We start from the raw sequence: 144179 nt of genomic DNA, 5'->3' as shown, positions 1-144179 counted from the left end.
ATTCCTGAAGATTTAAATACCGAGACCATAAATTACAATAAATCACTAAAAGATAAAGATGCAGAAAATAGACTATTGCTATAAAATCAAAAATAGAGTTTATTTACTCTAATAAAGTTTGAGATCTTGTAGAACCATCTGTGGATGAAGTCAAACTCATTGGTTACAAGTGGATTGATTAAAAAAAAGGAGTAGATAGAAAAGTGCAAACTTACAAAGCAAGGCTTATTGTAAAATGATTTACTCAGACAGAAGGAATAGATTATGAGGAAACTTTTCGCTTGTAACCATGCTTAAGTCTATTAGAATTCTCTTATCCATTGTTGCTCATTATTATTATAAGATTCAGAAATGGATGTCAAGACAATTTTTCTTAATGGATGTCTTGATGAGAGCATTTTTATGCTGCAACCAGATGATTTCATTGAAAAATGGAAAGAACACATATTATGCAAGCTTAATAGGTCCATCTATGAATTAAAAAAAAACTTCAAGGGCATGGAACACTTGTTTTGACAATGCAGTTTAGACTTATGATTTTGAGAAATGTCTTGATATGCCTTGTGTGTACAAAAAAATAGGGATAAATTAGTGTTTCTAGTATTTTATATAGATGATATCTTGCTCATAGGAAATAATTTTGGCTTGTTAGATTCAGTTAAGCAATGGTTATTGATAACGTCCAAGAAATACCTCCTTTTAGATAATGGTATTGTCGCTGTCAAGATATAGTAACCCAACTAAGGTTGGGGTCAAATTCCAAGAAAACATGTGGATTAGCAGATCTCAGTGGTTGTACTCAGTGAGCAAAACAAGAAAATTATTTATTTGATTGAAAACCAGTTGTGAGTGAACACTAGGACTATGCTCCCCAGGGCATCTCAACTCCGTAGACTTATCATGCATTGTTGAACCAACCCAATACATTACATGCAGAATCAATAAGTTATGTACCTCCTACAGTCTTTTGGACGAGTAGGAGGATTTCACCCTTTAGGTTTTGAGTCTCAGGGTGTCGCGTTTCTAACCCTTATCTTGATCATAGTTAACTATTACCTTTTGAGTCTCAAGTTATTAAATGAAATCTAACAATCATTCACTACATTCCATTGTGCGGCAATAGATCAACAATTAACTCCCAAAATTATTGTTGTCTTTATCTTTTCCTAGTCACTACTCCTCTATTGAAGTAAGTAGAAATATCTAGGCGGGATCCTAATATGAGCACCCATTAAGAAATCAATCATAATGAAATAAAGAAATGCATGCCATAGGTATTGGTTCAGATCAACAATCACACTTCCCCTACTTCGTTAATTCGTCAGGGTTTCCACAACCTTAGCTATGGCTTTTAGCCACTTATGATTGTGAAGAAATCAATAACATTCCTATTTTAAGGCAAAGATAAAATCATAGTGATAAGATGAATAAAAACCCACAACTGTAAATTGAATAATCAATCAAGTCAATATAGAGAAATCCCAAGATCAAAGATGGATCTTGAAATTAAAATATGTTTCTAAGTGTTAAAATTATGGAACCTCAACTAAAAAGTGCATAAGGGGTATTTATAGTACAAGACAAAAAACTAAAATCAAAGCCCAGATAAAATAGGAGAAAATAGGGTCGATGTCCACCTACCCTCTGTACCTGGGTCTGGCAGCGCACAGGTGGTACCTGCGATCTGGCACAGGGCGCAGGTACAAACCGCAGGTGTAGACCGTAGGTTACAGATAGAGCATTTTATTTCAATTCAACTCTCCAAATTTTGGGTTTCTGCCATCTGCATCGTCTATATGCGGTCCGTAGGTCAACTTAGTAGGTGTCAGGAATCAGTTTTTTAGCTTTTATTCAACTCTTGATTATGCATTGATCACGATCAAGTCAAAAATATCCCAAATATCCATAATCACTCCAAAAGTGTCCAAGAATACCTTTTTTCACCATTTTTATGAACTTATCATCCAAAACAGATCAAATCTAACAAAAAATCCTTAGAAACTTGCATATTTTCCTCGTTTTAAGCATTGAAAGTGCTATATTTCTATAGCATATCAACACCCCTCAACTTAGAATGTTTGCATATCCTCAGGCAAAAAAGATACTAAAAAATGAAAATGATGCCTAACTAAGAGAATCTAAGATATTTAAAGCAGTCAGTCATTACATTAAGTTCAAATCACAGCATCCCCTCCTATATTTGTTTTAAAAACCATGTATGAACATAAAGCACAACAATGTGACACAATGGGATCAAGGTATGTCAATTACATTAGCAATAGACAACCACTCATATGTACAAATAACACTACCTAAAACAAGCAAATAGCTAGCAACATGACTCAAGTGCCCTCACAACAAGGATGTCCCACCCACTCATATGAAATAGCATATGTCAATGTAGGGATGGTCAAGCGACACTCATGCTTAACAAAAATATTGCAATCAACGTATGTTAAATACCATAGGCTTTCCCTTATATTCTTTACCTTAGCATTCAGATAGTCAAGTTAGGATCACTATAGGACTTTTTTCGGCTTGTAATATAGGCTTGGGGGCCGGTATGACATTTATGGACATCTAAAGTGACTAAGCCTCCTTGGTTCTACACTAACTTTGGGGTCTCACTTACTAGCCAATTTTCTTTTTATTTCACCCTTATTTCTCCCTTTTATTCTTTTATTACAAATTCGGGTTGGGTGTGATCATTTATTCTTTCTTTTTTCACAATTTTTCTTTTCTTCTCTTTATCTTTTTTCTTTCTTTTTTATCACACCCAGCCTTACTAATTTTTTCTTACATTACCCTTCATCATACCCATTTTATAATATGCACCCCTAAGATAGTCATCCTCAACTTAGGCATTTTGCCTATGTTGAAGTGCATACTGTCCAAGGAGGAACAGGGCATAATAGGTCAATTATACTATAAATGGGAAGGTAAATGGTGAAAATAAGAAAAATAGGGTTTAAGGCTAAAAATAGGGATCAAGGGATACAATTCGAACGTGGAAGGTCATTCAGGCTAAATGTGGATGAAAATCAAAATCTGCCTATCATCCTCTTCTAATCGACTATCCTTCAACCTAAGTAAGACTAACCAGGCAAGTTTTGGATTAGACATACAAAGGGAATTAGGCAGCATCTCACACTCATATAGCATAGAGTCAATATCACTAATTACTACCTATCCCATTTATTCAATTGTCAGCAAATAGTTAATATGTCCCTAATACTAATGCCATAATAAGATCCACAATGTTCACACATATCTACATCAACACAGTTCTAAAATATAAATTTTTTGAAGGGTATCCAAAATCAGTCAAAATATGACTACTTCCGTAAATACTTAAAATTACCCTAATTACACAAAAACAACACAATACAACACATATTTATCCTAGATATGTTAGGTCTACAACTATACCGCAGCCGATAGAAAAACAAGCATGGCAACAAAAACCTGTAGCAAAATAGTATGCCCACCCCTAGCTAAAAATTGTGCATTGTTCTCAATGTGCTAAAAAAAATAAAATGTAGGTAAATGAGAACATACTTGGATGCAGTAGGCGTCCAAGTCAGGAGGATCCCCAGATGGGAGCATATAAGCTGGTAGAGGCAGTGGTGGTGGTGCACTAATGGATAATGCACCCACTGCTATAGCATCATGCCTCTACCTATTTATGAATGCACTCTCTAAAGGATCATATCTGGCTTTTTTAACTGTATCATCCTCTATCATAACAGGATCCTACAAATCATGTAAGGGACCTCTCTTGGTCCCAACTGTTGGGACCTTCTCCTCATCATCCATAAAGAATTCAAAGTGTCTCAGTGCACATGGAGGTAATATCTAGACTACAGTGGTAAGGTTGAGGGAGTATATATTATACATCTCTCTATAAGAGAGCGTACCTCTACTTGTATGATATTAAAATCCTTCCTCATTTGAACTAGATCTGGTGCACCTGTCTTTGTATATCAAGATGTAACCTCTCCATCTCATCAATCTATGTCTAAAAATCAACATGCAGCTCTAATAGTATGAATTTCTAAGAAGCCTCCCATCTAGCTGTGGCCTACTCAAATCTAGTCCTAACCCCTGATCTCATCTGCCCAAAAAGGGTAGTCAACTCAATCTCGACAACCTTTAACTGAGTGGTTATATCCCTCTAGTTTTCCACTAGGATCTGCAAACACTCACTGGATACAGTAGTCATACCTATTACAGGAGCTGCAATGGATGGGAGAGCAGGCTTGTGTAGCTTATGTACCCTAGCCTTGTGTACTCAAATCCGAAGTATCTCTCTACTCCCATATCTCCATGTCTACACTAACACCTATATCATCTATATGTTCCTCATTAGGATCTGTAGAAATTGTTGGCCCCTTAGACTAGGCATGTGGTACTGCTTCCTATTGTCTATACCTCTTAAAAGTATCTGGACATGCCATACCCTTCATGGTCCTCTTTTGTACTGTCGCGGTTGTATATATCCTCTCATTAATACCTAGAAACTTAAGAACACATAGCCTCTAGATTATACAAGGAAATAACAGGTTAGTCAACTCACTAAAGGCTCAATCATGTAGCTCGTATTTGAGGATGGCAGGAAAATCAATATTATAACTAGTTATCAAGCATGCGACTAGTGTAGCTCCCTCCCACATCAATATGTTATCTAAAGCAATGGGTAGTTGATGCAAGAGTAAAGAGCACTAGGATTACAAGTGATACTAGTGTAAAGAGGGTATAAGCACAAGAAACCATACTTGAAACATATCCAACAAGAGGAAAGAGTGTAAAGGCCTTTGAGAAAGAGTGGCAAATGGGTATCAAGAGCTCAAGACCATTCCCTAGGATCCAAGCTCGGGAACTAAAATGTCTTCAAGGTACATTCATAAAGATGGATGTGTTTGAGCATGTCTTAAGTTCTTCCAAGGGAGTGTATGTATTAAAGTGTGAAGACATGCCTTAAGTGTCTTAAAAACACTACAAGGCAGCCCCATTTATACACTCCAAACCCACCCCCTTCATTAAGAGTAAAGGTACCATTTCCCATCTTTTTTGCAATTGACTATAAGTAGGAACCTTTTTGTCTTATTTTCTTAGTTAGCTTATTTTGAATTAATATTGTAACATTGAAACACCATTTTCCTCTCAAGAAGAGAGTAGACCACCAACTTTGAATACCACAAGTGAAAGGTTCCACTTATGTTGTGAAACGGCCAGAAACGTGAGTACTTGAGTGAACTGAGTTCCTCTTGTGTTCACGTAAGAACATGGTGCTTGTTAGTGTCATTTGTATAGTTTTTAAAGTTTGATACACTTTTTAGTTGCTAAATTTCATATTCTCTTTGTGTCAAGTTATCTCTTCTTTATCTTTCAAGTTTGTGTTTGTTGTTTCCGCTTGGTGTCTTATATGTGTGGGCTGTTTTTGCGAGATTACAGATTGTTTTATGCTCATTTAGATACCATTTGGTATCAAAAACATCGTTGATTTCATTCCGACGAGATCAACCTTGGGTTTTTTCTCACAAAAATAAAAAAAAAGTGTTGAAAAGCTAAAAAACTCAAAAATAGTAATTTGTCCACGTTTTTGTGTTTAGGCCGAAATTTGAAGCCTAGTTTTCTTGTGATTTTTGTGTGTTTTGTGTGTTCTAGTGTTATAAATTTGTTTCCTAACATTAGAAGAGGTGTCCAAGGTCAAAAATCTCAGAAAAAGAAGTTATTCTACGGGTTTGGTGTATTGGCCGAAGTGTTATTATTGTTTGGCCGAATTTGTGTCTAGTTTTAGGTGTTATTTTGCTTGTCTTAGTTTTTTCGTGTCTTACCTTGTTGTTCCCCTAGCACACTTGAGTCTAAGGTCCAAGATTTGATCTTTTGTTTAGTGTTGTTGAAGGGCTAGGCGGATTAGATATTGTTGTTATTCATGAGTGTTCTTGCTATTGTTCATATTGTTCTTGAGATGAATGTTCAACAAAAGGCTTGTTTGATTTGGAAAGGGGAAGAGAGAGAGGCAAAGTCTTGTGTTTGTCTTGGGATTACTTTCAAGACAACACTAAAGTGTCAAGGAAATAAAGACCCACCAAAAAGCTAGCTTACCAAGAGAGAGTCAAAATCTCTTTCAAGAAAGGCCAAAAGGGGAAAGGGACAAAGACAAGGCAAAAAGGTGTCTTGCCATTTTAGTGCAAGTTGGTGAAATATGATGTACAACTTTTGAACATTGGAAAGAGAATCCAAATTCTAGATTTCCTCATTTCAAAAGCGAAAATCCTCACTAACAAACAAGATTAAACCCTTTAAGTCTTGAAAAAAAAACATCATACTCCACTTCAACAACAAATTCAAACGGCCAAAAAGAAAAAGAAACGTGGACCACAACAAAAAAGAACTCAAGTCATAGGACATTCGTAGTTTGTTTACTTGTCTCTATTATTTTCCTTTTTATTGACTTCTATGATAGTTGACAACTAGTAATAACCTACAAAGTTGTGAACTAGTTTTTGAGTACTTCTTTCGTGTTAAACGTTACTTATGGTGCTTTGATCATTTATAATTCATAGGTGTTTTTGGTTCAAGTGCGCACAAAAATTCTTTGAGTCTTCAAACCGAAATCCACTCCAACTCAAGAGTAGACTCATTCCCAAGTTTTTACAAGTTGATAGCCAGCTTACAACACTTGAAGAACCAAGTGAAGAAGCCAAGGTGAAGAATGTGTGAGCGTATTTTGAACTAATGTTTTCTAGTTTTGTAGGTACAATTGCAAATGGAGCCCAAAAGTTCTAATGCTCCAACCGTGGACAATAATGTTATGAATGTCTTCTTAGCTAGTCTTGAAAATTTGTCTCGAGGCATGGCTAGGATGAAGGTAAATGTTGAGAAGTTGGGTTTGGATGTGGCCTCAATGAGTGAGAAGTTAGAGAGGATGGAAAGCCAAAGGAGTTCTCGACCTCATACCCCTCAAAACATCTCACCTACTATTACCCCCGAGACCTTGCACCAAAGATTATATCCACCAAGTGCTACAAACTAAGTCAATCTTTACTCCCAAAGCCGAGAACAAGATGGACCTAGCCGTTCCTCACTCCACCAAGTTCCACAAGGAGGACTTGGAACCCAAATTCCATCCCTAAACCCGAATCCTCCACTCAAAAATCCTTCTATTCAAATACCCTACACTCTACTAAATCCAATGTCTCCTTCCCAATATATACTAACCCAGAAATACCCCTTCCAAGTAGAAAAAGAGGGAGAACTAGGATCCAAGGAGAATGAGGCCAATCCTCAAGATGGAGAGAAACTTAGTGGTGAGATACAAGAATAATATGAATGAAAGAGGGCAAGGAAAATGGAAACCGTGGGTAGTAAAGTAGGAAAAGAAAAGAAAAATGTGCTTGTAGGATTTGCCCACAAAGGATATTTGATACTCACTAACCCAAAAGCTATCACTTGGCCTGGAATTGATCCTTATTATGTACAGGTTCAAGTTCATGTTCTATCAAAGAAGGATCAAAAAGGGGTTCCACACAAGAACATGGGAAATGAGCTAGTGATACGCTTAGCCGAGAGCTCCAAACAAGTGGGCTGCCGTGGCATACACCGAGGTATAATTTATACACTCTACACTTACTTAGGCTTGAAATGTTGTGATAAGGCTAGTAGTAGCCAATGTGAAGTAGCTTTAGGTTTACAGAGTGTATAAAAGCATGAATCTTACCTTGGTAGTTCTCTTGTTGCATATGTTGGTCAATTTGCTCTTAAGAATAGTTTACTACTTGATCATGTGAGTGATATGATTCAAAAGCTTCAAGTTAGTGTTCATTCTTGTAATATTGACCATGATATTATACATATCCCTTTGAGCTTGTGTGATGCAAACCGTGCTACTAGTTTTGCTCAAGGTAATCATATGCTCGGAAAACTTGTGAATAAAAGTGTGTTTTCTCTTAATAGAAGACTTCTAGGTCACAACTCTTTAGTATTGTATGATTTCCTAATATGATTGTCTAATCTTGGCTTATACCCTTGGTTACACCATCCCTTTGATCCTGGAACACTAATGGGTTGGAAAAGGGGTTGCCTCGACTTATGCTTATGTTTCCTTGATCATTATCATATCCCTATCCTTTGTAATGTTCAAACTACATGTTTCATGGAAAAAACAATGGATTGATGGTTGTATTTTAAGAGTATACCCCCTTGACAAGATGTCTTCACACTTGATTCCTTTCTATACTACCTCTTTACCTATGATGATAACCATGTTAATTTCAAATTTGTATTGTGTAGTGGTAGTAAGTTTGGTGGCTAGTTTCTTTGTTTGAATGATAAATATATGGGTAAGGTGGACCTTAGGATTAATAGTGGCACCATATTTGATGAGTTCCTTTGTAGAGATAATGAAACAAATGTCTCTTATGATTCCTAAGCCAAAGGTAGTCTTACCTTTTGGGCATAGTAAGGCCATCAAGACCATTGTAGTTTCCTTATCTCTAGGTATTTGCCAAAATCACATCCTTTGTGCCATTCATGCTAAGATTTTCATGTCACATACAAATGACTCATGGTTTTGTTTCAAATGTGAACAACCTTGGTTTATTGATATATGTGATGGTCTCGGGTTGCATTCCTCTTCCCTTGATGTCTATCTTATCCAAGTCCTTTATGATGCTTGTAGTAAGTGTTTCATGATCATAACTAAGGATTGTTGAATGTATTCCAAAGGTGTACCCCTTTGGTGTGATTATATAATTTGTGACACTAATGCTAACCCTCATACCATGAGGAATGTATTCTTGTTTTCCCTCTCTTTAGTTTTGCAAGGTATAAATTTGAGGACAAATTCCTTTCAAGATGGAGAGGATGATACAAGAGTAAAGAACACTAGGATTACAAGTTATACGAGTGCAAAGAGAGTACAAGCATAAGAATCCATACTCGAACCATATCTAACAAGAGGTAAAAGTGTGAAGGCCTTTGCAAAAGAGTGGGAAACGGTTATCAAGAGCTCAAGACCATTCCCTAGGAGCCAAGCTCGGGAACTACAATGTCTTCAAGGAATATTCATGAAGATGAATGTGCTTAAGCATGTCTTAAGATTTTCCAATGGATTGTATGTATTAAAGTGTGAAGACATTTCTTGAGTGTCTTAAACACTACAAGGCATCCCCATTTATACACTCCAAACCCACCCCCTTCATTAAGGGTAAAGGTGTCATTTCCCATCTCTTTAGTAATAGACTATAAGTAGGATCCCCTTAGTCTTATTTTCTTAGTTAGATTATTTTGAATGAAGATTGTAAAATTGAAACACTATTTTCCTCTTAAGAAGAGAGTATACCACCTACTTTGAACACTATAAGTGAAAGGTTCCACTTGTGTAGTGAAATAGCTAGAAACGTGAGTGCTTGAGAGAACCGAGTTCCTCTTGTGTTCGTGTAAGAACATGTTACTTGTTAATGTGATTTGTAGAGTTTTTAGAGTTTGATACACTCTTTAGTTGCTACATTTTGTATTCTCTTTGTGTCAAGTTATCTATTTTTTTTATCTTTCAAGTTTATGTTTGTTGTTTCAGCTTGGTGTCTTGTATGTGTGGGCTATTTTTGCGAGATTGTGGACTATTTTGTGCTCATTTAGATACCATTTGGTATCAGTAGCAGGCAGTATTTATTAAATACCCACCAAAATTTGGCCTCAAGTGTCTTTCTTGAATACAGCTGGCCCCATAATCAATGAGGCCTCATCACCCAGTGGTGAAATATACCTGGCTATCTAACTAGCCATCTCAACCCTCTCTACCCGATGCTCAAAATCTCGCATAATATGAAAAACCCGTGTGATCCTTACTCTGTGGTCACACTCAGCTGTAGATACAGGAGTGATGTAATTTTAGTCGAACATGACTCTGTGGATAGTCTCCTCTCTGATGTCAACTTTAACCCCTCTGACTAGTGTGTGATCAAGCTGTGGATGTCGTGCAAATCTGATAAATAATGGATGATGGCACATAGGAAGGACTACGATGGCTCTGTAAGATGCATAAAACTCCCACACCATAGCTGGAATGTACAAACCAAATGGCCTAGTCATCCATGACAGCTGATATTTGTCAAATGTTTTCCGCAACTATTGTAACCATTGTAGCCCTGATAAGTCAATCTAGTTCTCCTCATAAATACATATCTTAGACCGGTCTAGCTCTCAAACATGACTATCTAGCTCATACATATGTTGTATTCCTCCCACACACCACCTTAAATATCCCTCCTCGGGTGGTGCATTTGAAGTAGGAGTGGGTATCTGTTTTGGCTGTACATCACAGGAAATCTGTATTGCACTCTCCTTGGAGTGGGGTAAAATTTTCTACTAAGTATTATGGGCATTACCCTCCTCAGACTGGGGTACCACTGATGACTGCTCTTGCTTAATCTCCTAAGAAGAATCCTAGGACCCTTTCTCAAATTAGGGGTCCTGAGTAACTAGTGGTGTAGCCTCAGAATCTATCTCCTCCTCATCATCATCATCATCAGGTGAAGGAGTATGTGGTGGTGATATCCTGGCAGACTTCATACTCTGCCAGGCTATAGCTGATTGAGCATCCTGGCGAGTCTGTCCTCTTGTGACTCTGTGTGTCACCGTAATTGCAATATCTAACACAATGCTTCCTCGGATACTCCTCCGCTGAACTACTAAGCTCGGGAGACTCATCTCATCTCCTTGAAGTAATGGACTTCATCTTCTATACTGCTTTAAGTGTCATATGTACCTGAAAAACCAGTTGTTAGTTTCCACAAAAGTGAGGGATAGCAAAAGTAGAAGAAAAACTCAAAATTCAAAAAGTTTAAATTTTCCCCAATTTTCACACCCCTATAACCTATTTGAAATGCCAACAAGTCTAATGTATACACACTAATCAAGAATCATGAATCTCAAAGCAAACAAACATGTTCAAATCGTGGTATTATGTTCATTCATTCAAGTACAACTTCCAGTTAGGGCCGAAACTTAGAATTTTAATTCAAAATAAGGCCCTACACTAAGTTTAAGGCTATTTCAAGGCTCCCTCATACAAGAATGACAATTTCTATATAATTTTCAATAAAATACATATATAAACTTATGTCAATAGTAAATAAGCCAATACCTAACCATTAGTGGCCAAGAAATTCACCTCATATATTTAAATTCGGAAGAGAATAACTGTAACGCCCCGATTTTCTGAATCGGAATGCTACAAGGTGCTCATGACCCCGAGGGACCATAAGCTAACCCCTAACTGATATTTGTACCTATACACTGCATATATAACATAATAATGTGTAAAACATAAACATGTAGGCCATAAGGTTCAACTGAATAAAGAATCTGTCAAAACATAATATCCATATGGGTGAAAGATACCCAAAATAGCTGAAAACTAAATCAAATCTGAACTTAAGTCTGAATACTGAATCTGAAAGTCTCTAAGCACTGTTTGAATAAGGAGTTGAAGGAAAATGTCTCCAACTAACTCTGTCTAGCAAAACTGAGTTGAAATAATTAATGAAATAAAATAATATCGCCCTCGAATGGATGAGGACTCACTGCAACTCTATGGCTGGATGCTACTGTTGATCTGGAGCTCGTGTCTCTGAACCTATGGTGTAACGTGAAATAAATCACCATAGAAAAATACATCAGTACAACTAGAGTACTGAGTATATGAGTGAGGCAGGCTAATGCAAGGGTTTACGTGCATAAATAATACTACTGACTAACTGATATGAACATAAGAGTGCAAACATACATACATAGTAACTAAGATCGTGAGTACATAATGGCTAAATCTATACGCTAATACATGGTTGGAACTGTAGCATTAATAACATGGATGATTGTATCTGATAGCCCTGAATCTGGTTGAACTCTCTGAGTTCTGTGCTATAACTTAATATAACTGTATCTAACAGTCCTGGTATACTAATATCTGAAGAACTGTCTGAGTTCTTTTACTGAGATTAATACTGAAACTGTGGGAGGTAGTTGTTTAACCGACATGCCCTATATGTACCATTGTGGCTAAGATGGAGTCCAATCTCTGCCCTAACTGGAAGGGTGTCAATACCGCGCCACTAGTAAGGACAACATATGAGCAACCCTCATATAACAGGTAACTCTAGTGAGAACGGTGGGAACCCTTATATAACAGGTTAAGCCACCACATCTACCCTCATATAACAGGTTGTGATGTCTCAACCTATACTGGCTACATAGTTCTAGAATTCAAGGATGACTGTTAAGAATCACACCCTCATATACAGGTGAGTTTCTATCCTTGGGTTCACTCGGTGCTAACTCCTACTCCCATCTAGAGAGACTGAACATGATTTAACTGACTATATGTAAGTGGAACTTACTAAATTCCATTGACTAATGGAATACTACTGATATCTGATAACTGACTGAGACCATGAGGTTTCCTGAGTCACATGACTGACTGAATTCTACTGAATAATGGCTTGATTTTGTATATCGTGAAACATGATATGGTTCTAGGCATACAACTAAAGTTTTCGGGTATGAATACCCCCAGGACTCGATGAAAGGAAACTGACACAACATGAAAGACTTGATATAAGATTGGAGTCCACAATTCATATTATCATAAATATAGGATATTATACATCATGTAGTTCCTCAACATATTAAGCATGGTAGGGAGTGCATAGCTATATTTCATGTGCATATATTTCATGTGCATATTATATATCTCCATTATCATACATGCTTCATACCACAACAATATCAACACATGAAAAGCATGGAATCCATATTAAAGTATATAGCTAACATGGACCTGTCATTTAGACATCATGAACCATATAAACATAAATTTTTAGCATCCTAAGCATTTTATCGAACACCTTTCATGCATTCCTTAAGGCATAGGGTGTTTCATAACTTGTACCATTTTACACCATCGAAGGTTCATAGTTTTCAACTAACAAGCATATATATTCCATGAAAACACCTCTAGATATCATCTTGAAACTTAAACAACAATCATCAACGTGTACATGCTTATATCACCACAAAAGTTTACAAAATAACATTTAAAAGCATGGTTCTTGAACTCTATGAACGAATTGAATCCATAGATGAACACTACGCATACCTTAAAGCTTGATCTTGAAAGAGATCTAATGTTTCTTAAGGTTCCTGAAGAAATCCTTAGGCTTGCCCTTGATTTTTCTTGACTAGGGTTTAACCCCTTTGGGAAAGAATACTCTTGTTCTTGAGGAGATGATCTTGAAAGAAAACCCTAATCTTGGGGTTGAAAGTGCAAGAGAGGGTTTTTAAGATGTTTTAACTAAAGAGAATGGAAGATAATACGTTCCTTGAGGGTTATAAGTCATGGGAAGTGAAGGGAAAAGACCAAAATACACTTATGAAATAAATTCCCAGTTGCTGAAAATCAAGTCTGACGGCATTTGTGACAAGGCATCACAAATGTGGTAAGCCGCCAAAAATGTCGTCACACAGGATCTGGAATTGATGTTTTCTGCATAAGTCTGACGACCTTTATGGTAGGGCATCACAAATTTGGTAAGCTACCACGAATGTTGTCACACAAAAGCAGGATTCTGCCTAAGGCTGACGACCTTCATGGTAGGGTGTCACAACTGTGGTAAGTTACCATGAATGTCATCACAAAGGAGCTGGATTCTACCTAAGGCTCGCAACCTTCGTGGTAGGGCATCACAAATATGGTAATCTACCACGAATGTAGTCACAAAGGTTTTGGATTCTACCTAAGGCTGACGACCTTCGTGGTAGGGAGTCACAAATGTGGTAAGCTACCACGAATGTCATCACACAGTTTCTATCCTGACATGTTGGAGTAAAAATAGGAATAACTCTTTGCTCAGATATGGGATTTAGGAATAATTGGTATCGTTGGAAATATAATTCAATTATCTATCTGTTGATAGGTCATGAGATCAAAAGTTCCAAGTATAACGAGAGATATTCTCATTTGAATCTGACTATGGTAATATCTTTCTCAAGAATTCGATCGATGAGGAATGTTTTGATTCGTCTGATAGCTAGGAGTTATTTGAAGAATTAATATACATCTAACTTACTCATAAAACTATAAAAGAACCATGATGTAATCTGCATGAACTTGGTACATGGCTCTAATATTGGTTTGGATTTTTTGGGGTATTACAATATCTCCCCTTGGAAACATTGTCCTCGAATGATGACTGCTTGATAGGGGAGAAAGATAAAATAATGCATACACTGATCATGCTCAACTGCCACATGATTTTAGGACTGAATTGAATTCTAAATTGAATATAGCCCTACTGAACATGCATATCTGATACATGACTGATAAGCTGAACTCATGAAGGCATGATAAGCTATGCACTGATACTTGATACCAATTTTATACTAGAATTTTGAACATATAACTGAATAATCTTAAGGAAAATTTCTACCTCGAGCTAAGTCTTAATTAGTGGAGTAAAGATGAGGGTACTTGGTTCGCATGTCTGCTTCTGCTTCCTAAGTAGCTCCCTCCATGGACTGATTCCACCAAAAAAGCTTGACTAGAGGGATTGCTTTGTTCCTCAGCCTACGAGTTTGATAGTCAAGGATTTAAACTGGAATCTTTTTATAAGAGAGGCTATTCTGAATATCAACGCTCTGAATAGGGACTACAACTTCTGGGTCACCTAAGCACTTCTTGAGCAAAAAGACATGGAAGACTAGATGAACTGAGGCTAGATCTGAAGGCAATTCGAGCTCATAGGCTACATTGCCGATGCGACTAAGAATCCTGAAGGGACTGACATATCGGGGACTGAGCTTTCCCTTCTTGCTGAATCTCTTCACTCCCTTCATGGGAGATATCTTGAGATAGACATAGTCATCGACTTCGAATTCGAGATCCTTTCTACGAACATCTGCATAAGACTTCTATCGGCTCTAAGCAGCCCGGAGTATTTCTCTGATTAACTAAACTTTCTCTAAGGCATCGAATACTAAGTCAGGCCGTATGACTGCGGTCTCACTAACTTTGAACCAATCAATCGGAGACCTACATCTCCTACCATAGAGAGCTTCGAATAGAGCCATCTGAATACTGGAGTGATAGCCATTGTTGTATGCAAACTCAATCAAAGGCAAGTAGTCATCCCAGCTTCCCTTGATATCAATTGCACATGCCCTTAGCATATCTTCTAGAGTCTGAATGGTTCTTTCTGCTTAACCATTTGTCTAAGGATGAAACATTGTACTGAGATAAACTTGGGTACCAAGACCCTTTTGAAATGCTTTTCAAAAGTAAGAGGTGAACTGGGTACCTCTATCTGAGATGATAGATAGTGGAACACTGTGTAATCTGACCAACTCCCTAATATAGAGTTTAGCATAATCCTTGGCTAAGTAAGAGGTACGAACTATAAAGAAATGAGATGACTTGGTCATTCTGTCTACAATGACCCAAACTGAATCATGCTGATGACGTGTTCTAGGAAAACCCATCACGAAGTCCATATTCACTTCTTCCCACTTCCAAGTAGGAATAGTAAACTCCTGCATCGAACCACTAAGTTTCTGATGCTCTATCTTAACCTACTGACGTGTAGAACACTTAGCCACAAACTCTGCAACATCCCTCTTTATCCCACTCCACCAATAGATCTCCCACAAGTTGTGGGACATCTTAGTGGCCCCTAGATAAATAGAGTATCGTGCACCATGCATTTCTGCAAGAATTCGTTGCCTCAAGTCATCTACACCGGTAACACATAGACGGCCCTGATAGTGAAGAACACCATCTCCCCCTTGGGAGAAAACCTCTACTTCCTAACTCTGAACTAACTCTTTTAGCTTGACAAGGCTAGGATCCCTGTCTTGCTTCTCTTTCACCTCAGAAACTAGAGATGACTCTGAACTACTCTGAACATATACACCACCCTATGAAGAGTCAACTGAGCGAACGCCTAGTCTAGCAAGATGATGAATCCCCTAAGCTAATTTATTCTTACCATCCTCAACTTGGGAAGCACTATCCATGGACAGTCTATTGAGTGCGTCAGCCACTATATTGGCCTTGCCTGAATGATAAAAGACACCCATGTTATAATCTTTTAAGATCTCTAACCACCTTCTCTGATGAAGATTGAGATATTTTTGGGAAAATACATACTAAAGGCTCTTATGATCTTTGAAGACATCTACATGAACACCGTATAGATAATGCCTCCAACTCTGTAAGGCAAAGACAACTGGTGCTAACTCAAGGTCATGAGTAGGATAATTCTTGTCATTGGGCTTTAAATGTCTGGAGGCGTAGGCTATGACTCTACCATGTTGTATAAGGACATAACCTAAACCTACTCTGGATGCATCACAATATACTACGAATCCATCAAAACTGTCGGGAAGTACTAAAACTAGAGCTAAGGTGAGTCGAGTCTTCAACTCCTGAAAACTCTTCTCGCAAGGTTCTGACCACTAAAACTTAACCTTTTTTTGATTCAATCTGGACATAGGAGATGCAATAGAAGAAAATCCCTCAACAAACCATCAGTAATAGCCAGTAAAACCCAAGAAACTCTTGATATCTGATGGAGAGATGGGGCAAGGCCATTTTCTTACCACTTCAATTTTCTGAGGATCTACTCTAATTCCATCATTGAAAACAAGGTGGCTAAGGAATTCTACTGATATTAGCTAAAATTTGCACTTACTGAACTTGGTGAATAACTGGTGATCCCTGAGAGTCTAAAGAACAATTTGAGATGGTCTGAATGATCATGCTCTGTGCGAGAACAGACCAGAATATCATCTATGAAGACTATGACGAATGTTTCTAAGTACTTCTTGAACACCCGGTTCATCAAGTCTATGAAAGTTGCAGGGGCATTAGTAAGACCAAAGGATATGACTAGAAATTCAAAGTGATCATACCGAGTACAAAAAACTGTCTTCAAAATATCACATTCTCTAACTCTGAGCTGATGATAGCCTGATCTGAGGTCTATCTTAGAGAAATAAATGGCACCCAAAAGTTGGTCAAAAAAGTCGTCTATCCTAGGCAGAGGATACCTCTTCTTGACCATGACCTTGTTGAGCTAACGGTAATTAATACACATTCTGAGAGAACCATCTTTCTTGCGCACGAATAAGACTGGCACACCCCATGGGGATATACTGGGCGTAATGAATCCCTTATCTAAGAGATCCTTCAACTGATCTTTCAGTTCCTTGAGTTCTGCTGGTGCTATTCTGTATGGCGGAATAGAAATAGGCTGAGTATCTGAGAGAAGGTCTATGCCAAAGTCTATTTCTCTTTTGGGAGGAATTCCTGGATGATCTTCGGGAAAGACATCTAAATATTCATTAACCACTGGGACTGATTCGAGACTGGGAGATTCGGAACTAAAATCCTTAACATGCACGAGATGATACACACACCCCTTAGAAATTATTTTCCTTGCCTGAAGGTAGAAAACAAGCTGACCCCTGAAAGATGAAGTGCTATCCTTTCACTCTAGGACGGGCTTATTTGGGAACTAAAACTGAACTATTCTATTTCTACAGATGACTATGGAATAGCAGGAATGAAGCCCATCCATGCAGAGAATGATATCAAAATCAGTTATCTCTAACTCAACTAATTTGCTCATGTGTTTTTCTGAAATATCATAACTGGGCAGTTCCTGTATATCCACCGAGCTATGATGGTTTTACCCACTGGGGTAAAGACCGAAAAGGGCTCTACTGAAATTTTAGGACTGATTCTGAAATTGCCTACTATGTATAGAGTGACAAAAGACAAGGATGCACCTGGGTCTAGCAAAGCATAAACATAAACATAGAAAATCTATAACGTACCAGTAACAATATCAGGAGAATTTTTCTGATCCTGTCGGGTCTGAAGAGCATAGAGTCTATTTAGGCGTTGCCGACTAGTAGCACTGGAAGTGGCACCCTGCAGGTTCAGGTGACCGAACTGAGCTGTGGAATGATTCTGCTGACCCTGAGGACCTGTCTTAGGACAGTCCCTAACTCTTTGGCCTGGCTTTCCACAACCAAAACAAATGCCTTGACCCGCTCTACACACACCCTGATGGTGCTTACCTCAGGTCTGACACTAAGGTAAGTGCGGGCACTGCTAACATTGCTCTAAGATTTAGAGCCTGGTGCTCTTTCTCTGTTGCCATCCCCGAACTTCAGCACTAAGGAACTAGTGAAGGAAGTGGCTAGAACTGCTGACTTAGGATGAAACTGTGAACAATTTCCTCCCTCTGATTTGGGCTGAGCTAAAATAAACTGCCTACTTTGCTCTCTTATTCTTCCTCTCCCTAGTCTTAACCTTCTGCTCCTCTATCTATTAAGCGTGGTTCATCAGCCTGGCTAAATTCATATCATTGTTCAGCATCACAGACCTACACTCATTTACCATGCTATCATTCACCCCTGATATGAACTTGCTCATCTTAGCCCTATTGTCTGCAACTACATGAGGGGCATATCTGGCTAGCTAAGTAAATCTAAGAAAATACTCTCTAACCCTGCCTGAGATTGATGAACTCAAGAACTTTGGCCTCTCTCAACTCTTGGGGAAAGAATCTGTCTAAGAAAGCCATGAAAAATTCTTCCCACTCAACAGGACCTGCATCCTCTAATCTTTCTGCTACCCACTGCTTGTACCAAGTGTGAGCGACATCCTGTAATTGGTATGAGGCTAACTCGGCACTCTGAGAATAAGTTACTCCCATGATATCAATGACCTTTTGGACTTGGTCAATGAATTCCTGAGGATCCTCATCTGTCTTAGACCTAAAGAAGGACGGAGGGTTCATTCGGGTGAAGTCCTGAATCCTAGTTGCTGTTGAATTGGCCACTAGGTTGGCCAGAAATACTACTAGTCACTCATTCTGGGCAGCTATAGACTGAGCAAGAGAGGTAAATGCGGTCCTAAACTCCGTATGAGAAACATGTTCTCCTAAAGGATCTTAGGGCTGAGGAGCTGGTTGATTTCTTCTCTTTGGAGGTATGTTTCTGAAATAAGAGAAAAGTGGATTAGACTGAGAGACTAACTTGAAATTATGCTTACTAGCACGACATGAATACTAAAGAAAGGGAACTGTTCCTAAAACATCTCATAGCCTCCTGTACATAAATGTGGCGCGCAACACACCCATGTACAAGACTATTAGATGCAGATTTCAGACTTCCTAGGAAACTATTAAACCTTAGCTCTGATACCAAGTTTGCAACTCCCCAATTTTTTGAATCGGAATACTACAAGGTGTTAATGACCCTGAGCGACCACAAGAAAATCATGACTGATATCTGTACCTGTACACTGCATATATAACAAATAATGCAGAAAACATGAATATGTAGGCCATAAGGTTCAACTGAATAAAGAATCTGTCAAAACATAATATCCATATGGATGGACTATACCCAAAACAGCTAAAAACTGAATCAAATCTAAACATAAGTCTGAATACTAAATCTGAAAGCCTCTAACCACTTTCTAAATAAGGAGTTGAAGGAACATATCTCCAACTAACTCTGTCTAGCAAAACTGAGCTAAAATAATAAATGAAATAAAATAATATCGCCCTCGAATGGGTGAGGACTCACTGCAAATCTGTGGCTGGATGTTACTGCTTATCTGGAGCTCATGTCTCTGAACCTATGGTGTAACGTGAAAGAAAGCACCATAGCCTAAATGCATCAGTACAACTGGAGTACTGAGTATACGAGTGAGGTAGGCTAATGCAAGGGTTTACGTGCATAAATAATACTACTGACTAATTGATATGAACGTAAGAGAGCAAACATACATACATAGTAACTAAGATCATGAGTACGTAATGGCTAAATCTATACGCTAATACATGGCTGGAACCGTAGTACTGATAACATGGATGACTATATCTGACAGCCCTGAATCTAGTTGAACTCTTTGAGTTTCGTGCTATAATTGAATTTGACCGTATCTAACAGTCCTGGTATACTGATATCTAAAGAATTATCTGAGTTCTTTTACTGAGATTGATGCTGAAACTGTGGGAGGTAGTTGTTTAACCGACATACCCCATATGTGCCATTATGGCTAAGATGGGGTCCAATATCTACCCTGAATGGAAGGGTGTCAATACCGCGCCACTAGTAAGGACAACATGTGAGCAACCCTCATATAACAGGTAACTCTAGTGAGGACGGTGGGAACCCTCATATAATAGGTTAAGCCACCTCATCTATCCTCATATAACAAGCTGCGATGTCTTAACCTATGCTGGCTACAAAGTTCTAGAATGCAAGGATGACTGCTAAGAATCACACCCTCATATACAGGTGAGTTCCCATCCTTGGGTTCACTCGGTGCTAACTCCTACTCCCATCTGGAGAGACTGAACATAATTTAACTAACTGTACATAAGTGGAACTTACTAAATTACATTGACTGACGGAATACTACTGATATCTGATAATTGACTGAGACCATGAGGTTTCCTGAGTCACATGACTGACTGAATTCTACTGAATAATGGCTTGATTTTGTATATCGTGAAACATGACATGGCTCTAGGAACACCGCTATAGTTTTTGGGTACGAATACCCCCAGGACTCGATGGAAAGAAACTGACACAACATGACTGACTTGATCATAAGATTGGAGTCCATAATTCACATTATCATAAATAGAGGATATTATACATCATGTAGTTCCTCAACATATTAAGCATGGTAGAGAGTGCATAGCTATATTTCATGTGCATATTGTATATCTCCATTATCATACATACTTCATACCACAACAATAGCAATACTTGAAAATCATGAAATTTATATTAAAGTATATAGCTAACATGGACCTAACATTTAGACATCATGGAACCATACAAACATAAATTTCTAGCATCCTAAGCATTTTATCGAACACCTTGCATGCATTCCTTGAGGCATAGGTGTGTTTCATAACTTGTACCATTTCACACCATCTAAGGTTCATATTTTTCAACTAACAAGCATATATATTCCATAAAAACACCTCTAGATATCATCTTGAAACTTAAACAACAATCATCAACGTGTACATGCTTATATCACCATAAAAGTTTACAAAATAACATTTAAAATCATGGTTCTTGAACTCTATGATTGAATTGAATCCATAGATGAACACTACGTATACCTTAAAGCTTGATCTTGAAAGAGATCTAATGTTTCTTAAGGTTTCTGAAGAAATCCTTAGGCTTACCCTTGATTTTTCTTTACTGGGGTTTAACCCCTTTGGGAAAGAATGCTCTTGTTCCTGAGGAGATAATCTTGAGAGGAAACCCTAATCTTGTGGTTGAAAGTGTAATAGAGGGTTTTAAGATGTTTTAACTAAAGATAATGAAAGATAATACGTTCCTTGAGGGTTATAAGTCATAGGAATTGAAGGGAAAAGACCAAAATGCCCTTATGAAATAAATTCCCAGTTGCTGAAAATCAAGTCTAACGACATTTGTAACAAGGCATCACAAATGTCATAAGCCATCAAAAATATCGTCACACAGGAGCTGGAATTGATGGTTTCTTCCTAAATCTGACGACCTTTATGGTAGGTCATCACAAATTTGGTAATCTACCACGAATGTCATAACACAGAAGCTAGATTCTTCCTAAGGCTGACGACCTTCGTGGTAGGGTGTCACAACTATTGTAAGTTACCATGAATGTCATCACACAGGAGCTGAATTCTGCCTAAGGCTGACGACCTTTGTGGTAGGGTATCACAAATATGGTAGCTATCACGAATGTCTTCACACAAGAGTTGGATTCTTCCTAAGGCTGACGACCTTCGTGGTAGGGCATCACAAATGTGGTAAGTTACCACGAATGTCGTCACACAGTTTCTAGCCTGACATGCTAGAGTAAAAATAGGAATAACTCTTTGCTCTGATATTAGATTTAGGCAAAATTGGTATAGTTAGAAAGCTAATTTAATTATCTATCTATTGATAGGTCATAAGCTCAAAAATTCCAAGTATAATAAGAGATATGCTCATTTGAATCTGACTATGGCAATATGTTTCTCAAGAATTCGATTGGTGAGGAATGTTTTGATTCATCTGATAGCTGCGAGTTATTTGAAGCCTTAATATACATATAACTTACTTATAAAACTATAAAATAACCATGATGTACTATGCATTCGCTTGGTACATGTCTCTAATATTGGTTTGGATTTTTTGAGGTATTACAATAACGAAGAAGGTTGAACTTGTTTGTAGCATTTTGGTACAAGTTGGTATCTCAAACAAGTGTCAAATTAGCCTTTTATTAAGTGTGGGGTTGGTTTATGTTTAAAGCGGAAAGTTTAAATTCAAAGAGAAAGTGAATTTTTGAGGATTTGAATGAGATGGAATGAGGGTAAGAATGTTTTTATATAGGTGGGGGTGGGGGCTATTCTGGATTATATTTAAATATTGGTGGTCCAAAATTTTAAATAAAAATGAGCCCAAAACTAACCCTACCTGTGCCGTATACCGATGATCAATTTTTGGGCATAGGTAGTACCTGGGACTTGTAGGTGCTTGGAGCAAGTACCGTACCAACAATTTTGGCTCACTTTTCTGCAATTCGGACTTGGCAAGTTGACATTTTTCTAAATACTTATGGTCCCACAACCTAGGTTTTAGGTCCCAAAAGTAAAACTAGGTGCCAAAGTCCATAACTTACCATTTTTCATCCTCAAAATTCAACTTTTCAATTTATTACTCAACTTACCGAGTGAGACTTGTGACTATGTTGGGCTGATCACATAGTCCCCTTACTTGGAAATTGATGAATGTATCTATGTTTACTGTATTTCAGGTAATGTTCAAAAACTAAAAGCCTACAAAAACAAAAAACAAAGAATGCGAACACTAAAATATATTGGGTTGCCTCCAACTCAACGCTTGATTTAACAGTGCGGTACGACATGGCTATATTGGTTACTCATACTTCACCAATAAGCCCATGGGTTGCCTTCTATGCAGCGCTTGATTTAACGTTACGGCAAGACGCGAGTATCTTGACTACTCAGAATTCATCAAGATGCCCATAGGAATATCCTCCAGGGTCATCAATACAACCAATTACAAACACTACTCTCATGTCGGTTGGATGCTTCATTGTCTTTCGGATGTTGAATGTCGCTTTCTCACCGTTTACTCAGAATTTTAGCTTACCCTTTTCTATGTCAACCATGGCTCTACCTATGGCCATGAATGATCTTCCCAAAATAGTGGGCATCTCAATGTCAACCTCATAGTCCAAGATAACAAAGTAAGTCAGAAAGATAAATTTGTCCACTCTCATGATCATATCAAATGAGATTCCCACAGGTTTCTTCATTATGTGTTCAGCCATCAATAGCCACATCAAAGTCAATTTTGGAGGGTTCAAGCCCAAGAGCGCCATCCGGATACTGGAATGATATCTATTATTAAATGTGAATTCAATTAAAGAAAAGTGGCCATCCCAACTACTCTTAAAATCAACAATGCATTCTCTCATTATATCCTCAAGAGTCTGAATGGTCATTTCTGCTTGACCATCTGTCTGAAGATGGAAAGCTATACTGAAGTAGACTTGGGTACCAAGACCCTTTTAGAATGCCTTCTAAAAGTGATAGGTAAACTGAGTACCTCTATCTAAGATGATAGATAAGGGAACATTATGCAACCTAACCAACTCTCATCATACAGGCCCTGCATCAATACCCCTATCTACCTTTCACTACTTAAACCATGTATGGGCTACATCCTGTAACTAATATACAGCCAACTAAGCAGTCTCACTAGATATCACCCCCATGGCATCCGTTACCTTTTGAACCATCTAAAAATTTCTTTAGATCCTCTTCATACATGGATCCCATAAAAGAAGGAGGATTTATCCAGGTGAAGTCCCAAATTTTGGTTGCAGCAGTATTGTCCACTAGGTTGGCCGAAACAGCAGCTGGCTATTTATTTTATGCTGCTAAAGAATTTGCTAGAGTGGTGAACGCAGCTCTGAATTCTGTGTGAGAGACATGCTCATCTAGAGGATCTGCCTAGACGGGCTGAGGTGTTGGCTAGTTACCTGCTCTTCTTTTATTATTCATTTTAGGAGGCAATTGTATAAATGGAAGAAAGAAATGGTTTAGACTAAGAGTTTAATGTAAGCTCATGCTCACTCGTACAACATGAATACTGAAAGAAGAGAAACTTTTCCTAAACGCCTTATAGCCTCTCGTACATAAGTATGGCATGCTACACACCCATGCACAAGATTCTACTTGACGCGACTTTAAGACTTCCTAGGACAATTTAAAACCTTAGGCTCTGATACCAAATTTATAATGCCCTGAGAGTACACCCTGGACATTACACGGTGCTTACAGTCCCGAGGGACCACAAGCTAACCCATGAGCTGGTACCTACTGTGAGCACTGAATAACATAAACATAAATACGGAAGAATAACTGATATGCCATAAGGTTTTACAAACTGAATTATGAATCTGAAAACATAGTTATCTTAGTCTAATAAAAATAGTGAAATTTGAATAAACTGAATAACTAACTGCAGTGTCAACTGAAGTCTGAATACTAAATAACTGACTCTAATGTTTGAAATCCTCTAAACTGAATGACTGGGAGTTGATGGGATAGGCCTCAACTAACTCCAACTAACTAGTAGACTGAAATTATAAAATAAAAATACTCCATCCTCAAAATATGAGAACTCACCAATACTAATGTTGAGATTTCTGAAATATCTAAGCACGGTCCAGGAACTGGGCCTCAAAACCTATGATATAATACATCATAGCGCAAGAAAAGGTATGCAATTAGTACTTTGAATGTACTGGCATGCTAAATAAGGTAGGCTGATATGAATGGTTTCATGAACAGGAATAACAACTATCTAAGTATACATATAAAACAAGGAGTACTAAATAGGGAGCATGAAATCTGTAAATACTAAAAATATGTGAAATCTATAAATACTGTGTACGCATGAAAGTTTGTAAATAGTGAAAGTACGTGAAATCTATAGATACTGGGGATGTACGACCAAGCATATAACAGGAACTAAATAAAAGTCTGTAAACTGAAATACTGAAATAACTGATATATATATATATATGTCTTGGTCAAACAATGTTAAGCAGAACTACTGGACTGATATTTGACTAAGATTGTGGGAGCTATCATCTAACTGACATGCCCCAATGAGCAATTTGGGGTCCAACCCGTGACCCCAGTTGGAAGGGTGTGAATATCATTCCACGGGTACTAACATTGTCTATGTGGATCCACTATACTGATATATTTTTCGTAGAACTAAAGGTGTCAAGCCTGAACTAACTGGTGACCCCTGCGAGATAATCAATCCTAATTTGATGGGTGACTTCTCATATCCTATGTTGGCCACATATTTCTAGAGTATAGGGACTGTTACTAATGACTCTACCTATCTGATGAGGAAGCCGCCATACCTTCACTCGCTCGACGCTAAATCCTACTCCCAACTGAAAGACACAAAAATACTAGAATGTTCTTAGTTTAACTGACTGATATCTGACTGTCCTGACAATGCTCATAGTATGTTCTGAAGACTATTCTATAATGTACTGAGACTAGACTAAGTAAACAGCTATGGATTTTGGGTATTCAATACCCCCAGGACTCAAAAACAATAATAGTAAAATGACACTAAAGCTTGGAGGACAAAGCATGGAGGCTTTTATTAAATCAATCTCTTGTAGGCATTTTATCAAACACTTGGAGTTCATGGTTTGATCAAATCATAGGAATGTCATGGAACTTGTAGTAAAAGCATAAATTCAACATGAATAATATTAAAATATTATTTAATTCAAGGAATGATAACAATAAAACATGGAGAATTGAATAACAACAATAATTTGATTGAAACATGGTATAAAATCATAGTTCATAGAGATTCATAGGTGAAATAACAATTTAAAATCAAATAACTTGAAAAGATCACAATTTCATAATTTAAGACTCCATGGGTAAAAGGTACCCATGGATGAACATCTAACATAACTGGGTTAAGGATTTTAAGATGATTGATGGTGAGTTCTTGAGATTTGGCCTTGAATTTGAGAGCTAGGGTTTCTGGTTCTTGAAAAAGGTATCTTTAATTTAAGAGGAATGGAATAATGATGAGTATTTAGGTCAGTTAGGGGTTAAATCTTGTGTTTAAGGCGAGTTTAGGGCTTAGGAAAAAGACCCAAATACCCCTAAACAAGTTTAAAAACAAGGGCTGAAAACTGAAAATCCCAATTTTTGGCCTTGGCGTGATGTGCCACTATCGGGCCAAGCCAATGGAAAAGGGACAATTGGGAAACTGTATGATGCCACGACGCGGTAAGATCAAGGTCCTTCACTGGAATTCCATTTTGGCCACCTCCACAATGTGCCATAATCGCGAAGGCTCACTAGAAATTGCTAAACATGAATTGGGTCCTTGGTGCGATACGCCAAAATCACAGTACCATACTGAAAACTGACAATTGTTATTTATACTAGCTCCGCGATGTGCTAAGGGTCAAAATGTTGGTGTTTAACGACTAAAACTTAAAATTGCCATAACGTCATACCCGGTTATCGGATTTGGGTGAATTTTATATTGATGAAAAGCTAATTGAATTTCCTACGCAATGGCAGGCTCTAAACTGAAAATTAATGAGTTTTTCAAAAATTTTATATATGAATACTCATGCATTGTGTCTTAGATTATTCTAAGGAAATACGGGGTATTACAATATCTCCCCCTTGGGATCATTTGTCCGCGAATGAGACTAGTTAAACTGAGGAAAACTAATGGACTGAGCATATACACTTAACATGCATATCTGATGCATTGAATGCATGACTAATCTGATTTGTAAATGCACGAATGACATGAACATCATGTGCAACTGAAACTGAGCATGATAGAGAGAAATCTTAAGAATATTAGTACATTAAACCAAATCTGGATTCGCAGAGAATAGATGAGGGTACTTGGTCTGCATATCTGCTTTTACTTCTCAAGTGGCTCCCTCAACGGACTGATTTCGCCAAAGAACTTTGACTAGTGGAACCTCTTTGTTCCTTAGTCTACGAACTTGATGATCAAGAATTTTGACTGGAACTTCCTCATAGGAAAGACTGTTCTGAACATATACACTTTCTAAGGGAACAACTACAGATGGATCACCAATACACTTCTTCAACAATGAGACATGGAATACTAGGTGTATTTAAGCTAGATCTGAAGGAAACTCAAGCTCGTAAGCTACCTTTCCGAAATGACTTAGAATTCTGAAGGGACCTACATAACGGGGACAGAGTTTCCCTTCTTGCCAAATCTTTTCACTCCCTTCATGAGAGAGATTCTTAAGTACACCAAACCACAAACCTCAAACTTAAGATCCTTTCTCCTCACATTTGCATAAAATTTTTACTGGCTCTAGACTGTTCTAAGCCTTTCTCTGATCAACTGAACCTTCTCTAAGGCATTAAACACCAAGTTAGGCCCTACTACTGCAGCCTCTCCCACTTCAAACCAACCAATTAGAGATCTACATCTCCTACTATAGAGAGCTTCAAACGGAGCCACCTGAATACTAGAATGATAGTTGTTATTATATGCAAATTCAATCAAAGGCAAGTGTACACCCAACTACCTATGAAATCAATAACGCAGGATCTCATCATATTCTCAAGAGTCTAAATGGCTCTTTCTGCTTGACCATCTGTCTGAGGGTGGAAAGTTGTACTGGGTGGACTTGGGTACCAAGACCCTTTTAGAATGCTTTCTAGAAGTGAGAGGTAAACTGAGTACCTCTATCTGAGATAATAGATAAGGGAACACCGTGCAAACTAACCAACTCTCTGAGATAGAGTTTGGCATAGTCCTCAGCTGAATAGGAAGTATGGACTGGCAAGAAATGAGTTTATTTGGTCATCCTGTCTACAATAACCTAAATAGAATCATATTGATGATGGGTATGAGGTAAACCTATCACAAAATCCATGTTCACTTCTTACCATTTCTATGTGAGAATACTGAACTGCTGCATGGACCCACTAGGCTTCTGATACTCAATCTTAACTTGCTGACATATAGAGTATTTAGCTATAAACTCTGTAATATCCCTCTTCATCCCACTCCACCAATAGATCTCCCGTAAATCACAGTACATCTTAGTGGCCCCTGGACGAATAAAGTAACGCGCACCATGCGCTTCTACAAGAATTTATTGCCTCAAATCTTCTACATCAGGCACACACAATCTACCTTTACAAAGCAAAACACCATCTCCCCCTTGGGAGAAAACCTCCACTTTTTGATCTCTGACTGATATTTTAAACTTAACTAGACTGGGATCTCTATCCTATTTTTTCTTTACCTCAGAAACTAGAGATTATTCGGTACTACTCTACACCTACACACTATTCTCTGCTGAGTCGACTAAGTGGATACCTAGTTGGGCAATCTGATAAACTTCCTGAGCTAACTTCTTATTACCATCCTCAACATGAGCAACACTACCTGTAGACATTCTACTGAGAGCACCAACCACTATATTAGCCTTGCCCGGATAACACCAAACACTCATGTCATAATCTTTTAAGAACTCTAACCACCTTTTTTGATGCAGATTGAAATCTTTCTAAGAGAACACATACTGCAGGCTCTTATGGTTAGCAAAAACATCTATGTGCACCCTATACAGGTAATGCCTCCAAATCTATAGGTCAAACACTACAGGTTCTAGCTCCAGATCATGAGTAGGGTAATTCTTCTCATGGAGCTTAAGTTTTCTGAAGACATAGGCTATGACCTTACCTCTCTGCATGAGGACACAAGCCAAACTTACTATAGATGCATCACAGTACACAACAAACCCATCTAAACCATCTGGCAGAATCAAAACTGGGGCTGAGGTGAGTCGAGTCTTTAACTCCTGAAAACTCTTCTCACAAAAATCTAACCACTAAAACTTAGATTTCTTCTAAGTCAATCTGGACATGGGACAAGCAATAGAAGAAAACCTGTCCAAAAACCGACGGTAATATCCAGCCAAACCCAAGAAACACCTAATGTCTGACAGAGAAAGAGGTCTGGGCCAGTTTCTCACCGCCGCGGTCTTTTGAGAATCAAACCTAATGCCATCACCAGAAATAATATGGCCAAGAAAAGCTATTAATCTTATCCATAATTTACACTTACTGAATTTAGCGAACAACTGGTGAGCTCTAAGAGTTTGCAACACTATTCTGAGATAGTCTGCATGATCACTTTCGCTACGGGAGTAGACAAAAATGTCATCAATGAAGACTATGATAAACATGTCTAAGTACTGCTTGAACACTCGGTTCATCAAGTCCAAGAAGGTTGTTGGGGAATTAGTAAGACCAAAGAACATGACTAGAAATTTGAAGTGACCATACCGAGTTGGGAAAGCTATTTTTGAAATATCACATTCCCTGACCCTGAACTGATGGTAGGTTGATCTGAGGTCTATCTTGGAAAAGTAGCTAGCACCCTGAAGTTGGTCAAATAAGTCATCAATAGTAGAAAGTGGATATTCATTCTTGATGGTGACTTTATTCAACTAATGGTAGTCTATGCACATTCTAAGAGAACCGTCTTTCTTATGCACAAATAGAATAGGTGCGCCCCACAAGGAGATGATGGGTCTGATGAATCCCTTATCTACGAGATCCTTTAATTGTTTTTTTAACTCCTTGAGTTCTACTGGAGCCATTCTATATGGAAGAATAGATATGGGTTTAGTGGCTGGGAGAAAGTCTATTTCAAAGTCAATTTCTCTTTCAGGCGAAACTCCGAGAAGATCTTCAGGGAACACCTATAGAAATTCCCTCAGTACTAAAACTGACTCAAGAGTTGGAGTTTCTGAATTTAAGTCTTTTACTCGAACAAGATGGTAAATACACCCCTTTGATATCATCTTTCTCACTCTAAGGTATGAAATCAACTGACCTCTAAGAGTTATGGTATTACCCTTCCATTCAAGGACTAGTTTATTTAGAAACTGAAAATGAACTATTATGTTTCTACAATCAACTAAGGCATAGCATGAGTGGAGCCAATCTATGCCGAGAATGACGTCAAAATCCATCATCTCTAACTCCATGAGATCAACTGAGGTAACTTTCTGAGATATTATAACTGGACAGTTCCTGTATACCTATCTGGCTATAATGGAAACACCTACTAAGGTAGACACTGAAAAGGGCTCTGCTAGAGTTTTGGGACTGACTCCAAAATTGATGGCTCTATACGAAGTTACAAAAAAAAAAAAGAAGCTCCAGGGTCTAGTAAAGCATAAACATCTAAGTGAAAGACCTGAAACGTACTAGTTTCTACGTCAGGAGAATTTTCCTGATCTTGGTGGGACTGAAGAGCATATAATCTGTTCGAACGCTGACCACTGGTAGCACTAGAAGCGGTACCCTACTGAGTTGGGCGACCAGATGGAACTAACGACTGATTGGACTGGCCTTTTTGGCGTAAATCCCTACCTTTTTGAGAAACTACCCAACACTCTTGAATTTGATGGCCTGGCTTGCCATACCCAAAGCACATATCACTACCCACTCTACACTCACCCTGATGGTGCCTGCTATACTTCTAACATAGAAGGTTCGTATGGGCACTTCTAATACTTTTTTGGGACTTAGATCCTTGTGCTTTATCCCTATTATTATTTTTGCATTTGGGTACTGGGGCACTGGCCAAAAAGAGTGTTGGGGCTGAAGACCTCTGATGAAACTGAGGACGGTTATCACCTTTTTACCTTAGTTAATTGAAATTAAAACAATCTATTCTAGCTCATTTGTTTCCTCACTCCCTCTCCTTAATCTCTTGCTCCTAAATTTATTGAGCATAGATTATCAACCTAGACAAGTCCATCTCCCAATCAGCATTGAGATCCTACACTCTTTGATAATACTATGAGATACACTAGACACAAACTTACTCATATTGGATCTGCTGTTAGTTACTACATGAGGAGCATATCTAGCTAACTGAGTAAAATTGAGGGAATACTCCTTCACGCTCATGTTGTCCAGCCTTAAGTTAATAAATTCTAACACTTTGTCCTCCCTCAACTCCAATAGAAAGAATCTATCTAAGAAAACTGTGGCAAACTCTTCCCACACTACAGGCCCTGCATCAATACCCCTATCTAGCTTTCACTACTAAAACCATGTATGGGCTACATCCTGCAACTAATATGCAGCTAACTCAGCACTCTCACTAGATGTCACCCCCATGGCATCCATTACCTTTTAAACTATATCTAAGAATTCCTTTGGATCCTCTTCAGACATGGATCCCATGAAAGAAGAAGGATTCATCCTGGTGAAGTCCCAAATTCTGGTTGCAGCAGTATTGGCCACTAGGTTGGCTGGAACAGTAGTTAGCTATCTATTTTTTATTTCTACAAAATTTGCTAGAGTGGTAAATGCAGCTCTGAATTCTGCATGAGATATAAGCTTATCTAGAGGATCTACCCAGACGGGCAGAGGTGTTGGCTGGTTTTCTACTCTTTTTCTATTATTCTTTTTGGAAGATATATTCTGTAAATGGAAGGAAGAAATGGATTATACTGAGATTTTAGCATGAGCTCATGCTCACTCGCATGACATAAATACTTAAAAAAGGGAAACTTTTCCTAAACTCCTTATAGCCTCTCATCCATAAGTATGGCGCACTACACACCCATGCACAAGATTCTACTTAATGCAACTTAAGACTTCCTTGGATAATTTAAAACCTTAGGCTCTGATACCAATGTTTGTAATGCCCTGAGAGTACACCCTGGGCATCACATGGTGCTTACAATCTCGAAGGACCACAAGCTAACCTATGAGCTGGTACCTACTGTGAGCACTGAATAATATAATCATAAATATAGAAGAATAACTGATATGCCATAAGGTTTTAAAAACTAAATTATGAATCTGAAGAAAATAGTTATCTGAGTCTGATAAAAATAGTGGAATCTGAATAAACTGAATAACTAACTATAGTGTCAACTGAAGTCTGAATACTGAATAACTGACTCTAATATCTGAAAGCCTCTAAACTGAATGATTGGGAGTTGACGGGATAGGCTTCAACTAACTCCAATTAACTAGTAGACTGAAATTATAAAATAAAAATAATCCATCCTCGAAATATAAGAACTCACCACTGCTACTACTGAGATGTCTGGAATGTCTAAGAGCGGTCCAGGAACTAGCATCAAAACCTATGATATAATACATCATATCACAAGAAAAGGTATGGGATTAGTACTTTGAATGTACTGGTATGCTAAATGAGGTAGGCCGATATGCATGGTTTCATGAACAGGAATAACAACTATCTAAATATTCATTAAAACATGGAATACTGAATAGGGAGCATAAAATTTGTAGATACTAAAAATATGTGAAATCTATAAATACTGTGAAAGCATGAAAGTTTGTAAATAGTGAAAGTATGTAAAATCTATAGATATTGTAGATGCATGACCAAGTATATAACATGAACTGAATAAAAGTCTGTAAACTGAAATACTGAAATAACTGATATATATATGTCTTAGTCAAACAATGCTGAGCAGAACTACTGGACTGATATTTGACTGAGACTGTGGGAGCTATCATCTAACCGACATGCCCCAATGAGCAATTTCGGGTCAAACTTGTGACCCCAGTCTGAAGGGTGTTAATATCATTCCACGGGTACTAATATTGACTATGTGGATCCACAATACTAATATATTTTCCGTAGAACTAAAGGTGCCAAACCTGAACTAACTGGTGACCCCTACGAGATAGTCAAGCCTAATTTGACGGGTGACTCCTCATATTCTATGCTGGCCATATATTTCTAGAGTATAGGGACTTCTACTAACGACTCTACCTATCTAATGAGGAAGACGCCATACGTTCACTCGCTCGACGCTAAATCCTACTCCCAACTGAAAGACACAAAAATACTAGACTGTTCTGAGTTTAACCGACTGATATTTGACTGTCCTGATAATGCTCATAGTATGTTCTGAAGACTATTCTATGATATACTGAGACTAGACTAAGTAAACAGCTATAGTTTTTGGGTATTCAATACCCCCAGGACTCGAAAAAAATAATAGTAAAATGAAACTAAAGCTTGGATGACAAAGCATGAAGGCTTTTATTAAATCAATCACTCTTGTAGGCATTTTATTAAACACCTAGAGTTCATGGTTTGATCAAATCATAGGAAGGTCATGGAACTTGTAGTAAAATCATGATTCAACATGAATAATATTAAAACATGATTTAATTCAAGGAATGATAATAATAAAATATGGAGAATTGAGTAACAACAATAATTTGATTGAAACATGGTATAAATCATAGTTCATGGAGATTCATGGGTGAAATCACAATTTAAAATCAAATAACTCCAAAAGATCACAATTTTGTAATTTAAATAGGATACTTGGACTCCATGAGTGAAAGGTACCCATGGATGAACATCTAACATAACTGGGTTAAGGATTCTAAGATGATTGATGGTGAGTTCTTGAGATTTGTCCTTGAATTTGAGAGCTAGGGTTTCTTGTTCTTGGAAAGGGGATCTTTAATTTGAGAGGAATTGAATAATGATGAGTGTTTAGGTCAATTAGGGGTTAAATTTTGTGTTTAAGATGAGTTTAGAGCTTGGAAAAAAGATCCAAATAACCCTAAACAAATTTTAAAATGCAAGCTGAAAACTGAAGATCCCAATTTTTAGCCTTGGCGTGACGTGCCACTATCATTCCAAGCGACTGGAAAAGGGACAATTGGGAAACTGTACGATGGTACAATGCAGTAAGATCAAGGTCCTTCACTGGAATGTCATTTTGGCCACCTCCGCGATGTGCCATAATCACAAAGGATCACTAGAATTGCTAAACGTGAACTGGGTCCTTAATGCGATGTGCCAACATCGCGGTTCCACACTGGAAACTGACAATTGTTATTTAAACTAGCTCCGTAATGCTATAAGGGTCAAAATGACGGTACTTAAAGACTGAAACTTAAAATCGGTATAACCTCTTACCCGATTATCGAATTTGGGGGAATTTTATATCGTTAGTAAGCTAATTGAATATTCTACGCAATGGCAGGCTCTAAACTGAAAATTAATGAGTTTTTTGAAAATTTTATATATGAATACTCATGTATTGGGTCTTAGATTATGCTAGGGAAATATGAGGTATTATAATATCTCCCCCTTGGGATCATTCGTCCGCGAATAAGACTGGTTAAGCTAAGGAAAATAGATGGATTGAGCTTACACACTTAACATGCATATCTGATGCATTAAATGCATAACTGATCTAATTTGTAAATGCACGAATGATATGAACATGATGTGCAATTGAAACCGAGCATGATAGAGAAAAATCTTATGAATATTACTACCTTAAACCGAATATGAATTCACAGAGAAAAGATGAGGGTACTTGGTCTGCATATCTGCTTTTGCTTCTCAAGTGGCTCCCTCAATGGACTAATTTCGCCAAAGAACTTTGACTAGTGGAACCTCTTTGTTCCTTAGTCTACGAACTTTATGATCAAGAATTTCGACTGGAACTTCCTCACAGGAAAGACTGTTTTAAACATCTACACTTTTTAAGGGAACAACTACAGATAGATCACCAATACACTTCTTCAACAATTAGATTTGGAATACTGGGTGTACTTAAGCTAGATCTAAAGGCAACTCAAGCTCGTAAGCTACCTTTTCAAAATAACTTAGAATTATGAAGGGACCTACATATCGAGGACTGAGTTTTCCTTTCTTGCCAAATCTTTTCACTCCCTTATGGGAGAGATTTCAAGTACACCAAACCACAAACCTCAAACCTCAAACTTGAGATCCTTTCTCCCCATATCTGCATATAATTTTTGTCGGCTCTAGACTATTCTAAGCCTTTCTCTAATCAACTGAACCTTCTCTAAGGCATTAAACACCAAGTTAGGCCCTACTACTGTGGCCTCACCAACTTCAAACCAACCAATTGAAGATCTACATCTCCTATTATAGAGAGCTTCAAACGGAGCCATCCGGATACTAGAATAATAGTTGTTATTATATGCAAATTCAATCAAAGGCAAGTGGACATCCCAACAACCCATAAAATCAATAACGTAGGATCTCATTATATTCTTTAGAGTCTGATTGGTCCTTATTGCTTGACTATCTATCTGAGGGTGGAAAGTTGTACTGAGGTGGACTTGGGTACCAAGACCCTTTTAGAATGCCTTATAGAAGTGAAAGGTTAACTGAGTACCTCTATCTGAGATGATAGATAAGGGAACACCATGCAACCTAACCAACTCTCTGAGATAGAGTTTGGCATAGTCCTCGGCTGAATAGAAAGTATAGACTGGCAAAAAATAAGTTGATTTGGTCAACATGTCTATGATAACCTAAATAGAATCATGTTGATAATGGGTACGAGGAAAACCTATCACAAAATCCATGTTCACTTATTACCATTTCTATGGGGGAATACTGAACTCCAGCATAGACCCACTAGGCTTCTGGTGCTTAATCTTGACTTGCTAACGTATAGAGTATTTAGCTACAAACTCTGCAATATCCCTCTTCATCCCACTTTACTAATAGATCTCCTATAAATCATGGTACATCTTAGTGGCCCCTGGATGAATAGAGTAACGCGCACCATACACTTCTACAACAATTTGTTGCCTCAAATCTTCAACATAAGGCACATATAATCTACCCTGACAACGCAAAACACCATCTCCCCCTTTGGAGAAAACCTTTACTTTCTAATCTCTGACTGATTTTTTAAACCCAACTAGACTGGGATTTCTATCCTGCTTTTCCTTCACCTCGAAAACTAGAGATGATTTGGTGCTACTCTGCACCCACACACTATACTCTGCTGAGTCGACTAAGTGTACACCTTGTCGGGCAAGCTGATGAACTTTCTGAGCTAACTTCTTTTCACCATCCTCAACATAAGCAACACTACCCATAGACATTCTACTAAGAGCATCATCCACTATATTGGCCTTGCCCGGATAATACAGAGCACTTATGTCATAATCTTTTAACAACTCTAACCACCTTTTGTGATGCAGATTCAAATCTTTCTGAGAGAACACATACTGCAGGCTCTTATGGTCAGTGAACACATCTACGTGCACCCTATACAAGTAATGCCTTCGAATCTATAGGGAAAACACTACAGCTGCTAGCTCCAGATCAAGAGTAGGGTAATTCTTCTTATGAGGCTTAAGTTATCTGGAGTCATAGGCTATGACTTTACCTCTGCATGAAGACACAACCCAAACCTACTCTAGATACATCATAGTACATAACAAACCCATCTAAACCATCTGGTAGAATCAAAATTGGGGCTGAGGTGAGTCGACTCTTCTACTCCTGAAAACTCTTCTCACAGGAATCTGACCACTGAAACTTAGATTTCTTCTGAGTCAATATGGGCATGGGAGAAGCAATAGAAGAAAATCCTTCTACAAACGATGGTAATATACAGCCAAACCCAAGGAAATCCTGATGTCTCACAGAGAAAAAAGTTTGGGCCAGCTTTTCACCGCCACGGTATTTTGACAATCAACCCTAATGTGATCACCAAAAATAATATGGCCAAGAAAAGCTATTGATCATAGCCATAATTCACACTTACTGAATTTATGAACAACTGGTAAGCTCTAAGAGTTTGTAACACTATTCTGAGATGGTCTGCATGATCATTTTTGCTATGAGAGTAGACAAGAATGTCATCAATAAAGACTATGATCAACATGTCTAAGTACTGCTTGAACACTCGGTTCATCAAGTTTATGAAAGCTGTTGGGGAATTAGTAAGACCAAAGAACATGACTAGAAATTTGAAGTGACTATACCGAGTTCGAAAAGATATTTTTGAAATATCACATTCCCTGACCCTGAGCTGATGGTAGGCTAATCTGAGGTCTATCTTGGAAAAGTATATGGCACCCTGAAGTTGGTCAAATAAGTCATCGATTGTAGGAAGTGGATATTTATTCTTGATGGTGACTTTATTCAACTGATGATAGTCTATGTACATTTTGTGAGAACTTTCTTTCTTAAGCCTGAATAGAATAGGTGCACCCAACGAGGAGATGTTGGGTCTGATGAATCCCTTATCTATGAGATTTTTTAACTATTTTTTTAACTCCTTGAGTTCATCTGTAGCCATTCTATATGGCGGAATAGATATGGGTTGAGTGTCTGGGAGAAGGTCTATTTCAAAGTCAATTTCTCTTTTGGGAGGAACTCCAAGAAGATCTTCAGGGAACACATCTGAAAATTTCGTCAATACTAAAACTTACTCAAGAGTTGGAATTGCTAAATTTAAGTCTTTAACTTGAACAAAATGGTAAATTCACCCCTTCAATATCTTCTTTCTCACTCTAAGGTATGAAATCAACTGATCTCTAAGAGTTGTGGTACTACCCCTCCATTCATAGACTAGTTCATTTAGGAACTAAAAATAAACTATTATGTTTCTACAATCAACTGAGGCATAGCATGAGTGGAGCCAGTCCATGCCGAGAATGACATCAAAATCCGTCATCTCTAACTCTATGAGATCAACTTAGGTAAGTTTTTGAGATATTATGAACGGACAGTTCCTGTATACCTGTCTGGCTACAATGGAAACACCTACTGGGGTAGACACTAAAAAGGGCTCTGCTAGAGTTTCGGGACTGACTCTAAAATTGATGGCTCTATACGGAGTTACAAAAAAAATCTCTAGGGTCTAGTAAAGAATAAATATGTAAGTGAAAGACCTGAAATGTACCAGTAACTATGTTAGGAGAATTTTCTTGGCGGTACTGAAGAGCATATAATCTATTCGGACGCTGACCACTTGTAGCACTAGAAGTGGTACTAGGTGAGTTGGGCGATCGAATGGAACTAACGATTGATTGGACTGGCCCTGTTGGTGCAAATCCCTACCTTTCTGAGCTACTATCTGACATTCCCAAATCTGATGACCTAGCTTGCCATACCCAAAGCACATATCACTACCCACTCTACACTCACCCTGATGGTGTCTGCGACACTTTTAACATAGAGGGTTCGTACGGGAACTGCCCTTTCTCAAGTTAATAAATTCTAACACCTTGGCCTCCCTCAACTCCAATGGAAAGAATCTATCTAAGAAAGTTGTGGCAAACTCTTCCCACTCTACAGGCCCTACATCAATACCCCTATCTACCTTTCACTACTTAAACCATGTATGGGCTACATCCTACAACTGATATGCATCCAACTCAGCACTCTTACTGGATGTCATCCCCATGGTATTCGTTACCTTTTACACCATATCTAAGAATTCATGTGGATCCTCTTCAGACTTGGATCCCATAAAAGAATGAGGATTCATCTGAGTGAAGTCTTAAATTTTTGTTGCAGCAGTATTGGCTATTGGGTTGGCCAGAGCAGCAGCAGGTCATTTATTCTCTGCTGCTACGGAATTCGCTAGAGTGGTGAACACAGCTTTGAATTCTGGGTGAGAGACATGCTCATCTAAAGAATCTGCCTGGACAGGCTGAGGTGCTAGCTGGTTTCCTGCTCCTTCTCTGTTATTCTTTTTGGGAGGTATGTTCTGTATACGAAAGAAAGAAATAGATTTGACTTAGATTTTAACATAAGCTCATGCTCACTCACATAACATGAATACTGAAAGAAGAGAAACTTTTCCTAAATTCCTTGTAGCCTCTCATCCATAAGTGTGGCACGCTACACACCCATGCATAAGACTCTACTTGATGAGGCATTCAAATTTCCTAGGACACTTTAAAAAATTAGGCTCTGATACTATGTTTGGAACGCCCCGAGAGTATACCTTGGGCATCATACAGTGCTTATAGTCCAGAGGGACCATAAGCTAACCCATGAGCTGGTACCTATTGTGAGCACTGAATAATATAATCATAAATATGAAAGAATAACTGATATGCCATAAGGTTTTAAAAACTAAATTACAAATCTGAAGAACATAGTTGTTTGAGTCTGATAAAAATACTAGAATCTGAATAAACTAAAAAACTAGCTACAGTGTCAACTGATGTCTGAATATTAAATAACAAACTTTAACTACCTACTAGACTAAAATCATGAAATAGAAATAGTCCGTCCTCAAAATATGAGGACTCACCACTGCTACTACTGAGATGTCTAAAATACCTTAGCGTGGTCTAGGAATTAGGCATCAGAACCGATGATATAATACATCATAGCACAAAAAAAGGTATGCGATCAGTACTTTAAATGTACTGGTATGCTAAATAAGGTAGGCTGATATGCATGGTTTCATGAACAGGAATATCAAATGGCTAATATACATACAAAACATGAAGTATTGAATAGGGAGCATGAAATTTGTAGCTACTGAAAATATATAAAATCTGTAAATACTGTGTTTACATGAAAGTCTGTAAATACTAAAAGTACATGAAATCTGTAGATATTGGAGATGCATGACCAAGCATATAACATGAACTGAATAAAAGTCTGTAAATTAAAAAACAGAACTGTGGTTGATAGTTGGTTATTGCGATGCGGACTATGCTGGTGATCATGAAACTCGTCGATCAACTACCTTCTGACTTAATTCAGTCTTTTCTCAATAACTAATATTTATATGTCTTGGTTAAACAATGCTAAGACTGAACTAAGACTGTGAGAGCTATCATCTAGTCGACATGCCCCAATAAGCAATTTGGGGTCCAATATATGACCCTATTTGGAAGGGTGTTAATACCGTGCCACGGGTACAAATGCTAGCTATGTGGATCCAATATACTAATATATTGTTCGAAGTACTAAATGTGTCAAGCCTGAACTGACGGGTGACCCCTGCGAGATAGTCAAGCCTAATCTGACAGGTGACTTCTCATATCCTACACTATCTACATAGTTCTTGAGTATAAGGACTTCTACTAATGACTCTGCCTATCTGACGGGAAAGCCGCCATCTCTACACTCGCTCAGTGCTAAATCCTACTCCCAACTGAAACACAGTGAAATACAAGACTGTTCTGAGTTTAACTGACTGATGTCTGACTATCCTGATAATGCTCATAGTATGTTCTAAATAGTATTTTGTAATGTATTGAGACTAGACTAAATAAATATCTATGGTTTTTGGGTATTCAATACCCCCAGGACTCAAAAACAGTAATAGTAAAATAACACTAAAGCTTGGAGGACAAATCATGAAGGTTTTTATTAAATCAATCACTATTGTAGGCATTTTATCAAACACTTGGAGTTCATGGTTTGATCAAATCATAGTAATATCATGGATCTTGTAGTAAAAGCATAAATTCAACATGAATAATACTAAATTGTGATTTAATTCAAGGAATGATTACATTAAAACATGGAGAATTGAATAACAATAATAATTTGATTGAAACATGGTATAAAATCATAGTTCATGGAGATTCATCGAAGAAATCACAATTTAAATTCAAATAACTTGAAAAGATCACAATTTTGTAATTTAAATAGGATACTTAGACTCCATGGGTGAAAGGAACCCATGGATAAATATCTAACATACCTGGGTTAAGGATTCTAAGATGATTGATGGTGATTTCTTGAGATTTTGCCTTGAATTTGAGAGCTAGGATTTCTTGTTCTTGAAAAGGGTATCTTTAACTTGAGAGGAATTGAATAATGATGAGTATTTAGGTCAACTTGAGGTTAAATTTCATGTTTAGGATGAGTTAAGGGCTTAGGAAAAAGATCCAAATACCCCTAAACGAATTTAAAAACGCAAGCTGGAAACTGAAGATCCCAATTTTTGGCCTTGGCGCGACACGGGACTAACCACCAAGCCACTGGAAAAGGGATAATTGGGAAACTAGATGATGGCGCAACGCTGTAAGATCCCGGTCCTTCACTAGAATGCCATTTTGGTCACCTTCATGACGCGTCATAATTGTGGAGGCTCACTGGATATTGCCAAAGATGAACTGGGTCTTTGGCGCGATATGCCAACATTGTAGAATCATACTGAAAACTTACAATTGTTATTTAGACTGACTCCGTGATTCGCTAAGGATCAAAATAATGGTGTTTAATGACTAAAATTTAAAATCGTCATAACGTTTTACCTGGTTGTCATATTTAGACAAATTTTATATCGTTAGAAAGTTAATTGAATTTTCTACGCAATGGCAGACTCTAAACTGAAAATTAATGAGTATTTTGAAAATTTTATATATGAATACTCATGTATGGAAACTTAGATTATGCTAGAGAAATACGGGGTATTACATTGATATAATGCAAAACATAGTCTTAAGTATATTTTAGATACCCCAAAACTCTTTTCATTGTCTTCCAATGAGTTTTATTGGGATTACTCATGTACCGACTCAATTTACTAATAACACATACAATGTCTGGTCATATACAATTCATGATATACATCAAACTTTCCAACACATTTGTATACTTTAATTGTAAGTCACTTTCACCTTCATTCTTTTGAAGTGCTAATCTCACATCTAATAGTGTCTAGGTAATATTGAAATCCAAATACCTAAACTTGTCAAGTACCTTCTCAATGTAATTAGACTATGACAATGTCAATCCTTGTGGAGTTCTATGAATTCTTATGTCAAAGATCACATAAGTAACTTCAGGGTCTTTCATATCAAACTTTCTCTCAAACATTTATTTTTTAGCATTTACGTCAGAAATGTATCTACTGATGATCAATATGTCATCCACATACAAACAAAAAATGACACTGGGATTTTGAGTGTCTTAGTGTAAATATATTTATCACACTTATTTATCTTAAATTCATTTGCCAACATGGTTTGGCCAAAATTTGCAAGCCACTGTTTGGGTGCTTGCTTTAGTCCATATAGTAACTTAACAAGTTTGCACATATTTCTTCCCTTACCAGAAATCACAAAACCATCAGGTTGTTCAATATAAATTTCTTTCTCCAATTGTCCATTTAAAAAAAGTATTTTTACATTCATTTGATGGATTTCAAGATCATATACAGTAGCTTACAATGAACAACCAACATACAAATCGACATTATCCTTGATACTGCCAAGTATGTATTGAAATAATCAAGGTCTTTTTTTGTCTAAAGCCTTTCTCAACAAATTATGCCTTTTATTTGTCAATAGACCATGAGCTTTCATTTTCTTTTTGAAAGATCCATTTAGAACCTAAAGGTTAATTTTCTAGAGGAAGATCAACCAAATCCCAAGTATGGTTGCTTAAAATTGAATCAATCTTACTATTGACTGCCTTTTTTCAAAAGGATGAGTATGCAAATTACATTGCTTCTTCAAATGTTTGAGGCACATTTTCAAGAACAAATGTTACAAAATTTGATATGAAGGAATTCGACATCCTTTGTTTCTTATTACACCTTGGATTCTCTTTATTAAGTACATTCTTCTTTGTTTCATCCTGGGGTCATTTAAATCCTTTGCTCGATAGCTCATGTCTAGTCTTATATGGATAAATGTGCTCAAAGAACTTAGCATTATCCAATTTAATTACCGTATTATCATGGATATCCGGATGTTCGAATTTATGAACCAAAATTCGACATGCTTTACTCTTTGTAGAAATTTTAATGAAAATACAGTCCATAGTCTTTGGTCCTATTTTATGCTTTTGGATATAGGAACTTGGATACACCCCCACACTTTAAAATATTTCAAGTTGTCTTTTCTTTGTTTTCATTTCTCATATGGAATATATTGTGTCTTACTATTGGGCACTCTATTGAGTATTCGATTAGCTGTAAGGATAGCTTCCCCCATGAGTTTTGTGGTAAACCTAAACTTATAAGTAAGACATTCATCATTTCTTCAACGTTCAGTTTTTTCTTTCCGTAGTTCAATTATATTAAGGTGAATACAGAAGAGCAGTTTGATGAACAATTTTATTTTTCAAACATATCTTTGCAAAAGGAGATTCATACTCTCCACCCTTATCACTTCTTATCATTTTAATCTTTTTATCTAATGTTGCAACTCAAACGCACACGGAAGTGCACGTGATTGTTCAAGTAATATAGTGATTTAGACAACCAGATATCGTTCCCATGAGGACTAAACAACTAGAAATTTAACCAAATTTTTGTTTCAGACATTGAGTATTAGGTGTTGTATAGTATCAAGGTGATTTTGAATTGAATAATAAAAATTATAAATTAATAAATAAGAAATAAAATTTTATGACTAGATCAAAGCAAGAAACGGTTGTAAACAGTTATAATAAGAATTCTAGGGTTGAGGCTTCTCGAACAATCATACAAATCTCTATTCTTGTAGTAGTCTAATTGGTTATCGGATTGTTGGTTCGCAAAGTTTAGGCAACGATCTTGATCTCCCAAACTAAAATCTTTTATCTATTGAATATTGCAGCTACAACTCCCACAAAGACACAACAATTCTTCCAGATTCCTCAAGTAATCTTCTTGCAATTGAACCAAAAGAGGCTTCTAGGTATATCCCTATCCTAGATGCTAATTCAAACCCCTTATTTTAAAAAAGGATAAGAACCTTGCTCCTTAATTTCTTCATTATAATCTACGATTCTCCTTTTGGATTCACATAGAAATATAAATTTATTCAAATGATGGACAAGAATTAAAATAGATAGCTCAAGAAATTAAGAACAACCCAGGTGATAATCCAAAAAGAAACTTCAATAAAGAATATCAAAAAGTAATCATGTTCTTGGCCTCAACCCCAAAACAAGGATATTTAGCCACTCATGTTTCAATTAAACATCAAAAATAAGTAATTAATCATACCCAAAATTAGTCTTAAAGTAAAGAAGTTCGAAAGAAATAATAAGAACCCTAAAAGAAGAATTTTATCCTTTTCCGCTGCTGCAATGCTTGCCAAAAAGTGTTAGGAATTGTGCTCACGTGTTCCTTTTATACTTGGGAAAATTTCACCAGGTCTGAAACCATGACGCGACGCGTTGCAAATTGCGTTGATCCAACAAACACGTCGCATTAACATCACGTTGCCACACTGGAATTCATCTCTAAAAATAAAATTAAGTCATATTCTTTACCACACAATGCGACGCGTTGACATCGCGTTGTATATCTGGAATTTGCTCCTCTAAATTTGGCTAATTGTCAAAGCTTTAAGCATCGACGCGACGTATTGACATAGCGCCAATACACTGGAAGTTTCACACATAGAATTTTCTAAAGCACAGAACTTATGCATCGACGCGTATTGAAATCGCGTCGATGCACTAAAAATTATTCTTCATAGTATTACTAAGGCACACATATTTCCATTCGATGCAACACGTTGAGATAGCATCGTGTCACTGGAATTTTTCTCCAGTTCCTTTCTTTCTTTCCATTAATCTGCAGCTTCTTTCTTTTTTCTTTACTCTCATGTATCTCCATAAGTTTTTGAGTTTGATCCACATGATATTTCGCCTCTTCATGATGTGTATCTAATTTTCTTCAAAATCCATGGGAAATTAACACTATATCTCTAATCACATCGGTTAGCCACGACACACAATTTAAACAAAACATAATTTAACTCACAATTTAATATAATTAGCACACTTTTTATTCTCAAAACAAGTCCAAATATGGGTAAATTGCGATGTTTGTATATATAAATACACCTAAGATCACCACCCTACACTAAAACCTTGTTCATCCTTGAACAACTTCAATCAGTACAAACATCAAACCTTTAATCACAACCTAAGAATCATACTAGCGTTGGGCACATAAACCTTTATTTCACACTTCATTGTCCCAATAGTGACATTCAATTTGTTGGTAAACTTAAAACAAGCACGTAATTAGACAACTCAATAAGTAATCCGGACTTTCATCCGTATGCACCCTCACAACAAGAAAGTTTTCCCCATATCACTCACAATTTAACAATCTTAATCAAGAAGGGAATATTAAAATTCAATCACTCGCTCTTATAAAGAATTCATACATAATAGGAGATGAATCATAGGCTTGCCCTTAGTGTATTACTTCACTAATAGTTGGATGTTGAAATGTAGGATCAAAAAGGTCTTTTTATGGTTTTAATGCAGGTTAAGAGACGGATAGGAACTAATTCAGAAATAGTGACTAATCTCCCTAAGCACTTTAATACATAACTACCTTCAATCAAAATCACATTTTGTCAACCAAACTTTTCATCTCATTATCTTTACACCTTCCATTGTTTCACCTAGATCTTTCTAAGCACTTTAACAACATTACGATAGGAGTATTTTTTTTTTACATCATCATTCACATTTCAGCTTTTCTTTTTATCCCAATTCTCGTTACGCACCCCTATAGTAGCCACCCTCAACCTAAGCAATTTGCCTTAGTTGAGTTACACATTTTCCTTAAAGGACCAAGGCCAAAACAGGTTCATTGTAACGAAATAACCGGGTAATAATATTGAAATTTCCATCACAAATTATTTTCTACTCCTAACCGTCATAATTAAATGCACAAATTACTTCTCTAGATCTTCACTTTCACCTTCATCTTTCTTTGTACTTCACATTCCCCCTTATTTCATTATTTGTATTAAAGCGCTTAGGAACTATGGATCAAATTAAGGTCTATCAAAGAAAGGATTCGGCTCCATATGAGGCTACCAAAGAAGTCAGGCTATAGGCTCAACAGTGTTTAACTAAGGTCATGCATAAGGGTAGGTAAATAAAGTCTTTACAATTCGGTTAACAAAGAAATACCTAAATCACTTCCTACACCGAACACCCTTTATTTCGCTTTATAAACACACCGGGCAAGTTCTAGTCATTCCTATACATATAGAATATAAACAAACACTCAATCACACTATGCATGCTAAGAATCAAGTCGGATGCTTGCGGGTTCCGATATTGTACTTTCTCAAATTCAACATTAAGCCAATAAAACCAAACTACACTTTTTGGGACTTACATTTAAAAGCATCTCATTTTGTTTCAACAAAGTTTTATTTATAATCAAATTAAAACATTTTACCCAACACACCGCATTTTTTAAAGGTAGCGATCAGGGTCCTATTATTTTCTTAGCTTTTAAAGATGCACTCCTCTTAAGATGGTCGTCATCCATCTATCATAGGGGAAGGCACTTAGCTATGACATTGCATAGTGAAAATTGCTAAAAAGGGCACACATAATACTCGTAATCTGAAAATTTTACCACAAAGAGAGAAAATAAAATGCTATTAACAAAGCAAATACTTTTAAACTAAATTTCCAAAAAGGGAAATATTGTCAACTTACAACCTATAAAACATAAAAATAAAAATAAAAACTGTTCATCCATCACAACCAAAAACTAATATTATTCAGATATATAAATAAAAGACATGAAGATGAAGAAGATTAACCACTAACCACCCCACACTTAAACATAGCACTGTCCCAGTGCTAGTAATTAAGCATAAGGTAGGGTGGCTGGTACTCCCTGCTCAAGTGAATGTCACCATAGTCATCACGTCATCAACATCAGTATTATCATCACCAAAATTGTCACCTGAGTCACCATCATTAGAATGCTCCTCTTCCTCAAACTTATCATTGGAATAAGCCATGTGCCTCTTCTCATCTATAGGGACATCATCATCCATGGGCTCATCAAAATTTAGGCCAATACGCAGCAAAGTCTGAGCATGAGGTCCCAGTGGGTAGTCAAGCTCCACAGCACAAATCTTTCGTTGGATGGCCGCACGCCCTCCAGTCCTCAATTGTACCATAGTCAGCCCATACATATAGGTTGTGATCTCATTAGCATGATCATTATGCTCTGGCATAGTCAAATTCACACCATGAGAAGCTGGTCCCTTGGTGCGAGAAATATCGAGTGTCCTGTCACCCACAAGTGGTAAATAGTTTACATCCTCCTTAGGCACACCATGTTGCCTCAAAAATCTTATCCGCAATCCACCAAATCCATATCTCCGACCTTCTAAAAATCGAGCCTTTCTCATCGCCGATAAAATAATGGCACTCACATTCACACCCACACCATCTCGCATCAAAGCATAAATAAGACATACCCTATCATGGGTCACCTCCGTCATATGTTTCCCATGAACCAGGAAGGCATACATGATTATGGCCCATAAACATCCCTCCCTGTTCAAGTGAGCAAATGGAAGTGAAACATGCATACCTCTCTCTTTGTGGAAAATCCACCTCACCATAGATTGAGTGTCGCATAGGAAATTATGGATACGCTGATAGGGGGCTCAATAATCATTGTCTTCAATGGCTCTGGATCCACATAGAGTGTACCTAATATCTCATTAACAGTGTTTGCAGTGAAATTTATAACATGACCACGTACCTCGACCTTAAAATCTTTCAGGTTCAAATTCGCATAGAATTCCCAAACTAAGCATAAGTTGCATGGACCCGGCTACTCGAAGAGAAAATTCATGTGGTGGGCCTCTATCTTTCTCACCATTAAAGAATATTCCTTCATCAAACTTGCCCTGTTGATAAATTGATCAGTTGAATATTTTGACTCTTTGTGTTGCGAGTACTACTTTCGTCCTTCTGCAGTTATAGCCTTAGTTCCAAACCTCTTTTGCCCCCTAGGAACATATGGGGCTGCAGGTACCCAGTCAGCTTCACGACTCCTCTTGTGCCTAGGCTCAGATGGTCCAGCTACATTTTTACCTTTGCTTCTTTGTTGGTGGTTGCTCGACATTGCACCTATTAAACATAAAAGCCCACAAACATATAAAATAAGCACCTTCAAATCTAGCCACCATTAAATGTGATATTTACCCCACACTTAATTTCTAGCACAGCTTTATGTATGAATGCACCGGGATACTCAGACTCTTCCTTTCTAATTCATAATTCTCATAATCAATCATCCAACAGTAAACACAAAAATGTATTTCAGAGTTGTTACAGTGCACACTTTAAGCATCAATCTCTAATGACTTCTCAATTTGCACATAAACATTTTCTATCATGAGAACTTTGTCCTTTCTTCTTAACACTCACTTTAGTCATGCATAGCTACCACTAAGGTGTTGTGACATGGTTAGTCACCCCATACTTAGTTGCTATCACGTAGTGCATCAAACATATCCTAATTCGTTAAAATTTCCCCCATGATTCAGCAAAACAACTCATTTGTTTAGAAACTAAGTCAATTTGAAAGTTCACTTTATCAATTTAGCATTCACATGAACACTCTAATCCCTGCGCATCTTATAGTCATTCATCCAAGTACACCACAAGAATTAAGAGGATTCAACAAAGTTTTAATGGTCCACTACCACAAATCTACAAGTTTTAGTTTAAACAAAACTCCCAACCTACACAATTGGTGCCACTAATTCACCTCAACATGCCATTTATCATCTCTAGTTCACAAAACAAAACCAAGCCATGCTCTTTATCACTAACAATTTAGCATTCTAAGCATTGTTTACCATATAAAGCAATTTTGAGTAAAGAATAAAAATAATAATGACTTACCTTGATGACTTGATTAAGAAAAATGGGGGAATTGCTTTTTTACTTAAGAGAAAAAGAGGACGGCGGCGGCGGTAGGGTTAGGTAAGTGGTGGAATAGGTTAAGGTTATATTTATAGAGGTGACCCAAAATTGATGGGTCGATGCGATACGTCAGGTATCGCTATGGGCATTAGATGCAACGTGTTGAGTTCGCGTCGTGTTACTGGATTTTTACCCCAAAAATTTATCCAAGTGTAACCCTATGAGCACTGACGCGACGCATTGTGTGACGCATTGAAGGTCGATGTGACACATCAGAATCGCATCGATCCATTGGAAATAGCATTAGAAAAATCTTCTAAGTGTGGAATTGGTGCACCTCGATGCGACGCGCCAAGATAGCGTCGAGCCACTGGAAATTACATCCTGAAAAATTTCTAAGGCTAAATCTCCCGTACCTTATTGTATATTTACTTACCCTTTACCTTTTTCTCCCCATGTATCACCTGCTTACTTACTCAAATGCCCATGTTCATCATTTTCTCATCTGTTTTTCTCCACCAAGGTTCTCATTCCTGCATATTAATCAAAAATAACAAAATCATGTAAGTAAAAGTGGGTTGCCTCCCACCAAGCATCTTATTTTTGGTCGTGGAACGACTCATCTTTTTGAATTTTTCTTTTTGTTCTTCAACTAATAAAAATTAAACTACCTATTACATTACAAAAGTGGGTTGCCTCCCACATAGTGCCTTATTTTACATCGTGGCACGACTTAGCTCAATTTTACCCTTCAGCAAAGGTGATGGACTCCTTGTGCTTATCTGGATGATCAGCCCAATAATGTTTTACATGCTGTCCATTCACCAGGAACTTCTCCATCTTCTCTTTATTCCACAACTCCACAGCTCCATGAGGTGTCATTCTCACCACCTCAAAAGGTCCAGACTATTTTGATCGCAATTTACCTAGGAATAACTTAAGACTTGAATTGAACAACAAAACAAGTTGTCCTGGTTCAAATACTCTCTCTTCAATTTTTTTATCATGCCATCTCTTTGTCTTCTCCTTATATAGTTTAGCATTTTTGCAGGTGTGAAGCCTAAACTCATCAAGCTCATTCAGTTGCAGTAACTGTTTCTCCCCCACGGCAGTCATCTCAAGATTCAGCTTTTTCACAGCCCAATAAGTTTGATGTTCCAGTGCCATAGGCAAATGGCATGTTTTACCATAAAATAAGTGATTTGGGGACATCCCAATAGGCATCTTGTACGCTGTTTTGTAAGCCCAAAGTGCATCATCTAACTTCTCAGCCCAATCTTTTCTCTGCCCATTCACAGTTTTCTGAAGTATCTGATTAATCTCTCAGTTGGACACCTCAATTTGACCACTAGTTTAGGGATGGTATGCAGTAGCAACGTTATGCCTAACACCATATTTAGCAAGAAGATTTTTGAACCAAGTGTTGATAAAGTGCGTACCTCCATCACTAATTATCGCTCTAGGTGTACCAAATCTAGAAAATATGTTCTTCTTCATGAATTTCAGCACCACCCTTGCATCATTAGTCGGACTAGCCACCGCTTTCACCCACTTAGAGATATAGTCAACTGTTATAAGAATGTACAAATTGCCTTTTGAAGGTGGGAATGGTCCCATGAAATCGATCCCCCCAACATCAAAGACTTCAACTTCTAAAATATTATTGAGGGGCATCTCATGACGCCTAGATATAGTGCCCAACCTTTGACATCGATCACAATTTTTCACAAAAGCAATTGCATCCCTAAACAACGTAGGCCAGAAAAACCTTATTGTAGTATTTTTCTCACAGTTTTCTCATCCCCATGATATCCACCATAAGGAGATAAGTGGCAATCTTCAAGAACTTTTAAAAAATTTAACCTCTGGGATATACCTATGAATAAATCCATCTGGATCCAGCTTGAAGAGATACAATTCATCCCAAATATAGGCACAGAAATCATGAAGCAATTTCTTCCTTTGTTCCGTGATGGCATCAGAAGGGTAAACCTCACAAGCTATCAAATTCACAATATCAACATAACATGGGAACTCAACTATATCTAAGGACAACAACTTTTCATCAGGAAACTCTTCCTCAATGCTAAGAGAGTCATAAACAATATGACTTCGATTTTCCAGCTGTGACAAGTGGTCAGCAACTTGATTTTCAGATCCTTTCCTATCTCGCACCTCAAGATCAAATTCTTAAAGTAGCAGAATCCACCTAATCAGTCACGGCTTTACATCCTTCTTGTTCACAAGATACTTAATGGCAGTATGATTAGTATGAACAATGAACTTAGTGCCAAGTAAGTAAGATCTAACCTTATCGAATGCATACATCACTGCTAACAGCACTTTCTCTGTAACCGTATAATTAACTTGCATATCCCAGAAAGATTGAGCAAAATACCTTATCTCTTCTTTGCTAGCATAATATATCAAGTGAAATACCTTATCTCTTCTCTGACCCAAAACCACTCCCACAGCAATATCAATAGCATCACATATCAATTCAAACAGTAACTCCCAATATGGTGCGATAGAAATAGGTGCTTCAATCAACTTCTTCTTCAATCTTTTAAAAGTTTCCTGGCAGTCAGCCCCAAACTCAAATTTTGGCTTCTTTCTCCAATAATTTGCACATGGGGATTGCAATATTTGAGAAATTTTGAATGAACCGTCTATAGAAACTTGCATGTCCCAGAAAGCTCCGTACTCCTTTAACTATGACTGGATGTGGTAATTTTTCAATCACTTCAATCTTTGCCTTATCTACTTCAAGTCCTTTACATGAAACTTAATGGCCTAGGATAATTCCTTTCTTAACCATAAAGTGGCACTTTTTACAATTTAGCACCAAGTTTGTCTCTTCGCATCAAGCTAGAACTCTATCAAGATTCTGCAAGCATTTTTCAAAAGAATTACCGTACATAGAGAAATCGTCTATGAATACCACCACAAAGTCTTCAACCACGTCAAAGAATATCTCCATCATTCAACTCTAAAACATAGCAGGTGCATTGTATAAGCCGAAGGGTATATGTCTGAATGCGTATATGTCGTAGGGACAAGTGAAAGTGGTTTTCTCATGGTCTTCCAATGCTATGATTATTTGATTGTAGATAGAGTACCCATACAGAAAATAATAATACTCTTGCCCCACCAATATATCCAATATTTGGTCAATAAAAGGAATCGAATAGTGATCTGTACGAGTTGCTTCATTCAACATTGGATAGTCAATACAAATCCTCTAACCAGTCACCATGTGTGTGGGTATTAACTCATTATCATCATTAATTACCACGATTATCCCTCCTTTTTTCGATACATAGTGCACTGGACTCACCCATTTGCTATCAAAAATTGGGTAGACAATACCACTATCTAACCACTTGATCACTTCTGTTTTGACCACCTCCTTCATAATAGGATTCAACCTTTTTTGTTGTTGCACTCTCGGTATGTAACCCTCTTCTATTTAGATGTTGTGTATGCAAAATGTTGGATTGATTCCTATAATATTAGATATTTGCCAACTAATCATCTTTCTTCTCTTTTTTAGAATTGCTATGGCTTCTTTTACCTGTACATCTGCTAGTCCTGAAGATAAAATAACAGGCAAAGTATCTTGATCACCAAGAAAAACATATTGTAAATACGAAGGGAGAACCTTAAGCTCTAAGTTAGGAGCTTCTTCAACTAAGGGCTTGGGCGATGGACCAATTGGCCTATTTAATGGTTCGATAGCCACTTTGTTTGTCTCAATCACTGCCAAATTCATAGCCTGGATCAATTCCAATGCTTCCACATCTCCATAGAGATTATGACCCATCAAAGATCGCTCTAATGGACCATCACACAACAGCAAATGCCAATCAAAAGCAAAATTAATAACCGATATAGATGACAACTCCTTATATGTAGTTGTCAATTTCAACACCTTGTACACATCAAAGACTTCTACTTTATCATGCACTCACATTGTCATTTTTTCGATTGCTACATCAATTAGTGATTGTCTCATTTCTAAGAAGGGTCATCCCAAAATAAATGGAACCACAGCATCAGCCTCAAAGTCAAGAATTACAAAATCCACCAAAAATATTAAAGATCCTACTTGCACCAACATATCTTCAATAATACCATCCGGCCTAGTAAGTGATTGATTTGCCAATTGCAAAATAATAATAGTGGGTTTGGGACTCCCAAGACCCATCTTCTGATACCATGATGTGGGCATAAGATTTATGCTAGCTCCTAAGTCACACAATCTCCGTGTACTAATGGTCTTTACAAAGGTAATTTGCAAGGTTAAACTACCTGGATCCTTAAGCTTCATGGGAAATTTGTTTTGAATTTTGGACATGCACTCTTGAGTAAGTGCAACTGTAGCATACTCGGTCAACCGTTTCTTATTCACAACTATATCCTTCAAGTATTTTACATATTTTGGAACACTTTGTAGAATGTCAACAAGAGAAAGATTTACTTGAACCTGCTTCAGAAGATCTAAGAACTTCTTGTAACTTGCCTTCATTTGATGTTTCATTGACCTTTGAGGAAAGGGTAAGGGGAGAGTCTTCTTTTCCATATGAATTTTAGCACTTTCCGCTTTTCTTTGATTTTTTTATCTGCATCGTCTTTAGCACTCTCATCAATAATTGTGGGACTAACCTGCTCCTGAACTGTCTTCTTAGTTTGCAGCCCACTCCTTGTTGGAACCACATTTACCTGCTTGGGATTTGTCTCTATATCGCTAGGTAATGCTCCTTAAGGTCTTTTATTCTATGCCCCTACAATTTGACCCAACTGCAACTCTAGATTTCTCGTAAGCAATTGTTGACTCTTCAACTCAGCTACAAAGTGCACTTATTAAGTCTTTATTTCTGATGCAAATTGCATTTGTTGAGCCATAAACTGCTTCATTAATTCCTCTATATTGCCAGTTTGAGTAGTAGCTTAATTATTTTGAGCCGGCTGTGGATTTGGTTGCACTTGTCCCTTGTACTGATTTGCATTCTGCGCCCGATTACCACCTTATGAGAAATTGGGATGGTTCCTCCAATTGGAATTATAAGTATTACCAAAATTTTGTTGTCCCTGCCGATTCACGTTTCCCATATAGTTAACAGAATTTGGATTAACAAAACATACATCTGCTGTGTGCTCACCACTCTCACAAACCTCACACCAAGAATTTACCTATGGACTACATTTGTTGTGGTTGTTGGTTTTGTAGCACCCAACTTTATGTTATTAAGCTGAGTAATTATATGATTTTGCATGGTTACGATTTGTGCCTGTAATATAGTGAACTAGTCTACCTCCAATACCCCTACAACATTTTTAGGAGTACTCTTCGAGTCTGCATGCAGTCCGGGTTCCCTTGTGAAATCCGATTCAATAGTGTGTATAAATCTTCATTTATCTTCTCAAGAGCCTATCCACCTATTGCTGAATCCAAGAAAATCTTTGTGTTTGGATCTAATCCTTATATTAAAGTATGCACAAGAACATCATTGGATTGATGATGGTGAGGGAAATTTTTGAGCATACCATTAAATCTCTCCCAAGCTTGGTAGAGATTCTCTCCATCTTTCTATCTAAAACTCAAGATCTCACTCCTCAAGCGTGCAGTATTCCCAGATGGAAAGAATCGAATAAGAAACTTCCGATCTAGATCTTCCTAAGTAGTGATAGAGAGTAGTGTTTCAGCATGTAACCACCTTTTTGCTTCTTCCATTAGAGAGAAAGGAAAGAGTGTCAACCTGACATAATTAGAATTCACCCCTTCAAGAATATATGTATCGCTGATTTCCAAGAAGGTTTGTATATGTTGTTGTGGATTTTCGTGTGAAATACCATGAAATTATCTCGCTGAATTTAGCAATTGCACCATATTCTGCTTCAATTCAAATCGACCTCCTAGTTCAGGCTTTAGAATACTATTTGTCATATAGTTCGTAAGCGGTATTGCCATCTTATGAACAGGTCTAGCATCTTGTTGAGCAGGAACAACAGGAATAACAGGAATGATAGGAGGTGGAACATTCACGACATTTGGATCAACCAGTTCATTTCGTTGTTCAGCCATTTTTCTCCTTTGTTGAAAGATTTGCTCTAGTTATGCAAAAGGCTCTACTTGTTCTTTATCTCTCGCCAATCTTGGATTCAGCTAAACCTACAAAAATTCAGCCGCTAAGATCAAGTTGTTAATACCTAAACATAATATCAAAAATCAAAAATTTAGCAATTTACTAATTGTATTAGTCCTAGGCAACGGCTCCAAAAACTTGTTGTGACTCAGATGCACACGCAAGTGCACATGATCGTTCAAGTAATATAGTGACTTAGACAATCAGATATCATTCCCACGAGGACTAAACAACAAGAAATTTAACCAACTTTTAGTTTCAGACAATGAGTATTAGGTGTTGTATAGTATCAAGGTGATTTTGAATTGAAGAATAAAAATTATAAATTAATAAACAAGAAATAAAATTTCATGACTAGATCAAAGCAAGCAACGGTTGTAAACTGTTATGATAAGAATTTCAGCGTTGAGGCTTCTCAAATCATACAAATCTCTATTCTTATAGTAGTCTAATTAGTTATTGGGTTGTTGGTTTGCAAGGTTTAGGCAATGATCTTGATCTTCCGACCTAAAATCTTTTATCTATTGAATATTGTAGCTACAACTCCCACAGAGATACAATAATTCTTCTAGATTCCTCAAGTAATCTTCTTGCAATAGAACCAATCAAGACTTCTAGGTATATCCCTATCCTAGATGCTAATTCAAACCCCTTATTTTAAAAAAGGATAAGAGCTTTGCTCCTTAATTTCCTCATTCTAATCTACAATTTTCCTACCGGATTCACATAGAAATATAAATTTATCCTAATGGTGGCCAAGCATTAAAATAGTAAGTTCAAGAAATTAAGAACAACCCGGGTGATAATCCAAAAAGAAACTTCAATAAAGAATATCAAAGAGTAATCATGTTCTTGACCTCAACCCCAGAACTAGGGTATTTAGCCACTCATGTTTGAATTAAACATAAAAAATAAGTAATTAATCATACCCAAAATTAGTCTTGAAGTAACAAAGTTCAAAAGAAATAATAAGAACCCTAAAAGAATAATTCTATGCTTTTCCGCTGCTGCTATGCTTGCCAAAAAGTATTTGGAATTGTGCTCACGTGTTTCTTTTATACTTGGAAAAATTTCACCAGATCTGAAACCATGACGTGACGCGTCGCAAATCGTGTTGATCCAACCAACGCTTCGCGTCAACGTTGTGTTGCCACACTAGAATTCATCTCTATAAATCAAACTATGTCATATTTTTCACCACACGACGCAACGCGTTGACATCGTGTCATGTCTTTGGAATTCGCTACTCAAAATTTGGCTAAGTGTTAAAGCTTTAAGCATCGATGCGACACGTTGACATCGTGTCGATGCACTGGAAGTTGCACACATAGAATTTTTTAAGGCACAAAACTTATGCATCGAGGCGACGCGTTGAAATCGCATCGATGTACTGGAAATTGTTCTTCATATTTTTTCTAAGGCACACATCTTGCCAGTCGACGCGACGCGTTGAGATAGCATCGCGTCACTAGAATTTTTCTCCGGTTCCTTTCTTTCTTTCCATCAATCCTCAACTTCTTTCTTTTCTCTTTACTCTCGTGCATCTCCATATATTTTTGACTTTGATCCACATGATCTTTCACCTCTTCATGATGTGTATCCAACTATTTATAAATCTATGGGAAATTAACTCTGTATCTCTAATCACATCAGTTAGCCACGAAATACAATTTAACTCATAATTTAATATAATTAGCACATGTTTTATTCTCAAAACAAGTTCAATTATGGGTAAATCGCGGTGTTTGGACATATAAATATACCCCAGATCATCTAACTAATTTTCAACTTCAGTTTTATATTGATTAAATTCTTCGGTTGTTTCATCATTACTTTCAGCAAATAAACATAATAGCATCTAGTGCAATCGTCAATAAAATTTATGAAATACTTTTTTCCACCGCGAGATGGTGTTAACTTCATATCACAAATGTCAATGTGAGTTAAGTCTAAGAGATTGGAATTTCTTTCAACAGACTCATACGGATGCTTAGCATACTTCGATTCTACACAAGTTTTTAGTTAGATTTATTGCACTCAAAGTTAGGCAACACTTTGCTTCCATTGCTTCCATTCCATCAATACTATTTTCCTCAAAATTTTCATCTATTTAGTCTTCAATTTGGAGCGGTAATTTTGGGGGCCCAAAATTTCTTCGTTCGGCATTGATCCAATCTCTAAAGTCTAAATAATACCAAAATCTCCAAGATATCCTTTGCTAACGAATATCGATGATCTCCAATTATAAATCTTTCTGCGCTAAAAGCTTGCTCCGAAACAACTGAAGAAGCTTGAGTTGATAGCACATCTCGAACCATCCTTGAAAGTTTTGGAAATTGTTTGATACGATTCTTCCACCATTATAAAAGTTGTTGTTGTTCAGTTTTATTTCTAATGTTTTTCTGATCCTGAGAAAGATACGAGTCAAAATCATTACTCCTACAACATTGAAGACCACATTCTTTACCCATCTCATCATCTAAATCAATATATATATATATACATATATGTCTAGAAGTAGGAGGTTCGACTGACACAATATATTGTTCCATCACTTGATACAAGTTATATAAACTCCTAGCTCTAGGTACTAAGTTATCACAACAAGTTTCAACTGATGGCTTTTCACAAGGTCCAATTTCTAAATTATTGTAGAATTTTTGAACCAACATCATTACACCAAGTTCTTTGTAAAATGGGTTGAATAAAGTAGCCGTCAAATAAATTTGTGGAATAGGAAAATAATATTTTTTAAATTTATCAACCATAGCGTTAATTGTCTCTTTGTAAGGACAATTATTTTTTATTCAGTAAGTACTTTAGAAATAGCAGTAATAGTTACTAAAACGGAAGAAATAGTTGGAATATATTGAACAGATACTGTGTTTGTAGCTTGATAAAAAGTTTTCGAAAATTTGGAAAGTTCTTCTACTTCAGTCCAATCATCTTCATCTAGCCTTAAATCAACATTCGTATTATAAGCATTATAAACTAATTCTATAGGTTTACGATATATAAGAGCAATTTCAAACATTTGACATAAAGATTTCCATCTAGTAGGAACTTTTTTTGAAACTTTTCTATATGGAAGGTCACATTCTCTACATTGATATCTAAAATTATCCATTACACCCTTTCTTTTCTACTTTTAAAAATATAACTACAAGCAATTCGAACTTTTCCAAACAACTCAGCACTATATTGTACTATCAAATTTAAAATATGTGTAGTACATTTAACATGAAAATGATCTTCATCCACAGGATAGTCTAGCTTTTAACTCTTTAACAGCTTTCAAATTATTAAAAGCATTATCTAATGTGCATGCCATAGGTTTATCAACAATTCTAAAATATTTTAAATTATCTGTTATTTTATTAGCTAAAAAGATACTGGTTTTAGTCTCGTCAATATATTTATAAGAAATAATTCTTTTTTACATGTTCCAATGGTGATCAATCCAATCAGCCATGAGTGTAAAAGAATCATTATTGAGAACACTACGGCCCATGTCAGAAGTAATAGATAGTCTACCATCAAATTTATCAAACAAGCAATGACAATAATGACAATGTTCAGCTTGAATTTAAAAATATTATTTTAAATTATATTTCGTGAAAAAACTTTTAAAAAGGGATTATATACTCGTTGAATATAATGAATAAAACCTAGATGCGAAGAAAAACTAAAAGATAAACCCATAGCATCAACCATTTTTGCTAGTTCTTCTCAGTCTACATCTTCACTATATGTCGATGATGAACTTGGGCCAGCCGGATTAAACATGTCAAAACGTGTTTGAACCATATTAGCTCCTACAGATTCTTGCATAAATGGTGTACCATTTTTTTCCTTAGCCTCATTTTCTAGACGAATAAATTCTTTATTAAATCTCCTCAAATGTATAGTTAGCAACCCTGTCCCGCCATTCTTTCTCCGGGTCAAATGTTTAAAAACTCTCTCATATTTAATGCAAGTAGCAGTACTTTTTACCTTATCATGCTTCACAAATTTCCAAACTAAAAACCTTTTAGAACATTCGGTACCTTTGGCCCTAGTAAATTTCGGTAAAGGAGGAAGTTCTTCACCTTCTTTCAGTAATTCCGTAACCGGACTAGTAGGGATAGGGGTATCACCTAACTCTTGTTCATATCTATCATCTTCTTTTGATAAGTCTTTATCAAAATTACCACAATGCCTACTTAGGGTTTCATGGTCTAATTCCATACCGATACCAACATCGAAACCATTAGGTTGTGATAAAGAAGTTTCACTAGTAGTAGCCTTATTTTTTTTATTTCTACGAAAAACCTTACCAAAGATTGATTTTTTACCTCTACTATTTTTATGGGAATCCATGATTAAATTTAAATAAAATTAAAATATTAAAACAAACAATATAAATATTATAAATCAAAAAATTAATGTAAGTAAACAAATGTAGATACTAAAAATAAAAATATAGATATTAAAGTAAATAAAAAATAGATTAAAGTTGGAACGAATATATCAAAAAAGCAGACGTATACCAAATGTTAACGTTAAAAAATGATAATTGAAGCTTTTAATATTTTAAAAAAATCTTTAACTCCAACTACTACAATACCTATAAATATTTAGAGAGTGTATGACAATATTAAGAGAGAGTATGGGAAATTGAGAATATTTGTGAGGAAAAAATAAATATAAAAGGGTATTTATAGTGAAAATTTTAGGGGGGTAGTCGGGTAATTTGGAGGGGTGTCACCCAACGGCTAAATTCCGACAGCCAAAAAAGAAATTGCTACCAAATGACTCACAAATTAGAAAGAATAAAAAAATTACAACGGTCAAAAACTGTCTGGTCATCTCCGGATCGGAATTGGTCAATGGGTTACCGGAATATCAAATTTTTAGCTGTTTTGCATCGGTACCGTATTCCAGACCATTGGGTACCGGTATAACGATTAAAACCGATACCATTCTGTAACCATTACTAGAATATTACCGGAATCGGAGTAACCGGACCGAAACAGAAAATTTTGATTCTATTGCCACCCTTACTGTCCACTTCCTTCAACCTCGGTTGTTACAGTATTTCTTATAAAGATCACTTCTTTGGGACCTCTTTGGGACCATCAATATCATAAGTAGAAAAAGCTTCTTTGTTTCAACAAACATGTCGAGTGGCTCCTGAATCAAACCACCATTCATTTGGATTTACAACTAGATTCCATTAAGAAATCATAACACACGTGTTTTTAATCTTTTAAGTTGCATCCACCATGTTTATTTGATTTTGCTTCTTGTTCTTCTTCAGAACTTGACAGTTTAGAGTTGTGTGGCCAACTTCACTATAAATGTAGCACTCGCCTTTGAATGTTTTCTTGTTTTTCTCTTTCTCTTGTCCAGAAAACTTCCTCCTCTTCTTATGAATTGGAATATCATCCTTAACATGATTTTTAACCATCATTGATGATTTCTCATTCAGCTCATTATGCTCTTTTATCTTGAGACGAATCACAATATTTTTCATACCAGACAATGGATTTTCAAACATTCCCTCTTAAGGAGCATAAGGATATCTACTTGTGAACCTTTTCACTTCAAGCTAAGTCAACCAAAAGAACATCATTAGTTTCCATTCTTTGAACCAAAATATTTTTTTGGTTTATCAGTCGTTGTCATTGCTAAAGCAATATCTAAACAGCTTAATGACGCAATATTAATTATCATTGGGACAAGACCATTGACAATCAAATCAATTTATTGCTCAATTTCATTTATCATTTTCCTGTCAATCTTTGACAAATACTTTAGTATTTTAGAATATTGATAATAAATACTTAATCTTTAAACAACTTTTTTTCTAGTCAACAATTAAGTTTTCATGTCTTCAAACCGTCAATCGAACAAACTTTGAAACCTAACAAAGTTTCTATGTTCTTCAAATCAAAATTAAATTCAAACAGAGTAGAAAACCATAGGTTTTAATCTCCATAAACCAAACAGATAGTTAAATAAATGGGTGAATTTTTTATATTTTTCTAACCGAGGGATTAGAAATCAAAAGATTCTAGTCTCCACAAAAGCAGTCTCAATACAGATAAATCAAGTACTTGATCTATAAATTGATGATATTCTATTCCACTAAATAAGAAAAAAAAATACTTTTATAATTTCCTTAAGATTATTGTTTTTCGAGTTTAGTAAAATCAGTATTTTACAACAAGAACACATGTTCAAACTAAAATATGAATAATCAAATGAATTTGTAACTCTATTTCACAACTTTGAACTTTTATCAATAAGTTCAACTCAACTTATAAACAATAAAAAAAAATTCAAATAATTTTCTAAAAAAAAGGCAAAATCAAACGTTTAGAAAGGAAGAAGATTGGAAGATTCAAGTCCATCGAATTCACGGTGTTCCCTTAAGGAAATTACTCCCCTCAAGTACCCGAAGTTTTGGAGTATATCCTCCCAGTATAAAATGAATTACTTCGATAGAATAGCGATACCTAAAACTCTGTTAAACTACGAATGCACTCAATAATAGCAAATCACACTAGAGTTTTTCTAGAAAAAAAGAGTGTTTTTACTTCAAAATTTCATTTATATATCCAAGAACAAATTAGGTATCTATAACCATCAATGTGTTGCTTCATGAAGAGAAACAATGGTTCAAAAAGGTGCACCTCTTCATAAAGGTGCAACTTTTCAAAAAAGTCACAACTGATTGGAAATGTCATAACCATCTAAATTGAAAAGGTTCCTATTCAAATTGCATCCTTTCTCTTGGTGTCTTCTTAAAAAATACCTATTCATTTACCATTCACACCTCTTAAAAATCTAAGTAACTTGATGCAGACCTTCAGCCAACAACAGCTTAGTTGGTGGTTCTTGTGCCTGCTAGTACAAGTGCACCCAAGTTATCCATACTAAGATTTACCCATAGTATTTGAACAACATTCAATGAGACATCACCAGAATAAAATACACCAACAACATTAATTATATAATAGTTGCAACGATAACAACAGCGGCGGAGCTAGCAAGGCCCCAGGAGCCAAACCCCTTGAGGGAAAATTACATTATTTGTACAAGCTCAAAACTATTTTTAACGTATATATAATAAATGTCGAACCCCTTTGACCTTTTTGTGTGTGAACTTTATATATTTTGAATCCTCTTAATGAAAATTCTAGTTCTGCCACTGATTAATAGTGAGTTAAAACTAGATGAATTTTTGAATTTTGGCATACTGGTGACATCCAAGCTACACCTCCTCTCAGAAGATGATATGGTGGCTGCCAAATATAGTAACCCAACAAAGGTTGGGGTTGAATCCTAAGGGAATACATGGATTCACGGCTCTCAATTGTTGAAATCAGCGAGCTGAACTGGAAAAGTAAATAGAGGGAGGGCTATCAATGTCCAACAAGTAGAAAATATCAACTTTGATTGTAATATGTCGTAAGTGAACACTACGATTGTGCTCCTCCTAGATTCTCAACTACGTAGGCTTATTATGTTATATTGAACCAACTTGATACCTTACAAGTAGAATCGATAAGTTATGTACATTCTACATTCTTTTGGATGAACAGAAGGATTTCACCCTTTACCTTTTGAGTCTCACGATGTCTCTTTACTAGCCCTTATCTTGATTCCAGTTAACTATTAACTTTTGAGTCTCTAATTAATAGATGAAACCTAAATATCTTACTAAGATAAAACGTAAAAGCGTGGATAAATAGCTAAACTCTAAATTATTGTAGTCTTTATCTTTTCTTAGTCACTACTCCTCTTTTGGAGTAAGCAGCAATGATCTAGAAGGGATCCTAACGTGTGCACCCATCAAGAAAACTATAATATTAAAGATAAAGCAATGCATGCATGGGTATCGATTCAAACAGCAATAACACTTTCCCTAGTTCGTCAATCCATCAGGGTTTCCACAACCCTAGCTATGGGTTTTTAGCCGCTCATACTTGTAAGAAATCAACAACATTCATAATCAAAAACATAGATAAAATCACAATAATAAAAAGTAAAAAATCCACAACCGTAACTGAATTAATCAACTGAAGTCAATACAAGAAAACCCCAAGATTAAAATCTAATCTTGAAAGCAAAATATGTTTATGAATATCAAAAGTGAATAACTTCTACTAAAAACACATAAAGGGTTTTTATAGTACATGAGGAAATCCTAAAATCAAAGCCCAAATTAAACAGGAGAAAGCAGGGTCAGTGGACACTTATGGTCTGCACTTGCGCCCTAACCCTGAGAGCAGGTAGCACTTGCAGTCTGCAGGAAGGGGGCAAGTACCGGGCGCAAGTGTCAGAACACAATTTTCCTGAAAGTCAGCTCTCGATATTTTGGACTTCTGGCACTTGCTTGGCCTACTTACGGTCCATAAGTGCTACTTTTCGTCCACATGTTGACTTAGCAAATGTCGGGAGTCATCTTTTATGTGATACCTCGTACTTCCCTAGTTTAATTTAACTCTCAGTACATGAGTTCTCTTATATAAATTTTTATAAATACTCAAAAATTTTCAGTTTAGAGATTACCAATGTGTAGGAAATTTAGTCAAGTTTCCAATGATATAAATTTCGCCCAAATTCGATACCCAGAAAAAGAGTTAGAGTTATTTTTGTGAAAAAGTGTACCACCTGGTACTTCAGCGCATTGCGGAGGGCGTCTAAATGGAAATAGTCATTTTCTAGTGAGCCGACGTGATACCACCACATTGCACCATAATCTCAGTTCACAATTGTCAAAATCCAATAAGGCAACGTGATTATGGTGCATTGTGCCACCAGCCATAATCCCAATTATCAATTTCCAGTGACACGTGCGATATCTTCGCGTCACACCAAGGATGAAATTCATAATCAAAGCGGCATCGCAATCCCACCACGTCGCGCCAAGCCCCCAATTCCCAGTTGTCATTTTTCAAAGACATGGCGTGATAGCTCCGTGTTGCGACAACCTGTCAAATTGGGATTTTCAGCTAATTTTGAGTTTTAATTTCAAGGGCTTTTAAGTACTTTTTCCTTACCTCAGTCAGCCTTTAACATGAAATCCAACCCTAATAAAACTAGTTGCATCATTATTCATTCAATTTTTCCCCAAATCAAAGCATTCTCTCTCAAGAGGCAAAAACTCTAGTTCAAGAATTCAAGAACAAGCTCAAGAATCTCACCAAGAACCTTCAAGGATTAATCCTCTCAGGTATGTTAGATGTTCATCCATGGATCCTTACCTTCCATGGAGCCCAAGAATTCTTTTTCAAAATACAAGTTTTGGATTTTATGAATTCTATGTTTGAATTTGATTGTATCCATGTTCATGATGTTGTTTGGGTTTCAATCCATGATTTATTAGAAGTTTTCATGAAATTCAAATAGTTTATGTGATGAGTTATATGAATTACATGCGAAACCCTTGAATTTGAAATTGAGTATTGTATTAATGATGTTCATGTGTTGGCCATTACCATATGAACTAATCCATGCTCCCCAAGTGTTTGCTAAATTGCCTATGTAAAGTAAATAGTAGAATCATAACATGTCATTATGTGTTCCCAATCATATACAAGTTTATGCCCTACAAGTGTTTGATAAAATACTTATGTGAATTGATTAGTGAAAGTATGACATGTTATTATATGATCCCATTCATATACAAGTTCATTTATATCCAGTGTTCGACAAAATATCTAAATAAGTGTGTTATAAGCAAGCAAGTATTGTTATGCCTTTATATCATGCTATGTTTTATCTTTCACGCTATCGAGTCCTGGAGTATTTAATACCCGAAAATCTAGTTGTTTACTTAAAGCAAGTGTCAGTTATAGAATAGTATCAATCATGTCACGATCAGTAGAACTCAGTCAGTTACAGAACTCAATAAGCTCAGTCAGTTACAGAACTCAGGAAAACTCAGTATCAATTCAGTTCAGTATAATGAGTTCAGCGTCTTTCAGTTGGGAGTAGGATTCAGCACCGAGCGAGCCTAGGTATGGGGGCTCACCCGTTAGATAGGACTAGGTCCCTAGAAGTAATCCCTAAGTTCCAGAACTACGTAGCCAGTGTAAGTTATAAGATGTCACCCATTAGATAGGACTGACATTCTCAGGGATCACCCGCTAGTTTAGGACTGATCTCAGGGGACACCCGCTAGATTAGGACTTACTCCACACCAGTGTTAGTACCCGTGGTATGGTATTAGCACCCTTCTAACTGGGGTCACATGTTGGACCCCAATTCAGTTATCTTATTTGGGGTATGTCGGTTAGATGATTACCTCGCATAGTTTTAGTATAGAACTCACTTCTTTTCTATAAAATCAGTACTGTCAGAGACAGTCAATCGGTTATCAGTAATCTCAGATTATCAGTTGCTCAGTATCAAAATTTGGGACTTAGCTTTAGACAAGCTCAATTACAGTATTTATTTATATGCACAGTATTGCATACTCAGTATTTACAGCAGTATTAGTTATCCGTGTACTCTCATGTTCAATTACTCTATATCATTAAGTCAGTTATTATTCATGCGTATGAACTCTTGCATTCAGCCTTACCTAATTTAGTATACCAGTACATTCCCAAGTACTGATCGAATACACGTTTCTTACGCTATGATGTTTCATATCATAGGTTTGAATGCTCAGGTTCCTGATCGCGTTTAGCTAGATTCAGCCAGCAGTAGCAGATTTAGTAGTGAGTCCTCATCTACGGAGGATATGCATTTATTTCAATTTATCAGTAGCTCAATAGTCAGAGTTAGTTGGGGGCTTGTCCCATCAACTCCACTTTTCAGAAAGTTCAGTTAGAGGCTTTTCAGAATAGTTTATTCAGACAGTATTTAGTTTAGCAGATGTCATTATCAGATGTTATTATTATTATCAGTTTTCAGATTTGAACTTTATGGCAATTCAGCCTATTTTCCGTATTATTTTAGTATTTTTATTCAGTGCTCACAGCAGATATCAGTCATGGGTTAGCTTGTGGTCCCTTTGGGTCGTAAGCACTGTGTGACACCCAGGGTGTATTCTCGGGGAGTTATATTTCAGCTCTTCTTCAAGTCCCAAACATGCTTTGATCACGAACAAGCCGAAAAGTGTCCCAAACTTCCATAATTGCTCTAATAAGTAGCCAAAAACACTTTTTTCATCTTTTTCATGAACTTAGCTTCCACAACATGATTTCCTACAAAACATACCCAAAACGCATCACATCTAACAAAACAACCTCAGAGACTTGCATGTTTTCCTCGTTTTAAGAGTCAAAAATGTTATATTTCTAAAGCACATCACACACATCACATACACGAATCTGCCCCATCGGACAACCTTCATAATAGATGCAAAGTTATTTTATTTTGAATTTAAAAAATAAATCTCTTATGACTTTATCATTTTAAATATGCATGATTCATAAAACATACTTGAAATTAACCTGTAGAATTTTGAAATACAAAATATATATTTATTTTTAGTTAAAAATTTTAAATTCAATTTTAAAATATGCGTATTTTAGTAAATATTGAACTATTATTTGATATCAATTATTTTTGTTTGATTTCAATATTGTGTTATTTAATATAATTAAACATGTTTATAGTGGCAACGTTTGTCAAAAAATTTCATGACTACTATAGACAGGTGTTGTTATACATATAGACTAATATTTGGCATTCAGCTCTCATTTAGTTGTTAAAAATAAAAGTATACAAAATTAGAAAGAGCGTGAATATGAAAAAGACAAACATTATTAGCCTTTTTTCATGTGAAGTAATGAAATAACTCATGTACAACATGTAAATATAAATTTTCCTTTAAATTATTTGTATTTGAAACTTAGTGTGTCCGTGACATTATAAATATTTTGATATTATATTTTGTACATAATATATTTCTTACAAAATATTATTACATAATGTTTGAGTATATTGTTATAGAGATGTAAATTATTAAGAGTGTACTGCTATAATAAATGTCATTGTTGTTATAGGTAGAATGTCATTATAGAAAAGTAAAATATAACATGAAAAATTGATCCCAGAGAAAATCAGGCCGCTATAGTGAAATGTTGTGATAACAAGGTGACGTTATAGAGATATCTGATTGTATATGTTTCAAGAAAAACATGGTATTACATATGAGGTTTTGGTCATATCAAAATACTTAAAACCATATGAACTCCATGTATATCTCATTATTATTGTTACTATTAATATTATTATTATTATTACTATTTATTATTATTATTATCATTTTGGAATCCAAGGAAAATCCATAGCTCCTACAATCTCTGCTAGCCTCTGTGTCATGATCCAAGCCCATACCCTTGACATGATAAGCATCTTAGACCAATGAAGGCACGAGAAGACCTCTTAGCATTATATCTTTCACGACCCGAGGCTACCCCCTAATCGTGAAAATGGTGCTTACGGTCACAAGTGACCACAAGCTAAACCATGAGTTGGTACCTGCTGTGAGCACTTCCCACTTCCAAGTGGAAATACTGAACTCCTGCAACGTACCACTAGGCCTCTGGTGCTCAATTTTAACTTACTGACAATTTGAACACTTAGCGACATACTCTGTAATATCCTTCTTCATACCATTCCACCAATAGATTTCTCGTAAGTCACGATACATCTTGGTGGCTCCTGGATGAATGGAATACCGCGCACCATGCGCTTCTAATAAAATTCGTTCCCTCAACCCATCAACACACAGAACACATAACCTTCCCTGGAAACGCAACACACCATCTCCACCTAGGGAGAAAACCTCTACTTTTTTTATCTCTAAATGATTCCTTAAACCTAACCAGACTGGGATCCCTATCTTGCTTTTCCTTCACTTCGGCAACCAATGATGATTCTAAACCATTCTGAATCAATACACTGCCTTCAGTTGAGTAAACCAACCAAACACCTAATCTAGCAAGATAATGAACCTCCCAAACTAACTTCTTCTTATCCTCTCCAACATGAGCAACACTACGGCATCTACCACTACATTGGCCTAGCCTAGATGATACAACACACTCATATCATAATTTTTTAACAACTCAAGCTATCTTCTCTGACAAAGATTTAAATCTTTTTGTGAGAACACATACTGCAAACTTTGTGATCCGTGAACATATCAACATGAACCCCATAAAAATAATGCCTCCAATTTTTAAGGCAAAAACAACAACTGGAAACTCAAGATCATAGGTAGGATAATTCTTTTTATGGGGTTTAAGCTGTCTAGAAGCATAGGCTATGACCTTACCTCTCTACATCAATACACAACCAAGACCAACTCTAGAAGCATCACAGTAAACTACAAACCCACATGAACCATCTAGCAGGATCAAGACTGGTCACTTTCTTCTAAATCAATCGAGACATGGGGAATGCAATAGAAGAAAACCCTTCAACAAACCATCTGTATTGGCTAGCTAAACCCAAAAAACTTTAATATCTAATAGAAAGATAGGTTTGGTCAAGTTTCTCACTGCTTTGGTCTTTTAAGGGTCAACTCTAATGCCATCACCGAAAATAATATGGCCAAGAAAAGCTACTATCTTAGCCATAATTCACACTTACTGAATTTGGCAAACAACTAATGAGCTCTAAGGGCCTACAACATAATTCTTAGATGGACTGCATGATCATTCTTTTTATGGGTATAGATAAGGATATCGTAAATAAAAACTATCATAACCATGTCCAAGTACTGCTTAAATACCCTGTTCATCAATTCCATGAAATCTGCAGAGGCATTCGTTAGTCCAAAAGACATAACTAAAAAACTAAAGTGACCATACCAAGTTCTGAAGGTTGTCTTTGAAACGTTACATTCTCTGACTCTAAACTGATGATAGCCAGATCTGAGGTCTATCGTGGAGAAATAACTAGCACCTTGAAGTTGGTCAAACAAGTCATCAATCCTTGGGAGTGGATACTTATTCTTGATTATGACTTTGTTTAACTGACGATAATCGATGTATATTCTAAGAGAACCATCTTTCTTAAGTACGAACAAGACTGGAGCACCCCATGGAGAAACACTGGTCCTGATAAAACCTTTATCTAAGAGATCTTTTATTTATTCTTTTAATTCTTTAAGCTCAGCTGGAGCCATTCTCTAAGGTGGAATAGAGATAGGCTGGGTATCTGGAAAGAGATCTATTCCAAAGTCAATTTCCCTTTTGCGAGAGACTCCAAGAAGATCTTCAAGGAACGCATCTAGAAATTCCCTTACTACTAAAATTGACTCGAGACTGGGAGTTTTTAAACTAGAGTCTATGAATCAAGAAAGATGGTAAACACACCCTTTAGATATCATATTTCTAGCTCTAAGATATGAAACAATCTGACCCCTAAGCACTGAAGTACTACCCCTCTATTCAATGACGGGTTCATTGGGAAACTGAAACTGAATGCCTCTATATCTAATATCAACTGAGGCATAACATGAGTGAAGCTAATCCATGCCGAGAATGACATCGAAATCAGTCATATCTAACTCTATAAGATCTACAGAGGTGATTTTCTGAGATACTGTGATCGAAAAATTTCTATATACCCGTCTGGATGTAATAGATTTACCCACTGGGATAGACACTGAGAAGTTTCTGCTAACATATCGGAATTGAACCCGAAATTGACATCTATATAGGGAGTCATAAAACAAATTTAAGCTTCGGGGTCTAACAAAACATAAACATAAAGGTAAAAGACCTGTAACGTACCCGTAACCACATCAAGAGAATTTTTCTGATCATGTTGAGTTTGGATAGCATATAGTCTGTTCTGACATTTCCCACTGGTTGCACTTGAAGTAGCGCCCTACTGAGTTGGGCAACCTATATGTGCTGCTGAAGAAATAGTTTGGCCCTATTGGAGATCATTCCGGCCTCTCCGCGCAACCACCATAAACTTTCAGACCCTATGACCTGGCTTACCACATCTAAAATACCCATCACTACCAGACTTACACACACCCTAATGATTCCTACCACACTTTCTGCAAAGCAGATTAGTACGATCATTGTTCACACTATCTGTGACTTAGAGCCTGATGCTCTATCCCAACTGTTATTTCTGAACTTTGGCACTGGCATACTAGCTGAAGATGAAGCTGGGGCTAAGAATTTTTGACAAAACTAAGAATGGTTACCACTCTCTGACCTTGGCTGATAAAAGTTAAAACTACTTGTTTTGACCCTCTTATTCTCCCTCTCTTTCTTATTATGCTTCTCTTTCTCAATATTCTAAGCATGAACCATAAGTCTAGATAAGTTCATATCCTTAATCAGTATGGTAGTCCTACACTCCTTGACCATACTATCGAATACACTAGAAACAAACTTACTCATTCTAGACCTATTATCAGTCACCATCGAAGGAGCATACCATACTACCTTGCTTCAAATTAATGAGCTCATAAACCTTAGATTCCCTCAATTATAAAGGAAAAAACCTATCTAATAAAGTTGTAGAAAACTCTTCCCACTCAACTGGCCTTGCATCTATACCTCTGTCCTTCTTTCACTTCTTGTACTAGGTGTAAGCTACATCCTACAACTGATATACAACAAACTCTGTACTTTTACTCAAAGAGATACCCATAATATTTATCACTTCTTGAACCATGTCAAGAAACTCCTGTGGATCCTCCTAGTACTTGGATCCCGAAAATAAAGGGGGATTTATTTAGGTAAAATCCTGAATCCTAGCAGCAGCTGTATTTGCCAATGGATTAGCTGGGGCAACAGCCTGCTGATTGTTTTGAGAAGATACTAAATGGTCTAGAGTCATGAAAGCAACCCTAAATTTGGCATGAGTGACATTCTCATTTAGGGGATCTTCCTAAATAGGCAGTGGTACGGGCTGATCCCCGTTCCTTCTTCTGTTATTTCTTTTAGGGGGCATGGTCTATAAACAAAAAGAAGGTTGAGTTAGAAATAGGGTTGAATAGAGCTCATGCTCTTACACATGACATGAATACTGAAAGAAGGAAAACTTTTTCTAAAAACATCTCATAGCCTATTGTCCATAAGTATGGCGCGCTCCACACCCATGTACAAGACTCTACTCAATGCATCTTTCAGACTCCCTAGGATACTTTAAAACCTTAGGCTCTGATACCAAGCCTTGTCACAACTCGAGGCTACCCCCTAGTCGCAACAATGGTGCTTACAATCATAAGTGATCACAAGCTAAACCATGAGCTGGTACCTATTATAAGCAATGAATAAAATAGTAATAAAAAATTTGTATAAAAGATAAACTAATAAAGTACTACAAGTCTAAATACTGATAGTACGACTTAATCACAAGTCTAAAACATCTAATAAGATACTGAAAACTAAATGGTCTATCTGAAAATAACTAATAAAAACTAATAAAGTTGACTAACTGTCTAACCGACTGTCTGAGCGTTTGAAAGCCTCTAAACTGGCTGAGGAGATAATGGAAAAGTTCCCCAACTAACTTCGACTAATAGAATATAATGAAGTACTAAAATAAGTGATTAAATGATGATATGTCCTCAAAGGATGAGGACTCACCACTTGCTGCTGACTAATATTGGGCTATCTAAGTATGGTCGTGAAACTGAGCATCCAGACCTATGATATAAGACATCATAGCACAAATAAGAGTATGCGGTTAGTACTTTTAATGTACTGGTATATGAGATGAGGACAGGCTGAAATACATAGGGTACTATGCATATAACATAAGGACTAACTGAACAATATGAATTAACTGAGCATAAACGTATGAAAACTGTGCTATCTGAGAATGCAAGACCAAGCATAACATACTTATAAAATAATCTATAAACTGAAATACTGATATTTGTATAACTGAATAACTGAGAATCTGTACACTTAGTCAAGCAAACCTGAACTAAAATACTCTAAGTACTACACTGAGGTTGTGAGAGGTATCATATAACTGACATGCCCCAATCTAAGCTAATTGGGGTCCAAACTGTAACCCCAATTAGAAGGGTATTAATACCATGCCATGGGTACTAACATTGGTTGTGTGGATCCATTAAAATGGTGTCCCAAAGGACCAGGGTGTCAAGCCTAAACTGATGGGTGACCTCTGAGAGAAAGCCAAGCCTAAATTGATGAGTGACTTTTCGTATCGTACGGTGGCTGTGTAGTTCTGGAATACAAGGACTGCTACTAACAACTATGCCTAACTAACGAGGAAGTCGTTATCCCTGCATTTGCTCGGTGCTAAACCCTACTCCCAACTGAACTAACACTGACACTGAACTGAACTAAGTTTAACTGGACACCACAACTGATATTGCTCATCATGATCATAATAACTGAATAACTGGTGATGTTCATGGTTTAGCTAAAATCATTACTTGAAGTTCTAAAAATATGTAAACACATACGTATCGGGTGTTCATAACCCACCATCACTGAGTGATTATAAATATTCAACATCAACTTGAAGTACTGTAATACGTGATTATAGTTCAAAGAACCAAATATGGACATTTTATCAAAAATGGAAAATCATAAATTTAAACATGAGGATGTCTTAATCATGAGAAAACAATAGGATTACATGGTTAAATTCATAACTTAGGGATTTACCCAAAATCAATTGAACATGACATGAGAATTTTAACACTCAAAACATAATATGATTGCTTCCACTTGAAAACACTCATAACCATAACTTGTAATTGAATTAACAAGGGATTCATGGAGATAATTCAACTTGAACATGTAAAAACTCATAATTTAAACCAAAAGAGGGTTCTTAGACTCCATGGGTGAAAAGGGCCAATGGATGAACATCACTTATACCTCACTAGATGAATTCTTGAAGATTTCTTAAACTTGAAGCTTGAATTCCTTAGTTTCTTGAGGAAAGGGCTTGAATCTTGTTCTTGGGAAGGGAGACGAGTTTTGAATTATAACTTGAGTGATTTGGGTCTTAGGGAGTGGAAATGATGTGTTTAAAAATCCCTTATATCGATTACGAATGATTAGGGACGATTTAGGGGTGTGAAAAGACTCCAATGCCCTTGATTCAAGTCACAACAGATCACTTTTGGCATTATGCAATGACCATGCGATGCATGGCCAATCACACAGCCCCAAGGTGCGCGACGCATGGCCAATCACACATCCTTAAGTGGACGTCACATGGCCAATTGCACACTTTTTCCAGTGGCCCTTTACGATTGTCATACGACACACGATTTTTGCATGCCACAACTTTTTGCTCGGATATCAGATTAAGATAAAATTGGTATCGTTGAAAATCTAATTCATTTACTACAATTTGGTGGTTCTTAGGCTGAAAAATTCCACATATGTAAGAAGTTATAATCATTCAAATCTGATCCTTAAGGAATCGAACACCAAAATTTGACCAAATTAAAGGCTCTTAGCTCACTTTGCTCTTAGTGATCCTTATGAACATTTTTACCTCCTCGTAATCTCTCTTCATACTAGGTTAATGATCATGAAACATGAATTCAAGTATGAATCATGGGACTAGAGTGTACAGACATAGGAACGAAGGTCTGATTTCTAGCTTAGAAATGTAAGAGGTGTTACAATATCATAAGCATAGCCATTAATAAGATACAAAAATAGAGCCATAGATAAGAAGTTCAACTTCAAAAGTAATTAATAATATCAACTCCAAAGTATGACATCAATTTTATATCGACCTATGAAATCTCTATCATCACGAAGGAAAAATCCTAAGTCGGAATATAGCCCCAATAATATTATAAAACACAAAAATCAAAATTTGAATGAAAAGAAAATCATATGCCTTCTGAAGGATGGAGGGCTCGCCACTTGCTTATTGTTGTCCTGAAAATTCTAGTGTTGTACAAAATCACAAGAAAATATCTCCGAACCTACATCATGAAATGATGTAGTGTCAGCAGACAGTTAGTACGACGAGTACTGACATACAGCCCAGGAAAAGGGACAAAGCATTTTCATAAATCAAGTCATAAAATTCATAGCATCATTCACAATAGAGAAAGTATGGGGAAGGGGATACAAAACATAAAGACATAACCATTTGAAAACTTTTAGTTTAGAACTATGCAGTTTACACTAATATTATATAACTCATGAGCTATATGGGTCCAGTATACACCCAACTGGCGGGGGCCCAATCCATGTTTGTCACATAGATTGAGATAACGTAGTTGGTCAATGATAACATTAACATAGACTGTAATACTACTGCGTGAAGCAAGTATACAACTGTCATTCATTTTTTAGGACAGGGACCCTCCCACGTTGGCAAACGCAATTTCGAGCATTGGGTCACAAGGGCTACACCTTTTGGTGAACTACATAATTCTCTTTAAGCTCAATTAAAACATTATCCATACCATTTATCCATAGAGTCTTTCATTAAGGAACATTTTGGTATCGTCATACCAAGACTTGGAAGTCACTCATATCATGTCCAAAATCATTATCATTAAATATTTAAGACTCCAAAACCCCACCTTTAGAATCATGAGCATAATCATAGTTAAGCTTCCCATAAAAATTTCAAAATATTTAATAATACAATACGTTCAATGATGCAAAGTATGGAAAAATCATTGATATTTCTTGTTCAATTTAAAGCTTTCAAGAGACTTCATAACCATAACTTAAATATCCATACATTTAACATTCAGAATCAAGACATGAAGATTCAGCATCTTTCAAGTAGTCATTCTAGTCTTAAAAATCCTAAATAAAGATTTTAAAATTTTTTATAAAGAAAAGGGAGAATTTATATCAAGGTTTTATAACAGAATCCTCAACCCTAGTTTCAACCCGTCATTTAGAAAATACAAGTAACTTGAAACAAATAACTTGTATGAGTAGTTTGAAGTAGGGGGTTTTCAAACATACATTTTGATAGAAGAAATTTTGAGAAAGCTAGAGTTTGAGCCTTGAATCTTGAACGCTAGGTGCTTGCTTCTAAGAATGTTTTGGGGAGGAAGAAATGGAAGATTTCTACTAGGTTAGAACAATTTTAGGGTTATAAAATGGGTTGAGGAAGTTAGGCGAGGTGAAAGGACTAGTTTGTTCTTGATTTAATAAGAGAAAAAAGAATTTTTACGTCAGGGAGGTATGCTTCGCGCCTCGCTGCCCAACGCGCGGCTGGGATAGTGCCTCACTAAAACACTCATAACTTTTTGCTCCAAACTCGGATTGATGAACGACCGATGGCGCTAGAAAAAAACCCAAAAGTTTTAATTTGATAGATAGTAGACCACCTAACTCATTATATTCTAGGAGTAATGGTCATTGGAAGTTGACCTAAGTTAGAACATCTACTTAAAACCCAATCGGTAGGAAAGTTCTCAACTAAACTTTGAACTAGGAGATTTGTATGACCTCAATCCATCTTCAAAGATATTCTCACACTAAGAAATTGATCTTAACACTTATATTTGAATAGAAATCATCGGGTCCGGGCCTATACATGTATGAAGAAGGATTCAAATTCTAGCCCGAAAGTGTGAGGTGTTACACTCTACCCTTCAGGTGACAACTCTATGCTAAGCACTTTGTACAGACTGAATCCCCCATTGTGTAATAGCCTGCAAAGCACACATATTATTATTATATAATTATTTAATTAAGCTAAATATAAACTAAATAAAAGGCCCAAAATTCTAAAGAGACAAAATGCTTGTTACCTTTACTTCTAATTTAATTATATACAACTTTCTATTTATTAGATTACTTAAGCATCTTCTCCGTCTTCAACCAACACTGAGCAATTTTTTTTAATTCACTTTAAGCATGAAAGAGCTTTTACCATTGTCAAAGTCGATCTTAATTCTTTGCGGCATGTTAGTCAAAATCGAACCATCATGTTTAACCGACTTATTGTACCGTACAAAATTGAAACTGAACTTTAAAATATCGAACTAATTCAATATGATATTGCTAGAGCATTTTAAAAAATTGAAAGTTATTCTTAGCGAACCGAAATTTTCAAAATCATACGCTAACGTACCATGAGTTCACCTCGAGTTTGAGCATATAGAATTGAATGTTTAAGTCAAGCATTTTGCCCTAACATAAATATTTTGTCTGCAAATTGATGAAATTAATCTAATCCCAATAAGATACCAAACATCGATGACAAACCCAAAAGCAGAAAGTCTACCCAAAACGTAATTTCATTGTTTTAATTTATTTTGCTTACTTTAATTTCTTTTTAGTCCATTTACAAAAGAATGATTCTTTCCTTCTTTTTAACAATTCTTTAATGTCAACTTTCTATATGAAATGTTTAAAACCGTAAGATTAAAATTTATTTTGGCACATTTGACATCAAAGTTGCTTAGACTCATCACTTTTGATGCCACAACCATATCGAATTCTAAAGAAATACACTACTTTTGGAGAATCCAACACTCACCCATTGACATTTTTGAATAGTTCGAGCAACATAGTTTGACATATCTTTATTATAAGATCACAAAATTCAAAACTTCTTTACTTTCTAACAAATGCGTGCCAAATCAAAATAGATCAAATAAATTGAAACGAAGGAGGTAATATCCTAAATGAGAAAGGAAAAAAATGAAAATGAAATGTCCTTTTATAACCCTCTTGAACAGTACTACTCCCAGGTCCCAGCAATATATATGTGGTACATATACATTACATGATAATTGGTACGTACTGCACACAAAAAGCATTTTTGACAGTACTGAATACACACAGCGCTAGCTAAGAATGGAGGAGTTCGAGCAGCAACAGGAGCAGGATCAGACATATACTGCTTCACTTTCATCTCTACGTCTGAATTACGACGTGTTTCTAAGTTTTAGAGGCGAAGATACTCGAGAAAACATCACAAAAAACTTATACAACGCCTTATACTCAAAAGGCATCCGAGTTTTCATAGACAATAAGGGATTAACGCAGGGCGATGAGATCGCACCTGGTCTTATAGAGGCAATCAATGACTCTGCTGCAGCAGTTGCTATCATTTCCCCGAATTACGCTTCCTCGAGATGGTGTCTCGAGGAATTAGCTAAGATATGTGAGCTAGGAAAACTTGTTCTTCCTGTGTTTTATCGAGTTGATCCGTCGGATGTTCGGAGGCAGAAAGGGCCATTTCTGAATGATTTTGAGAAATTGGAGGGAAGATTTGAAGTGGAAAAGATGGTGAGATGGAGAAATGCCATGGAAAGAGTTGGTGGTATCTCTGGTTGGGTTTACAATAATGGGTAATATTTCTCTCACTCTATATATATATTTATTTAAATATTTTCTTGCTTTTCATTCTCTCTAGCCAACCAATTGGAATCAAACTTGTTAATTAAATAATAGATCTAACACGAGAAACCCTAGAATGTGATTATTACTAGAGTTAATTTTGTTTACTAGAGCTGATTTTGTCAGGTGAGTTATTGGGTTTGAGTTTTGAGAAATTAAATCCCCATGATGTAAAGAGGCGTTGATCTTCCGTACGTGTAGGGGGAGGTGAATTTATTTTATCTCCTCGTATGGTCTTGCCGTCTTGGGCACAATTTCTATTATTGAGCTAACTTTTGAAATTGAATTGATTTTAATATTCATTGCTTGTCAAATTTATCATCAAGAATATGATGAATGAAAATTCTCAGGATCCGAGTGTGGAGAAATATTTTGGTTGAGGGGAACCTTAATCAGTTGGTCTGCTATCAAAATGTTCATTTTGTTGGTAATGGTTCGATTCCATATATCCAATCGTGGCCCTCCTCCATACCCCATTTTTTTAAAAGAAAAAAGAATAAATATTTTGATAGAAAATGCTTATACTCCCTCTATATATTACGTGAAACCAGACTAATCCCAAATGTATTTGGTATGGAGGAAAATAATTTTTAATTTTCTCATTTTTGATTGGTCAAAATTCATAGAAAATATTTTTTTCTAAGAAAGTAAGTTCTTTAAAGATGTAAAATAATTTCCAGTGAAAGTGGAAAAAACAGGTCCCTCAAGTGACATTCTATATTAATTGTGTCCTCCCAAGTCCCACCCGTCAAAACACCTCATCTATAAAAAAAAAAAAAAGGTGGGGCAGTTCGGTACACTAAAGCTACCGCTATGCACATTTATCAGTTACTCCAAGGCTCCCCTTCCTTATATACAAATACTTTTAACATAATGTTTTTTTCTTATGAACATAACAAGATAAGTAAGAAATTCACTCGTTTTCTGAAAATTATTTTTAGAGTAAGAAAAATATTTTTCAAAATTCTCTTTCAACCTCATGACTACTCGACTCCCGAACCCGACTCAAGTCTCAACTCCCGATACGGGATCCAAATCCCAAAATCAAACCTGCACTTGACTCTTTACCCTAGCCCCGACCTGGGTCTCGACTTCCATTACCAAACTCAATCCAACTTTTGACTCCATTCCCGACCTTGGTCCCGACTCTCGACATTGACCTTGATCCAACTCCCAACCTCAAATGGGTCGGTCACGGGTCAATATCAAGGTTAACAGTCAAGAGTCATGATCTGGATTTGGGTTGGATCTTGAATCGAGGTCAAAAGTCATGAGTCAAGATTGGAATAGGAGTCTGATTATTCAAGTCAAGGTCGAATTTTGGGTGCCAAATCAAAACGGGCCCAAAACATGCATCTAATACAATCATGTTAATATAACATAAAGTCCAAACCCATCGACGGCCCCCTAAACTTCGCACGACCTTTCACTTTGACACCTCAAGTGGATGTTGTTCACTTTTGGCACCTCAAGTGGGCATAAAGTGTGTCATTTTGACACCTTTCGACATCATCAGGGGTGAGCGTATCTCACTCGCTGCCAGCGTGGATAAAATGGCCAATTGCTTTGTGCAAACTCATTTAAATTGCCACATCATATTTATGTCCAATAAATTAATGACAAATATTTTTTTTTACCAAATAATTGCAAAAAATCCCCCAACAATGTCTTCCCCACCCAACCTTCTTAACCTCCATTAATGGAGGTTAAATTTTCTAAGGATGATAAACATACCTCCCATTCTTTAAGGTTGACATATATGCATTAAAAGCTTCACAAACTTCAAACACAAGTTATAAAATGTGTCATTTTCAAACACAAGTTTCACAAAAACGTACATTTTTATTCAGACACAAGCTATAAAATGTGTCATTTTTCTTCCGTTAATTTTAACCATTCTTGTTTCTTAAAATGGGCTCCCTTCTTAAAATGGTTTCTCTTCTTTGATCGAATTAACAGGAAAAAAAAAAAAGAAAATCAAGAAAAATTTTCTACCATTATTTTGAATTTTAAGCTTATTTTTCTAAAAAAAAATTCCATCATTTTTGTCAATCATTAATGTTTGACATTATTCTTTGCTTGAAAGAAAATAATGTCATTAATGGTGTACAAAAATGGAAGAAGACTGGGGTGTTTTAGAGAATGATTCGTAGGTGGGGTACGGTGGGGGTGGGGCGCTGAGTATTAGGAGAAGGAGATTTGGTTGGTTGGTTTGAGGTTGGGGGCTGGGGCAGGGGGGCTGGGGTGTTTCTTAAACTAATCACACTCGCAAAGAGAATGAGGAGACATGTTTAGCATCCATGAAAAACTCAACCTCCATTAATGGAGGTTAAGCTTGAAGAAGAAAAGACAATTTTGGTCTTTTTTAAAAATAATTGGGGGTATATAATGATGTGGGAAAGTTAATGGGTTTAAAGAGCGAAGAAGAAAGAGAAGAAAGATTAAAAATAAAATTACAAAAATGCCCCTGTCATGCTCCCAAAAGCAAGTGTAATACACTCTCTTTGCTGAATCAGCAAAAGGTGTCAAAATGACACACTTAATGGCTACTTGAGGTGCCAAAAGTGAACAATGTCTACTTAAGGTGCCAAAGTGAAAAATCGTGTCAAGTTTAGGGACTGTCGATGGGTTTGACCTAACATAAACTATGCTCTCCATTCTATATTACTTGATGCATATTAATTTGACATTTTTTTTAAGAAAATATTTTATAAGAGTTTATTTTACTAAAATAATTTTATTAATTATATATACTTTGAAAATTTAAATTTGACTACGAATACTTTAATGTACTTATTTAATGATATGGGTAATGTTGAAAATAAATAATAAATTTCTTAAAAGGAAAATTTTATTTTTCGCACAACGACTAAATAATATAAAACGAATGGAATAGTAATCGTTGAAAGAAATTTCTTTAAAAGAATCAAAATTTAATGTAATGGCATTTAGCTAATAATCTAATTACTTGGAAATGCACCTCATGCATGCAACTCTCTTTGAACTTGTTCTACGTACTTTACGAATAACATATTGTGTGTACCAGAATATTTAACTCAATAAAGTAGTACTAATTTTGAATCTTAAAGTTGTAGCAGTACTAATTATAGGGTTCGATTATTTTAGTATAAACAACAAAAATTTCACCTTAAATGAAAGTAATTACATAGGATCCCATATTCAGTTTCTCTCTCTCAGATTTTGAAAAATGCATATACATGTTGTTGTACCTTATAAGTTAGAGCAATGTATGAGATAAACCGTTTTATCTAAAATTAAGAAAATAAAATCATACACCATTATTCTCTAACTTAATTAACGGCAGTAATTAATGTATAAATTTTATGGAGGCTTAAAAATAGTAACCGTAATTTAAATTGAAAAAAAATCTGAAACATCACAACACAAAATGTATGAACACAATATATATATATATATATATATATATATATATATATATATATATATATATATATATATATAAAATTCATGTTTGATTAACATGCTAAATAATCATGTTATCAGTTTCCTCTAATACATACGTTTCTATGTATGAGCAGTTACAATACAATAGTCTACCAGTTTTTAAAAGTTACTTAATGTATAAGAAATTTTGATGGTTTATACAGGCCGCACTCCCTATACAAAACACATTTACGAATAAACTATCCAATACAACAAAATTACTTTGATTTTTAACTATTTAAAGCTCACTAATACATAACTGACCATTGTATAAGCAATTAAAATACATAAGTAATTACAATAACGGGCTAACAGTCAAATGTATAGGGTATTCTTCAAACTAAAAGAAGCAATTTTTCCTATACATATGAATTCAACAAATACGTTGACATGATACATATCAGTAACAACTTAAAATAAACTAATAATGTATAAGAAAAATTGTATTAATGTTTCGATAATTTTAGAACTAACCAACAACGAAAATTGTTGTTTGGTAAATCAGAACAACGAACCTCAAAATTAATCAAAACAAAGAAAAAATCAGAACAATTTTTGATTTGGTAAAGTTGAAAAAAAAAACTCAAAATTAAATGAAGGTGGTGATGAAATTAATCACTTTGTTTAGTTAATGCTTGATAACTTTGAGACCCCCAAATCACATAAGCTTGATTTTAGGCGGAGAATAAGAAGCACAAAGTTGGAGCAAAACTCGGGTGTTTGGAATGTATAAGACGGAAGAGAGAGAAATAATAAAAGGAAGAGATTTTGTGTAATTAATATGGGATATTTGTAATTACTTTTCAAAATAGGGATATTATGTAATAACTAATAGCTAACTTGTATATTTATGTAATTTTTCCATTATTTTATTCCTTATTCTGCAGGCACAATTTAAATAAACAACTTATGTTATAAATATATTACTATATATATTGAATGTCTACTTTACTATATGCACTGAATGTCTATTTTATCATATATAGTGAATGTCTATTTATGAAAAAATTAGAAACTCCAAGGTTAGTTTTCCCCTATAAATAAAAGGGTTTTCCTTCATTGTTTAGTTTTCCCCTATACATAAAGGGTTTTTCCTTCATTGTAATTCAACCCATCAATAGAATCTCAAGAGAAATAATAATTATTCTTTCTCTCTTCTCTATTGTTCTTCTTTGCTTTATATTTCATAACACGTTATCAATACGAGACTCTGCCAAACAAGGTGAGATTATAAATCTAAAGGTAATTTCAAAGTTAATAATTCCTTATGTTTTTATCTTTTGCTACTAATTAATGATATAATTATTGTTGAATTTGAGGAAATATAATTTGATTTGGTACCACTTATGCTTTTAATTTGTCCATGAAGAATAATATTGTTAAATGATATGATGATGAATTAAGTCTCATCTCATTAAGAGGGTAAGGCATTGAGTTACAAGTTTAATGCACCATGATTGAGTTACAAGTTCCAATGCACCATGATGATAAGATGTTGGGTTCAAAATCCAATTGATTTATAGCCTAAGATACCTTTATATGGATAATACGTTGAGTTTGAATCTCAATGCACCATATTAATGATATTATGATGGCTAAGGCAAACAATAATATGTATTTGATAAAAAGTCATGAAACTTGTTCATTGAATATGCTACATTCCATGAAGTGAATGTGGTAGCAATATATGATAAGTCTGAAAGATGACAATTTGCTCCATTCTTGAAATGAATGTGGTAGCAATATATGATATACTTTGGAAGATATGTATGCCTCGATGTGCTCCTGAAGTAGCAATATCATGAAAGAAGTTATAAGCTATCACAATTTGATAGGCTTAAGGTACGATTAGATTTCATTCATGGGGAATGAGAAGCTTATTAATGCAAACGTGCACTTGATTGTGATGGTATCACAATTCACCTCCGAAAGAGGCTGAATATCTTAGAAGAGTTATTTTGAAATCTACTGCTAAATTAGTAAATTTAAAATTTATTCATGTAATAGTAAATCTAAAATTTACTAAAGTAAAAGGTACATGTCATGATAAACTTAGAGTTTGCTAGAATAAAAGTTCATAAATTGACATGAACGATTGTGACATCTCAAAGATGTGCATATTGAGTATTGAACATATATTGAAGAATTAGAAAATTCTTCATTATTTTTAATATTGCGTGTTCTCATGATAAGTTGGTTGGACCAACAAATGTTGGGATTTGATCCCTCAAAATCTGAAATGTATAAAAGGTGAATATGGACCCGTTCACCAGTCATGTGATCCCTTAAGATGCATCAATATAAGATGATCACTTGTACGTTTCTTATCAACCTGCAGTTTGACATTCATAAAGTTGCTTTCTCAATAAAATTGATTTAAGAGCATAACTTTTAGATTGTATAATCAAGACAATTCATCTTGATGATAATGATTTGGCATGGAATGCCTTTGATAAGTAGCTAAATCATTACTAATGAGAACAAAGCTTCATGTGTTTGTATAAAATATGATATGTTGAATACAATAGAACTTGTATGCATTAGATCAATAAATTATGATTATTTCTTCCCTCTCAATTGGTTCAAGGTCAGGAATCAATTATTCCATCTAATAATTTTGATGTGCGGTGTACGATTAATGAATTTACCATAATGTACAAAGATGGATTCCTCAAAAAAGATGGAGAATGTATGTTAGTTTTTCTAATATAAGGGGGAGATTATAAGCAGCTATGAAATATGTAAAGATTTATCATCAGATTCTCATTCAAAAGATAATTCAAGTCAAATGCCGAACTCATCTCATATTTAAGCTGCAAGTGCTCCTATTTTGTGTTCATGAAGGACAAAGTCTATACATGCATGAAGTGTGGTAAATCAATCGGTTCCAAATGAAATAATCTTTGAAAAGGATAAGGAGTAAATAATCATAATAAGAAGGAAATGTGCTCTTGAAAAGCCTATGAAATAACACTTCATGAAACTTTATGAGAGGTTCAGGTACCTGAAAATAAAGAAGCAATGAGATCTCAAAATGTTATGTCACACTGTGAATCGATACGAAATGAAATATCATTAATATTTTTGATACAATATTGGCACAATATTGTGAAAGATTACGAGGATCTAAATTCTATGTTTATTTAAGCATGCTGACATAAAAATATTTATCAAGTGATATGAAAGGATGCATCTTGGCAAGCATAAACTTATTTGATTTGCATACCAGACACTTGAAGATGTCAGGCATGAAATGCTGAAAATTATCACTTGACAAAATTTATATGAAAACTTTTTAAGGATTCAAAATGTTTGAATAATATAAAAGTTTCTGGGAAACTTATTTATTATCCTTATATTGTATAAGTTTATAGCTTAAAAATTATTGAAACTCTTGAAAAGTTTTCAAAGTAATAGAATATTTGGTTAAATGAAAAACATGCATAATTGAATAAGGATTCATTCCGACCTTAAGAAAAGAATGAGAAACTCCTTGGTTATGAAGTACTATATCTTAGTGCAATTAGTGCACTAATAAATCTTGCAAATACTAGAAGGAATGACATAGCCTTTTTCAGTCAATTTATTAGCAAGGTATAGTTCTGCTACTACTAAGAGACATTGGAATGAGATCAAACATATGAGCTTATTTCATTCTAACAGTCACAATCTTGTTGGTTATGCTGATGTTGGGTATTTATCTGACCCGTTTATAGCTCGATCTCAAATAAGCTATGCGTTCATACGTAGGGGTACTGTCATATCTTGGAGATATACAAAGCAGTCTATCATAGCCCCTTCATCAAACCATGCTGAGATAATAGCTATTCATAAAGCAAGCCGAGAGTGTGTGTGGTTGAGGTCCACAATACATCTCATTCGCAAAAAATATTATTTGAAATGTGATAAAGTACCCATGATTTTTTATGAGGATAATGCAGCATGCACAACACAACTTAAGGGAGGACTCAAAGAGATAGAACAAAGTACATTTCGTCAAAGTTTTTCTATACACACGAGCTACAAAAAAATAGTGATATTAACGTGCAACAGATTCTTTCAAGTGACAATATGGCTAATTTATTCACCAAATCTCCTCCAATTGCAACTTTCAAGAAGATCGTGCACAAGGTCGGAATGCAAAGTTTCAACAATGTTCTCATTAGGGGGAGTTAATATGCATTGTACTATTTTTTTTCTTACGAAATTTTGTCCCACTGGGTTTTCCTTGTAAGGTTTTTAATAAGGCAGCGTATTGTTAGAGATGTGTACTCTTTTTCCTTCACTAGATCTATTTTTCACTGGATTTTTTCTAATAAGATTTTAACGAGGCACATTATCTAAAAAGGGCAGCCCGGTGCACTAAAGCTACCGCTATATGCGGTGTTCGGGAAAGGGCCCCACCACAAGGGTGTATCGTACGCAGCCTTACCTTGCATTTCTGCTAGAGGCTGTTTTCAAGGCTTGAACCCGTGACCTCCTGGTCACATGGCAACAACTTTACCAGTTACTCTAAGGCTCCCCTTCAACGAGGCACATTATCTATAAATTAGATATTCAAGGGGAGTGTTATAAATATATTATCAGAATGTCTTCTTTACCATATATAGTGAATGTCTATTTTACTATATATAGTGAATGTCTATTTATGAAAAAATTAGAAACCCCAAGGTTAATTTTTCCCTATAAATAAAAGGGTTTTTCTTTATTATAATTCAACCCATCAAGAGAATCTCAAGAGAAATAATAATTACTTTTTCTCTCTTTTCTATTCTTCTTCTTTGCTATATATATTTCATAACAGCTTCTCCGGACATCGCGCATAATAGTAATTTTAGTGCACCGGGCTGCCCTTATGTTAGTTTTAATTTTAGTTTTAAATTAACGAAGATGTATGTTTTTGACCTCTTTACATAGAAAATTAAATGTGATGTTTATACGTCAGAATTATATTACCATCAAACATGAAATAACAATAAAAATTTACATAACACATTGATAATTCAATTTGACCTGGGTATGTGCTCTTCTCGCTTCGTTTTACTTGGTCTTTGTTGACTTAACACATCTCTTAAAATGTTTTTAAATATGAGTGTATTTTACTAAATTAACCTTATTAATAATCCTTTGAAACTCTAAATTTGATTATTATTATTTTATTAGTTATTTAATAGAGTAAATAAAAATATAATAAAAAAAATTAATTTTAAAAGTAAATTGAAAAATTATTTTTAAGTATCAAGTTAAAGGAAATGGAAATGGTATGGTTGATTGGAGATGAAAACAAATGTAGAATGAAGTGCTCTAAAAAGAGCAGGAGAAGAAATGTTCACTATCCCACATAGCTTAACCTTCAGAAAAAGCATAGCCCATTTTTGAAGGTTAATTATGATTTTTGAAGCAATATCTTAGCATCCAAATTGCCCCCTAAATCCCACTCCAATCATAAAGGAGAACATTATTTAGGTATATTAAACTATGCTTATTGTATGATTGCTATAAAGAATCTTAACCTAACAAGAACGTACTAGTGTATTTCCATACTTGTACGCAGTTTATATCAATATCTCAGAGGTGAGGTAGAGAGGTTGTTTTGATTTACAGTGATAGGTGAGATAAAGAAATTGTCTCCGATGTACCGTCTGCTAAGACTAACCTCATATGCCACAATGATTTTTTCTAAAATCCAAAGGTTCAACTAAGAAGTAAGAACATAAAAATTCTTGGCTATTGTTTATGTAATTGGAAGTTGAAACTTGAAATTTGAGTTTTTAAAATTGTGATTATTGGAATTTGAAGTTATATATGACATGCATTTTACTTGAAAAAAACTTCGAAGTTGTATGAGTAGAAGTCCTAAAAATCCAAAAATAGGTCTGAGCCCATTTTTGAAAACTTAAAAATATTTGAAGCAGATCGCCAAAACAGTTACGTGAAGATAAATTTTTGTAAATTTTTAAAATCTACTTCAAAAATCTGTCCAAATGCTAGCAAACAATGGTGGGATTGACCTATTGGTTGGAAGCTAGCACTATGGCTCATCTCCAGGTCGTTGGGGGTGAGTTTAATTGATTTGTGGATGGACCTCAAAGGTCTAATAGTGGTAGATACTGTAAATGAGTGGTGAGCAATGGACAAAAGTTGGAAAAAACGAGATTCATTTCAGTTTTTCAATTGTATGGTTATTTCTAGGCCCTAATGCTGAGCTCTAGTTGTCAATTTAATCATGTTGACAGGTCTAGAATTTTTACTAAGGGGTTTAAATTACGAAGAAGTGAAAAAAATTGAAGGTGATTCAACACTCACTTTATATAAATAAAAATATAATTTAACAATATATAAATAGTGTATTTCTCTGCTGAAGGGGTTCATGAACTCCCTTCGCCTTACCTAGCTCCCCCGCCCACGATGTTGATATTGTTCCAGGTACAAAAATCTGTATGTTTCAACCCAAACTTTAATACTAAGTTCAAGAACAACTTTCAAAAACTACAATGAAGTTACAACAACTTCAAACACAAGTCCAAATGAATAATCAATGAACTATCAAAATGAAGTGTTTATCAACTTTAAGGAAGAAGTTGAAGCAGAAAATTGTAGAATCAAGTCCACCGAATGCACGGTATCTCCTTAAGAAATTTTTTTCACTTAAATACCCGAGGTTATGAAATCTTCCCAGGATAAAATAATTCTCTTTTTGAAAATAGCAGTACGGCCTCAAAATTTCAGAGAGTTCGAACACACTCAACGATTTGATAATTACACGAGAGTTTTTAGAAGAATAAGAAGATTGTTTTTCAACTCAAAAAACATTCTTTACTTGAGGAAAAATTCAGGTATTTATGGCCATCAAGGTGTTGCTTCATGAAAAGAAGCAATGGTTCAAAAAGGTGCACCCATTCATAAAGGTGCAACTCTTCCTCTTCAAAAAAGTCACAACCCATTGGAAAGGTCATAACCATTCAATCTGAAAAGGTACCTATTTAAATTGCATCCTTTCTCTTGGTGTCTTTTCGAAAAAAACACCTATTCATTTTTCATGCACACCTCTTAAAAATCCAACATCCCCCACAAGAATGGAAAATGACTATTTTAACAAAATATTTACGGGCAAGTGTGTGATCAACAAGCAAAAACTAATTGCATCTGGATAAATAGGTTTTTCTTTGAATTTTTCGTAGTGAACATGCATCGGATGCAATCGGTCAATTGGTAGATTTGATATCCTTGAAACATCAAACTTTAATGTACACCTAGACAATATAAGTCACACAATCAACTTTTTATCATTTATGGTTCTCACGATTTTGTTCATTTCATCCATGAACACGTTCTAGTTTCATAAGAGCATAGAGAATAGGCATTTACGAGCATTCTCCTTGAAGCGGCTTCCACTTCACCCTCACATAGGTGATTTCTAAACGTTTAATCCTATAGATCAAACTATTTAATCAAATCTGTCAAACTTAAAAACCCGTTAAAAAGCTTCAAACTATAAGCCTTGTCCTGGTTTCCTGAACATTGTCTACATCATGAGAATGGGTTGAATATATTGACAATGTTGAACTGTCAGTCACAACATTGTTTAATCTCCTTGAACCTAGCTCTTGGAATCTCCAATCTGCTAGGTAGAGTTATCATCATGCTGACTTGTCCTAAGACTTAAATCCATTTCCTTTGATGATCTCTCAACTCCCTCTCTAGATAGATCTTTTGTAAGTAGATCCGGCACATTATCCTTTAACTTCACATAGTCAACAGTGATAATTTCATTGGAGAGTAGTTCTCTAACGATATTATGTTTTCGTCTTATATGTCGAGATTTACCATTATACATCATGCTCCCTGCTCTACCTATCGTTGCTTGGCTATCATAGTATATACATACTGGTGCCAAAGGTTTGGGCCAATAAGGAATATCTTTCAAGAAATTTTGGAGCCATTCAGCTTTTTCACCGGCTTCATCTAAAGCGATAAATTCAAGTTTCATTATAGAATGGGCAATACATGTCTGTTTGGACGATTTTCAAGAGACTGTTCCTCCACCTAAAGTAAATACATATTCACTCGTGAATTTTACTTTATTCGATTCGGTGATCCAATTTGTATCACTATATTGAATTTGTATTTATCTGCCTCAGTAATTTGGATTTGCCAATAACTTGATTTTAAATCAAATTTTAAAAATATTATAGCGTCGTAGAATCTATCTAATAAATTTTTTTATTTAGAATTGGATATCTGGTCCATTTTAAAACTTTGTTAAGAGGCTTATAATTAATAACTAATCTCGGAACCCCTCTCCTGTTCAGCATGTTTATTAACATAAAGAATGGCGCATAACCATGGTGATTTAGAAGGTCTTATAAGGCCTTTATGCAAAAGAGAACCAATTTCTTTTTGGTATAATTTCAAATATTCAGAATTCATTTGACATGGTCTTGCCTTGGTAGAAATATTATCCTCTTTAAAATTATCTTCATATGGAAGACCAACCACATGTTTCTTCTTTTTTCAAAAAACATTTGGATGGTCTCCACATATTTTTATGAAAACTGGTTTTTCAAAAATTCTATCTTATCATTTAGTTTAGTATTTTACAAAGTTTCTTCTATTGTCAAACTGCAAATTTCATTTTAAAGAAAATCAACCTATCTAGTTTTTGAAAGTATTGTTTCTTTTATTAGATTTAGAAATCTCTTAGAAGGTGGTAAACACCATTCAAAAATAATTTCTTTGTTATTAAAAGTGCCTCCTACACCCTTTTCATCCCACCTAGTGATAGGATTTATATGAACAGATCATGGCACTCCTAAAATAATTTCATCACTAATATCTTTTACTAAAACAAATGTTTCTGGCATATAGGTTTTGCCTTGGCAAAGATATGCCTTCAGTATTTTATATTCAAATCTCATTCTATGACCACTAGCATTTCTTAAAATACGAGTGATTTTATGAAAATATTTTTTGAATGTATCAAACCGTCTTGTATGCAATTTCAATCTGTCCCACTATTAATGAGAGTTGTAAACACTTTTTTAAAATTGTGATAAATTAAAAGAGCTACTTTAGCATAAAATTTTTTCTAAGTTATAATTTCTAGAGTCTGAAGAAATTCTTCTTCTGGTAAGCTAAGACTGTTATCTACCTCATTGGTGACTAGTCCCTGATTCTCTAAAGTAGATATTCGTTTATCTAGAATTATATTACTATCTTTGAGGAGGACAATTTCCTTCTTGAGATTATCAATCTCTAATTTTAAGTCTTGGGTTGTTGCAGGAGTATTAACAGCCTTTGTCTTTTCCTTGAGAAGTCTTTGAACTTTCGTCATGATATAAGGACTCTTTGGGGAGGGAAGTTCCATTTGTTCTTTAGAAGAACTTGTGGAAGGTTTGTCCATTTGACTCATTAATTGAGGATCTTCTATAATTTCAAGAAGAGCTATCAGCTTATCGTTTTCTAGAACATTTATTTTCAATTCTTGAAATTGAGAATAAATATTATAAAGAACATCATCTTCCTCAGTGTTATTACAAGGTTGTCCTATTTGACAAGGTAAACATTTATCTTTAGAAAACATGTAATCCTCATTATGAAGAACTCATAAATCTTCATCTGTAGATTCTTTCTCAGCATCACTATGTTCCGGACTTGAATTCTCCTGAGAAGAAGTAAGCAATATTTTGCATAAAGATTGTTTAATCTCATCATCTATACTGAGATTCTTAATCATTTCCTTAACCTTATAATCTTTAGCAAAATGGCCTATCCTCCTATATCTGTAGCAAACATTAGGCTTTTTGAATTTAATAAAATCCTTTTTTGCCTTAAAATTCTTCCTTCTTCTATATTATTTGCAATCCTCTTAGTCTTCCTATGAGGAGACTCTTTTTTCTTCTTATGTCTATAAGGTTCTCTAGAGCTCCTAGGAATATCGATGGCAAATTGCTCATAAAATTCGCCTAATTATTGTCTTTCATTAAAATGACATCTCTTGATCTGTTGATTTAGTCTAATCTCATTACATAAGGATAGCCTTTCTTGAGTACAAATATTAATCAGCTTTCCATATGTGTACTCATCATAGTTAATACTTGTTGCGGAACTTCTAAGAGTATTCCGAACCCATTCTGCAAAAAGTGTTGGTAGCCCATCTATAAATTTAGACTTTTAGTGAGAGTTATTACTCTCTGGTAATTCCATAACTCTGGATAGGAACACATCTTTATACCATCTAAAAGATGTGAGACTTTTACATCTTAAATTCTGAAGCATTGTTTTAATAGTCATACTATTATCAGACCATCTACCTGAAAAATACTATATAATATTAAGGACTAAAGTATAGACAACATTATGAACTTGCTGATCATCTTCACTCTTATTGGAGTATAAGGATCTATACTTGTGAATATTTGCATTTCAAATTTGGTCAGCCAAAATGACATCATTTGTTGTCATTCTTTGAAGTTCACACCAAAATATATATTTTTTCCTGGTTTCACTGTCATTCCCAATGCTAGAGCAATATCTGAACGACTTAATGACTCAACATTGATTATCGTAGGGACAACACCATTCACAACAGAAATTGAACCAATTTGTTGTTCAGTTTCATTCATCATTATCCTGTCAATCCTTGACATACACTTTAGTATTCTAAAATACTAGCAATAAAGACTTTTATCTTTAGCCGACTTGTTTCTAGTCAATGATGAAGTTTTTATATCTACAAATCATCAACCGAATGAACTTTGAAACCTGACAAAGTTTTTCTGACTTCAAATCAGAATCAAATTCGAACAGAGTGAAACCCCATAGGTTTTAAACTCCAGAAATCAATATAGAGATTTTAATGAATCGTTAAAGTTTTTATATTCTTTGAACCAAATTTTTGGACTGATTTCTCGATGAAATTTTTATATTCTTTTAACCGAGGGAGCGAAAATCAAAAAATTTTAGTCTCCACAAAATCAGACCCAAGACAGATTAACCAATAACTGATTTATAAATGGTGATAAATTTTTTTTCTTTTCACCAAACAAGCATAAAAAATATTTTTATAATTTCCTTAAGATCGTTGTTTTTTTTTTTGGAATTTGGTAAAATCTGTATTTTTCAACAATAACTTCAAACACATGTTCAAATTAACATATGAACAATCAAATTAAGTTTAAACTATGTATTTACAACTTTGAACTTTTAACAATAAGTTCATCCCAACTTATAAACATCAACAAAATGAAGTTCAAATTATTTTTTGGAAAATAGCAAAACCAAATGTCAAGAACTTCAACACAAGTTCAACCAACTTATAAACTATCAAAATGAAGTTTCAAATAATTGAAGAACTATCAATACTTACTGAAAAACAGTAAAACCAAACAATACAGATTAGTAAATTCCTTAAGATTGTTGTTTCAGGTACAAAAATCTGTATTTTCAACCCAAATTTCAATACTAAGTTCAAGAACAACTTTCAAGAACTACAATGAAGTTACAACAACACAAGTCCAAATGAATAATCAAATGAACTATCAAAATGATGTGTTTATCAACTTTAAGAAAGAAAATGAAACAGCGGTGTGTCCTTAAGGAATTTATTCCCTCAAGTACCCGAGGTTATGAAATCTTTCCTCCCAGAATAAAATGATTCTCTTTCTGAAAATAGTGGTACCTTAAATTTTCAGAAACTTCGAACGCAGTGAATGATTTGATGATCACACGAGAGTTTTTAGAAGAAGAAGATTGTTTTTCAACTCGAAAAAAATTCTTTACCTGAGAAAAAAAGTATTTATAGCCATCAAGGTGTTGCTTCATGAAGAGAAGCAATGGTTCATAAAGGTACATTCATTCATAAAGATGCAACTCTTTGAAAAAGTCACAACTCATTGAAAAGATCATAACCATTCAATCCGAAAAGGTGTCTATTCAAATTGCATCCTTTCTCTTGATGTCTTTTTAAGAAAAAAACACACTTTTTTATTTTCCATTCAAAACCTCTTAAAACCCTGAGTCTCTAATTATTAAATTAGGGTACCTTACGAGTAGATTGACTAATGTGGGACATTATTGAACGCGCGAGTCCAATCGCACATGCTTAGGATTGAGATACGTGGAGTCATACCTTCTAAAATATTTTCATCTAAAAGCATTCATTTCAAGTGTTTGATAAATTTCATAATTGATATTTATGATTTAAATTGTGGGCTTGTGCTTGTACGGGGTGAATGGATGCAAGTTTCGACATGTAAAATGATGTTTATGTATATGTTTTACGATTATGAAGCTCATGATCATTTTGTGGATACCCAAGTGTATTTGAACTATGCTTTGATGATTAAAACTTATGTTTTAATAATTGTTATGTTGGCATTATTTTGGTGTTGTAGTGTTTGTGAGAGTGTTGGAAGTTCCTTCTTTTATTATTGTTTGGTATAATTCATGTTTGTCGTTGTCGATATGATGGTTCCATAAAGAGCACATCTATGGTGACTGATATAGGGATAAGAGTTCATTCGGCAGGGAGAAGCTGCCGAGTGCCGGTCACGGCCCCTTAGTTTGTGTCGTGACATTATCATTTTTGTTTACCTCTGAACTTCCTCTTACATGCTTGTTAGGAAATGTATAAGACCACCTAAGTGGTAATACTTTTTAGAAATCGAATAGATTCAGTTTTATACATACGCGAGGAAGGTAATCAAATAAGAAAGAAAATGGGATCTTCTTTCTTTTATTACTTAGGAGCCATGTGAGATGAAAGTCTCATGCACGATTTTGAATGAGGGAAAGAAGTGAGGAATACTCTTTTCGATCTGACTCTCCCACTCCAGTCGTTGCTTTTGTGACTTGGTCTTAATTAATTTGCTTCCATTGATCCATTCTACAGTGACGAGTCACAGTTGATTCAGTCTTTGGTGATAAGAGTTTTGCATGAATTAAGCAAGTCCCCAATGGCTGTAGCTCCATTTCTTGTTGGAATTGATTACAGCTTGGAAGAACTCATTAGACAGTTGGATGTCAAGCGCAATGGTGTCAAAATCTTGGGGTTGCATGGAATAGGAGGAGTTGGTAAAACAACTCTTTCTATGGCTCTTTACAATAAACTTGCTTGTCATTTTACACACAGGACTTTTATCTTGAATGTTAAGGAAATAGCTGCTCAGCAAGGCATTATGTCCCTTCAGAAGAAAATCATACAGGGCCTTTTCCCAAGCAAGGCGCTCTCCTTCTCCCCTGATAATGCACATGAGGGAAGAGTAAAGTTCAGACGAATGCTTCGAGAAAAGCGCATCCTGCTGGTCTTAGATGATGTTGATGATGTAAACATACTAAAGGCACTAATTGGGGGGGGGAAATTGGTTATTTGAAGGAAGCAGGGTTGTCATTAGTACTAGAAACAGAGAAGTTCTGATAGAAGACATCGTTAACGAGACGTTTGAGGTGAGAGAATTGGGTGATACTGACTCACTAAAACTATTCAGTTACCATGCATTTAGAAGACAGGAACCATCCCCAACTTATCATAATCTATCCAAGCAAATTGTCTCTATCACTGGAAGGCTACCATTGGCTCTTGAAGTTTTTGGTTCTTTCTTATTTGATAAAAGAAGCAAGGACGAATGGCTAGATGCTCTGGAAAAGCTAAAACAAATTCGCCCAGCCCATCTTCAAGACATCTTGAAAATAAGTTACGATGGTCTTGATGATGAGGAGAAGTGTATATTCCTGGATCTTGCATGTTTATTTCTTGATCAACTAGATAAGAAAGTCGATGATGTAATTGATGTGATGAAAGGATGTGGTTTTAGAGCCAGGATTGCATTTGACAGATTGACCGGTAGATCGTTGGTTAAGGTAATTGATGGTGGGGATTTGTGGATGCATGACCAGATAAGAGATATGGGAAGACAGATTGTTAGAGAAGAAGGCTTTTCAGATCCTGGAAAGCGCAGCAGGTTGTGGGATGTTTCTGATGTTTTGAGTGTGCTACAAGGATGGAAGGTATGACCTTCTTTATGAATTTACCTTATAAATTATGCCGGCAAACTTTTTTTGTATTATCAGAATAATTCTAACCTGTCTTGTTTTCCACATAACCTATCCCTCTTTCTACGGATAGTTGCCTGTGTTTATATTAGGTGACAATAAAGAAGTTAAAAATCCTTTTATTATATGCTAGGTCTATTTTCTTGTCTACTTCTAGACTTCTGTTGAATCTAGTGCATAGTGTCATAAAATGCATAGCCTATTTTGGAAGTAAGAGATTCATGCAAGAAACCCCTTCATTTATTTCAAGTTTGTGACAAATCACCAGCTTGAAATGAGAAAATGTGTCTATTTTCTCTTCGGGTTGGGATTTTTCCACGGGGCAAGGTTGATCAGGGTGAAAAACATTTTAATTCCACTTCTGCCAGTATAAAAGCTTACACACTTTCAGGCATCTTGTACTCTTAATTATCTTTCTCAATACACTACAGGAACTTCCAGCTGCTTTCTTGTGATTTTGTTTTCTGCTAAACTTATAATATACTGGAAAATTAAATGCGTTAGAAACAACAGGGAACACAGCATATCCAAGGGATCATCCTGGATCAGCAGCAGAGCACATCAAAGATCAGAAGTGCGAAAGCAATTACTAGAGAGCAATTTCAAGAAGTACCCAGTTTCAGTTCTGCGTTAGCTTACATTAAAGAGTTATACAAAGGTCAATTTCAGAATGATGCAAAAGAAACCGACGAGGTTGTATTGAGGACTGAAGTATTTGATCAAATAGTTAATCTGCGGCTACTCAAACTCGATAATGTGAAACTAGAGGGAAATTTGGGGAAGTTACCTTCTTCACTGAAATGGCTCCAGTGGAAAAGATGCACTCTTTCAAGTTATTATTCTAATTATTATCCAAGTGAACTTGCCATACTTGATCTCTCAGAGAGCCAAATAGAGAGGATTGGAAGCTGGAAATGGACCTGGAGTCGCAAAAAGGTATGGTTTACTCGTCATGCTGATGAAACCATAGTGTTTGCATTTTTCAATTCTTATGCTTTTTCCATTTTTCACATATATAATAAATTAATGTCAAGAACTTGCTGATGAAGGGTGATCTTCTGGAAAAGAAGAAACTAAAATTTTTCGTCAGCTATGATAATTTATTGTTATAAAAGACGAAGCAGCATTGGATTACAAAACTCCCAAAGGAATTCATAATCAATGAACTACCGTTCTATACAATTGAATACATGAATTGCATCCAGTAGTTGATGAAATCCTCATATGGTCTCATTTTTTTCGATCTCAAATATATATTCTTTAACCATGTTTTCCTAAACTGTGCAGGTGGCCAACAAATTGATAGTTATGAATCTCTCTGGTTGTCATAAAATAACAGCTATTCCCGATTTGTCCATGCATAAAGCATTGGAAAAGTTGATAGTTGAGCGTTGCAGTAACTTGCAAAAGATTCACAGGACAATTGGGAATCTGAAAACTTTACGTCATTTAAATCTAAGAGATTGCCGCAACCTTGTTGAATTTCCAGGTGAGGTCTCTGGGCTGAAAAATCTTGAAAAGCTGATACTCTCGGGTTGCTCAAGATTGAAACAGCTACCTGAAGATATAGGCAAGATGAAGTCTTTACAGGAACTTCTATTAGATGGGACTGCTATAGAGAAGTTACCTTCAAGTATATTTCACTTAACAAAACTTGAAAGGCTATACTTAAACGACTGCCACTCATTTAAACAACTTCCCGGGTTATTAGGAAATTTAAGTGCTTTGAAGGAACTCTCTCTTAATGGCTCTGCTGTGGAAGAAATACCTGATTCCATTAAACATTTGCAGAACCTTCATACACTAAGCTTAATTAGGTGTGAGTCACTTGCTTCTCTTCCCCATTCTGTTGGCAGCCTCAAATCCTTAGCAAATCTCTGGCTTTATGGCAGTGCAATAGAAATTATACCAGAATCTATTGGTTGTCTATATTATCTTAGGTCCTTATTGCTTGGAAAATGTCAGTATTTGACTGCATTGCCTGTTTCAATTAAAGGATTGTCTTCTTTGGTTGAGCTTCAAATAGATAAGGTTCCAATGCCTAGTCTTCCAGATGTTTTTTATGCCCTTAAATCACTGAAGACTCTTGCGATAAGGAATTGTGAGTGCCTTGGCTCGCTTCCCCACTCCATTGGAGAATTGTTAGCTCTTAGAACAATGACTATAACTAGAAATGGTTCTATCATGGAGCTGCCAGAATCAGTCGGGAAGTTGCAGAATCTTGTCATATTGAGATTGACCAAATGCAAGCGACTGTGCAGACTGCCAGCTTCTATTGGGGAACTGAAGAACTTAGTGCACTTGCTAATGGAGGAGACTGCAGTAACAGTATTACCTGAAACTTTTGGGATGCTATCGAGCTTAATGATTCTGAGGATGGGAAAGAAGCCTTTCAACCAGGTAGGCAGAGGTGAAGATTAGTATAAATATTATATTTTGAACCCACAGTTTCAAAGAACTCAGAACCTTGAACTTACAAAAATTAATTTTGGATACACCTCTGTAGGTATCACAAAGTACTGAAATCACAAAGACAGCTACCTATGGAGATAGGGAGACGACACCTATTGTGCTTCCTTCATCTTTCTCAGAATTATCCTTGTTAGAAGAACTTGATGTACGTGCATGGAGAATAGTTGGGAAAATACCTGATGATTTTGAGAAACTATCATCTTTGGAGTTCATCAATCTTGGTCACAATGATTTTTCTTATCTGCCGTCTAGTTTGAAAGGGTTACATTTCTTGAAAAAGCTCTTTATTCCCCATTGCAAATGGCTAAAAGCTCTTCCTCCTCTTCCCTCAAGTTTGCTCGAGATAAATGCTGCAAACTGTGGAGCACTAGAGAGTATGTACGATATCTCAGAATTAGAATTCTTACGTGAGCTAAACCTTGCGAATTGCATGAGTTTGGTTGACATCCAAGGTATTGAATGCTTGAAATCCTTAAAAATGCTACATATGGCTGGATGCAATGTCTCTTGTGCCTCTATTGTTAGAAGCAAGCTTGATAAGGTACTGTTTTCTCCTATCTATACACGTTTGGTTGGAAAAAAATGTTTTTAGGTGTTTGATTGCTAACTGAAAAATATTTTCCAGCAAAAAGTACTATCAGAAAGCAATATTGATATGAGCGAATTGGAGAGTGTCTTGAAACTTTTTAGTATTAAGAAGATTGATAATAATTTATGAAGTTAGGAGTTGAGATTAATGATAAATTAAGAAGGAAAACAGACCATTTGCCCAAAAGTGAGGAAAATCATTATTTCTCTTTCCATGGAGAGTATTTTCAGGAAAACTGAGTACCAAAAATGAAATATTTCGTGAAAATACTTTCCGGAAATTTTTTTCCAGTCATACCAAACACAAATACACGGTACAGCATTTCTTTCATTCAATTTCTTGCCAAAACAGTTACCTGAATGAAAAGTTTTTCACACTCAGGTTTCTGTGAAGAACTTGGATAATTTTAGTATTCCAGGCAGTGAAATTCCAAGTTGGTTTACTCCAAGTGAGGTGCATTTCTCAAGGCAAAAAAACAATGAAATCAAAGCAGTGATTATTGCCATAGTTGTTTCTGTGAATTGTGCTGAGCCAGATGATTTACGGGACGAATTGCCTGTATTAGCTAATATCTTTGCGAAAATTGTTAGAGCAAATAGACCAGTATTTACTACTGGTATGTACTTGGCAGGAGTCCCAACTACGCCCGAGGATCAAGTTTATTTTTGCAGGTATCAAGATTATCATCAATTTGTGTCTATACTCGAAGATGGTGATATAATACAGGTGGGCTTGGGCAACTTACCCGTTACAGGGATTGAACTGAAGAAGTGTGGAATACATTTAGTTTATGAAAATGATGATGATTATGAAGGTAATGAAGAATCATTGGATGAAAGCCAACAATCTGTATCAGAAAGATTAACGAGGTTTTATGGGGCCTCTAACAGAGAGCGCGATATACTCAGTTCGAACTCAGCTCAAGAAGACGGAGAAGGGGAAGGACCACAGAACCTTTTTAGTTTTGTTAATGAGATTTTCTGTGCCTTAAAGTACCTTCTCTTTAGGAGATTTTAAACCCATCAGCATGGATTCTTCATTTAAATTGATGTACTAGTGTTGAGTTTGTACTTCTAGTGATGTTATGAAGTGAATAATAATGCATTGAGAATCTAAGCTCGCTGAGAGATCTCTCTTCTAACCAATCTGCTGTATCGGAAATACCTGATTACATTGATGAGTTAATCTCGAGAATGTGAGGGGGGCTCATCTCACTTCCTGATTCCCTTGGCGATCTTGAATATTTAAATCTTGGAATCATGATGATATTATGGCTGTCATAAAGAACCACAAGGTACGATTTCATGATCTAGTTGTCACCTTTTGTATTTGCAGTATTGTTTAGTTAGTAGCTACTCATACATTGAAAAGAAATTTGAAGTTAGTACTCACTTGTACGTTGAGATGCAATTTGGAGAGATTCATTGTGGTTAAACGGCTAAACAAATGTTCTACTTGCTCGCGATGCTTGCCTGAACACCAGTTTCCAGATATCTTTTGTGTTTAGTTGATTGTGGCAGGTAATTCACCATCTTTTTCTAGGTTCATAATCCAGAAACAGTTCAAACACTTGCAATGGATTTTTCGAGACATCTATCTGTATAAAAAACTTTTTACACTTCACTCGACAGTTTCTTTTTTCGATTTTTCAAGCGAGATGATTGTGGTACGCTTTGAAATAGTATTGCCAACTCTTAACTCTTTTAGTAATAGGAGTTAAATTTCACTTCTTTATAATATGACTAGTTTAGTGTAATGCAACAAAATGCAAAGATACCTTAAACTAGGAACCAAGAAGCATCTTTCGGTTACTTGGCTTATTCAGTCACTATTTAATTGAACTTTTTAAGTTTTTGTTACTTGTCTTCTAGCTTCCCTTCTTGATTTTTTTAAATCTAATTTTGAACAAATTCTATGGAACAAGAAACATTGAGGGTATTGTGGCTGACTATGAGAGGAATCAATATCAAAATTCTGACAAAGTATATTTGAAGAAATTACTTGAAATTGGTCAAGGTAGGACGGAAAATGGTTTAGCATTTCGCAGATCTTGGGGCCTCCTAATACAGGAACATGACATGTACAATCAATTTTAAAAAACCGTACAAATAGCTAAACATCAACATCAAAGAATAATTATCAATTGAGGGGAAAATTGACGTTACTGACTTTTCAAAATTGTTTATTATCTTACTTCTACGTATAGTTTAACGGAGTTAATTCATAAGTAAGATTCTCTAAGAAGGGACCACAAATTTACAACATAAGTTGATCTATTCAAACAGGTTGACGATTTAATTTTGGAATTTAATAGTAATATTTTAATTTTTTTAGGTGCACGATGAACATAATTGCATGCAAATTGCAATAGTATATTTTTTTCCAACTTTAGATTCCAATGCTATATCCAATAAATAAATGTGAACCTCAATTCACGAGTAAATTACTTCGAAAGGTAAATTGAATATGCAAATCTTTTACTACTTAATAAGTAAAAAGAAGAAAGAAGAAGATTAAGGAAATGGAAATTTTCTCTCTAGAACTTGAGTTACGTAGCTCTCAAACCTTTTTAAGAAATTTGTTTAATTTTTTCTGTCATACCAAAATATCATGACTATCCCAAATGGTTGTGAAATCTATTTATTCTATTTTTTCTAGTAAGCTATCTATGCAAGGATTGTTGGGCTAATCAAGTTCAAAGATATCTTTAAAATGGTGAGGGATATTGTTCATTTTGGATCAAAGTTGTGTGATTTGTTTTCTCTAAAGACCTTACACAAGCATCGGTACATTTTTTATGTAACTTCTTTTATCATATTAACTTTGAATGTGATTCCTAAACTTTTTTGAAAATTCACTGAGTCATGCACTCTATCCTTGTCTAATAGGATTTACTCTGACATCAATTATTGAATTATAAACTTAAAATACTCTTAACATGACGTATAGTTATTTTTTTTCTTATTAGTATCCAACGTGACACTTTAATGTTGTACTCGACAGAGACTACTTTTTTTTTTTTGATTGATAACAGGGATCATATCGTATGGTGTATTGTCCTTAATTCTCAATTATCAACCATTGACATTCATTATTTAATGGTGACAAGTTGTTTTATCAAATTTCCCAATTTTACCTCTATATCATATACCAACGGACTATTTTCAAAAATATTTAAAGATCAGTGACATGATAAGAATGAAATGATTAGTCATGAGTACGGAGTAGTAATTAAAATATACAAATTACATAGCATCGATGAGAATCATTTGGAAAAAGTTCTACCAATATTTAAGTTGAAGGTGCACATATTACTACTACTTCTGTTTTTAAGTGATTTTTTTAGTTTGGACATACTCCCTAAGAAATTACTCATTCCTAAAAAGCAAAATGTGTTTTTATTAATTTATCTTTAATAAATATCTTGTCAGAAATGTAACTCTTTATTAGTTTCTTGATTATGTAAAACACTCTTCTTATTTAAAGAATGGTAAAATTGGAAGAACATCATTAATGTCTGATGGTGTAATATATCACAAATTATAATAATTATACTTGAAAAATAAAAATGAACAAAAATGAATAAATAAATATTCAGGCTGAGGCACGAATATCTTGCTATTTTTAAGGAGATTCAAGCCCACTGCATCATAAGTCATAATCTGTACCGATCCATCAGTATATCTCCAGAAAATTACATGGTATAGCCCAATAATGGATGACTTTGAATTTTTTACCCCCATTAGAAAAGTTTTAAAAATTAGACTTTCTTCTTTAGTTTTAAAAATTAGACTTTCTTCTTTTTTAAGTATTGTACAAGCACATTTTTGCCTCCTAAACATCAAATATTTTTAAACTTTTCATACTCGTTTGTCTCTTAACTTCTATTTTTATTTTTATTATTTTCACTTTTTATTTTTATTTTTTTAATTTTTTTCATGTTTTAATTTTTTTGTCTCAACCTTTATTTTTTTTTCTCTTTTTTCTTTTTCCTCAAACATTATCTATTTCTCCATTTCTTTTTTTTTTCTTTTTTTAATTTATTTGTCTCAACGTGCATTTTTCTTTTATTTTTGATTTTTGACATTTCTCTTTTTTTTTTCCTCAAATTTTACTTTTATCTTTTTCCTTTCATTTTTGTTTTTAAAATTTTTTTAATTCTTCGCTTTTTTCTTTACCTTTATTTTTTTCTTTTTTTTTTTTCTCAATCTCTTTTTTATTTCTCTATTTTTTTTTTCTCAACTTCTATTATATTTTGCTAATAAATAAAAAGTTGGATAATCTACAAAGGGAACTTCTTTTTTTGACATCAAAGCAAATTTAAGGATGTGACTTGTTAGGAAGTTCTTTGGGATAAGTCTTGCCGCTAATGTAAAAATTATAGAACAACTCCTAAATCAAGAAACAATGTGGTAGTGTCGAGTCTTGCTTGTGGAACATAACTTGTTGTTTGAAAATTCTTGAGTTAAGTCTTGCTTCTAAGGCAAGAATTGTAGATCATCTCATAAATCAAGAAACAATGTGGTAGTGTCAACACTTTGTAATGACCTGTACGGTCATTTTACTGTATTTTTATATAATTTTAGTATTATCTAAACGTTTCGTGGTTTATTTAATTTAATTTGGCATTTGATAGGAATATAATTTAGTAACCTAATAGAATATTTTCGATATTGATAAAATTCTTTAAGTGACGATATATTTATATCACTTTATAATGGACTTTTATGATTTATTAATATTTTAGGCGGAGATAGTAATTTTAGAAATGTTAAAATATTATTATTATATAATAGAGATTTTGTTAGAAATAATTTTCTATTAATTATGGTATATTTTAAATATTATAATTATTTTACCAAGAATTTATACAATATCTGAATATGTAGGCGGAGTGAAAAATTATTACTTATGGCTAATGACCACCACACGTGTGGGAAGGATGCGGACAACAACATATTGTTATTTGGCAACCGTACACATGTCCGTTAACCATTTGAATATGTCTTTTTCTTCTTTCATATATATCGACGCGCATATATATATATATATATATATATACACACACACATACTTAGTAGTAGTGCTATTCAATAAAAATTTTCTTTTAACAAAAAGGCTAATCAAGTACTCTTATACATGCATGTTTATATATATTCTGTAGCAAAGTTTTTGGGCGAAAATATTTTGCATCATTTCACCATCAAATTAAAATTTATTATTTAAGTTCGGATCTTAGTAGCGTTATTTAGAGGCTTCGCACACAGATATTATAGCTTTGGCATCCAGGTAGGCTAGGTTTACCCTATTTTTAGATTGAGCTTACTTACCAAAAATGTTAACTATTATGTTATCTTTAGATAAGTGCTTGTAGATACGTGTTATTTGATATGTATAAACTGTCTTATTTATTCGGATTGGGACCCCGTTGCAGTAGATTTTGGTATTTTACCTTTCGATATAATATAGCACCTATCACTTTGGGACATAAAATTTAATTGCAAAATCTTTAATTTAGCCCTTTTTAAAATTGGTGGATGATTATTTAGACGTTCACATTGTTATAATATGGAATGAATTTTAATATTATCGGTGGATTATGGTTACTGTAAATTTCGATTCGAGTCCGGCAATTGATTATTATGATTACTATGAGTCCCGGTTCGAGTCTGGCAATTGACTATTATTGTTACTATGAGTTTTGGTTTGAGTCCGGCAATTGACTATTATTGTTACTATGAGTTCCGGTTCGAGTCCGGCAATTGACTATTATTGCTACTATGAGTTTCAGTTCGAGTCCGGCATTTGACTATTATTGTTATTATGAGTTTCGGTTCGAGTCTGGCATCTAATTATAGTTGGGGATACTCTGAGTTCCGGTTCGAGTCCGGCATCTGATTATTTATGTTTACTTTCATCACTTGTGTGTCCCATCGGTTTATGGGGGTATGGTTGGGTTAATGGTCTTCTTCAGTGTGCCTAGCGAGCTTATGAGGACTCAGTTAGGTTGTGTTTGATTTAATTATTATTACTGCATTATTATTTTTCTGTATCGCACAAGTTTATTCCTTTACAGTCGTTGCATAGCTTGGTAGTTGTTTACCTTTCCATCCTTGTTTACTAATAACTCAGATTACGTCCTTGCATTGTAGTTACACCTTTTCTGTATTAAGCTCAGTCAGCCGATGATGCCTACTGAGTACCCATGGTTTTTGGTACTCATACTACACTTCTGCATCTTTTTCCTGATGCAGATCTAGGTACTAGCAGTCGGCGTTGACGTAGTTCCTACCTTTCAGTGCTGTTTTAGAGCGGGGTGAGTTTACTGTCGTCCGAGGCTGATCCTCCTCTATCTACTCTAGTTAGTCTTTTTCACTCGAGACTACTTGTGTACATTCTAGATTTTTTGTCTAGTACTCTGGGTACCTATTAGTAGTGGCTCTAGTACTGACTTTATCAGGTCTTGGGAGGGATTCATTTGTATAGTTGATCTTCTCGTTTTGATATAATACATATGTTTTCTTCTTAGTTTTCTCTTATTATTGTGGTTGTTATTATCATATGCGATCTTTTATTTTGTCTCTGCCTATTAGCCCATTACTTATCATTCCGGGCTATGGTTTGGCTTGCCTACTGGTGGGATCAGGTAGGCGCCATCACGAATTGAGAAATCGGGTCGTGACAAGTTGGTATCAGAGCTTAGGTCTTACTGGTATTGTTAGTACTGGAGCCGATGTTTATTAGAGTCCCACAGATCGGTACGGAGACATCTATATCCTATCCTTGGGAGGCTACAAAGCATATTTTTAGGGAAAAATCTTATTTTGTTGATCCACTTTTGTACGTTAAGTCTGGATTGGCTGTAATATTTCTATGGGTTCACTCTTTATTCAGATGGCTAGGACATGAGGTTCGAGAGCAGGGGTCAGGACCGCGGGTCCGCTTCTAGAGTTCTAGCTTGGGGTCGAGGTCAACCCAGATATCAGGGGCAGGTTAGAGCAGTAGCCCCTACTCGAGATTAGGTCGGGGATCCAGCACCTGATCCTATTATAGCTTCAGGGATTGAGATAACTCCAAGCATTTCGCCATATCAGCAGGTGGGCCAGGGGCAGCCCAGGCTCCACCCGGCTTTATATCTTCTTCGGTTATTCAGGATATATTAGTTCAGTTATTGGGGTTAGTTGGTGGTCCACCGGTCGTGGGAGCTTAGCCAGCAGGACAGGGTGGTGTAGATTTAGGGGCATAGCCTGCGACAATGGCACCTAGGGTAGAGGTTCCGCCAGTACCAGTAGTCCCACAGCTGGCAGTAACCCAGCCATTTATGTCTGCAGAGGAGAAGAAGATGTTGGATCGATTTTTTAGATTAACTCCACCCAGGTTTGTCAGGACCCTGGGAAAGGATGCTTATGAGTTCCTATCCAGTTGCGATGAGAGGTTGCAGAATTTAGGGCTGGTTGAGGCACGAGGAGTAGACTTTGTTTCTTATTTTTTCAACACAGCAGTGAGAGGTGGTGGAGAGGTTATCTTGATTCCAGGCCAGCTGGATCTCCACTAGTGACTTGGATTCAGTTCTCCGAGGCTTTCTTGGGGAAGTATATGCCTCATAGCGTGCGTAAGCGTCTCCGGAATGAGTTCACCGCATTGAGGCAGGGTTCCATAACTGTGGCAAAGTATGAGGCGAGGTTTCATGAGTTAGCCTGACACGCCACTATGATTCTGGATACGGAGTACGAGCGAATTCGATGCTTTGTTAGAGGATTAAGATTGTCAATCAGTAGGGATACTCAGAGTTTGGTGACCTCAGGAAAGTCTTTTTTGGAGATAGCCGAGCATATTTATTCCATAGAGGAGATGGATCATGAGACCCAAGGGGGAAGCGATAAGAGACCAAGCTACCAGGGTAGTTACAGTGGTTCACAGTCCTCAGGCCAAGGATTTTATGGTCTGTACCCTCATCATCAACCTTCTCAGTATCAGGGTCAGCCTAGTCGGCCAGTTCAGACATTGCTTTAGATATCCGACAGGGGTCAGCCTATCTATTATAGTTCTAGTGGTCAGAGTAGCAGCCAGCCGCAGAGGGTTTTTCAGTCAGGTCGTCAAGTAAGGATGGTCATTCTGGATTCGCTGGACCTTTTAGTCAGAGCAGGGTGCCCAGGGCATGTTATGACTGCGGAGTTGTTGGTAACTTCGCCCGTGAGTGTCCTCGGTGTAGGATGATTGAGCCTCCATTTCTCACTGTGCAGTCGATCAAATCAGTGTCGCCGTTAGGTAGGGGTGGTGTACAGGGTCGTAGAAGTGGTTCCCAAGGTTTTAGAGGTAGTTCGCTGGGAGATAGGGTAGGCGGTCGGGCAGGTACCTAGTCTAGTAGTGGACAGGGTAATTTATATACTGTTCCAGGTAGATCAGGGGCTGAGGCTTTGGATATTATGATCACAGGTACGATTTTTGTGTTCCATCAGCCAATTTCTGCTTTGTTTGATCCCGGTTCCACCTTTTCATATATTTCTACTTATTTTGCATCGCGACTGGGTTTATGTTCAGAGTATTTATCTGTGCCGTTACGTATGGCTACCCCAGTGGGTTATTCTTTAGTAGTGGATCAGGTATATAGATCTTTTTTGGTCACTATTCGAGAGTTTGATACTCATATTGACCTTATTGTCCTAGATATGGTAGATTTTGACGTGATTCTAGGCATGAATTGGTTGTCTCCTTACTATGCGGTCTTGGATTATTTCGCTAAGACCGTTACTTTAGCTTTGCCTGGCATACCCCCAGTTGTATGGCAGGGTTCTGTTAGCCACACACTAATGGGGATTATTTCATATATTCGGGCTAGGAGACTGATATCAAGGGGTTGTGAGTCTTTTCTTGCATATATTTGGGATGTTAGTGTCAAGAGTTCCCCGCTTGACTCCGTCCCTGTTGTTCATGAGTTTTCTGAAGTATTTCCGACTGACCTGCCCGACCTTCCTCCTAAGCATGATGTAGAGTTTTTTATTGACCTCGAGCCTGGCACCCGACCTATTTTTATGGTTTTGTATCGTATGGATCCTGCTAAGTTGAATGAGCTGAATAGTCAGCTTCAGGATCTTTTCGGTAAGGGATTTATCAGACCGAGTGTATTTTCTTGGGGTGCTCTAGTTTTATTTGTGAAGAAGAAAGACGGCTCCTTACGTATGTGTATCAACTACAGGCAGTTGGATAAGGTTACTGTGAAGAATAAGTATCCTATGTCTCGCATCGATGATTTGTTTGATCAGCTTAAGGGTAGGGCAGTGTTTTCTATGATTGATTTGAGGTCCGATTACCATCAGTTGAGAATTAGGGCTGCGTACATCCCTAAGATAGCCTTCAGGACTCGTTATGGTCATTATGAGTTCCTGGTGATGTCTTTCGGGTTGACCAATGCTCCAGCAGCTTTTATGGATCTGATGAATCGTGTGTTCAGGCCATATTTGGACTCCTTAGTGATAGTATTTATTGATGACATTCTGGTATATTCAAGGAGTAAGGAAGAGCACGAGCAGCATTTGAGGACTATACTTCGCACTTTGAGAGACCACAGAATTTATGCCAAGTTCTCAAAATGTGAGTTTTGGCTTGAGTCTGTAGCTTTCTTGGGGCACGTAGTGTCCAAGGACGATATTATGGTGGAGCCATCCAAGATTGAGTCATTTCGTAGTTGGGCTAGGCCTACGTCACCTTCTGAGGTTCACAGTTTTATTGAGTTGGCAAGTTACTACAAGCGGTTCATTAAGGGATTTTCTTCTATTACAGCCCCTATGACTAGATTGACCAGGAAGGAGGTTTTGTTTCAGTAGTCTACGAGTTGTGAGGCGAGCTTTATAAAGCTCAAGGATTTGCTTACTTCAGCTCCTATTCTGACTCTTTCTATTGAGGGTGAGGGTTTTACTGTCTATTACGATGTATCTGGTGTTGGTTTGGGGTGTGTTCTAATACAGCGTGGCCTTGTTATTGCATATGCATCGAGGCAGTTAAAGGTGCATGACCGCAACTACCCCACTCATAACTTAGAGTTGGCAGCGGTAGTATTTGCGCTTAGGATTTGGAGGCATTTTTTGTATGGGGTTCGCTGTGAGATATTTACTGATCACCGCAGTTTTCAGTATATTATGACCCAGAAGGAGCTTAATTTGAGGTAGTACAGGTGGGTTGAGTTGCTGAAAGACTATGATATCTCTATTCTCTACCATCCGGGTAAGGCGAATGTGGTAGCAGATGCCTTGAGTCGAAAGTCAGTAAGTATGGGAAGCTTAGCTTTTATTTCAACTTCTCAACGGCCGTTGGCTTTATATATTCAGTTCTTAGCTAACATGATGGTTCGTTTGGATATTTCTGACCCTTGGAGAATCATTGCTAGTGTTGAGGTCAGAACCACCTTGTTGGAGCAGATTCGGAGTCATCAGTTTGAGGATGACAGGCTTCGCAGCCTTCGAGAGCAGGTGTTGAGGGGTGAGTCTCAGCGGGCTACGCTAGATTCTGAGGGTGTCTTGAGGTTTGACGGTCGTATTTGTGTTCCAAGGATTGGATATTTGATCCAGTTGATTATTCGTGAGGCTCATAGCTCCAGATACTCTATTTACCCTGGGACAGCTAAGATATATAGGGATTTGAGGTAGCATTACTAGTGGAGTGGTATGCGGAGAGATATAGCAGGGTTTGTGGCTCGATGTCTTTGTTTTCAGTAGGTAAAGGCCGAGCACCAGAGGCCTGGTGGATTGTTGCAGCAGCTACCCATTCCTGAGTGGAAATGGGAGGGAATTACTATGGATTTCGTAGGTAGAATGCCTCGTACATCGCATGGTTTTGATAGCATTTGGGTCATCGTGGATCGATTGACCAAGTCTGCACATTTTATCCTCATTCGAGTTTCTTACAGTGACGAGAGGTTATCTCGTGTTTACATTCAGGAGGTGGTTTTCCTACATGGGGTCCCTGTGTCCATTATTTCCGATCGAGGCTCTCAGTTCACATCTAGCTTTTGAAGGGCATTTCAGGAGGAGTTGGGGACCCAGGTTGACCTTAGTACAGCCTTTCATCCCTAGACGAATAGGGGAGACAGAGCGGACTATCCAGGTCTTAGAGGATATGCTACGCGCTTGTGTGTTGGATTTTGGAGGTAAGTGGGACCAGTTTCTACCTTTGCCAGAGTTTGCTTATAATAACAACTTTCACTTGAGTATTCAGACGGCCCCATTTAAGGCATTGTATGGTAGGAGATTTCGATCTCCTGTTGGTTGGTTTGAGACTTCTGAAGCTAGACCTTATGGCACAGATTTACTTCGTGATTCGTTGGATCAGGTTCGAGTGATTCAGGATAGGCTATGAGCAGCTCAGAGAAGATAGAGGAGTTATGCTAATCGCAGACGTCATCCATTGAGTTTCAGAGTTGGTAATAGGGTCTTCCTGCGAGTATCACCCATGAAGGGCGTGATGAGGTTCGAGAGGAGGGGCAAGCTTAGCCCTAGATATATTGGACCTTTTGAGGTCCTACAGAGAGTTGGGGAGGTAGCTTATGTGTTGTCATTGCCACCTGCCTTCTCAGCCATTCACCCTGTGTTTCATGTATTTATGTTACGGCAGTGTATCCCAGATGAGTCACACGTACTTTGGTGGGACTAGGTTCAATTGGACGAGGGATTGACGTTTGTAGAAGAGCCAGCGTCTATTTTAGCGAGAGATGTCAGGCAGTTGCGCACCAGGGATATTCTGGTAGTTAAGGTTCAGTGGTGTCACCGTCCAGTTGAGGAGGCTACTTGGGAGATCGAGCGTGATATGCGCGCCCAGTATCCCAATCTATTTGAGGCTTCAGGTATTTATTCATCTTTTACTTTCGCGGACGAAAGTCCTTTTAGTAGTGGATGCTGTAGTGACCTGTACGGTCATTTTACTGTATTTTTATATAATTTTAGTATTATCTAAATGTTTCGTGGTTTATTTAATTTAATTTGGCATTTGATAGGAATATAATTTAGTACCCTTATAGAATATTTTCGATATTGATAAAATTCTTTAAGTGACGATATATTTATACCACTTTATAATGGACTTTTATGATTTATTAATATTTTAAGCGGAGAGAGTAATTTTAGAAATGTTAAAATATTATTATTATATAATAGAGGTTTTGTTAGAAATAACTTTTTATTAATTATGGTATATTCCAAATATTATAATTATTTTACCAAGAATTTATACAATATCTGAATATGTACGCGGAGTAGAAAATTATTACTTGTGGCTAATTACCACCACACGTGTGGGAAGGATGTGGACAACAACATGTTGTTATTTGGCAACCGTACACATGTCCCTTGACTATTTGAATGTGTCTTTTTCTTCTTTCATATATATCGACTCTTATGTATATAAATATATATACACACACACACTTAGTAGTAGTACTATTCAATAAAAATTTTCTTTTAACAAAAAGGATAATCAAGTGCTCTTATACATGCATATTTATATATATTTTGTAGCAAAGTTTTTGGGAGAAAATATTTGCATCATTTCACCATCAAATTAAAATTTATTATTTAAGTTCGGATCTTAGTAGCATTATTCAGAGGCTTCGCGGACAGATATTATAGCTTTGGCGTTCAGGTAGGCTAGGTTTACCCTAATTTTGGATTGAGCTTACTTACCAAAAATGTTAACTATTATATTAGCTTTGGATAATTGCTTGTAGATATGTGTTATTTGATATGTATAAACTGTCTTATTTATTCGGATTGGGACACCGTTGTAGTAGATTTTGGTATTTTAACCTTCGATATAATATAGCACCTATCACTTTAGGACATAAAATTTAATTGCAAAATCTTTAATTTAGCCCTTTTTAAAATTGGTGGATGATTATTTAGACGTTGACATTGTTATAATATGAAATGGATTTTAATATTATCGGTAGGTTATGGTTACTGTAAATTTCGGTTCGAATCCGGTAATTGATTATTTTGATTACTATGAGTCCCGGTTTGAGTCCGATAATTGACTATTATTGTTACTATGAGTTTTGGTTCAGGTCCGGCAATTGACTATTATTGTTACTTTGAGTTCCGGTTCGAGTCCGGCAATTGACTATTATTGTTACTATGAGTTTCGGTTCGAGTCCGGCATTTGACTATTATTGTTACTATGAGTTCTGGTTCGAGTTTGGCATTTGACTATTATTATTACTATGAGTTCCGGTTCGAGTCTTGCATCTGATTATTTATGTTTACTTTCATCACTTGTGTGTCCCACCGGCTTATGGGGGTACAGTTGGGTTATTGGTCTTCTTTAGTGTGCCTAGCGGGCTTATGGGGGCTCAGTTAGGTTATGTTTGATTTAATTATTATTACTGCATTATTATTTTCTGTATCACACAAGTTTATTCCTTTACAGTCGTTGCATAACTTGGTAATTGTTTACCTTTCCATCCTTATTTACTAATAACTCAGATTACGTCCTTGCATTGTAGTTTCACTTTTTCTATATTAAGCTCAGTCGGCCGATGATGCCTACTGAGTACCCGTGGTTTTTGGTACTCATACTACACTTCTGCACCTTTTTCTAATGCAGATCCAGGTACTAGCAGTCGGCGTTGATGTGGTTCCTACCTTTCAGTGCTGATTTAGAGCGGGGTAAACTTATTGTCGTCCGAGGCTGATCCTCCTCTATCTACTCTAGTTAGTCTTTTTCACTTGAGACTACTTGTGTACATTCTAGATTTTTTGTCTTGTACTCTGGGCACTTGTTAGTAGTGGCTCTAGTACCGACCTTATCAGGTCTTGGGAGGGATTCATTTGTATAGTTGATCCTCTCGTTTTGATATAATACATATGCTTTTTTCTTAGTTTTTACTTATTATTGTGGCTGTTATTATCATACGCAATCTTTTATTTTGTCTCTGTCTATTAGTCCATTACCTATCATTTCGGGCTATGGTTTGGCTTGCCTACTGGTGAGATAAGGTAGGCGCCATCACGACTTGAGAAATTGGGTCGTGACACACTTGCCGATTAGGCGTAACTTTTTCTTTTGGGAGATTCTTGGGCTAAGCCTTATCTTATAGGTAAGACTAATAGAGCATCACAAAAATCAAGACACAATATGATAATGTCCTCTTGTCCATAGACATAACTTGCCATCTAAGTCTTGCCTCTAAGGCAAGAGTTATAGAATATCTCGTAAATTAAGACATGATGTGGTAGTATCAACTCTTACCCATGGGGTGTAACTTGTTGTTTGAAAGTCTTTGGACTAATTCATACCTCTAAGACAAGAGTTATAGAATATCTCACAAATCAAGGGATAATGTGGTAGCATCAACTCTTACCTATAAGGGCATAACTTGTTATTTGAAATTCTTTGGTTTATTAAATATCTCATAAATCAAGACACAATGTGGTAGTGTCAAATCTTGCCCATAGAGCATAACTTGTTGTTTAAAAGTCCTTGGGCTAAGTTTTGCCTCTAAGGCAAGAGTTATAGAACATCTCATTAATCAAAACATAATATAATAGTGTCAACTTTTACATAATATGATAGTGTCAACTACTCTTACCCGTGGAGGGTAACTTGTTGTTTAAAAGTCATTGGGTTAAGTCTTGCCTTTAAGGCATTATAGAATATCTTATAAATCAAAACACAATGTGGAAATGTCAACTCTTGCCCATGGGGCACAACTTGTTGCTTGAAAGCCTTTGGTCTAAGTCTTGCCTCTACGGGAAGAGTTATAAAGCATCTCATAAATCAATACATAATATGGTGGTGTCAACTCTTGCTATGGGGTATAACTTGTTGTTTGATGGTCCTTGGGTTAAGTCTTACCTCTAAGACAAGAGTTGTAGAGCATTTCATAAGAAAAAACACAACGTGTTAGTGTTGACTCTTACCCAATATACGTAACTTATTTGAAAATTATTGGGATAAGTCATGCCTCTAAGGTAAAAGTTATAGAATATCTTATAAATGAAGACATAACATGGTAGTGTCAACTCTTGCCCCTGGACATAATTTGTTGTTTGAAAGTCCTTGAGCTAAGACTTGCCTCTAAGGCAAGAGTAGTAGAACATCTCAGAAATGAAGACATAACATGGTAGTGCCAACTCCTGTCCGTGGGGCATAATTTGTTATTTGAAAGTCCTTGAGCTAAGTCTTGCCTCTAAGGCAAGAGTTGTAGAACATCTCATAAATGAAGACATATATGGTAGTATCAACTCTTGCCCGTGGGGCATAATTTATTTTTTGAAAGTCTTGCCTCTAAGTCAAGAGTTGTAGAACATGTCTGATAGATGAAAACATAACGTGACAGAGTCAACTCTTGCCCATGGGGCATAATTTATTGTTTGAAAGTCCTTAAGCTAAGTCTTGCCTTTAAGGCCAAAGTTGTAGAACATCTCATAAATGAAGACATAATGTGGAAGTATCAACTCTTGCCCGTGGGATATAATTTGTTGTTTGAAAGTCTTTTGAGTCTTACCTCTAAGGCAAGAGTTGTAAAACATGCCTTAAATGAAAACATAACATGGTAGAGTTAGCTCTTGCCGTAGCGCATAATTTATTGTTTGAAAGTCCTTGAGCTAAGTCTTGCTTCTAAGGTAAGACCTATAGAACATGTCATAAATTAAAACACAATTTAGTAGTGTCAACTCTTGCCCATGAAACGTAACTTATTGTTTGAAAGTCATAAGTCTTACTTCTACTATGTGGTAATGTCAACTCTTAACCATGAGGCATAACTTGATTGAAAAAAATCGAAGAAAACAAATAAAAATGCGGAAAAAGAAGAAATGAAGAAAGATATTAAAAAAATAAAAATAAAGAAAATATAGAAGCTGAGGGAAAAAAAATTAAAAAAATAAAGGTTGAGAAAAATAAAATATTGAGAAAAATTTTAAAAAGAGAAAAAATAAAAATCAAAGAAAAATAAAAAATAAATTGAAGTTGAGAGGAAAAATGGAAATAAAAGGGTTGACAAAAATTAAAAAGAAAAAAATAAAAAAATAAAAATCAAAATGAAATAAAAATAAGAGAAATTTTTTTTTAAAAAAAAAGTAAAAGTGAAAGGAGAAAAGGAAAGGGAAAAAAATAAGGGTTGGGAAAAACTAAGAAAGAGAAAGAGAGAAAGGAAAAGATAAAAATTAAAGTGGTATAAAAAGAGAAAAAAATTAAAAGTCGAAAGATAAATAAGTATTAAGTTATTTAAAAATATTTGAAATATAAAAGGACAAATAGGTCATTGTGTTATATTAAAAAGAAGGGAGGCTAGTTTTGTAAGACCATAACAAAAAAATAAAGCTACGCATTATAAAGGTCATTTATGTAGTTTACCCGTATATCTCTTGACTTGTTGCTTCCATGATATAACAACCCAACAACAAAATCGTACAATTCAAGCAACTCGATATTAGTAGGAGAGTCCAAACTCCATCAAAATAACATCTTACTTCAACATATAATTACCCTTTTTCTTTTTTTTTTTTATATAGTGAATATAGTTGAAGACTTCAAATATATTATTTGTCTCAACTCTTTCTTTCACTAATACACACTATAATTTTTTCACACTTTTCATATTTCTCTTCTTCCAATACAACGGAAGAAACATTACTATTTATACGTGAAAAATTCTTCCTTGTATTGAATAAGAAAAATATGAATAGTAAAGTGGGAGCCAAGATGTTGCATATGTTACATGAGTTACAAGATATAAAGAGATAGAATAGGCAAAACTCATCGATAGACACCTAAAGTTTCAACGATGTTTCACTTTGGAACCTAAAGTAGATGATGTTTATTTTTGGCACCTCAACTAGCAATTTGATGTGTCACTTAGGCACTTTTTGCACAATCAGTAAACATATATGTTGTGTGTATATTACATATGCTATGACATGTAAAGGGACCAATTATAAGAGGACATTTGTCATTTTTATCAAAATAATTTTTATATAATTAATTTAAATTTAAAAAGTTTAATAACCCCACCCCCACCCTATACATCTTCCTCAACCAACTCACCCCACCCCATATCATCCTCCTCAACCACCCCACCCCCAAATCGTCTGTCGCCACCCCACCCTCAACCACAATTGTCTTTTCCAACCCACCAACCCCTACCCCCAAATCCCCGCTGCAACAACCCGATCAAATCAACAAGAATTTGACAAATAAGTGCAGTAATTTGATCGTCAACTCCTAAATCTCTGCTGCAACAGCCCGACCAAATTGAAAATAATTTGGTCGAAGCAAAAAAATAAGTGCATTCATTCATTCATGAATTTGAGGACTCTGTAAATTCCTTCTATAATAACAATACCATCACAAGCTTCAAGTCGAAAAAACTAATGAAAGCCACATATATCTTTTTATTCTTGTCTTCTATATTTTCTGTTTTGATTCTTTCTAGTACTGCATTGGAGAAGACGACTAAGGGTAAGGGAGCAACGGGGGATGAAGGGTGGGGGTTGGAGAAGACAGATTTGATGGGGGGAGGGGGGTAATTATAATTTTTTTAATAATTATTGGGTTAAAAAGTTTTGCTCGGTGGTGTTTTTTGTTTCATTTATTTTAGATTATTCTACTGAAAAGGAAAAAAAGCTTACCGCGTTCGATACTACATCAAATTAATGAATGATATTAATTTTATATATATGAGCGGATTTTTATAAATTCTATGACTAGTTATTATTCAATTTTATAATCAATTTTATAAATTATATACTAGTTAAATCAATCTTATACATTATATGACAAGTTAAATCTTTATTTTAGATTCAATTTAGTTATTATTCACCCAACTAAACTAATTAAATTGAATATTATTTGCAAACCTGATTCGTATGAGAGAGGATGATCCCTTAAATGTATATCTAATTTTTAAATCTCTCTCAATAATTTTAACCATTAAATAAGTTTAAGATTGATAAAAATGGAAGATAAAAATCAAGAAGAAGGTATAAATTAATGGGATGAGTTGATGTATTTCTTGTGGGCCAACTTGAACGCCACATCAGTCGAAAAATACCTTCCACGCGCCTTCAAGCAAATGTAATACACGCACCATGCCAGCTATGTAAAAAACATCAAATGATACAGTCGAACGTTAATTGAGGTGCTTAAAATGAACAACGTAGACTTTAGATTTCAAAGTAAAAGATCACTGAAACTTTAGGTACCTGTCAATGGATTCCGCCAATAGAATATAACATTATGATTACATAAGTTACAAAAATTAATAACATCATTATCTCCACTTTATATCTACTAATTATTATATACTTAAATATTTTAATTTTAATATTAAACTATACAATATGTAGGAACAATATCTTTTTAATTATCTAAAATAGTTACTTAACAAAATGAAATAAGATCACTTATTTAGAAAGTGATTAGAAAAGGAACTCTTATCCATTATGGTACCAAAATCTATGAGCGGTTGAAATGGCGCCATTTATGTAGGTGGCTCACGTTTATTAGTAGCCTAATGCTGAAATCAAACTGAAGTTTTAATTTCTTTTTTTAAAAAATATTTTTTTAATAAATTTAATTTTTAAAATTATATGATCTTTAATAATTAAACGGAAGTCTTTAATTTTCAAACTTTTCTAGTAATTCTTTCATTATTGTTAAAAAACGAACCTTTTTCTTAATGAAGTAGAGCCCCCCTGCTGTCATGTCCGTAATACATATACACATACGTACAAGTTCCACAGCTTCTAAACCAAAACCGAAAATCCATCTATGGCGAACGACGACGCGGCACGTTCGCTAACCTCAGGGCACAGATTCCAATGGGACATATTCCTCAGCTTCAGAGGAGAAGACACTCGCCACAACTTCACAGAAAAACTCCACAACGAACTCGTACGTAACGGCGTACGTACATTCATTGATAATGAAAATCTGGATCGGGGTAAAGAGATCTCTCCTAGTTTATTGACTGCGATTGAGGACTCAGCAGCCTCAATCGTAGTGATTTCGAAGAACTATGCTTCTTCGAAATGGTGTTTGGAAGAACTGGCGAAGTTATCGGAGAGTAAAAGGATATTACTGTTGCCGGTATTCTATGAAGTTGATCCGTCGGATGTGCGGAGACAGAAAGGTCCGTTTGAGAAGGATTTTAGAGAGCATGAGGAGTTGGTGGAAGCAGAGAAAGTTTACCGATGGAGAGAAGGTATGAAGAAAGCTGGTAATATCTCCGGTTGGGATTCCAGGCTTTGGTACGTATCTATTCTTCCCCATTCACTTTAGAGGTGGTTTGGTGTGAGATAGGTGTGCATAAACGAAATCGTCAAGTCAAGTCAAACCCAATCGATCAATCAAATCAAATCGAAAAAAAAAATTGACTTATGGTTTGATTTGATTGATTTAGTGTTGGGAAAAAAAATTGATCATTCTTGATTTGGTTTGATGTTAACAAAAAAAAGTTAAACCGAGCCCGAATCAAACTGATATATATATATATATAATATTTGAATTTTTTTATACATAAAATATCAATTATAATCTACTTTTTAACTATCTTTTTAACTAGTTTTAGTAATTTTCAATAATTTAAAAGTAGATGTAGATATATATTTAGATTTGGGTCTTTAAATTGTAATATTTGTTCATTAATTGCTAATTAAATGATTGAAAATTCAATATAAACTTACAACCTAAATTTTTCACTCTTCATCTCACTTTTTAGTTCCAAAAGAGTTTTTCACTCTCATTTTTTCATAATTATGATTTTTCATTAGCACATAAGTAAAAACATATTTGATTTAGCCTTCGATCACAATATAATTGTAAAAATTAAAGATTATAAAAAAAATTGAAAAAATCGAAGAATAAAAAAAAAGACTAAAACCTAAATCGAAAAAATCAATTTTATGTTGGTTTGATTTGTTTTATAGTTTTAATAAACCGACATGATTGTTTTTTTTTTTTAATAAAAATCAAACCAATCCGACTTATGTACACCCCTAGTGTAAGATATAAAGAATAAATATTGTCAGAATAAAATGAATAATTATTTTATCTATGTTTGGTTAGGGCTTATTTGTTTGCACTTAATGGAGGTCTGAATCTAAATGATTCATACTTTAGACCATTAAGTGCATTTGTTTTTGTTAAGATTTTAGTTCTTAATAGATCTGAATAGCTCTTAATCATTTAGATCTAGAATCAAGTCTTAATAGGTCTGAAAAGGTATTCTGATGTTGGATAATATTCACCGCCTCTTTATTCATAATCATCAGTCACCACCTCTGCCACCGCCATCATTGTCAACCACCACCAACCATCTCCACCATCTCAATCACCATCGACAACGAATATCGCTACCAACCACTATTGTCAACTGCTACCACACCTACTATATCTATTATTCTAATTATATTTAACGTCACCACCGCCGTTAACAACACCACCATCATCAACCATTACCGGCCAATCTTTACTATCGACCAACTCATCTATCACGACTAGCACCACCACTAACTACCGCTAATACATTACAACCTCCACACATTCTTTGTCGGCCACCACCATTGTCACTAGTAACGCCACCTCTACCATCACTTCAATCACTATCATTGCTATAATTTATCTCTACTAACAACCATCTCCACCATCACAACTAACAATATCTCCAACTAGTACCAACACATCGTCAACCATCATTCATTCATTTTTCAGCCATCATAATCAACAACTCCAACTACTAACATCAAGCAATGTCACATCACAACCACCATCACCACTATTAACCGCCACCATCATAACAATCACTACAACACCAACCATCACAAATATCACCACTAACATTACTAATCATTAACATCAATCATTGTCACCGCAACCACCATTATAAACTATCTCCACTATCACTAAAAAACATAAATATTTTTTTTTAAATCAAATAATAATTTTGTTGTATTAAATTACATATTTTTCTGAAATATAATTAGTTTTTTATTTGAATTGTATTTTTTATTTTATTATATATACAAATAAATTTTTTTGTACATTCAAAGTTGAAAAACAAACAGTCTTTAATCATTCAGTTTTCAGATCTAAAGACAACATCTTAATCATTCAGACATGCATTCGGATTCAGACGTCTGAATCTTAAAAAAAAAAAACAAATGCATCCTTAGAGAAATTAGTTTGTATCAGAACTATTTACTCACAATTTACATTACAGTGACATAAGTTATCATATATATATATATATATATATATATATATATATATATATATATATATATGGTGAGATAACTAATCTCGGATAATCAATTGTTACGTTCTAGAAAAAACTAATCCAGAGTAATCCCAAATAACATTACTCAAAATAACTAATTTCAAAATTAATTATTTCGAAATAACTTTTTCTCAATCAAACGACTCCTTACTTGTCACCACAGTTAATTTGATTAATTTGAAATATATCATCCTTTTCTCTTCTTCCAAAGTAAAGTCTTTATGTGTCACTTAAATTATCGTCCTTATTAAAATTATATGATCCAAAATTATTTTTAAGAAAATCAAGGTAAAATAATTATTTGTTTTTACTTTTACTATCCGTCATGAATATGAATATACTCTTTATATTCTTTTTTATTTGCTTTATTTGGATTGGGTACACCTTTTAATAAATTTCTTACTTCTATAAAATTGAAAGTAATTTTATTAGTATATTCTTAATTAAATTTTATAGTACCTCTTTTCAAATCAATAATGATTACATTTATCAAACAAGTGCATAATAGGAAGCTTTTGTTTAAACTATTCTTGAAAGATTAAATGAGCAAATATTTAAGAATATAAGCACAATTCAAATGAAATAAATAAAAAAAAATGAAGAAAGTATTAATCTAGTGTAAGAGTAATAAATAAAAATAATTTAATTATATTACCTCTAGATAATGTTTTTATTAAGCGTGTACAACACAAAGCATGACAAGTAAAGTGGTGTGGAAGGAGTAATTTTTCAAAAATAATAATTTATTTGTTTATTTTTAATTTTAAATGTCTGAAAACTATACAAAAGAAAAGATATTATAAGCTGTGATTTTTGTTTTATTAATATAACGAGAAAATATATCTTAATATTAAACGAAATTATGCGATTTGACCATGAACGGAGGGAGTACTGTATTTACATAAATCAAAAAATATAGAAGTAAATACATTACTCCTACTCTATTTGTTAGTATTAATTAACTGAGTGTCTAACTCTAATTATGAGCTTTAAAAAGAAAAAGCAATCTTGATTTGTTACCTCACTCTTCACCTTACTGATAAAAGTTTAATTTTCTCACCTCGTAATTTTTTCGCTTATCTTTTTCTTTTACCGCTAATTAGAAAAAGAGAAAGAGAGCCTAGAAATAAAGGATATTAAACAGTACAAGCATGTCGAACGTTCTATGAGTAATACTATTACTTTACACCTCTTTTGATACAATTAAATTCTGTTTGGATATTTTTTAATCACCTACAAAATAATTACATTGTAAGTATTTTTAAGAGTGATTGTGGGAGTAATAATAACTTTTTTTTTTTTTAATTGAGTGGCAAGAGAAGGAAATTACAAGATTGAGAATCAAACTTTCATCAATAAGATGAAAGTCTAAATATTTAATTAACGGAGATACTAATATTCCTCAATAATGATAACTTAGAAAGTCATTTTTGATATTTATCAAACATCAAATTAACTAAAATATGTTTAAAAACTTATTAGACTAGCTTAGCTTATTACCAATTTTTTTTCACACATGTACGAGAGTTAAATCCAATTTCATAAATATGAGAATAATTCTCTATTTAAAAAAAAAATGAAATTTCAGGTTTGTTCAGGTGTTGATCCACCGTTGGGGTTCATTTGAACCAAATCCTTTGAAAATTCAAGAAAATTGAAATGAATATTAAATATGAACGCCTAACCCAATCCTAGATTCATCCACATGATTCGTCAATTTCTTTTATTTTCACTCGAAATGATTACCAGCGATTTCTTATTTTTCTTTACTACTACTACGTAATTTGGTGTGACCCGTATTAGATAGATGAAGGTCGGTAGAATTAAGAGAACTTACCTAAATAAATCATATTATACCATTTATAGCTATTAAATTTAAAATATGCATAATTTACTTTTTATCACACAATTCCTTTTTAATACATAGTGTATTTTTTAGCCAAAACAAATATAATATATTTTAATACACTTTTAATTACATATATATTGCATACATAATTCACTTTTAACACATTGTACAGTTGCTATAAATAGTAAAATAAATATGATATATCTAGATAATAAATAAAAAGTATATTTATAAGCCGTAAATATTTTATAAAAAGTACTAAAACAAAAATTTTTCTCAAAATTAATCAATTAAAGAGCCCAATTCTTGTCACATTCATCAAATTCTATACATTTGAAGTGTATAGTTAGTATATATTTCGGCCATGTTTGTAAACTAATCGGCCTAGGGGTACATTCACGTAAATTTCCGAATATATATATATTGAACTAATAATCTAAAAAAAAGTAGAAATATTTTTTGTTATAATCAGTTGAACTATATTTATTGTAAAGAATTTCACTACGCATAGGGCCGTTGGTAGGGTGTATTAATAATGCTATAATTAGTTCTGTTATTATTTTTTTTATCAAGTAAATTTGTTTTCATTTATAAACATAGTCCCAACGGTCATATACAAGATATATACCAAAAATATAGAATTTACAATACGATATGATTCTCTACAAATTTCAATCACTCGTCTATATATACAACAAGGAACTTTCTGCATGCACCAAAAGAAAACAAGGGAATGAAGACTATTCCTCAACTGAGAGAAACTTGACTCTACACCTTGAAAAGCTCTTTTATTTTTTTTTATCTAAACGGCCCATATTAGCGCAAGTGTAACCATATCCCATGCCCTTCTCTCACACTCTTCCAATTGAATATCAACTCTGTCATAGTGTTTGCCTTTGTCCATGAAGTTCCAAACCACCTATGCATATTTGATACGGCCCAATCTTTGAAGACATATTTTAGAAAAAGAAAGTGTGAAAGGGGAAATAGAGATCATGCAACTACAGGTGGAACCACATTTCAACTACTACCAGATTAAGCTTTGCAGTGTTTTGTTGTTTGTTGTAGATAATATGTATCTTATAAATATCTAGTTAGAATTATCTTTTAATGTAGGATTGCATATATGCTAAAATATCAATTTTTGGGAGTTTTGTCCACTCCATACGGATGAATTTACTTGCCATAAATTGTGTTTAAGATTCTTGTACAATCTTTTATGAGTAGTAATTTTCTTTCTTTCTTACCCAATAACAACAATAACATACTCAGTGTATTCCCACCTAGTGGGGTCTGGGGAAGGTAGAGTGTACGCAGTCCATACCACTAGTGAAGTAGAGAGACTGTTTTCGATAGACCCCGACTTAGAATCAATAACAATATAACAAACACAATACATAAATGCATATAAACTTGTCTTTCTTTCTTACCCACTTTCATAAAATTTTCTAGCATCTAATAGTTTGGTATTAGAGCAGACCGATCGACATGATCAATACTAGATCTTATACTTCTCAAGAAGTCGTTTCCAATGTTGAATCCCTTGCCCAACGACTATCTGCCATAGCATCAAAACTAAATATAATTGATTCGCTGGCAGTAGATGTTGCTACACTAAAAGCCCAAACTAGCAGCACCCAACAAGAGGAAACCAGTCACTCAACTCGTAATAAAGGAAAAAATGCAAATGTTTGGCAAGAAGAGAAAAAAGACAACGATAATCAATGCTGGCCAAAAAATCCTCCCCGACAGCCACACATGAAGATGGAATTTCCCATATTTGAAAGAGGGGACCTTAGAGGTTGGATTTTGAAGACAGAAAAGTATTTCTGCTACTACCAAACTCCAGATGACCACAAAGTTGACATCGTTGTTGTGTAGCTTGAAAGTGATGCTCTTGATCTCTTTTCTGGAATTAATCGTGCACGGACGAGCATCATTGTAGCATCTGACAAACAGGTTCTGTATAGGAGTATACAAGAATTTGCGAAACGTTTATCTAAAGTCACAAACTGGCCAGATCACTGTCTCTTAGGAGTTTTCATCAATGGGCTAAAGGAGGAACTCAAATTTGATGTTAGGATTCACAAGTCTAGAACAATTTATCGGGTTATAAGTTTGGCACTTGAATTTGAAAACAAATTAGTCCCAATGCGCAGCAATAGAGGACCTAATTGGCCCCAACCAACAAATCCACCGCACAAAACTCATTGCTGCCTGTTAAATATAACCGGAACAACACTACTTTGTCTACAGATCCAAATTAATGTAGTAGTGTTTCTTCCACCACAGTCGCGTCCCAACCTTTTCAAACTAGATCATGGAATATCGAAACCTTAAGATGAAGGGATTTTGTTTTCGTTGACAGGAGTAATTTTCACCCACTATAGATGTAAACCCACGAAACTGTCTCTCATGGAAATTACTGAAGGAGATTAACCGAAAAATGTTGATGAAGTTAATGCTATAGGTGGTGACAATGGCGACCCTCAAGAAACTGGTATTGCTGAAATTTCTTTCCATGCTATCTTGGAAAATTCAGTTGGTGATACAATGAAGTTGCAAGCTGAAATCAATTAGAGAGAGGTTTTGATACTTGTGGATCAGTGACGGAGCCAGGATTTTCTGTAAGGGGGTTCACAAGTGAACAACGAACTAACCGAAGGGGGTTCAACATTAACTATATATACATAAAAAATAATTTTAACCATGTAAATATAGTATAATTTTCCACCAAAGGAGGTTCGGATGAACCCCTGTATAAACGGTAGCTCCGCCCCTGTTGTGGATAGTTGAAGAGTTGCAGTGAGTTGCTCCTTAACTCTGGAACCTGTTCCAAATGAACTCACACAATAAGAACTAGGAGAGATATAAACTATAAGTGCAGGAATAGAGTAAATAGCAGACACAAAGATTTTACGTGAAAATTCCTTGCTCAAGGGAGAAAAACTATGACCTGCTTTCAGGATTTCTAAGTTTCACTATATCCAAGCAACTTCTTGAATACAGACTCCAAGGATTAACCTCCTAATCTTTATCTCCTAGCAATAACTCTATTACAAGAAGACACAGGCAGTAACTCTACTGCCACAAGCTCCAACTAACTCTAACTGGACAACAAGCTAACTCTAGCTTAAAAAATCACCTAACTCTAGATGATCACAAAGAACTGAGGTTTACACCAGAACACCTACTAACAATCATAAGCAAATATAGGCAAATGTTTAAGAACACAGTATACAGATTTGAGTCCAACAAGAAAATAAAATATAACTTTATGAGCTATTAGTTCTCTGTTGCAAATGGAGCGTTTGACAACTTCAGAGAGATATTTAGTTGTAAGAATATGGAAGCGTTAGTTTTCTTGTTGAGGAAGATGAGCGATACATAGTATGACACAAGAAAACTTAGGAGAGATCTTATTGGCTGAGATAAAAAGATGGTAGCAACTTTTTCACCAACTTTTGTATTTTGCGCTAGCTGTGTTTCGTTGACCGTGATAGTGACAGATGAGCCTAACCTGTTCCCTAAGTGCTAGCAGCTTTGTCATTACATAATCTCCAAGAAACAGGTCCCAACATACCTTAGAGATGTGCCAGTCTCTCATTGCCCAAATGAAACTTTCTTGCCCCATCTAGGAAATTTCTCTTAAGATTTGTCAAGTTTTCAGTGACTGAAGTTGGAGCATGGAATAAATACATGTTGTAAGTGGGATGCTCAACAACGTGCTCTTAATAAACACTTCCTTCCCTCTTTTGGACAAATATCTTTTTTGCCACCCTTCTTTTCTCTTCTCAATCCTCTGAAGAATCAGATTCCACACTTTTAGATCCATGTTTGAAGCACCTAATAGTACTCCAAGATAGATATTAGGAAGGACCCCAATACAATTCAATACTTGAACGACTGATACAATATTATTCACGAAGGACCCCAATACAATTCAATACTTGAACGAGTGATACAATATTATTCACCTCCCTGACACAAATAATCTCATCCTCAGGGGTTGGCATTGGCTTGGTAGTAATTGGCTTGAGCTTTAGGGTGCTCCTTTTCAAGGTCTCAAGTTCGATTCCCACTGGGTGCAAACAATTTCAGAGGGCCATCAGACTGGGTGAAAACCCTAAATTATCTGTGGTGCACTTGCGGGAAATTCCTTGTCGAGGGCCTGTGCACCCCTTGGATTAGTCAGGACTCGAAGAGTCCCGGATACCCGGTGTAAGTCAAAAAAAAAAAAATAATCTAACACTTGTTATGATCTATTGCTAAACTCCCACATCAGTACTACAAAGTAATTGGTGTGGGGTTTTTATCGCCTTGGGATCTCCCACCTTAATAGCCAGCTCTTACGGTGTGGTTCTCCTAAGATTGTAATAATTTTCAATTTGGCCTAAATAATTTAACTGGGCCTCAGCACCATCACAAAAAATCAAGGTATCATCCGCAAAAACAAGTGAAGACACTGAGACTGTCCCTAAACCTCCAATCGCTGTCCCTAAACCTCCAACCGCAACTTTAAACCCTTTAAGCATTCCCCCAAAACAGCGCTATCCATCATCCTTAAAACAACATACATTGCATAATGTTTAAAAAGATTGTTCGCTTACAAAAACTCCCTCCATATTCTTTAGCTTTGTTCATCTTTAGGGGCAATTGTGTTTCTAATCATGCTTAGGCATCTACTAAAACACATTATATTGCTTACATCTTTAGGGACAATTGTGTTTCTAATTATGCTTAGGTATCTACTTAAACACATTATATTGTTAATACCATGGCTTGTTGTGTACTCACTATACATAGGAGTTATACATATATTGAAAAGTTGTACCAAACAATTGATATGTAATACCAAAACTAATACCTGTATTATTTTCTCTAATACCAATGGCTAACTATCCCTTAGAAGTTGTGTAAGTTGGTTCTGTTCAAGGATGATTTTTTTGTGTGTGATGGAGGAGTAGGTTGAGACAACTTGTGATAGGTCAGCCTATAAAATTTTGATGGAGAATAGCTTAAAAGGACAGAAATGCCCATGGAAACAGACTTGGAAGGTAAATGCACCTTCTAAAATGTTGTGTTTTATATGACTAGTGGCTACAAAGACTTGTCTGACTGACAACCTAAGGAAGAGGGGCTTCCAATTAAGTTTCAGCTGAGGATATCTCCTATTGCAAGGTATGGGACTTGAGTCCCACATCGGTTAAATGAGGAGCTGATGTAGGGCTTATATTGTAGAAATCTAGGCTTAGAGCTTCATGAATGTTTCCATAAGTTTATCAATGGAAATCAATCTAGAGAGAGAAATATTGGAGAAGATATTTTTGTTATTAGATGAAAAGAAGAATGAGTTCTCTGGATCTGTTACACAGCATTATATATGCACACTAAACAATAACTCCACTAACTGCTTCCAGCTGTAGATTATAACTAACTACCTTGACAGCTGTACATTCCTTGCCAGCTGTACATTTTACCTGTAATTGATCACATAGACTAACTATCTAAACATCATCTGTTAAGCCTGATCTCAACACTCCTCCTCAAGCTGGAGGGTGTAAGATATTGAACACTCCAAACTTGCTCATCAAATATGAGTGTTGTGCTTTACTTAACCCTTTGGTTAATAGATCTGCCTGTTGTTCTTCAGTCTTTACAAACACTGCTTTAATGAGTCCATCCTTGATTTTGTCTCTAATGAAATGACAATCAATTTCAATATGTTTAGTCCTTTCATGAAAGATTGGATTAGATGCAATCTGTATTGCAGACTTACTGTTACTCATAATCTTCACTGGTTGTTTCACCTTGATTCCTATTTCTTGATATAAACCTACCAACCATGTAACTTCAGCCACTGCTGATTCCATGCTCCTATACTCTGCCTCTGCAGAACTTCTTGAGACTGTCTGTTGCTTTTTTGACTTCATGACACTAGTGAGTCCCCAAATTTGATCAAGTATCCTGTCACAGACCTTCTGGTATTTGGAGAAGCTGCCCAATCTGAATCACACCAGCATGTAAGTTCTTGACTAGGTGATGCACTCATAAGGATCCCTTGTCCTGGTGCTAACTTTAAATATTTCACCACTCTGATAGTTGAATCCCAATGAGATTGTTTTGGCCTTTGCATGAATTGACTCAAGGTCTATACAGTGTAGCTTATATCTAGTCTTGTTATGGTTACATACAAAAGTTTTCCCATTAACCTTTGATATGCTCCCATGTCTGACAATAAGGCATCACTTTGCTCTCCTGTTGCTTCATCAAATTCTGCACTAGTGAGTCTGATATTAGTTTCTAAAGGTGTTGCTGCAGGTTTTGCTCCATCAAGCCCCAACTCTAAAATTAGCTCTAACACATACTTTCTTTGATTCAACAATATTCCAGTCTTGGATCTCAACACGTCAATTCCCAAGAAAAATTTCAGTTCTCCTAAGTCTTTTACTTTGAAATGTTGATGTGGTGCATCCTTCGCTGAGTTTATCATCTTGTTACAACTTCCAGTGATTAGTAAATCATCTACACAAACTAAGATGATTACTATATCTTCTCCTTCCTTCTTAGTAAATAAGGAATAGTCATAATTGCTTTGAGTAAAACCATCTTGTATCAGTGCTTCGGTCAATTTAATATTCCACTGCCTGGATGCTTGTTTAAGTCCATATAAAAATTTTAATAGCCTGTACACTTTAGTCTCCCCCTGTCTTCTGAAACCTTCAGGAATTTCCATGTATACTTCTTCACATAAGTCACCTTGAAGAAAGGCATTAAACACATCCATTTGAAGTAGGTTCCAACCTTGTGATGCTGCAAGAGCGATAACTGACCTGACTATAACCATCTTGGCTACAGGTGAAAAGGTCTCGTGATAATCCAGACCTTTCCTCTGACTATAACCTTTGGCTACCAATCTAGCGTTGAATCTCTCCACTTTTCCATTTGCTTGAAATTTAATCTTGTAAATTTGAGCCTACTGTATTCTTCCCAGCGGGCAGGTCAACAATTTCCCAAGTCTTGTTATCTTCAAGTGCTTTGATCTCAACCTTCATGGCATCAACCCATCTCTTATCCTTTAAGGCCTCACTAAAGCTTTGAGGTTCTACCAATGATGAGAAATTGGCTAGATAACACTGGTACGTAAAGGAGGTATTAGCATAAGACAAATAGTCAGATAAAGGATATAAAACATTACTGCATTGTGCTTTGGGCCTGCCAACATAGTCTTTCATCCAAAGGGGTTCTTTAGAGGTCTTGGTTGATCTTCTTCTAGTATCAACATTAGGATCAGGAGCAATATCAGTGGTAGTACTAACAGGAGGTGCAGGTTTTGCTGGTGCTTGCACTTCAGGAACCATATCAGTATCACTTGCATCATCCGAAGGTGAAGACGACAAAGTGTGAAGTGAATCCATACCTGTATCACTAAGACAAACTGGATGAATAACCTTAGGGCATGATGATAGTGCATGTAGTGACTCTGGTGAACTGAAAGGGAATATAGTTTCCCTGAAAACCACATCTCGGCTGACAAATATATCTTTAGTAATTAAGTCAACCAATATGTAACCTTTCTGCAGTTCTGAAAAACCAAGTAGCACTGCAGATCTTGATCTTGGTCCAAACTTGTCTCTTTTCAACAAATTTGTTGCATAACAAAGGCAACCAAAGACTTTTAAATGAGTGATGGAAGGTTTCTTATGAAACAGTAGTTCATATGGTGTATGTCTAGCTAGTGTAACTGAAGGCAACCTATTCATCAAATAAACTGCAGCCTTGACACATAATCCCCAGTATCTAAGAGGTATCATAGCCTGAAACCTCAAGGCTCTAGCAATGTTTAAAATCTGCTGTGCTTTCTCTCCACAATCCCATTTTGCTGGGGAGTATAAGGGTAACTACTTTGATGCTCAATGCCAAGAGAAAACAACAATTCTTTACACTTAGAATTTACGAACTCCGCAGCATTATCAGACCTCAAAACCTTGATCATCATGCCAAACTGATTTTTTATCATGGCTAAAAACTGTCTAAGCACAACAATCACCTCAGACTTTAATTGCAACAAGTAAATCTAGAATGATCATCCACAATAGTCAAGAAATAGTATTTCTTATCATAAGTCGGGACCTTATATGGACCCCAGAGATCCATATGTACAAGATGAAATGAAAAATCTGCTCTAGTTTCACTAAGTGGAAACTGTAGCCTAGTTTGTTTTGCCAAGGGGCAAATATGACAATCCTTTTCTAAAGTAGTGCTAGAACACTTATTTAACTCTGGAATCTTCTTCATGATTGTGGATGATGGATGCCCCAATCTCTTATGCCATAAACTGTACTCGGCATCACTGCTGGTCATACATGTTTTCAGCTTATTTGCTACCATAGATCCCGCTGAATCTCCATCAATTACATACAAGCTTCCTTGCTCTTTACCAATCCCCTTTACCCTGCCATTGCAGAGGTCCTGAAACACACAGAAATTAGGGAAAAAGGTGACAAAGCAAGACAGCTCTTTAGTCACATTTGACACTGATAAAAGGTTAAATCTAAACTCGGGAACAAATAACACACCCTTCATTTTTTCATTCCCAAATAAGTTGGTACTTCCTGTGTGAGTAATTTCAGTTTTCTCCCCTGTAGGCAAATGCACTTTATCTCTTTTAGAAGCATCTAGATTGACCCTATCCTTCAACAATTGCAGTTTTGCAGTAACATGATGTATGGCTCCGGAATCAATGACCCATTCAATTTTAGGAAGAAAATGAGACATCAAGAAAGTTACAATACCTACCATGTTGACATGATGCTCTCCTGAATCATTGTTCAACAAACTTAAGATCTATTTGTATTGTTCATTAGAAAAGGGATTGTAAAACTGTTTTTCGGACTGAAATCCGGTATTGTTCCGAGAAGATGAAACTTCTCCATTAATCCTAGATGCAGATGCTACATCAGTGTTATTCACTGTGGGTGGTTGCTCTTTTCTCCAGTTATCAGAAGTGCATGTATTTCTTCTCCATCCATCAGAATTACCAACACCAAATCCTCCACTTCCAGAAAACTTCCTATTTTGAAAACCAGGTGGATATCCAACAAGCTTGTAGCAGTTTTCCTTTGTGTGGCCTTTCATTCTACAGAAATCACACTGCTGCTGCCTTTTTCTAAATCCTCTACCTCTTCCTGCCTGTGAACTCATGGAACTTGTGTGAATAGCCATGGTTTCAACTTTATCAGCTGCTTTAGCTGCTATTGCAGCTGCTATTTGCTGGGTTTCATCTTGGATAATCGTGGCATATGCTTGTCCTAAAGTCGGAGCTACTGATTTCATGAGTATTTATCTACGAGCTTGATCATAGGATTCATTAAGACCACTAAGGAACTGAAGAAGCCTTTGCTGGCTCAAGTGCTCGACATAATCTTTCGACCTCTCACAGCCACATTTAGATGAAGGAACTAATACATCATACTCATGCCATAATTCCTTTAACTTTGAGAAATAGGTAGAAACAGAGTTAGTACCTTGCATCAACGTCGTAATTGTTTTGCGGAAATTTTGACTTTTGAAGAGAGTCGCTACTTAATTTTGAAAAGGAATTAAGAAACCTTTATAAAAGTTACTTCAAACGATTCAAAACAGGAAAATCGTTTTAAGTTAGAGATTCTAGATAAGCGTTTCCTATTAACGTTTTAGGAAGGTGTTAGGCACCTAAAACGTCCTCTAACTTACGGTTATTCGGACTGTTTGAAAATCATCTTTTGATTAACTTCAAAAAGATTAATTTGTTGAAATAGTGATTTGATTTTTTTTCAAAAAAAAGACTTGTGTAAAATAGATTTAGGCGACTTAGTAGGGATTTTAACTAAGTCTAAACAAAATTAATAAACAAATAAACACATAAAATGGGAAGGGAGGAGAAAGTAAAGGATTTAGGCCATTGGGCCCAAATCAACAAGACCTGTCCGAGTCTAGTTGGGCTTCCGACCCATTTCACCTGTCCTAAACTATTTTTCGAGCCTTTGGCTTAAGTCTTGCTCCATCTGTATTAAATACAACTTTGGCTTCGAGGCCAAAATGAATGAATAAATAAATGACTAAATGAATAAATAAAAAGAAGACAACAATAAAAATTGAGACTTTTCAAGTCTCTTAGTGACCTCATCAATGGGTTTTGACCTATGTTCCTTCTTCGTCTATCTTCTAGCACCCGCACGCCATGTAGTGGACCTTGGGTTTAAACTTCAAACTTGACTCGAAGGGGTGAGCCTCATTTACCCATTATAAAATGCAAGAGGAGAGGAGTCCATTTGGACTCGAGATTTTTTTTTGCATGCAAAGAAAAGATAAAGAAATTAATATATGTTCAAGGCATAAAAGTGACATATTTCAAAGTAAAAGAAACTATCAAGAATCAATTTTTGAATGACAAGAATAAGCACACTTGCACAAGAATGAGAGTCAACAAATAAAAAATGCAAAGCAAAAGTTTCACAATCATACTATGCATGAGTAAAAAATATCCAAATAATTTTATTTAGCTACAAAAGTTCGAACTTTCTTATCATTTTGAAAAGACAACATGCGAACAAAGAAGAATAAACATCTTGGATGAAAAATAAAGCTAGCACTTCATATCTTATATGAGGGTTTTGAAATTCATTAAAATAATTAGTAAGCAAATGACAAATTCTTAAATTAACTAATTACTATTTTTATTAAGGCGCAACAAATAATAATAATTATTCTTCCAACATAAAATAAACAACTTTACATGCTATAAAAAACATATCTACCAACAATAAGTTTAAACAAGATATGGGTATTATTTTTTAAATATAATCTAAACTTTATCCAAAATAATCAAAGAATAAAGTAAAAAAAAAAAGAAATAATCAATATTATCTATTCTTTTCAACATAAAGGAAATAACTTTACATGCTAAAATCAAATATATCTACCAATAATAAGTTTAAACAAGACATGAGTATCGTTTTTCAAGTAAAGATCTAAACTTTATTAAAATAATCAAAGAATAAGGTGAAAAGGCAAAACATTCAACATTAACTATTCTTCTAAACATAAAGAAAATAACTTTACATACTAAAAATAAATGTATCCAACAACAATGAGTTTAAACAAAACATAAATACATCTTTTAAGCAAAGATTGAAACTTTATCCAAAATAATCAAAGAATAAAGTAAAAAAAAGGCACATACAACTATTGCTAGCTCATTTTTATATCATTAACATGAAAATAATTAGAATATCGATACCACAACGTCCTATATCTACGAACTATGAAGAAGAAAACAATAATAAAAACTAAAATAAAAAAAAGGGGTGTTTACTTTTTGGGGGCAGCAAAACGAGACTACGAGCTTCGTTGGAATCAACCACTACCGAAAAACGTCGCTGGCAACTCAAAAATTTTGATTAGCCGATCAACTTATGAAACAAAAATTTTTACTAAATAAAAAGAACTATTTTTGCTCAAAAGGATTTTTTCACTTTTTTAGCCTTTTTTTTCTTCCTTCTCCCCTCCTTTCTCTACCAAAGTAGTGGTAGTATTTATAGGAGAGAATGTGGTATTTTTTTTCTTTTTCCACCAATGTGGGAGAAAAGTATTTATAGGAAAGGATGGAGATTTATTTCTTGTCATCTACCAATGTGGGAGAAAAAACATTTAGGGGGTTTTTGGAATATAAAAATTAAAGATAAGGTGAGGTGGAAGATAACGTGGGGGAAAATAGTACAATATAGTACAAGTTTTGAATTTCAAAATTGGAAAAGGACAAAGTTGGTGGAATAGTGCAATTTGAATTTATTTTTTGGTGGGAATTGGGTAAAAGTTATGAGAGTTCTTAAGAATTTTGGGGTTATTTAAAATATGACCCCAATTGAAATTTAAAATTTAGCCATATTTATTTATTTTGACTAAATTAAAAATTAATTGACAAATTGCATTGCTATTATGACCAATTTTCAATTATGGTTAAATCTAATAGATTAGCTAGATTAAATTAATACTTTTTTTTTCCCGAGCTTCTTGATTTAATAAAATGAATGCATATTTATCCAAATAAATTATTTTTGAGAATAAATTATATTTAAATTAAGATTTTAATCATTTGAATTTATTTTCAAGATAAGCCTTAATTAAATCCGATATTTTGTAAAATAAATATTTAAGTAACAAATTATATAATCTCGTATAACTGAACATGATAGTATATAATCGCTACTTAAAATGACAAAATCACGTATGAAAAATATTTTAAGTTTTTTTTTTCTTATTTGGATGAAATAATTATTTTGGTTTATTAAAAACTGAAGAAACTCAGGATTAAATTTAGTCGTGGAGGGCAAAAATTAGGTGTCAACAGTAATTTCTCGATGCAATTGCCACATCCTCACGCGATTGACTTTGTCAAAACTTTCCTTTAGATCTTCCCACACAAGGTGTGCATTTGATGCATAAACAACTCCGCTTAATAGATCTTTTGAAACCGTATTCATTATCCACAACAACACTAGCACGTTACAAGTTTCCCAGTGATCATGTAATTCAGGTTTGACGACTCCTTCATGCACACTCCATTCACAAACCCTAACTTTCTTTTCCCCAATAGTGCAATGCGCATTGATCGACTCCATAAACCATAGTTTTCTGAACCAGTAAGCTTCACCGGAACAAGAACCGAACTCGGTGTATCCGTCGATCCAAGATACAGAGGATGATTGGCATCAATTTTGGTTCTCGCCATTGTTGTACGGTTATGGAGCTTCAAAATGATTACTTCTCTGTGAAATTTAAACAAGCAATTTACGTGGATCACTCGAGATAACTTGGCTTTGATATCATGTAGAAATCTAGGCTAAGAGCTTCATGAATGTTTCCATAAGTTCATCAATGGAAATCAATCTAGAGAGAGAAATATTGGAGAAGATATTTTTGTTATTAGATGAAAAGAAGAATGAGTTCTCTGGATCTGTTACACAGCATTATATATGCACACTAAACAATAACTCCACTAACTGCTTCCAGCTGTAGACTATAACTAACTACCTTGACAGCTGTACATTCCTTGCTAGCTGTACATTCTACCTGCAATTGATCACATAGACTAACTATCTAAACATCATCTGTTAAGCCTAATCTCAACATATATAACGTTGAGCTCTCCCAAATTAATAGCTAGCTTTTAGGGTGTGGTTCTCGTAAGTTTGTATCAAACACCAACAAATGTTGCTAAAAATTGTTGGTATGAGCTAGGTTATGCCAAAGGTAACAACTGATCCTCTGAGGTGTTGATGCCCTTAAGTGATGTAGTGATAAAACCCAAGGTGGAGTTGTATAATGTAGCTCAATAAAGTGGAAAACCTGCAATACCAGAGCAAAATCCTTATGTGATGTAGTGATGAAATTGCGAGACATAATTAATCCTATTTGTTTTCTTCATTAGTAAAATGAATTGAATCCTATTATATATATATATATATAATATCATGTGAACATGGGAGCATTTATATAGCCAAATTTATGATGCACATGAACCCATGGTCTCTCCACCAAACAAGATATTTTATGTACATATTTCAAGGAGTTGATCAAATATTATATGCTGACCCCCATGCTCCAAAAAGCTAAATGATGCACTTGGTTGAAACATGGATCAATGCTGAGTTATTTATCTAGAGGAACATGGATCAATTCTCACTTCTTTAGTGGTGCATCCATGTTGTAGAAATCTAGATCCAGCTCTACCTATGAATTTCATTTTGCACCGGAAACTATTCTAGGAGAAGTTCGAATCTGTTCGTTCAGAGAGAAAGAATTAGCCTGCATTTGGTGGACTATGTTGAAGGAAAGAACTTCTAGATGGTTTGAGGATCAAAGAAATGCCATTCAAAGAATGAAACTGAATATTATATTGCCTGTTTTTTTTTCTTGTGTGAAAGAAACACTGTAAATGATTATGAATGCATACTTGAAATCATATATTCTCTAGGGGCTGAAAATTTGCTCATCTGACTTCATTGTTCACATTTGTGCCAGGGAAGAAGCAGAGTTAATTCAATCTCTAGTCAAGAGAGTTCTGGCAAAACTCGATAATACACCTTTAGGTGTGGCAAAGTACCCAGTTGGACTTCATTCTCGCCTTGATGAGTTGCTCAGGATACTGAACGTTAAAGCAAATGGTGTAATAGTATTAGGATTATATGGAATGGGAGGAGTGGGCAAAACAACTCTTGCCAAGGCTTTGTATAATCAGCTTGTTGTGCATTTCAAGAAACGTAGCTTTATTTCAGATGTTAAAGAAATTGCAAGGCGACAAAATAGTTTAGTCACTCTTCAAAGCAAACTCATTGGTGATCTTAACTCAGGTGCTTCCCCAATCATAGAAAGTACTGCTGAAGGTATCCAATTAATGAAGGAATCTATGAATAATGAGCCAGTTGTTATTTTCCTTGATGATATAGACAATGCAGACCAACTTAATGCATTGATTTGTGGAAGAAACTGGTTTTGCCAAGGAACCAGAGTCATTGTTACCACGAGAGATCAAAATGTTTTACTCCCAAATATCGTGACTAACATATTTGAGGTAAAAGAGCTCTCCTCGTCTGAGTCACTTAAGTTATTTAGTTATCATGCATTTGGAAGAGAACAGCCTCCTAAGAACTTTTCGGTTCTTGCTGAAGAAGTTGTAACACTCAGTGGGGGATTACCTCTAGCTTTGGAAATTTTTGGATCTTTGTTGTTCTATAAGAAAAGATTGAAGGAGTGGCAAGATGTAGTGCAAAAGCTGAGACAGATTCGTCCAGGTGATCTTCAAGACATCTTGGAAATAAGTTTTACTGCTCTAGATGAACAAGAAAAGTGCATCTTTCTTGACTTAGCATGTCTTCTTCTCAATACAAGGCTTGAAAGGGAAGATGCAATTGCGATATTTAGAGGTTGTGGTTTTGGCGCTGAAAGTGCAATAACAGAGCTCACAGCAAAATGTCTTCTTAAAATAGTTGATGGGAATGTTTTGTGGATGCATGATCAGCTCAAAAACATGGGAAGGCAAATCGTACAGCGTGAGAATTTCGGAGATGCTGGTAAACGTAGTAGATTGTGGAATCATGATGATATTATGGCTGTCCTAAATAACCACAAGGTATGGTTTTATGATTTAGTTGATATCCTTTGTATTTGCAGTATTATTTAACATTGAATTATACCTACTTGTAAGTTGAGATGAAATTTGAAGTTAGTATCTACTTATACGCTGATATGAATTTTGGAGAGATTCCTGTTTTTTAAGTGGTGGTTAAACATCTAAACAAGTGTTCTACTTGTGTGCGGGCTTGCTCGCGTTGCTTGCCCCCCCACAAGTTTCAAAATATCCCCACAAGTTTCAAAATATCTTTTTTGTATAAAAAATTATATTATCAGTGTAATTTAGTTGATTGTAGCTGGTAATTCACCGCTTTTTCTAGGTTCTCAAACCACGTACGGTGCAAACACTTATAATTGATTTTTTTGAAACATCTATTTGTATAAAACTTTTTGCACTTTACTGCGTAATTATTTTTTAATTTTATTTTTCAAGTTAGCTGATTGTGGCATGCTCTGAAAAATTATTGGCAACTGTAACTCTTCTAGTAGTAGGAGTTATATTTACTTCTTTTACAAAATGCTGTGTATTACTAGTTTAGTATAAATCAACAAAATGCAGGCAAAAGATACCTTCAAATAGGAGCCAAAAAGCATTTTGCAGTTACTTGACTTATTCACTCATTATCTAAATGAGCTTTTAACTTTTTGTTATTTGTCTTCTAGCTTCCCTTCTTGATTTTTTAATCTAATTTGAACAATTTCAAGGGCACAAGAAACATTGAAGGTATTGTGGTTGACTTTGATAATAAGCAAGATCAAAATTCTGAGGAAGTATCCTGGATCTATTTGAAAGAAGTGTTCAAAAAGTATATTGGCCAAGGTAGGACCGAAAATGGTTTAACATTTCACACTAGAGCTTTTCAGTGCATGGACAATCTGAGACTCCTCCAAATCAATCATGTCAAATTGGTTGGACATTTCAAGCTATTACCTGTTGAACTGAAGTGGCTGCAGTGGAAAGGTTGCCCTTTGGAAGTTATTCCTCCAGAGTTGTTGTCCCGAAAGATTGCAGTTCTTGATTTATCGGAGAGCATGATTACACAGGTCTGGAACAAGGGAAAGTGGAACGTTTACCAGAACAAGGTAAGTGAATTAGTTCAACCAATCTCCTACTTTACACCTTTGTTTGTTGGTAAGTTGGAAGAACTATGTGTTGTAGAAAGAACTATGTGTCTCCTTTATTAAAACTTTGTTTGTCAGTAACTATGCCGAACTACATGTCTCCTTTTTGACAACTTTGTTTGTTGGTAATTAAGTAGGAAGTACTTCGTGTCTCTTTAATCATATATGTTCTTGATTATGATGATTTTTGTTGTCATGTGACCATGAAGTCATGGGTTCAAGACGGTCGAAAAATAGTCGTGGAAGTCACAGGTTCAAGCTGTGGAAACAGCCTCTTGTAGTAATGCAGGGTAAGATTGCGTAAAATAGACCCTTGGGGTCTGGCCCTTCCCCGATCCCGCGCATAATGGGAGCTTTAGCACCGTGCTGCCCCACCTTTTTTTGATGATTTTTAGATTCATGATCTTTGTCAGATAAGTGGATAATTATTTTTCAGGCTCTATGAAGCTGAAGCACACAAGGAAAAGGTTATTGTTTTTACTTGAAAATGTTTGTTGGTTCGTCATCCCTTTATCTCGGTAGGCACTATCAGCTTCGTTTCCTTAATGTGTAACTTCTTGGCTTTACTGTTTACTGATCTCAGAGGGTCCATTTCTTTTTGCAATGACTGAAAAAATCTTCATCTGATAGATGTCAAAGCAGCTGAAAGTTGTGGATCTACGTAGCTGTCGCAAACTTAAGGAAATCCCTGATTTATCTGGACTTCAATTGGAGAAGCTGATTCTTGAGCAATGCAATGAACTAGTTGAGATCCATCCATCAATTGGAGACTTGACTATGTTGACTCATCTAAACATGAAGGGATGTAAGAACCTTTTGACATTTCCAAATGATGTGTCTGGATTGAAACGTCTTGAAGTACTTATCCTATCTGATTGCTCGAGTCTAAGAGAGTTACCAGAGGACTTGAGTGGTTGGAAATCGTTGAGAGAGCTTCTTCTAGATGGTACCGCAATAACAAAACTACCTAACTCTATCTTTCACCTGAAGAATCTTCAGATGTTGAGTTTAAATGATTGCTGGTCTTTGGAGTTTCTGCCTATAGCTATTGGAAATCTAAGTTCGCTGAGAGAGCTCTCGTTTAGTGGATCAGCTCTAAAGGAACTGCCTGATTCCATCGGAAAATTGAAAGATCTTGAGGAATTAAGCTTGAGAATGTGCAAGGGGCTCATCTCACTTCCTGATTCCCTTGGCAATCTTAGATCTTTAATAGGACTTTATCTTGATCACAGTTCCATAAAAGAATTGCCACCTTCTGTTGGTTTATTATCTCAATTGAAGTTCCTTACTGTCAGCAATTGCAAGTCCTTGATTGAATTGCCCAATTCTGTGAGTAGCTTATCGTCATTGGTTAGGCTTTGTCTACAAGGGACCTACGTTAGTGAACTAAGTTTCCAGTCAGGGAACTTCGAGTCCCTTGAGAAGCTTGAGATGGGAAACTGCACTTCTATCAGATCTTTACCTAGCTCAACTGGAAATATGTCATGTTTAACTACTTTGGACCTACAGAATACATCGATTACTGAGTTGCCACACTCGATAGGCTTATTGGAAAGACTTTGGACGTTGAACCTGAACAACTGTTTGAATCTCCAACATCTTCCGACTTCAATTGGAGACCTTAAGAGCTTGTGTTACCTCTATATGGTTGAAACTGCTGTCTCAGAATTACCCGATGAAATTGGAATGCTTTCAAGCTTAAAGCTACTGAAGATGAGAAAGAAACCACAGTCTAAAGAGGATGAACTGCTGGATACGGAAGATTTACATAGAAGAGAAAGCCCTAAACGTGTTACTCTTCCAGAATCATTTTCAAATCTCTCATCCTTGGAATTCCTAGATGCTCATGCATGGAAAATATCTGGCAAAATTTCTGATGATTTTCAGAAGTTGACTGCTTTGGGAGACCTTGAACTTGGTTACAACGATTTTTGCAGCCTCCCTTCTAGCATGAAAGGACTCTCTGTTCTCAAGCGTTTGTTTCTCCCAAACTGCAGAAAGCTCAAGTTTCTCCCTGAACTTCCCTCAAGTTTGGTATGGTTAAATGCTGCAAACTGCTCCTCATTGGAACAGATAGCTAGCATATCAAATTTGGAATATTTGGAAGAACTCCGGTTCAGTAATTGCAAGAAGATAATAGATATTCCTGGCATTGAAAACTTGAAATCTTTAAAAAGATTGTATACAGTCGGTTGCAACGCGTGCTTGCCTTCTATAAAAAGGAGGATTTCTAAGGTTCTTTCTCCTTTACTCCTCGCTCACCCTTTTAGACATCATGATTATATTTACATTTCTATATCCAGTTTACTAAGATTCTGAATGCAGGATTCTCTTAGGCGTATGGAGTATCTCTGCATTCCAGGGGATGACCTTCCAGATTGGTTTATTCAGGAAGTACCTAACGTCTCAACTCACAAGCACCGTGATCTCAAAGGGGTGATCATCGGCGTAGTTATCTCTCTTGACCAAAAAGTAGAAGATGATTTCAGACACAAAGTCCCAGCAATCGTGGATGTACTAGCAATGATTACCACACCAGGTGATGCTAAACCTAAACATGAAAAGACTTTGAAGTTGTTGGGGGTTCCTGATACAGATGAAGATCAGCTATATTTATGTAGATTTCAAGAATACAGTAGTTTTACATTAATGCTGAAAGAAGGTGATAGGCTTCAGGTTGCAATTAGAGAGCATGCACGTTTTAATGGCCTCAAACTGAAGAAGCATGGGATGTACTTGGTTTTCGAAAATGAGGATGACTTTGATGATGATGATGAGGATCTGTTTGATGAACCTCAGCAGTCTGTCTCAAAGAAACTTGCCAATTTCTTTCATTCATTATGAAACAGTTAGTTCATAGCCAGAAATGTAGTCAGCATACAGAAACGGAGTCCAAGAATTGGACTATATAAAGATACTTATCAATGTGTATATACTAAATGTGTGTTTCCACCGGAAACAGCCTCTCTACGTTGTAAAGGTATGGGTAACGTCTGCGTGCACACCACCCTTTTCAGACTCAATTTCTAGGATTACACGGGTATGTTATTGTTGTTGTTAGAGTTGTGATCCGAATTTTGTTGATCCGGCTCAGAAAATTTCGCAGTGCGACCCATGTTGGTGATTTTCAATCCAGGAAATTGCATGTCATAGACCTAAATATGGGTGACTTTATTTGACCCCAATAAGAAATGTCTTTAAAAAATAATCTTCTTTACTTTTTAAGTATAGTACAAGTACCATTTTATCCATCTACACCTTAAATATATTTTTTAAACTTTCCATACTTATTTGTCTCTCAAATTTTTTTTTTTTTATTCACTTTTTATTTTTTCCTTTAATTTTATTATTCTATTTTTTATTATTTTCACTTTTTTATTTTATCCTTTAATTTTATTATTTTCACTTTCTATTTTTTCCTTTGATTTTATTTTCATGTTTTATTCATTTGTCTCTCAACCTTTATTTTTTTTTCTCTTTTTTCTTTTTTCTCAAGCATTATCTATTTCTTTTTTTTTTCTTTTTTTTTTTTTTTAAATTCATTTGGCTTTAACCTTTATTTTTTATTTTTATCAGTTCTCTTTTTTTTCCTTATTTTTCACAAATTTTATTTTAATTTTTCCCTCTTATTTTTTATTTTCTCAAATTTTTTAAGTCTTCGCTTTTTTCTTAATATTTATTTTTTTCTTGCCTTTTTCTTTCTCACTCTTTTTTTTTTTTTTTTTTATTTCTCTATTTTGTTTGATCGCTTTTTTCTTTTTTTTTTTTCAACTTCTATTATATTTTGCTAATAAATAAAAAATTGGATAATCTGCAAAGATATCTTTTTTTTTTGACATCAAAGCAAATTTATGGGCATTAATTATTGTTATGAAGTTCTTTAAAAATTCTTGAGATAAGTCGTGTCTCTAAGGCGATAGTTGTAGAATATCTCATACATAAAGGCATAATGTGATAGTGTCAACTCTTGCCCGTGGGACATAATTTGTAGTTTGAAAGTCTTTGAGTTAAGTCTTGCCTCTAAGGCAAGAGTTGTCGACCATTTCATAAATGAAGACATAATGTGGTAGTGTTAACTCTTGTCCATGGAGAATAATTTGTAGTTTGAAAGTCATTGAGCTAAGTCTTGCCTCTAAGGCAATAGTTGCAGAACATCTCATAAATGAAAACATAACGTGGTAGAGTCAACTCTTGCCAGTGGGGCATAATTTGTAGTTTGAAAGTCCTTCGGCTAATTAAGTCTTGTCTCTAAGGCGATAGTTGTAGAATATCTCATAAATAAAGGCATTATGTGGTAGTGTCAACTCTTACCCGTGGGACATAATTTGTAGTTTGAAAGTCTTTGAGTTAAGTCTTGCCTCTAAGGCAATAATTGTAGAACATTTCATAAGTAAAAACATAGCATGGTAGAGTCAACTCTTGTCGGTGGGGCATAATTTTTAGTTTGAAAGTCCTTGAGCTAATTAAGTCGTGCCTCTAAGGCAATAGTTGTAGAACATCTCATACATGAAAACATAACGGGGTAAAGTCAACTGTTGCCCGTGGGGCATAATTTTTAGTTTGAAAGTCCTTGAGCCAAGTCTTGCCTTTAAGGCAATAATTGTAGAACATCTCATAAATAAAAATATAACATGGTAGAGTTAACTCTTGCCCGTGGGGCATAATTTGTTATTTGAAAGTCCTTGAGTCAAGTCTTGCCTCTAAGGCAAGAGTTGTAGAACATCTCATAAATGAAAACATAATATAGTAGAGTTAACTCTTGCCCGTGGGGCATAATTTATTGTTTGAAAGTCCTTGAGCTAAATCTTGACTCTAAGGCAATAGTTATAGAGCATCTCATAAATGAAAATATAACGTGGTAGAGTCAACTCTTGCTCGTGGGGCATAATTTGTTGTTTGAAAGTCCTTGAGCTAAGTCTTGCCTCTAAGGCAATAGTTGTAGAACATCTTATAAATGAAAACATAATGTGGTAGAGTTAACTATTGCCCGTGGGGCATAATTTGTTGTTTGAAAGTCCTTGAGCTAAGTCTTGCCTCTAAGGCAATAGTTGTAGAACATCTCATAAATGAAAATATAACGTTGTAGAGTCAACTCTTGCCCGTAGGGTATAATTTGTTATTTGAAAGTTCCTGAGCTAAGTCTTTTCTCTAAGTTGAGAGTTATAAAACATCTCATAAATCAAAATACAATGTAGTAGTGTCGACTCTTTCCCATAAAACATAACTTGTTGTTTGAAAGTCATAAGTCTTGCCTCTACAATGTAGTAGTGTCAACTCTTCTCCATGAAACATAGCTTATTGTTCGAAAGTCGTAAGTCTTGCCTTTATAATGTGACAGTGTCAACACTTGCTCATGAGATGTAACTTGAATAGAAGAAATCAAAGAAAAGAACAAAAATAATAAAAAATGCGCAAAAGTAAGAAAATGAAGAAAAATATTAAAAAAACAAAAATCAAAGAAAATGTAGAAGTTGAGAGAGAATAGGAAAAAAATAAAGGTTGATAAAAAAAAGATTAAATAAAAATAAAGGTCGAGAAAAATTTAAAAAGAAAAAAATCAAAGAAAGCTTTTAAAAAGTTTTTCTTTTTATAAAAGTAGGCGTTGAAAGGTGTAAAGAAAAAAAAAAGGGTTGAGAAAAACTAAAAAGAACAAAAAAAGAGAAAATAAAAAATAAAAAATAAAAATAATATAAAATAAAAAAGGAAAAAAAAGTTGAGAGGAAAAAAGGAAAAAGTAAGGGTTGAGGAAATTAAAAATAAAAAGAGAAAAGAAAAAATAAAAATCAAAGTAAAATTAAAAAGAAAAAAAAATAAAAGGTAGAAAGATATAAATATGGAGTTGTTATCCAACATGGGGATCATTTATGTAATTTACTCCATTGATCAGGGGCAATTTTATCCAAAAAAAATATTAGTTAATAGGTAAAGATTATTTTAAGGAAGCTTTTTTATTTGGGGCTAAAATTTGAAAGCCACCCCAATTTGGGTATATTTTTTAGATTTACCCTTTTCAATGGGGGCTGTGGTGGTAGCATAGGTACCTTTATATTTTTGGGCCTAAGACTTATTTGTATACACATATTATATAAGTGCAGTTACTAGGTTGTTTTGGGTATTCAGAAAATTCAGCCTTTTCCACATTGTACTCTCTCTCAACTATAGTGAAACCTCCTTTGCCCCTGCCCGTGGTTTTTTGCAAGAGTTTCCACGTAAATATGTGTGTTGTTCTTATGTTCTTGACAGATCTAGACACGATTTCACAGACACCCTGGGACCATGAACCGTGCTCTGACACCAAGTTTGTCACGACCTGAGCCGAGGCCGCGACGAGCACCTCGAACTGTGAGGCCCAAACGCCCATCTCTGTATGACAATCATGCACAATGATCATACAATTTATAGAAAAATGGAAAGATAACATAACGGAAACATGGTCAATCTCATAAGTAACTGGACAATTTGAAAGTAAGTACTCAATATTCAAACTACATGATACTAGTCTGCGAAATCTCTAATGACATGAAAACCAACATCTGTCTAAAAACTGGGACAACGCCCCCAGTAGACCATAAAACAGAAAGAACAAAGAAATCTAAAAATCAGGCCTTTCGAAATAGAGAAGGCACACCAACTGCAACTTCTGACACACATAGGTTTACTGCTGGATGGGACCGCGGGAATGTGCCTCAGATCCTGAGATATAGGGGGTCAATACATATGTACTAGTACGTAGAGCAATCCAAAATAATGTATTTATATATAAAATAAGTGAGAGCAATTCATAAACATTTTACATATGATATATGAAAACACATGGGCATACTTTAAAGACTTTGAAATATTTCTTTTGAAATCATGACTCACTCTTTATTTTACTTCTAAGCTAGATGGTACACCCTACAATCTGTAATTTCACGAGCTATATGGAATCCGTCCTTGAATCGGTGGCCAATCCCCCAATCCAAGTTTGCCGCAAGGATTGGAGTATCTATAAGGAGGACACGTAAGATTACACAGTCGGGTGCCAAAATCCCCAATCAAATCAACATGTCATGGTAGTGCATAAGAT

General features: G+C 35.5%; 4 protein-coding genes and 1 non-coding gene across 6 annotated transcripts; 4 read left to right on the top strand and 1 right to left on the bottom strand.

Annotated features, from left to right (window-relative positions):
- Positions 1-51529: 51529 nt before the first annotated feature.
- On the bottom strand, positions 51530-53206 carry LOC124888820. Its single transcript, XM_047400107.1, has 3 exons — positions 52715-53206; positions 52241-52597; positions 51530-51553 (listed from the first exon to the last, which is right to left on the bottom strand). Exons 1-3 carry the CDS (start codon positions 53204-53206, stop codon positions 51530-51532), a joined length of 873 nt encoding a protein of 290 aa, XP_047256063.1.
- Positions 53207-54182: 976 nt separating this feature from the next.
- LOC124889203 lies at positions 54183-54289 on the top strand. Its single transcript, XR_007047812.1, has one exon. It is a non-coding gene; the product is annotated as a small nucleolar RNA R71 (small nucleolar RNA).
- Positions 54290-76519: 22230 nt separating this feature from the next.
- On the top strand, positions 76520-93960 carry LOC124888449 (disease resistance protein RPV1-like). The gene is made up of 2 exons (XM_047398712.1): positions 76520-77073; positions 93480-93960. Exons 1-2 carry the CDS (start codon positions 76577-76579, stop codon positions 93958-93960), a joined length of 978 nt encoding a protein of 325 aa, XP_047254668.1. The 5' UTR covers positions 76520-76576.
- A 281-nt stretch (positions 93961-94241) lies between these two features.
- Positions 94242-99143, top strand: LOC107847365 (disease resistance protein RUN1). The gene is made up of 5 exons (XM_016691568.2): positions 94242-94594; positions 95153-95575; positions 95927-97039; positions 97146-97652; positions 98082-99143. The coding sequence occupies exons 1-5, from the start codon at positions 94382-94384 to the stop codon at positions 98715-98717; spliced, it is 2892 nt and encodes a 963-aa protein (XP_016547054.2). The 5' UTR covers positions 94242-94381; the 3' UTR covers positions 98718-99143.
- Positions 99144-116308: 17165 nt separating this feature from the next.
- On the top strand, positions 116309-140129 carry LOC107847366 (disease resistance protein RPV1). 2 transcript variants are annotated; one of them, XM_016691571.2, is made up of 5 exons: positions 116309-116938; positions 134879-135986; positions 136694-137071; positions 137741-139345; positions 139447-139621. In XM_016691571.2, exons 1-5 carry the CDS (start codon positions 116460-116462, stop codon positions 139477-139479), a joined length of 3603 nt encoding a protein of 1200 aa, XP_016547057.2. In that variant the 5' UTR covers positions 116309-116459; the 3' UTR covers positions 139480-139621. The 2 variants fall into 2 exon arrangements, with proteins under 2 accessions (XP_016547057.2, XP_016547055.2); XM_016691569.2 differs by having other exon boundaries at positions 116312-116938; positions 139436-140129.
- Positions 140130-144179: the final 4050 nt, after the last annotated feature.

Source organism: Capsicum annuum, chromosome 11 (assembly GCF_002878395.1).
Source record: "Capsicum annuum cultivar UCD-10X-F1 chromosome 11, UCD10Xv1.1, whole genome shotgun sequence".
Taxonomy (NCBI): Eukaryota; Viridiplantae; Streptophyta; class Magnoliopsida; order Solanales; family Solanaceae; genus Capsicum; species Capsicum annuum.
Note: the sequence above shows the minus strand (reverse complement) of the source record. Positions and strands in the feature narration are given on the sequence as shown.

Bases quoted from the DNA above. Each gene is read 5' to 3' on its own strand.
- LOC124888820 (XM_047400107.1), bottom strand. From the start codon at position 53,206: ATGAAACATCAAATGAAGGCAAGTTACAAGAAGTTCTTAGATCTTCTG. The intron at 52,598-52,714 runs GTTCCATTTATT...GATGTGTACAAG, and splicing joins ACTTTGAGGCTGATGCTGTG to GTGTTGAAATTGACAACTAC. The intron at 51,554-52,240 runs GTAAAAGAAGCC...AAATGCTTGCAG, and splicing joins CAGGACTAGCAGATGTACAG to AATCTTGATAGAGTTCTAGC.
- LOC124888449 (XM_047398712.1), top strand. From the start codon at position 76,577: ATGGAGGAGTTCGAGCAGCAACAGGAGCAGGATCAGACATATACTGCT. The intron at 77,074-93,479 runs GTAATATTTCTC...TCCATTCTACAG, and splicing joins GGTTGGGTTTACAATAATGG to TGACGAGTCACAGTTGATTC.
- LOC107847365 (XM_016691568.2), top strand. From the start codon at position 94,382: ATGAAAGGATGTGGTTTTAGAGCCAGGATTGCATTTGACAGATTGACC. The intron at 95,576-95,926 runs GTATGGTTTACT...TAAACTGTGCAG, and splicing joins GGACCTGGAGTCGCAAAAAG to GTGGCCAACAAATTGATAGT. The intron at 97,653-98,081 runs GTACTGTTTTCT...TTTCACACTCAG, and splicing joins TTAGAAGCAAGCTTGATAAG to GTTTCTGTGAAGAACTTGGA.
- LOC107847366 (XM_016691569.2), top strand. From the start codon at position 116,460: ATGGCGAACGACGACGCGGCACGTTCGCTAACCTCAGGGCACAGATTC. The intron at 116,939-134,878 runs GTACGTATCTAT...CATTTGTGCCAG, and splicing joins GGTTGGGATTCCAGGCTTTG to GGAAGAAGCAGAGTTAATTC. The intron at 135,987-136,693 runs GTATGGTTTTAT...AACAATTTCAAG, and splicing joins CTGTCCTAAATAACCACAAG to GGCACAAGAAACATTGAAGG.